The sequence below is a fragment of the Psittacula echo genome (genome assembly GCF_963264785.1).
Source record: "Psittacula echo genome assembly, chromosome: 6".
In the NCBI taxonomy this organism is placed as follows: Eukaryota; Metazoa; Chordata; class Aves; order Psittaciformes; family Psittacidae; genus Psittacula; species Psittacula echo.
The window spans coordinates 67,726,837-67,851,088 of NC_137743.1; the positions used below are offsets into that span (position 1 = coordinate 67,726,837).

General features: G+C 40.9%; 1 protein-coding gene across 1 annotated transcript; it reads right to left on the bottom strand.

Moving 5' to 3' along the window:
• Positions 1 to 2,449: 2,449 nt before the first annotated feature.
• Positions 2,450 to 108,475, bottom strand: CHN1 (chimerin 1; the record flags this gene model as incomplete). Its single annotated transcript, XM_080620443.1, has 13 exons — positions 108,361 to 108,475; positions 87,823 to 87,861; positions 83,648 to 83,703; positions 74,396 to 74,427; positions 73,405 to 73,518; positions 57,202 to 57,490; positions 36,112 to 36,189; positions 19,976 to 20,060; positions 8,623 to 8,796; positions 7,854 to 7,931; positions 6,551 to 6,688; positions 5,439 to 5,544; positions 2,450 to 2,621 (listed from the first exon to the last, which is right to left on the bottom strand). Exons 1-13 carry the CDS (start codon positions 108,464 to 108,466, stop codon positions 2,450 to 2,452), a joined length of 1,467 nt encoding a protein of 488 aa, XP_080476569.1. The 5' UTR covers positions 108,467 to 108,475.
• Between the last annotated feature and the right edge of the window lie 15,777 nt (positions 108,476 to 124,252).

The window sequence follows — 124,252 nt, forward strand, 5'->3', positions numbered from 1 at the left end:
TGCTGCAGCACCAAAGCAGAGGTGCTGGATATTTCACTCAAGAAGAAAATGTAATTATCCTAATTACCCCTATTTACTACAAGCTTCCTGTTATACACTTTAGAAGCGGGACTTCAACTGCCTAATTCAGGCTTGCTTTCACAGCAAAGGGAACAGCAGATGCCTTTTGCTCAGGCAAGCAGAGGGCTCCTCTGGCTCACTGGGGCTGTGGAAGGACACAAGGTGCCACCACCACAGCCAGAGCTGCTGAGGCAGAGCCATGCCCTTCCTTGACTGTGGTCTGTATCAGCTGCCACTGGGTGCATTGAGAAAAGGACGCTTTTGCCATAGCTGGTTGTGATGGCATTAGGCACTAAGGACAAGCACGTAACAAGTAATGCAAACACTGCAGAGCAACAAGTGGGTCAAATACGTGTGTGCAAGATCTTGCCAGCATTATTTAGAAATCTCGTGGGCACAGACCTGATGATAGGAGCACTGCCATGCCAATGAGCTGGGAGCTGACCGCAGTGACAGGACGCTGCAGAGGGCCAGCCAGAGCCCTTGTAACATGCCCTGGAGGGAAGGCAGGAGTGACAGACAGTCTTAGGATGGGGATACACAGGGCCATTAGGCAGCACAGGAGTGAGGAAAAGCATCACATGCTGTCAAGGCAGCAAGGGTAAACACAGTATGTTTAGGAGTTGGCTCAGAACAAAGCAGCAGTGAACATATGTGGCTGCTGGAGAGTGCAAAGCAGATGTGACTGGGAAGTGTATGGGACACTGCTCTTGGGCTGGGAAGCGGGGGGACAAGGCTGTGTTCAGAGACATAATTTTCCAGCTGTGTGAGTCCATTGGGATAAATAAAGAGATAATGCGCATTAATTAATAGAGGACTTACAGCAGCAAGCCACTTTTAGTGCCACAGGAGATTAAAAACCACCAAAAAGAACACCCCAAAAACTTTAGATTCTTTCAAAGCCTCACCCTGTTGTACCTCTCCAGCAGCCCCCCAGCCCAGAGCAGTGCTCCCCACATGCTTACCAGCATGCACCCCGGCTTCACCCCTTCCTTCCTGGGATCTTTCAGGCCACACTTCCCAGGAGAGCTATAGGAGAGCTGCCTTCTCCTCTCCTGGCCAGGCATGCAAGAAAGGGGGTGGGGTAGAGGGAGGCACCTTATGGCTGATAGGAAGGGAGCACAGCTGGTTGTGATTGCGGATTATTCCTCCTCCTCTGGGTGGTGTTTGCAGGGCAGGCCAAAGTGCTTGCACTGGAGTTGGATATTTCAAGCACAAAGCAAGTGTTCTGTGATGTATTTGTATTAAGAGATTCACCCACTCTGGGCAGCTACAACTGTGTAATGGTAAACAGCAATTCCAGTTCATATATGTAATTATAACAAAATGCATGTAAAATATGAAGTAGTAGATGGCTTGATGGTACTTTTTTGGTTTAAGAGTTCTGAAGTATTCTTCAGAGGCATCTTGGACAGTGAAGAAGGAAACTGTTAAACTAAAGAGGCATCTGTGGATGCTTAGCAAAGTGTCAGGCTCCAAAGTATTTAGATCAGAATGGTCTTGCCAGAACCAGTAACACTCTAACTCACTTCTTTCAAATCAGGGGTTGTTCAGGGTTAAAGTGCCAATGTAAATAATGAAACAAACTGTATTTTTGAAACATGTTCGTTAAGTAAAGATAAATAGCTTAATGTTAGAGTTCTAAAAGCAAAATTTAATAAATTAATATATGCATGCCAGATAAAAATACAAAATTACAATTGAAATAGCAATAATAATAAAGGAACACTGTTCAGCATTGCAGATTTCACTGCAACCACCATAAACATCATGGAGAATTACTTAAAGTAACATTTGAAGTACACATTTTGTTTCTGTTAAAAACAAATTACTATCTGATGAAAAAACGGAAAGAAACCCAAGAAGAAATTAGCCCCCGAAGTGGCAGAGAATGATATGAAAAGTCAATAAACTGCCAGAGGCTCCATTTCACGTAAGTCAGCCTTCTTTTTAGTATCAGAAACCAATTACATAGAACATAAAAGCAAATTCACAACAGGTTTACACGGAGAAACATGCTGAATTACAATCACAAACTATCCAGAACAAAGATGCTGCACCAGCTCAGTTGTTTTCTTCATGGAATGAGTCTCACCAGAACAGGGAGAACAGGGAGCAAATCATGCAATAGCTTTAGGCTTTTTGTTTTTTATTTTAACATGATAAACACCCAGGATTACTAGTACTGGAAAGTATGTGTTAACCCTTTTCAACATCGGCTGAATGGCACTACAGAAACGACAAAGAGTTCCTTCATTTTTATCCTGAATACATCGAAAGCTCTAGCAAATATGGAATTCAGCGACAAGAGCCATTAAATTACTTCAAAATATTCCTTCATCCATAGAACACTGTTGCTTCCTTTTTTATTACAAAACCCCCAAAATATTCAAAATAAAATGTCTTCATTTTTTATAAGCATCTCCACCACAAGTCTCTGATAACGGATGTCATTCAATGCAGCCATTGCATCCAGCTCTGGTGCTCTCATAAGAGTTGGTCCAAAAACTATGCCCAGATTCTCTGCACTCATCAGATTTTCCTTTTCATGGAGTGTCACTCTGTAAAAAAAGAACAGTATTTTTCATGTTCCTTCTGTGCCAAACTGTGCCTGCGTATGGTTGAAAACCAGGGAAACTGGACAGAAATGTTTGCCATTTCCAAAGCCTATGAGAGTGTGCTGTTTCCCCTAGGACACAAATGGAAAGGTCAGGTGAAAACACTCAGAGGTTAGCGAGTGCAAACACTATGCAGGTTTATGGTGAGCCAGATATCTCTGTCCTCTACCATACACACAGACCATGTTTACTTGCAGGAGGGACCAGTACTGCATGGCAAGGGAGGGGGCTGAGGGGTGAATTCAGACAAATCAGAACAATCTCGCTTTTGCTCTTTACAACGGCACCATTCAGAGGCTGTTCCTATGGGAAACAGACCATGTTTGTCATTACTTAGGCAGTTTTATGATCACTAGAGATGTGCTCCTGTGCCCACCCAGGTGGGATTCTGCCCAGGTTTCCCCTGTGGCACATGGCTCCACGTGGCCACACTGCTCCTCTCTCTGCATATGACGGCACGGGCATGAAGCACATCATACATGAATTCCCTGCCTTTATTCACTATAAGCTAACTGTGCTAAGCTGGATGCACGGTTCCTCTTCAAGACAAATCATGTCCTGTGGTGTGTACTAAAAAAAAAGTGAGTCATCACTTTGGGCAGCTTTGAAACCACCACGGTCCCACTGTAACCCCATTTGCTCGGCAGTCTGAGCAGGTCATTAAACCTGTGCTCTGACAGGCCCACTTCCACTCCTGCCTCTTCTGGGGTTCTCAGCAGCTGCCAAACAGCTGAGCCTCCAGTGCAGGGAAGCCTTCTGCTGCCTGGTTCCCATCTGCAGGAGAGGAGGAGGTGTGGAGGCCACATCCTGCTGCTCCACAGGAACCTGACCTGTTCAAAGCTGTGGGCTGAGGTCCTGCTGTGGGCTGAGGTCCTGCTGTGGGGCAGGTTTGCAGGGCAACTCCTGAAATGTGATTTGAGAGAAGAATTATACCTACAGGACAGGCCTCCTTTGCCTGGGCTACCACAGAAACACGTCTGCTCAGCAAATGCCAGAAGGGTCACTGCTGCACACGATGGCCTCTGGGATCATGGGATGGTATTTCCTCATGTGAGCTCAGAGGCAGCCTGTGCTCTCCTATGCTGCTCTGCCTTAGCATGGAGAAGGCAGGGTCCCACACGGGGGGGGCAAAGGAGGAGGACAGCTTGCCTGAGGTGTCCTAACACTGAGTGCCCCCATCGCTCTGCCCACCACAACGGGTGCAGGAGACACAAACATGACTCGAAGCCTAAGCCTCTGCCTTGTTTAATGCTGGTGAATTGTCTCATTCAACAATACGAATTTATATTATTCAAATGTTTTAATATGCACTACAGTTTAAAGAATCCACCAGGATTCTCAAAAACAGCTAAGAACCCAGGGACAGCAATGGGAAGTGTCTAAGTTATTCCTCTTCTCACCATTGTGGCATCTTGCATTGCATGAACAAATCCCTTGGTATACAAAAAGGATTCAAGACTTTTCTTCCTTTTTTCCCCCATTCTGCCTTAATTTTTATTTTAAAACAAGTCAGACTGATGTTTCCAACCTGCTGCGTCTTCAGTCTGTAACTATTCCAGATAAAGGAGCTGCATCTGATTACCTGCATTCAGCAGCAAGACAACAGCTTGCTGAGCACCACAGCTCTTTTCAGCAAATGTATCAAAAGAAGTTTAAAACCAAGTGCATTTTGTCACCCTTCTACCTTATCATTCACCTATACCAGAAATACAATGTGCAAAAGCAACTTGCTAACTAGAGCACTCTTTAACAGGGTACAGAAAAATTAACTTCACACTTCACAAGCAGCAAGGTGAGCTTTTTTGTTCCTGTGTCTCTCATCTCTGTGTCTGCTCTAAAGCATCCATTAGAAATGTCATTGAAATAAATGGACAAATCAGGCAGAAACCTTGTAGCTGAATTTTGCCTGGGGCACTTAGCAGAGTCAACATATTCCTCCTAGTAGAACTATAAAAGGAAAAAAAGCAGAAGAGAACTCAAAGTATTTTTCTAAGGAATGGGAATGATTCTTATATATCAACAATAAGTTCATGTTCATCAAGAAACTAAAATGGATATCCTAACATGCCGCATTGATTTTTTTTTCCCTGTTTTCCTGAAAGAAATAGAACCTGTGCTCTTGCACTGGATATTTATCCATTGGTCTGTAGCAGTTTTTTAGCCCACTGACCAACTTCAGTCATGTCTTGGGGAGCTGAAGAAATCTCACAGAATTTATGCTCCTATGGTTTTGAGAAGGTAGTAGGTGGAACAAGGGGATCCATACTGATAAGGAACGGCTGGCAGACCTCATCAGACTTGTTGCTGGGGGGCAAGTTAACACTGTGCCTAATCAGGGTCAGCTCAAGCCTAGTGTGTGCTGTCTTTTTTAGGGTGTCAGGGATGATCAGGGTAGATGAGACTTAGCAGAGAAAGACAGCAGTCTATAGCCATCAAGCTGTATTAGCTCCCTGCCCAGGGAGTGACTTATTATTCCCAGAGGTACAAATGGCTTTTTAACCATAAATATTCACTGTAACCTTGAACAGAGAGCAAATTTGGTAGGCAGATGACTTTTACTAATTTCCTTTAATGGCTTCGAAAGTACTGTCAGTGGGATAAACCCCAGTGCTTGGGTATTCACTGTGGTGCAGACTATCATTCCCCACCACAGTCCAACTTCAGGATTCAGTGGGCTTGCCCACACTTTTCTGGAGGTCCTAGAATCAACTTAGCTAAAAATGAGTTCAGCTTAGAGTTCCTTGCAGCCAGCCTGCCTACCTCTTCAGATGTGCCATGAGATACCGTAATGTTTCACAGTGTGCAGGAGGCAGCAGCTTCAGCGCCTCATGGAGAATTTCCAGCTGTTCATCCGGATCGGTGGTTTCTGAAACACAGATGTTCAACTGTCACCATGTGTACAGCCGGAATTCACACACAGAAAGACAACAAAGGTGGCCTGCAGAGAAGATAGGGTCTCACAGCTCTGCTGGGTTACTGACTTTCAGAACATAACCAAACCTCATAGTGGAGGATTTGCCTGTCCAAAAAGGTGCTCAGAGCTCCGTCAGGATGTGACTGGTTTTGGACAAAGAAAACTCCCCAAAGCAGACTGCACTCCACTGAAAGGGTCCCTGCAGCCTACTAAAAAAATCCCCCTGACAATCCTTGCTGTCTGGACTAGTTTTGCACAAATAATATACGGGTGCAACCCTGGGACAGCAGAAGGTACTGGGAAGTCTGCCATCAGCATCTTTGGCTGTGTCCATATTACTTGGAAAATGCCTTCTCCAGAGGAGCAGTGAGGCCAGCATCCGGCCCTTGTTTTCTACCCATAGCTACCTCACACCTTTACAGGTGTGGCTGGTGTGACTGCTACACTGCAGAGATGTTTCAGGCAGCCAGGATACTTGGGAGAGATGTTCCAGCTGGGCTTACTGCTGTGCTCGCAGACTCACTGAAGGTGGCCTTAAGAATGAGTGCTTATCAGCTTATGAAAACACTCAAAATGGACACCTCTACAAACACAGACTTATCTTACTTCTAAACACTTTGATAAATCACCTTCTCTCTGGCAACATAAAACCAACAGACCTTAAATGTCACTGTCAAGTACCAGGGGTTCATGAAAGACAAACAAAGCGATATAATCCAGAATGTGTGATGAAAAGGAAGGATTCCTGGTGACAAAGGCAAGGAAAAATGTAACCGTGATCATGTAGCACCACTTGGTCATGTCGTAATGTGCAGTGCATCTTCACTCCTGCAATCCTTACTAAATAGGGCATGCAGTGTAAGAGCTGATGGGACAGCTATGAAATGGATAGGCAAGTACTGCACAAAAAGGAGAAGAAAACAGAATGAAAAACAGGAGGAAAATGTGTTATACTTACTTGCAGACTCTATAAACTTTGGGTAGGCATCATACGTGATGAGTGGAATTGGCAAATCCCTGAAGTACAGTTTAAGTGCACCAGTGATAATATTGATATCTTCATACATATTCACAGAAATATCAGCTTTTTCCCCATCTGTGTGGAGAAGGCACTGACATTAAAGCCTTGGAAACGGAACCAGATGTAAAATAGCATTCAAAAGAAAAATAATAACTTGGTTAAGCAAACATTATTAAAAAGGACACAACTCCAGATTTTGGCTTTTATAAGCAAAACAGTTACTGGGCTGTGAAATTCATCTTTTCAGGATGAAAACCTCAAGGATTTTATAAAGAAACTTACCCTTTCTTCATTTCAAATGACTGCAAAAAATGCAGTTTATTTTTTAAAAGAAAACCTGCCTGCCTGATCTAGCAGTTTCTATCTTGTATTAACGTGTGGAAGTTTAGCTATTTCAGAACACATTGCGTTGCCAAACAGCACATTTTGTCAGTACTGAATGAGAAAACAGGGGAGTCTGGGAAAAAATGTAAAAGAAAGAAAACCAACTTAGCTGTTCCACAGCCTCCTCATATTATAGGAAAAACATGTGTTCACCATTTAGCTACAGCATACTACCTACTCGTGACCACAGTGGACACAGATGCAGAACTTGGCTTCTCCAGCACATCCCCACCCTGCTAACGTTGCAGAGGAGGCAGATGTTGTGTGAATAGGTTCAGTCCTCCAGAGAAACAGGACAGAAAGCTTCCAGCACGGATTTTGGCTTTGTCTTCTAACTGGGATAGGGGGACTGCAGCTGGAAAGCCTTTAGTTTTCCCACTGTCTTTTCTCGGAGGGAAGAGTTTGTTCCCACTGACCTTCTTTTAGACTGCAGCAATTCGAATTTTGTTTGCACTATTGTAGTCATCTTATTATTTTGGAGCTTTCATCCAGAAAGATGGATTTAAATTGCACAGCCCTCTTCAGGCACTTTACCACTTGCCCTCTATCCCTCCCCCACACCCTTGAGTGCAGCTTTACTTGCAAACTAGGGCAGTAGTTCAGAAAGCTTTGTCCTTTCCTATGCACATCATTATTGAAGCACAGATACTGATGGAAGGAGAAAAGTAGATTTTGGTAATAAAGGCCAAAAGCAAATATGCTTTACTGATGGGGAGACTCCCCTTCTGCTAGCACAGCCGCCAGACTCCTGCAGACGAGTGATGCAGTGGAGCATGAGACAGACAGAGGCTGTGCAGAAAAAATGGCTATATTTAATACATCAGCACAAAGTTTCTGCATGCAGGAAAGACTGTACCTCTGTCAAATGCCATTTTGACATCTTCGATAAGATCGCTAAATCCTGAGACCCTGTACAGTCCTTCGGAATTAAGACCTGCAATGAACATTTTAACAAGATTAAAATTAGACTTAATTCTCCAGTTCTCTTCCATCCAGTTCTTCCTTTGCCAGGTTCTTCATTTAAGGCAGAAGAAGCAGACATGTTTTAAAAGCCTTATCAGAACAAAATCTTGCCCTGGCCTTTTAACCCTGACCCTTGCATTAGCTACCTTGTTATATCAGCACTAAATTATGTTTACGCAAATGATTTCGGAGCTGAAGAAACAAGCTAAACCAATCACAACCCATTTAAAAATGACTGAGATTAGCATACTTGATGTTCAGTCATTATTTCTGAATGAAAACAGAAAACTCTAATCCTAGAAAAGGATACTGCATGTGGGCTAGAGGATGTGGTAAGAGGGAGCACATCAGTACTAACTGCCTTTGCTTTAGCACATTCACTTAATTTTTTAATAAAAGTGTTACTGGAAAGATAGGTGCCAATATATAACTATAAAGCAGTAACTGTCCATTAAGCAATTTCTAGCAGCATCTATAAAAATTATAAATGGGTATGAACCATGAAATAATGCAAAGTATAATATTAGCTGTGCAGGGTAATTGGCAGTCATAAAATGTCTTGTGCAAATCTGTTTTGAGCAATTCAGCAGACACCCAGATGACCCAGATCAATCTAAACGGATCATCAGTAAAGCAGCCTAAGTCCATTAACTATGCCTTACCTCTAGATTCAATTTCCCTAATGCACATATCCACTACCATTGGTCTCTTAGTGAAGTGTGCTTTTACTAGCGTTGTGAGGTCACAGCTGTACACTTTCTTGACATGCTTCAGATCTGGCTTGCAGTCATTTGGGACCATCTTGGAACACTGCTTGTGCACATTTAAACCACAATCTGAGAGAAAAATAAAAAGACAATTAGACTGGTGTTCGATGAAAATGTATCCCGAGGTCGGTACTGTGGAGTACATATGGCTCTAGCAGGTTCTGACCTGATCCCACAACTACTACTTCTGTTGAGACCCTTTAACCATCAAGAGCGTGAGGTAGGGAACAATCTCAAGACAGATTTTCTATCCAAGACATTTCCTCTGTCCCTCAAAGATCTAACACAAAGTGACAAACTCTTCAGATGGGTTTTTAAATCAGGATCTAAGGGTCAATTATGTTCCTCACCACTATTACACATGCTGCTGTCATGATGTAAACTTACTTCCCAAATTGCTGAGGATTTCCTAACACTTACTGCTTTAATGTAGTCCTGGACTGCGGCACTTAACGACACCTCCTGGAGAGATGGAGGGAGCGAATGGGTCTTGGAAGGCTACAATCCCTCTGCAGAACATGCTGAACCCCTTCAGGAACCTTTATGCTCTTGCCGGATACGGCAGCACATGCATAGCATTGCTAGTGACAAGGTTCCTTCCGCAGCTCGGAGGGGACTTGAATAACAGACACAGGGATCTCCCAGCTGGTTGGTGATTTCTCGCTAAATCACAGCAGCTGCAATTCTGATGCCATTTCACAGGGTGTGTCTGAAACAAAGTGTTGGCAGCTCCAAACCAGTTCTATTTACTTTAAAAATTACTTAGGGAAAATTTGTCGTAGTTTTTAAAAGCATAAACAAACAACTCCACAGCTTTATTGTAAACACACTAAGAATGGGATTTAGTTTAAGTGAAACTTAATTGAAATCAGGTTACTGAAAAATGTTTGTTCTGCCTAAAGAACCACTCAAGGCATAATGCTCAGGGTTTGGAATGGAAAATGTGTGTAAGGAGGCCTGTGTAAGGAGCAGCCTCCTGCACTGCCCCCAGTTTCTACTGCCATTTCTCCTGGTTTGCAATGCAAACTCACATGTGCCTGGGAAATAGCAATCAGTGAGAAAGGCAGCACTTTGCAGTCAGGGCATTTACCACACTTTGACATGCACTCAGTACACACCAAGACTCCAGTTCTGCAATCATTTCTGTTCCTTGCTGCATTGCCACTTGGAGTCCCCTGGATTTCTGCAGAATTAAGGGCTGTAGGAGATTGAAGGATCAATGCCTTGATGAAAACCTGTACTTTCCCACTGCAGTACTGAGCCTGTATAGGTTCCCTTCATATTTTGCTCTTGCTGATTCTGCCAATACTTGTATTTTCATTAATGCTACACAGATTATTTGACTTTGTCCTTTCCAAAACAGTAAACCCCAGAATTCATCACTAAATTGAATTTCCACTAAGTCAGCTGCAGTCTGCTGCTAAAAGCACTTTGTTTACTTAACAGGCCTGTAAAGCAACCAGCTTTGTCACTTAGGATCCTCTGTAAAACATCCAATCTCTGGTTGCAATTAAAGTTCAGCATGTCACCTTCAATCAGTCAAAACTCGCACATCCAGATGAAATGCCTGATTAAAACTCTCCTTAGCTATTTCTGTGCAGGAGTGACTCCCTTCATTGTGATGAGTGAGCAGCATACAAGCCAGGGAGCTGCAAATGCTCCGTTTCCAATCTGGCTGTGATTTTGCATTGTGAACCTCACCTTGGGCAAAGCAAGCAATGTAAAACACATCTCCCTGCAAACAAGCAGTACCCCTGGGGTACATGTCACAGTGGGCTGTGCTGGAGCCCCAGGCAGTGGCAGGCTCAACTGCTGTCCCTCCAAGCATGGTGAAGTTCAGTTTGGTCACTCGGGCTCCTTCAGTGTTTGCTCAGTTGCCTCATTTGTGACAGAGAGAAAATAGTGACAGCCAAAGCACTTGCTTTCACCAAATCCCACATTTAATCAAGTGCTCTCAGACCCCAAACTGCATGACCACACCAGCTCTTCATGCACAGCCTCCACCCTGCCTGTGGTTCTGGGGTGCGGAAGGAAGAAACTCTGAGCCCAGATCTGTGCCCAGCACTACATTTTGTCTGAATGTTGAAAAACCAGGTCCCTCTGTGCTTTAAATAGGGAACCCAAATTCACTGGAAATGTGACCCAAATGCTTTATTTTATTGTCTCAGTGCTTCACCTTTAACATGGGAAAGAGAAGCTGTTCCTGTTTCCTCTGGGTCTTATAGAAATAAATTAATTAAATGTTTGTTGAAATGCAGAGGAAAAATCACTCATCTTTGGTGTAAGGCTTGAATACTGTGCTGTTAGTACAACAGAAGTTCTAGCAACAAAAAGATAAAATGTTGAGTAGGTGCTATTAAGCAAGTAGCACTCATTCTGCTTTCAGAATAAAGATGAAGTTGTGAAGTAAAAATACTAAGTAGTCAAATAATTAGAGGCATGTCTTAACACACACACACACACACACAGAGAAGGGAAGCAAATTAAGACCACATAGGAAATCTTAATTCTTGATTTCCTTTATTTTGAAACCTTAACTTTGTAGTAATAGTACTTACAAATGCAAATATAATTATTATACATAGAATTCCTAAAATTGCTGTAAGAAGCACTCATTCCAACATGTGTGTGAAATGCTCTAGTATGTTTGTCAAAAATGGTGTCTATAAGACTGGAATGGCAGTGTCTCACTCATGAGGACTCACGAGTGATTTTGTGAGTGCAAATTAGTTGTTTCACAAGACAGAGTTATGTTGCTGATAATTCAAGGATAATTAAGACTAAAATATACAAAAAAGAAAAAGGAAAAACATGCTTCCAAGTGTCTTATTCTTGACTTAAAACAATTATCACATTCACTGAGATAATTCTATGTATAGACAAGAAAGTTTCATTTCATTAAAATATCTAACTCACAGAGATGTTTTCAATGTGACAATGTGAAAACCTTGCTCCTGAAAATACTTGCGTTATTGCTAATCCCATAGATTCAAATGGGCTTCGGATCTGACCTCATTAATGCCAGAATAGTAATTACAAATGCAAAAGTCAACTTTTCTCCTCTCTCGTTTGCTCTTCCTTTGCATTTGATTAGCTTTTATGTACCAGCCTACTGCTTAAGGGCTTACAAACCCTCCCAAGAAACATTTTAAACCTAGAAATATTTCAGATACTTAATGCTCAGAAAATGCATAAGCACTACATTCAGTATTACTGGGATGTGTGACATCCTTCTAATAAGAAGATTCTTCACATACCTCTTATGTGAGTGTAGAAGACCACCTTACTTTAGCAATTCCGCATCAATAAATACTCCTAGGAGATTTCAGTGGATTTCTAACAGAAAAATTGTGTTTTTTCCAACAGAGAAGCTGAAACTCAACAATGCCAAGCTTTCTACCAGGTGGGTTCCTCTCCCCAGGTAACAATACTTCATGAAAGGCAGAAGAGGCATGTCTCAGTCACTAGTCTCTGGTTCAGTTGATAACTTGGGATGAAGGATAATATCTTACTAACCTCGACAGGTAAAAAGCACAATGGCAGGAGATGAGGTCAATTCTCCTCTCCACAGAGCACCGGGAATGTGCCAGCCTTATACGGTAACTATACTCAGCTTACTTGTTGGACAGGAATTATGCTGAAAATAGCATATTATTAAATAAAAATGTCCTCTGTTCTCATTGCAGATGCTTCATGAAAGCTTCAAAATCCATGATTTTAGAATCAACTAGGAAGGAAACAAGAAAGCTGAGCCCTGAACCTCTCTGCATGCTGCTGCATGGTGAAGTCTTCAGACTGCCTGCTTTGTTTGCAGATGAGCTTCATGACTTGGCGGGGTTCGTTAAAACCAAGAGGATTCATCCAATTTCAAATTTAGGGTCTACTGACTTTTGGTTATATCAAAGTAAATCCAGAATAGCTGAGTTGGTGTTAGCAGCTTTACTCTGGATCTAAAGTAATCAGGAGCCTTAATCCATTTCTCACAGATGTTCATCAGAGCTTACCTGCTGGCTGGCTATACAAATTGGTGAGGAGCTAAAGAAGAATCCCCCTAAACGGATTTATCTGCTGATAAATCCCATAATAATACAGGTCAGGTTTAAAAAATGCAGCCATGAACCCTTGCAGGTCAATAGGAAAACTTACTTCAGTTAACCAGAATTTCACCTTATACAGAGACGATTTCCCAGGACCAGAACTGTAGCTCACGCTTACTATTCCTTTTTACAGTGCTATCAAACCGTGGCCACCTTTCAAATACACCAAATGCAACAAAACCAACTAACCAACCAAACAAAAAAAGCAGTCATAAATTCACGAGTTTATAGGAAGTTTGGATGCTTTTTTTGTGGGGAAGAGTAGTTTTAGATGACAGGTTTAAAAGTCTGTGATAAGCTGCCCTGATTTTAATAGCATATTGGTCTAGGAGTTCAGGTGGGCTGAGACATTACTTCTATGAGAGGTATTAAATTTAAAACCAGCCTGACAATAGTTTCCTGTCATACCTAGAAAAAGGTTTGGTAATGTTTTAGAAACAGCTAGTACTGATGTTAGTCCACTGGGCTGAAAGAACAAATAATGTGTTTATATTAATGTGTGAGCACAGCCAGAAGATGCATGTACATTAGTGCTACCCCATGAGCACACATTATAAATATTTGCAGAGAATAAAATATAGTTCGCTGTCACTTTTTGTTATACTGCTGATTTGACTTTAGCCAGTTTTAGATTTCCTTTGGTTTACGATCTACTGGTTAACATGGCTGCTGATCACACTCCACTGGAACGATACCGTATGCTACATGTATCATTCTAATTACATTTTTGAATTACCCTGAAGAAAATGTATGCATTTTGTCACTCTGAGGAGCAGCCTTAGGAGCTCAAAGGTAGATTTGCACTATCTGCACAAAGCTCTGAAAGACTCTTTGGAGGTTTATGGGAAGCATAGGAGGGTGGGAAGCGTGGAGCTGGGGTGCTGGCACCATGTGTTGCCTTGGGCAGGTCTACTGTGGTAGCTGCCAGATGGGTTAACACCTTCACCTTTGGTAAGCTGACATCTGAAGACAATGAGTTCTGCAAAAGCACAAAGTACTGGCATTGTTAATTTTGCAAGGGTGAAAAGGTTAGAAAGGAATTTGCTCTCATAAACAAATCATGAGCTAGTAGCTTTCCTTTAATAATTTAATGCTTTTTTTCCGTAGCAGAGGAAGCAGTGTTTTCTGTTCTCTCGGATGCAGTGTGCGTGAACAAGCATATGAACCCAGCAAACTCAGTGGGCCTGCGTGCTGCACTCTCTGTTTCCAAGCAGAAGGCAGCGGGGTGCTATGAAGGTCTGCCACCTTCCTCCTCCTCGGCAGAGCTGTTCCAGCCTGGGTGGCAACACGAGCTGCTGCACTGCCTTACATGCATGTCATTTGTTAATGTGCAATGCACATCTGGAAGCAACCTTGGTCCCACCTGAGTCTTAAACCACTTTTTTAAGCAGCACCATTGCAAAAATTGCTTCTATGCTTCCCCAAACCTGTTATCATCCATACTACTGTATCAGACACTATAGGGTACATTATTATTTAGGAAGGAATTTCAAGAGGGCAGCTAGCTACTGGGCAACAAAATCACCTCATAGTACAGAAAAATCGGGGTTATGAATTGAAAAAAAGCCCATGAAACAAGCCAATCCCCCCTTATCCCAAAAGAATACATATGTCTGTGCCTCCAAGTACTGGACACGTTTAGTGGCAATGGTTTGATTTTATAGAAGTCTTAAAAGATCAGTTTGTTCAAAAACTTCCCTGGCTTCCTGCCACGACACCTGCCTACCTCCTCAACAGCTCCCCTGATGGGCCGCTGGCTTGCTCAAGGCTTCCAGGTCTGTGTGGGCTTGGAGATAAAGCTGCTTTTAGGACTTAACAGTTTCAAGAATATATAGCTCCAGAATAGCTTCCCCATGGGAACGACTCTGAAGCAAAGCTCTCCTGCCTGATTAGCAGCATTTCAGAACCGTGGAACTCATTCCTTGCAGGAACACCACCAGATCCTGTGCTGCTGGAACAGCTTGTCAGGCAGCACACACCTCCAGCAGCATCACCACCTGCCTGAGGTCGGCAGGGACTGTTCTCCAACCATTCCTCTTCCCACAGCCATGGCCTCTGTGGCTTTGCTTTGGTCTTGGTTCCCTCTTTGGGCTGTCTGTGCCCTACACCTCAGGGAAATCAGCAGAATCAGAGTGCACAGAAGAAGCTTGGATGTGTTTTTAAAGTGCAATTGTGGGCAGAATGGGAGCTTGTCATGACTAAGACATGCAAAATACCTTGAGATGGGGCAACACGATGAGCACACCATGCTTTCTCCTTTGCTGATTACCGTGGCTAGAGCATCAGCCATTCTTCCAGCACTAAAAGCATGAGCACTGTGCCTGCACAACTACTGCCTGAGGGTGGGCAGGCTCCTTTGTGGTCTCCTGCATCCTTACATGCCAGTGGATCAACACACGGCTGTTGTAAATGCCAACAAGGGGGTTAATAGCAAGGCAAAACAGAACAGCAAAGGAAATGCGGCAGTTGTATGTTTTTCAATTACGGGAGAAGGAAACAGATGACATGGGGAAATTAAACACTTCAGCAGTAATTCACAAAACCATCCTGCTTTGAGATTGCAGTTCAACCTTTCTGAAAATGAGCTCCTGGGGCTTACTGCCACCAGGGCTTGGGCTCTGCCCACTGCTTGGGCTCAGCTGGTTGCCCCTACACTGATAGTTCAGCTGCACATTTATTTCTATCAGCTTTTCAGAGGGTGGTTAAAAGGAGCAGCCCAAAACAGTGTCAAAAGCATCCAGTGAAATGCAGTAAAAAAATGTATCTTTCCTTTAAGATAAGCTAACTAATTCTCTTAAACCAGCCTGTTTAAAAAAAATAGAAACTTCTGATTAAATCACTTATTCATTAAGAACGACAAGCAAAAGGGTACAGAACAAGGAAGAGATTATACAGTAGCTTGAACAGTTGTGATGGGCTGAGGAAGGGGACAGGACACACACAGCAGCTTAACAAGTCTACTAGTCTGCTTGTCTACCAGTCTACTTGTGCAGTATAACAACAGCATCATTAATACCATGCTTTAGTCTCTGACAACACACACAATTCACCACTAATGCTACTGGGTGTTATGTGTTTGCATCATTCATAAAATGAATTCCCTGGTGCAGAGCTGCAAATTTTATTTGGGTTTGTTATAGTTTATCTCCTGAACACATCCTGGGCAATGGGATGAGCCTGTGAGCATGGGAGGGCCTTACACAGGGGCAATGTAATTAAGAATACAGTTTTTTAAAGTTCACGCACTGGATTTTGAGGTGGGGTAAACTTTTATGTCTTCATTCACTTCTGCTGAGCTTCAGTGCTTACACAAGCTGGTGGCATTATAATTTCAAACACTTCTTTAGTCATTTCTACTTACGGTGAAAGCCTGCAGGAAAGCCTGCTGGAGATGGAGCTTGCTGTCAGAAAAGGCAGATTCCTTGCATAGATATGAGTCTTCATTTCACAAAAATTTTAAGGGCCTTTGGCTAGGATGCAAAAATTGGAAGCATGACTCTCCAAGGCAGTAGGGCAGATGCCTTTTAAAAGGATTCACTCTAAGGAAGCAAATCTGTCTTTAAATAAGTTGATGAAATAAAGATCAAATTTGAGAGAATAACATCTAAGGAAAAAGAAATTATTCCTGTTCTGTTGGATATACCTCCAGCAGAAGTCAAACTACAGATTAAGTCCATGAATTAATTTCCTATAGAATCCAAATCCTGGACATCACTCTAAGCCTTAATTTGGAAGTCAATAAAGTCTTCCTGTGTTCGGTGGCCTGCATCAACCTTGAAACCTTTGTAGTCAAGATGACAGCCAACATCTTACTTCAACCCATAACCACCTCCTCTCATCTTTATGAAACAAAAATATATACTCCTCCTTCTTTGTCTGCCACAAAACCCAAACAAGGATAAGCTAGCAAGAATCCATCTTCCAGGGGTTAATCATACTGACTGTACCTGACAAGATACAAGATACTGAATGCAGAGAGGGACACATTGAGTCATGCTGGACTCCAACAAAGCATGAGTCAAGGCAGTTCAGTTGCTAAGGCATCCTTGCCTGTTGCTATAGCATGTGTACAGTCATGAATGTTTAGCTCTGATTTACTATTTTTCAAAGGACTGGCTTAGTTTGTGTAACAAACTAATCTATTGACTTTTTCCTCCAGCTCCTCCTCTTTTCTGAAATTGGTGACATTTATCTCTGTTGTCCAGTCTTGGACTGTCCCACACTTATCTTCTTGCGTGTTTTTACGCTTCTGCAGAGAAAAGGATTTAAAATGGTTGACGAGTAGCCCATGCAGTAATCTATTTGTATTTGTTAAACTTATCACTTCTGTACAGCAAATAGAGTCCTCTTGAGATGTGCAACTGTTGGCTATAAAAAGCAAATGCTTTAAAAAGTATAAAATTACATATGATCGCTGCAGTTTGGCTCATAGTTATTTTCAACAAAATGATTATACAGACCACCAAACAGATTTTGTGGATTTCCCTGGAGTGGCATTGAACCCCATTTGAATACAAGTATGCTGCCTCCTGCTAAAAGCTGTAATTTTTCTGAAGTACAAACCCACTCTGAGAAGCAAAGGCCTCATGTGGCTCCTTGTTTACTGTGTCTCATTGTTTCCATATTAAAATTGCTCAGAAGCAAAATGATTACTTTAAAAAAAAACCCTAACACTTTAAGACCTGTGTAAACTTAGCCAGACTCACAGCACTCAAGCCTGAGCTCTTCTACACTAGGATGTTAACAGTGGTTATTCAGGTCCTCGCTATGTACCCATGCACCTTCAACTTTCCTCCGCAGTGCCCAGATCTGTACAGTTTCTGGTTCTGATGGTTTGTACAGCCTCAGCTGATGGGAACAGGTAGACACCGCTGAAGGTGAGGCACAGACAAGGCAGACTGTGGACCTGCCATCTCCTACTCCGTGGGGCTCTGCCTGGAATTCCTCTCCTCTACCCAGCTGCTGATTTCCATGAAATTTATGAGAATAAAATCACCTGCAAAGCTCCTAGTTCTCTACCAGCTATCACTGATGGCCGGTGGCTACAAGCTAGCCTTGTGGTGAGGGGAGGACAAGCAAGGTGGGTCAGCTGCAACCCCTACCCTTGGGAAAGCCCGTTCTGCTCCTCAATCCCAAGCCAGGCAAGCAGCACAAACTGCAGAACCAGACCTGTCAGGCTGAGGAAGCACTGCCCAGCAGCCTCGCTGCTGCATGGCCTCTCGCCTGCTCCCCCTCACGCCCCATCTGACAACGCTGCACATCAGCAGCTCACCTGGGTGTGCCCAATGACCTCCAGCATTGCCCGAAAAACCTCAACCTCCCCCTGCCCTGACACCCAATGCTTCAACAAGCAGTGCAGTTGTACAACACAGCATTTAAAGACACAAATAAGATCACAGAAAATACTGGAAGCTACCAACAGAGATATGAACCCTTACACAAGATAGAAAGCCCTATAGTTTCTGAACCTATGAAGTCATCTAATACACATATGTTCCTCTGCACTGCAAGGAGGAAAAAGGAGACATGCAGTACTTATTTCCGTCCTCATAAGAAGGAAAGAAAACCAGACTTTGGAAGCTTTTGGGAATTCAGAATTTAGAAAACTCTGCATAAGCAAACTAGAAAAATCAGTTCTACTTCAGTTAGCGAAAAAAAAAAGGCAGCACAAAATCATAAGCACTTTGGGTTTAATATAAAAGCAGCATTATTTTTTCATTCCACAGTGCCATGCAGCATTGCAAGCCTTCATACTCTTAATTGTTATTGATTTTCTGGATTAAAGTTACTTAACATAAATCTGAGAAATACTTGATATTTCTCCTAAATGCCAGAACTGAAGAATGTACTTCAGGCAAGGAAGGAAGATGGCACACTTACTGGCTCATGCGCCATCAAAAAATAACTACTTTAATCAGAGAGCAAATCGAGAACAAAATAAGGCTTCCTCTTTCTCTTCTAGCACTGCCCACCCTGTACAAAATCAACAGCACTAAAAAGTACTAGCAATCTTCGTTCGTAAGTGAAGGATATGGCTGCAACCCTAAATACTTAGCAGGGAGAAAATACTTGAAAATGCCATTTTAGTATAATAATTTCTTACAATGGAGCTGCACTCTCTAATACAGAATCTATTGATAACAACAGAAAATGACATTCAAATAATTACAGGAGAAGGATTTTAAAATATTTCAATCCTATTTGGCTATAAATTATTTTAAGTTTTACATTATTTTGCAGTTCTATGATAAACAGCCTTCTTGTTTGCTTGACACAAGACTTCAGAAAGCTTTAGTCAGAGCAGATTTTCTTAAATTAGCTTGAAAATTCAGTTTCCAGGGCAACACATGCAGGTCTTCATACATCAACATTTCTTTGCACCATTTGTATAGATGCAGTTGCTTGCTAGAATGTCATAAAATACTTTTTAAATACAGCAAACTATTTTGATCACTTTGATCTTTTTTTTTTTGCCTTTGAAAAAAGCTGACTGTCCTTTCTTTTCAGAAGAATCATATCAATAAAACTGACAAATTGTTTTACTTCAGAGAGGCTTTATCCCAGAAATGCCTGCAGTGACACCCATGCGTGTAATACATTTCTACCAGCACCTGAATATTTATGTAACGTTTCAGTACGCATCCCTTAGTCATCATCCCATTTCTTACTTTCTTATCAGTTTGCAAGTAGGAGACGTGACTTAGGGTCTATAGCACACTGGGGGTATGCTGGCTTATACATAAAATCGACCTGAGAGCCTGTTTCACAACAGCAACTTGAAATTTGCTGATGCCCACCTTGCACTCTGAGATCCTCAGTGAGTTTTTCAGACCTGCCAATACATACAAGTGGTATAAAAGAAATAAAGCTCACAATGCATCTGCCTATTTCTCCTCCATTCTAAATGGGGGTGAAAAACAAATCCCTTAATGATGATTATCATTTCCCCTTCATGAGCACTTGAGAGGTGCTCTGCATCACTGCAGTGATGTTACCAAAACAGGCACCTGAAACCACCAGCAACAGACTGGATAGGCTTCCTTCTTTGATTTTTGGACCCTTGACACGCAGTATTACAGTGGAACAGGCAGCATATTAAATAGTTACAACATTAGGACTGTCTTGGGAAAATAAGACTGAATGACTGTTACCTGCACATTTTACTCCCTGAGCAATAAGGCCCCACATGAAGTTGGCACAGTATTCACACCAGTGTGGGCCTCTGAACGTGTGCACCTGGAAGACAGTAACAGAAAGAAAAGTTACAGAAAATGACCAAACTATTTCACAGACATCCATATCAATGTGTTTGAACAAGGCAGAATTCCTCTTCTTTGAAGGCACCACATGCAGCCGCTGGAAGCTTCCCTTTATCACTGCAGGAAAAGAAGAAAGAAACGTAAGAAACATCTAACTGCCAAGACTTGCAGACCTATGGGAAAGGGACTTCTCCATCCCGAAGCATCCAGAGCAGCAGAACCGTGTCTACTCCCGGACCGTGTGGGGCAAAGGAGCAGTGGTAGGTCACAGCCCTTCTCCAGCCTTCTCAGCATCCTGCTGTCTGGGCACGATTTTAGCCGCAAGGTGAGGCTTTTGCAGCGACCATGCAGGAGTTCCATCTCTCGATTTGAAATGTCTTCTGCTTTGCCCTCTCCTCCCCTCCACAGGGTGCTGTGTGAAATGCATAGGGACTGCAAGATTTTACTTCGGGTGGAGGGAGTCCTGCCAGGCAGAAATACCACTGCTACACAGGAACACTGCAACCGTACTTAGGGATTTTCCAGTTTAGAATAAGTCTAAAAGGAAATGAATACTCTTCACGCTAATGTTACAGACTGAAAACCCAAATAAGAAATGGAGAGAAGAATCCACTAAACCATGAAAAAATTTAAAGCTAAAGAAGAAAAATCCCAATGTTTTTTTCAATCCCAGCTCACATGGTTGTTACAAATCCTGCAGCCACCATTAGCTGTTTCAGATTTTATTCTGATAGAGTTCCTGCAGTAGGAAACCACAGGATTCTTTACAGAGAAAATTATTCCTTCCTTAGCCAGCGTAAAAGGCTTCAAGCCTCTATTTAGAATGGACAGGCTGACACAAAAAATCAGTAACCAGAGATCATGAAGAAAGGAAATTTGCAGTGAAAGGTAGTAAAAAATGCTTCAGGCTTAAGTCACTTGGTTCTCCAGAGTTACTGCGCAGGTACCAGAGCAGGCAGTAACCTCAGGCACGTGCACTGCCCAATCAGATCAGTACAGAGCTGAAGAGAGAAGGAGCTCTGTAGAGGAGAGAAATGTGAGTGCTTGACATCCACACAGAGCTCTGCTTATAAACAGCAAAACACAAAGTGGCCTGACCAAGCTGGAGAACATCCCCTGCACCGCTGATTTAAGTAGCAGCTGGATCCTTGCTCACGCTTACCTCGAACAAGTGACAACCCAAAGCAGCACCCAGACCACATTTCAGTTTTGGCTACCGAAAGAAGGTCTGCAGCCTCCTGGGCATTTGCTGCTCATGAAGCAAGAGTAAGGTAGAGTAAGTCTGGAAAGTTACTCTTGAATTCACCAGTAATTCACATGCATGGCTGTGCCGAGCTAGGCCTATATTTGCCTCCAGCCCTGTGCTGCTGAGCATCCCTGGTGCAAAGTTCTCCCCATGCTGCACTGGCTGCCTGCCCCCAGCAGCGCAAGCTGCCATCTGCACCCATTCCTGAAGCCGCAATGTGCTCCATGAGCCCCTTCTCCCTCCAGCTGACTTCTACAGAGCAAAGGATGACAGGACCATCAGCAGCTGTAATCTCCATGTTCTCTGTTCCTCTCACCACAAAGAGATTTTTCACACCTTCTTCTCTGTTGCCCACCTGCACTACCCACATCCTCTTGGCTTTCTTCCTCAGCCTTGTGGTTTTAATCCCAGGTCTTTGGCAGTGTTCTCTTCCCAGAATAAGCACATTCTAATACCCCCAAGCAAAACAGTTTTAATGCCCGCAGGACTAACAGAACTTTTTCAGGGAATAGTCAGAGGAACATTCCCCACAAAAACCACTCATTGAAAATATTTCTCAAAATTCCTCCCAAGGCAAAATGAAACAAAAATGATAGTTCAAAAGTTTGAGCAATAAACAGTATTTTTTCAGAATATTTTCAGTTTTATAATAGGTTATTTTTTGTGGTTGTTTTTTTTTTTTTTTTTAGTATTTCTGATTGTAAAGGAGTGAGAGGTTTCCTTGAAATGCTGACATTTCAACTTGTTACCTTAGGCAGAACAAGAACAAATTCTGACACATTAACATTCTTGCCAAATAAAGACCGATACCATCCTGTGCCTCTTGCTTTGCTGATTTTAATTCATCAAATTCACTTTAACATACCACTTGCTGAAGCACTTCTCATGGTTTCCCTGGGTACTGGGGTGAGGGGAGAGGAAGGGCGGCGATGAGGGCAGATCATAAGAGAAGAGGAGTGGTGGCCATGAGGGGAGATCATGAGGGGAAAAAAGGGGCAGCCATGAGGGTAGATTGTGAGGGGAGAGGAAGGGACAGCCATGAGGGGAGATCAGGAGGGGAAAAGAGGGGCAGCTACAAGGGGAGATCATGAGGAGAGGAGGGGTGGCCATGAGGAGAGACCATGAAGGGAAAGAAGGAGCAGCCATAAGAGGAAAATGTGAGGGGAGAGGAGGGGCAGCCACGAGGGGGATCATGGTCATGGGTCAGGGTTAAAGGGAGAACAGCTATGGGGGACATTACTGTGGGGGTCCATTACAGACCACCTGATCAAGAGGACTCTGTGGATGAAGTGCTCTACAGACAGATAGGAATGGCCTCACGCTCGCAGGCCCTTGTTCTCATGGGGGACTTCAACCACCCTGACATCTGTCAGAGCAATGCTATGGCCTGGCACAAGCAATCCAGGAGGTTCCTCGATTGTGTGGAAGACAACTTCCTTCTGCAAGTAACAGAGGAGCCGACAAGGAGAGGTGCCATGCTTGACCTCGTGCTCACCAACAGGGAAGGGCTGGTTAGAAATGTGACGCTCCAGGGCAGCCTTGGTTGCAGCGACCACGAGATGGTCGAATTCGAGATCCTCGGGACAGTGAGAAGAGCGTGCAGCAAGCTCACTGCCCTGGACTTCAAGAGAGCAGACTTTGGCCTCTTCAGGAACCTGCTTAGTAAGGTTCCATGGGAACACATGGGCAGGGGGGCCCAAGACTGTTGGTTGTTATTCAAGGATCACCTGCTACAAGATCAGGAGTGTTGCATCCCAACTAGAAGGAAGTGCAGCAGGAGGGCCAGGAGACCTCCTTGGATGGATAAGGAGCTGCTGAGGAAACTTAGAGTGAAAAAATGGGCTTATAAAATGTGGAAGCAAGGACAGGCGGCCTGGGAAGAATACAGGGATGTTGTCCGGGAAGCTAGGGACCAGGTGAGGAAAGCTAAGGCCCTGTTAAAATTAAACTTGGCTAGGGATGTTAAGGATAACAGGAAGGGATTCTATGGGTACATTGCAAATAAAAGACAGACTAGGGACAACGTGGGCCCTCTCCGGAAGCTATCAGGAGAACTGGCTACCCTGGATTTGGAGAAGGCTGAGTTTCTTCATAACTTCTTTGCCTTGGTCTTCACTGGCAAAGGCTCTGACCACAGCACCCAAGTCTTGGAAGGTGGACACAGGGACTGTAAGAATGAAGACCTTGGGCCCACTGTAGGAGAGGATCTGGTTCGAGACCATCTCTAAGAACCAGAACGTACACAAGTCCATGGGACCTGATGAAATCCATCCGTGGGTCCTGAAGGAGCTGGCAAATGAAGTTGCTAAGCCACTGGCCATCATATTTGAAAAATCATGGCAGTCAGGTGAAGTTCCCTACGACTGGAAGAAGGGAAATATAACCCTCATTTCAAGAAGGGGAAAATGGATGACCTGGGCAATTACAGACCAGTCAGTCTCACCTCTGTGCCTGGCAAAATCTTGGAGCAGATTCTCCTGGAAGGCATGCTAAGGCACATGAAAAACAAGGAGGTGGTTGGTGACAGCCAGCATGGCTTCACTAAGGGGAAATCCTGCTGATCAATTTGGTGGCCTTCTATGATGGGGCTATGGAACTGATGGACAGGGGTAGAGCAGTTGACATCATCTACCTGGACTTGTGGAAAGCCTTTGACACTGTTGCACACGACATCCTTGTCTCTAAATTGGAGAGACATCAATTTGATAGGTGGACCACTCGGTGGATAAAGAACTGGCTGGATGGCCACACGCAAAGAGTTGTGGTCAATGGCTCGATGTCCGGCTGGAGACTGGTAACGAGTGGTGTCCCTCAGGGATCGGCGTTGGGACCGGTCTTGTTCAACATCCTTGTCAGTGACATGGTACATGATACACTGGAGGGAAGGGATGCCATCCAGAGGGACCTTGACACGCTTGTGAGGTGGGCAGATGCCAACCTTATGAAGTTTAACCATGCCAAGTGCAAGGTCCTACACCTGGGTCGGAGCAATACGAGGCACAGCTACAGGTTGGGCAGAGAAGAGATTCAGAGCAGCCCTGCAGAGAAGGACTTGGGGGTGTTGGTTGATGAGAAAATGAACACGAGCCGGCTTCAATGTGCACTCGCAGCCCAGAAAGCCAACCGTATCCTGGGCTGCATCAAGAGGAGCGTGACCAGCAGGTCGAAGGAGGTGATCCTGCCCCTCTGCTCTCGTGAGACCTCACTTGGAGTATTGTGTGCAGTTCTGGTGTCCTCAACATAAAAAGGACATGGAACTGTTGGAACAAGTCCAGAGGAGGGCCACGAGGATGATCAGGGGACTGGAGCACCTCTCGTATGAAGACAGGCTGAGAAAGTTGGGGTTGTTCAGCCTGGAGAAGAGAAGGCTGCGTGGAGACCTCATAGCAGCCTTCCAGTATCTGAAGGGGGCCTACAAGGATGCTGGGGATGGACTATTCATCAGGGACTGTAGTGACAGGACAAGGGGTAACGGGTTAAAACTTAAACAGGGGAAGTTTAGATTGGATATAAGGAAGAAATTCTTTACTGAGAGGGTGGTGAGGCACTGGAATGGGTTGCCCAGGGAAGTTGTGAATGCTCTATCCTTGGCGGTGTTCAAGGCCGTGTTAGACAGAGCCTTGGGTGACATGGTTCAGTGTGAGGTGTCCCTGCCCATGGCAGAGGGGTTGGAACTGGATGATCTTAAGGTCCTTTCCAACCCTAACTGTGATTCTGATTCTAAGGAGGGGCGGCCATGAGGGCAGATAAGGGGAAAAAAGGGCTGGCTATGAGGAAGGATCATGAGGGGAAAGAAGGGGCAGCCACGAGTGATCATGAGGGGAGAGGAAGAGCAACCATAAGGGGAGACCATGAGGGGAAAGAAGGATGGCCATGAGAGATCATGAGGGGAGCCATGAGGGGAGAAGAGGGGCGGCCATAAGGGCAGATTATGAGAGGTGAGGGGTCACCGTGAGGGGCAGTCATGAGGGGAGAGCAGGGGCCGCCGTGGGGTGGTGTAAAGGGTGGCCATGGGAGGTAGGGGCGGCACCTATACAGCATGAGCCATTATGGGGAGCAGATGAGAGGTGGTTGCGAGTGGAGATCAGGAGAGTCAGTCCTAAGGAGAGATTTTGAGGGAAGATCATTTTGCCATCAGAGACATGGTTTAGTGGTGGGCCTGGCAGTGCTGGGGTAACGGTTGGATTTGATCTTAAAGGTCTTTTCCAATCTAGTTCATTCTGATTCTGTGATATTCAGTGCTGATACTCACCAAACCTCAGGTGCCTACTTTTGAACTTGAACGCCCCTTCTTGGTGTCTTGCTCCACACCATGGTCAGTAGATTTCCACCTCTTCCTGACTTTCCCTAGCACGACAGTCTTCTCTGCAGGGTCAACCACAACCCAAATCAGCTACTTCAATTTTTGCCTCCCTTTATTATTCTTATTCGTATTCTTTCTTATTTTTACTGAGCTCAGTACATAATCTTTACTCACAGCTCACCCATCAGTGAAGTTTACGCGACTCATCATCAGCTTAAGAATTACATGGACAAAGCAGAATTTCCTCTTCCCTATCAACACTGGGTGTATTGGTTACCCTTCAGAAGACCAAGGTTGACTTTGCCCTTCCAGATCACTTTCTCACCATCATTAGCACTGTTCTCTCATCCCATGCATCCAAATACTGAAATGCCTTTCCATATCATCAGTTAAGAAATTAACTTATCTGTTACAAGATTTATCCAGAGCCTGCTCAGCTTTACACTGCCCCATCCAAATAATTCTTTCTTATCCATTATTGTGATTGCAAACTCAAAACAGATTAAAAGGTGAGGGTAGGTTTTAATATGTTCCACAACGTTCTGCCTTGCTTTGTCCTTTATCTGACATGCAGTGGGGACATTCTCTGGCAGTATTAATTAGAAGACCCAAAGGCCATAATGTGCTTCCATCCCTGGTGTACACAGCCCTGCAGGATCAGCTCTGAAGCCTCTTTTGGGGTTTCTAAGCGGTGCTGTCTTTTCCCAGAGCTCAGTCTCAGTGGGTCTTCCCACTACCATGGAGCAGAACTGGACATCTGACCCTGCACTGGTCTGAAACACACCATCTCTGGAAATCAAATCACACACAGTAAGTGACGCCAGAAAATAGTAAAAAATTGGTCTTCTGAGGTCAGAACAACCTCTAATACTTTTTCATCCTGCAGAGTAGGGCCTGGCAGCATGCTAAAAAGAAACACGTTTGCATCCCTTTGCTAGTTCAAGAGCCAGCACCTGAAAACAATACTGAATTTATTACATGACACTATTTAATATAGCATTCTGATTTTTATATTTAATTCCCCATTCTAAAAACCTGCCAAGCGACTTTCTTGTTTTCAAAACTAAAACATCCTTTCCAGAAAAACTTCCAAAACCACACCCAGCAGAGTCCCAGAAACCCTGACTTACATTACGAGGGGTTTCTCTCCCTTTATAAAAGGAGCATCTGCCATATGCAGATTTTACTGTCTTATAAAACGTGAGAGAGCAGGATTGCCAACTGTGGGTTTATATCTCCCTACCCTTCCATTCTCATTCCTGCTCTAAAAATCTTTTTCTCTCTCTGTCCATTAGGCTTCAACTGTGAGTGATTTTTTTAAGAATGTGGAAAATGGGTGAGCAAGATAAACTGATTTTAATCTGAATTTGTAAAGTTCCAGGGGAAATACCCAATTTGAAAGAAAAATCCAGATAATTCTAAAGGAAAACACCTGCTTCAAAACCAGATAAAATCCTATTACTAAGCTGTCCTGCAAGCCTAAGGTAAGAGGTGAGCCTCACATTGGGCTGACACCTAAGCACTTCTACTCTGAACTCTACTGCAACATCAGTAAGGTATAATAAACATTTAACTACCACGATCTTACATAGGAGGGCAGTTTTTTGCTTAGGCTTGAAAGACATTCTCTTATACACATGGAAAAATAGCTTAACTCCTGTGATTAATAACTGTAAGTGTTCTAGAATTTTAATTTATTTTTATTTTGCATTTAATGAAAATATTTCTTAAAAAAAGAAAGAAAGTTTTAGGACAACCGAATAAAAAAAAAAACCAATCCAGTGGCTCTGACAACAGATTATACCACAAGCTGTGAACTCCTCAAACAGATCTCTTAGCGTTACTTCTCAGACTCTATAAAGGTCACTGCTGAAGTTAGTTACCCGTGTATCTCATAACTCCACTTATTTTTTACGCTTTTGGGTTTTCCTAGGCAGTTGTTCAGCCAGCCTTGATTGCTATCTGAAAACCAAGAATGAGCCAGCAGATAATTAGTATTCGTAACTGGGAGACTTACATTATATCACTTGTCAAGGCAGGGAGGAAGAGAATGAGGAAATACCAGCAAAGTGCTGTGCAAATGTGATATGAGAGAACACGATGGATTGGCAGAGCATTTGCAAAGCCACTGCTGGGAGGAAAGCAGGACTGGATCTGCCAAATGATGGTTATGCAAAATCAACACAGAACATTATATAAAAAAGCCTTCCTTTGTTGAGAGGCTGCTCCCATGATCTCTCTAAATGCCTGCTCCATCAAGACCCTGCTCTGTACACAGCTCCTCTTCCATGGCCCTACACGCTGAAATTCTGGATAATAGTTTCGGAAAATCCAGACATTATCATCTATGATGGGATGAAATATACCAACTTGAAAAAGGATGGGAGGAAACACTGCTGATCTACCCTCTCTAGCTAGAAGCCCTATTGGTGCTTGGAGAGGAGACCAAGCTGACCAGGGACTGAATAAATGGCAGAGCTCCAGTATTTGTACTGCATGATGCTTCAAAGGTACAGCCCTGCTGGCAACACGGTCTTTCAAACAAATTCCCAAGGATTATGGGACACTGCTGATGAAGGCTGTCAGCTCAGTGGTCCTAGCTCATTTGCAATTGCATCAGCTGAATCCTGCCTGTTAGGACTCTAGTCTGGACATGGGAGACATCATAAGCCTCAATTAAAATGATGAACTCAGCCTGTATTATTAATGTCTGTCTCCCCTGTCACAGATGATTTTATCAGGCACCGAGTGTACCCATGCTGGCACCCAATAGGCGTGTCCTTTTCATCCATCCTTGGTCCAGGCAGACAGCGGCTGGATGTGGAAGGTACAGAAGAGATATCAGTGAGACAGTCAATCAACTCAACTATCAGTTTGGGCAATCCTTCAATTTAATCCTTGGATATAATACGATGATTACATAGTGCCTCTAAAACAGGGGTCTCAAGCACTCCCAATATTCCAGCACATGATACTCCCTCTGTGAGGCAAATATTGCTGCTGATGACTAATCTGAGAATCAAAGATACTGCCATGACAACCCACACAGCAGAGCCCTATCTGCAAGATAACTGCTTTCACGTGAAGGTGTAGCAGAAATTAAAGTAACTGAGACCATTAGAACATACCTTCTCCAAACCTAGAGCTGACTTTGCCTAGACCAGCTGGGATGTTAGTCCTGGGGAGCCAACCTGGGACCACCCCAAAGACTTATTCCAGCAGCTCCTGAGAGGAGAGATGCTGGCTGAACACTCCTTGTTCAGAGCAGAGAGTGTAAATAGCATTGTTATCACCAGTGGGTATGCTGGCATGAATGATGACCAGGCAAACCTCTCTCCAGGTCCTCACCCACTTGGAGCCCGAAGCACTGTCATGTCTTGTTTACTTTCTGGTTTGCACTGATCATGTCAGCAGAGATGGGAACAACTGGAAATTGTGGTTAGGTCATGCTCTATGAGAGCCAAAGCAAAAACCTGGAGAATAGCATGTTGTTGGGGTTTTTTTCTTGTAAATTGAATAAAATAGCCATCTTTCAGGATGGAATAGCAGATTTTCTTTAAATTAATATCTGGAACACTGTCCATTTTATACCAGGCCCAAGTTACTTGATACCTATGTCCATACAAAAAATTCTGAAACTAGAGGTGAAAATTGAACAAAACCCTTAGAATTAAAAATCTCTCTATATAGACATATATGCAACATGTAATGATGTAAATGAGATATAAACCTTTAAGAGGTTCCTAAAGAAATGCTTTTGCAGTGATGCCAAGGCTAATTTGGAGGAAGAGCTGTTGATGAGAGAGCACAACATGTGCTACATGCTTCTTCAGGCAAAGTCTCAGTCCTCCCCAGCAGAGTACTTCCTAGCTTCACCACAGAAATGAGCTGGCCTGTTCTTAGGGCTGTGCACACGGAAGACTCGCAAGGTCCACATCTAGGGACTAACAGAACTGCTGGTGTGGTGAGAAGGAATTACAGCTTAAATAAATTAAGGATTTAGAAAAAATGCCTTTATTTTTTTTGTAACAGAGACAAAGCTTGAATTCAGGGACTAGCACTAAGAAACCAGAAAGGGTTAAATAATATTGTGCTATTTGAAAGGTGCTTTGGAAAAGCCCTGGCTTTACAAAAAAGTAAAAGTAACATTCAATAAATTCCTTAGAGGACTAATATCCATCAATGCCTAAAAGCTTCTCTGGCTTGAACTGTCTTATAATATGCTATGAGTTTCAGAAGCCACAACACAAGAGCTGGTGAAGTTCTCAGAAGTTCTGCTCCACTTTTGCTCTCTAGATATTTTCCCTACCTTTGAACCCCTTTTTCCCCTCAAGTACTAGGAATCCAAAAGAAACATCAAATTTCCCAAGGGTTTCTTATCTGCAACAATGCGCGCTCTCCCCAGGGACTATGCTAGGGGCACCCAGCTCTCTTTCTGATTATTCATTTGAGTACAGTGACTCACTTCTCACGTAAAGATGTTTGAAAATATGTTCAGTGCCAGGTCCATACCTTACAAAAAAAGCCACCATCCTCTTTTCAGCAGAGCTAGACCAATCTACCCCAAATCAGCATCTGCCCCAGTTTGCAGAAGATCAGAAATAGAAATGAGTTCATGTTATAAGTCACAGAAAACCGGGTCTGCTTAATGTAGGAGCTTGCTATGGTTTCTGGACTTTTTGCAGCATTTCTTCTGCACTTTTAATGTTCCCATTTTGCAGTGTTCAGGTGCAGCTTTGCTTAGCTGCTTTTGTTAGAATAATAAGGCTTGTCATGGAAGCAATTTGCTATGATTTTTTACGCTAGCAAAGCACCTAGCACACATGCAATTACACTAGTAAAATCAGGGCCAGGTTAGTCTCTTCATTAATGTGATGCTTGAGTCGGTCTACACTGACAACACTTTTCCAGAAGAGACTGGTCCTAATGGGAGCCTTCCCTCTTTGTGCACATTTAAGGTTATATTTTACTCCCATTTGCCTCTGGAAGAGCATTTTGTCTCCGCTCTGGAGCTCCCTATTTGGCCCTCCAAATGGGTCACCCTCAAAGAGAAAGCCAGAATGTTGCTTCAGTCGAGGAGGGAGGTGAAGAATCTCAGCAAACAAAAGTCATCTGCATCTCTGCTGTCTTGGCCTAAAAAACATGGAAAAACATCCCTCCTCTCTGGATGAAGTGTTGGCTTGAAAGGGAATTATGATCTGAATGTCCACCAATTCACCAAGCAGCTTGCAACTGCTATTCATCACAGTTAACTGACTGCCGTCTCAGGCATTAGTAAGATAGTGACTAAGAAACAGCGTGACAGTACCAAATACTGCACAGGAAGATAGCAAAAAATAGCCTTCTGGAGACATATCTATTCTGTGAAGAGCAAGAGAGAAATGAGACAATATTCTAGGGGAAAATGATGCATGGAAACACAGATTTCAATCCAGCTCTGACAGGCTGGACACCTTCTTGCTTCAGTGAAGCACCACAGCACTAATCTAGTCAGAAGAGTGGTTTTACGCCTTGGACTATCAGCAGTTATGAAATACCTGCAGAGTGTTCTGCCAGCTCAAGTCATCAGGAGCCAGAGGTGTCTGAAGGAATACCAATAACCAGCCAAGGGAGCTAAAAATTCCCCAGGGCCTGTGAGTCACAAGAGCTGGAGGGGAGTGAAGACCTTTAAGGTGTTTTGTCCAGGTTTATTCTAAATTTGCCGAGTGAAGGGGAGGTTACTGCACAGACTAACAACTTTCATCACCCAGTTTCTTGCAGTTAACCTCAATATAGCGGCAGGCAAAGGGGTGAGGTCAGTGCCCAAGTCCAAAACACAGCACCAGGTGGGGAGGAGGTGCAGATGTCCTGTGTCAGTGAGGGATGGACTCAGGGCAGAAGGTACATTAGGCGGCTCGTTTCTTTTTTAAACAGCAATAAACTATGGGATGTAGCAGCAAGATGGAGAGACACAAAGTCCAGAGGACTGAGCAAGGGGAATCCTGCACGGTCAGTACCCTAATAAATACTGCCTTGCTGAACAGAGATGAGATAACCTTAAATGGAACTCTGATTCCCCTGCCTTGTAAGTCCTTTGGCATAAAGTCTACCTCACACATCCCAACCTACAGCTCCTCTCAATAACCAATACGGACTGCTTCGATCCATATGGCACCTTGCCACAGGCTCCTTCGCCCCTCAAATTTGATGTTTCTGCTGTTGTCTGAAGTTCCTCCTTCTCCTGTCTGTCCAGGAGGTACCCAGCTGCTTTCCTCTCCTTAAAATTATTGACTGGGTCAGATACCAGCTAGGTAAGAAATTCTATTTTAATTTACAAGCTATCACAGTTGCTGCATTTTGGGGACAAGATAAGCAAATATGAGATCTACAAGAGACAGAAATAAGCATTCTTATTGGTAGGGTCCAGCTGTAGAGTAAATTTATGGGAACGATTAGGTGTAAATCTACTCTGTCCGCTTCTATGAAATGTCACAGAACTTTACCCTATGATAAAGCTTCTTTTTCTAAGAAAATAACACCACTGGCTTCAGCTATGCTCCTTGCAGCACTTCATGAGCACCCCACAGATCTCTCAGAGCTTCCAAACATAAGATGCTCCTGCTTATCCACACTGGCTGGACGAACAAACTTAATATTCGTCACACACACATGCCCATAGAGATACATATATACTAGAGTGTGTGGGGAAATTTATCCCCCATAAAGGGTAAGAAAATAAAAGAGAGGAAAAACCTTTCTGAGAGAGAAAGTCGGGATGACATTTTTAGGATGAAGTGACTGTCCTTATGTGGTCTGATGATTCCTTTTACAAGATATCTCATTCAGGGTTCTGGGTTTCGGAAAAGCAGAGTATATGGAGGGCAAGCAAAAGAAATCAAATATGCAAACAGACAGACCCAATCAAGTCACACTCACAGTCCTAGCTCACCTTTCAATCCCATTATTCAATTAGAGCTAAGTAAAATGCTGTGTCAAACAATGTAGATGTCGTATAGCTGATACATTTGAATTAATAGAAAATTAATCTTTTATATTAGATTTAGAGAGGAGAATGCAGAAATACTAATTTAAAACTTTTTATAAATGAAAAAAAAGCCCAAATATGCTTTAAAAACTTTTTTAATAATTAGCTCTCCTCCTGAGGAACAGAGATTAAAAACTCAGTCAGATCTGACATTTATAAATCATCATCCCTTTCATTACTTATGGAGATTAATTTAAGAGAATTCAGCCACTCTGTATTTGCATTTGAGATGTGCTCATGAGAGTCCAGACCTCCCCAGTCAGGAGAATACCACATTGCTGGAGATCATTACTGGCCAATGCTGCCCGCAGAGCTCTCTGTCACCCTGGCAGGAGATAACTCATTCCAGCAGATTTAAATAAGATTAAAACCTTTCAAACCCCTATCCATTTCAACACTCCTAGAACCGCCTTTATATTCTTCTTTTAAACAACCCTCGAAGCAAAACACAGATTAACAGATTTATTCAGACCTCTTAACAAATTAAGAGTAAAAGCAGCTTTCATGTTCACCCCTTCCATAGGCATCTGCACTCCTTTGAGGACCTTCACTGCACTGCTTCCCTGCCACTCTGCTCCTCTACCGGATCTCTACCTTCCTCTGTTACTGGAGGCAATAGAGCCTAAGGGCTCAAACTCCATCTGTGTCGTCCTCCCCCCCACTCCACAGGGACAGGAGGTGTAGGGGGAGAACTGAGGTGTCCTAACCTGTGGCCAAGCCTATTGGGTATTTGTTACCCCCAGCCCACCTCCAGAGCAGCTGCTGCTGCTGTTGTCTTCCCTTCTCCAAGACAACAGTGCTAGTTGTTGTTAACGACTCTCCATTTCTCCTCCCACTGCTGGGAAGATACAGCATTTCCAGTGTAAAGAATTCTTCAGCTAGAGACGTGATTGATCAAAGCAGCAGCTGGGAAATGGTTAGAGTCCCTGTCTGTTGCCTTGTGCCTGTATAACGAAGAGAAGATTTAGCCGAAGAGGTACAAAGTGGCATGCACCCTCCTTTTTGCTGGTGGAGCCTCTGGGGACAGCAGTCACTGTTGGTTAGCTGAACTGTACAAATTTATTTCATTTCGGGGCTGCATTTTCTTGTTTTGTTTCAAAAGTCTAGGTTCAAGACTCTGGGCCTGACATTTCCTCCCTTCCCACATGCGTGCCACATACACTGCTTGACAGGCAACCTAGCAGACTTCTGCAGACATTTTAAGTTATGACGTCTATACTTGTAAGAAGAAAAATTTGACAGATGCAAGGAATGATAAAGGAGAGAAGCACATGAGCTAACAATGGCCATTCGTTTCAGATCCACAACAAAACAATTATGAAGGTTTTCTGGTTATTTTTTTACAAATGGGCCAGTGGCCACATTTAGAACTCATGAACACCAGCAGCATTCCTTCAGCGGGCAGGCCGGCTGCTGCATATCCTTTAAGGGGTAAGGGGTTCATTCCCTTCTACTTCTTTTTACAGTAAAAATTACCTGTGTTAGGTGACTCCATTTCACAAAGAGTTACTTCTCAAGGTATCTTTTCGTGGCAACTGCACGTATAAAGGAACTACAGTACAATTATTATAAGGAAAATAACATGTGTGGAAAGTTTGTGCTGTAGCTATGAGCTTGGATCAGACACACAGTTTGTTTTTGAAAAAAGACTGGAAAACTCACAGCTTCCAAACTTTCCAGATTCAGTTTCTGGAAGAAAAAACAAATAAACAAGCCCAAACAAATGAAAATCAGGTTATCGGATTATTTTCTAAACAGATGTGTTTCAGGCTGTTAAAGGAAAGCAACTATAGAATACAGATGTGCGCAGAATTAAATGCACATTATCCTAAACAGGCGCTATACATGGAAAATCGTTATTTGCTGGCATCTGCAAGAATTATCTTCAAACTCAAAGGAACAAACGAAATTTGCAAGACATTTCAGATCTCCAGGACACCTCAGGAGCCTGTGAAAAAATGCTCTGCATTTAACTGACAGCCAACAGGGTTATTTTATGCCAAACATTCATATTAAACACTTTTTAGTATAACATTTTGTACATGGTTTTCAAATTTGTACTTTTATGAAGAACAAGTCAACCAGAACATCCTGATCATATAAAGTCTCCAATTTTAATGATTATTTGAACTCAAAAGCAAGAAGGTGGTTTAAATAAAATCTTATGGATGATAGGTACGCATACACGTGTGCACACATTTGTACATTCACACATGATGGAAACCAAAACTGAAAATAAGAGACAATTAACAGATGCCCAGAGAGGTTGCAGATTAACAGTTAACAATTAAAAGTTGCCCAGAGGTGGTAGATGCAGCATCCCTGGAGGCATTCAAGGCCAGGCTGGATGTGGTTCTGGGCAACCTGATGTAGCTGAAGATGTCCCTGCTCATTGCAGGGGGTTGGACTAAATGACCTTTGAAGGTCCCTTCCAACCCAAACTGTTCTGTAATCCTATGATTCTATGCTTATATCATCAGATGCCTGTATTATATTAATGATTTCCCCTTCTCCTAAAATAAATAAAAGCAAAAGCTACACGGAGGAAAAAACCTCCACACATCAAAGATAGAATCTAGGCTTCAGGTTCTACATATGATGTTTGTACCATCATCTGTAGGAATTCAGGATAATACCAATTCACTTACAAATAAACGCTGCCTATTATGCAATGAATTTGACCGCTAAAAGGTTAAACTACTACATCCTTGCCGAACACTTATTACAGATAGAGACACAAAACATGCATATGTTGTGTTGACATGTGCCTCTCTTACCAAAGAGCATCATTTATTTAAAATAATTAAAACAATAATTAGAAGCTACATGGAAGACTAAGTAAATGGTATTAAAACACAAGGTAGCTGCTAATGCCAGCAGCTCCAAGAGCCCCGTGGTACAAGCCTGGCTGCCTTCAACACACTCAATTCATTAACACCAGAGAAAAGCCAGAAATTAAGGGAAATGCCGACCATCTGCTCAATCCAGATGCAAGAGAACATGCGTCTTACCTCCAAAGCTATTTATCAGCAAAAAACTGAGATGAGATGGGTTTAATCCTCTAACTGCAGATCTAACAAATTATGCAGCATCGTATCGTCATAAGTAAAACTGAACTATGTTCATTTGAATGAGAAGAAAACTTTGCCACTTTTTCTCACCTTTAACATCTCTTGACATAAAACAATTCTAAATAAAACAGATAAGCTAGATATGACACATACTATTTAAAGAAATGCATGCACACAAGCAGTCGACAACAAAATCCTCATTCTTCTGCTACGTCTGAAATACGTCTAATTGATTTAACCAGCAATGAGACTTAATTGAAGCATATAAGTTCCCAGAAAGTCATCGTCTGCATACATACTATTTCCTTTCAATACCATGCCCATTATAAAACAAAATCTACGGCCCCTGTGCTGTATAAAGAAACAAGTAGAGTAATTTCTTACCTTAAAGTTATGAATCTTCTCGTATTTTGGAATATGTTCATTTTCTTTCAGAGTTGCTCTTCTGACAAGCGACGTCAACTGTGAATAAGCAAAGAGTTTAAGAGGTTGCCAGATTGTCACGGGCGACTTCTGAGCACCCAGTTTCATCCCCAGGGCTGCGAGCAGGAAGTCTTGCTGGCGGCTCTCCTGCTTGGCTCTGTGCACCGCGGACCGGCTCGCTTTGTGCCCGGGCCAGGACTCCCTGGATGGCATGGTGGGGTGGTTGAAGGAGGCACAGCCTCCTGGACCGCTGTGTGTGTCTGTCGGTCTGGCGCTCAAACACCGGGCAACACCATGACGGGCACCCAACCTGCGGGGACGGGTGGCGCGGCCGTGCCCGGGCACTGCTTCACGGCGCGGCTAATGGGGCGACGCGAGGCGAAGCGGGATCCCCGCCGACCGGGGCGCAGGACTGCCGGGGGGGGGGCAGTGCGTGCGGCAGCGACAGACAGCGGCAGAGGGGGTGCGCAGAGCTCGGCCTCTCCCTCCATCAGGGGAGGCCTCCGTGCCCTCCTCCCGCCCCGCTGCCCGTTACCGGGAGGGTGGGAGCGCGGCTTCTCGCGGACCGACGCGGCGCGGCACCGCCCCCCCGGCGGCCGCGCAGCCAATGGAGCCCCGGAGAGGCGGGAGCGCGGCTCCGCCCTTCCCCGCTCCCCGGCCCGCCCCGGCAGCAGCGAGAGCCGAGTACCGGCGCAAATGGCATCGCTGCGCCCCTGCGGAACGCGGCGGTCAGGGCATTCCCGGATATGTGGTGACAGCAGCCGCGGGGGACGCGGCAGGAGGCTGCTGTCCCCGACCTCCGCCGGTCTGATAGAGGTTGGGCACTTGGAGGTAGGGCTGGCAGCAGTTGAGTGTGGATGTTCACCACTCATACCTTAAAATGGTATTTTTCAGTGATTTCTGTATAAAGAGAGGCTTGTCAAACTCACATCATGTAACAGGCTCTTCTAGTAAGGATGTGGACACAAGTGCCACCATGCAAAGTTCATTGCACCACCCCTTCCACCAAAATGCCTTGCCTCCCGATTGCTGTGGTGCGGCTCCGCATGAATTAACAAACATCAGCCGGAGGTGAATGACACATATTCTCACACTGGATGTAACTGACGATGAAATGTACACAGGACAACCTGGTCCTCACCAGCCCTCATGCAAACCAAAGGAAACAATGTTTCACACAGCCATTAAAGCCTTGAACTCCTCACAGAGCCGAAGTACAACAAAGGCCCAGAGGACCAGGGCAGCCCGTGCCATGCCCACCCAGAGCTGCTCAACGGTGCAGTCCAGCTCGGGGGCTCTTCACCCCCATTCTGACAGCTGTGAGGGGACACAACGATGGCCACTTGCCTCCCACCCGTTTTCTCCGAGTGCTTTCCAAGCATTTGTGAACGGTCTTTGTCAGAGAGAGCAAAAATGGACCTTTGATCTTACTGTGGCTGTAATTTACACCGTGGGGCTGTCTGCCATCTTGAGGTTTAGGGGGTGAGAAGGTCCTTCCTTGTGCACAGCCTGCCCTACCCAAGTGAAGCCTGCCTTCTGCTGCTACACACTGCAGCACCACAACCGCTCTCCCTTCTGCAGCAAAGGTATTTTTATCTCTCATGAGTCAGTAACAACCAAAGACAAGCACAGTTTGTCACAGGATTCTGGGTGGAATTGGTATGTGTTTTGCAGCTGGATCACAGCATTACTGTTTAGCTCAATCCTGCCAATGCAGCTGACAGTAATGCTCATAGTGAGCCCCTCCTCTGTTCCCTTGCATGGCCACCAGTACCTTCTCTACACGCTTTAAAAATCTGCTAGGTTTCAGCACAGGGTCAGGTTGCCGAGATTTAGGATCAACATATGTGCTTCACCACCACTAATCTGCAATGCAAGTTAATAGCTAATAATTGAAACACTGGATGTAGATTAATACAGGATGAAGCTGTTGGGCATTAGTGGCTCATACAGGGGCCTTAGGAGCACCTGGCTCAGTTCCCAGTTTCAGTACCAACAGGAGGCTGGTTGATCCATCCTATTGAGAAACACTTTTCCAGTGGCTACCTTAACCTGTCTGTCTTGCTTTTAAACACTCATTTCTATAGTAGGTGAATAAATGCTCCTCTGGCATTTTTTTTTGCATATCCTTTTAAGTGTAACACTCCATGGCAAGAGGAGATCAAAAATGAGGTGAGGAGCAAGAGATGAGAAAACCTGACCACCTTATTTATGTGAGGTGTAAGAATAGCAGGGACTCAGGGGAGGGGGAAACAGACAGGCTTTTGAGCTCATTATCTCCTTTCTAGCTAAAGCCACTTCATACTTTCACTCCCAAGAACTACATCAGGTAAAAGTCCTCATGGAACAAGGTGGACCTAAACCTATCACAGAGGAGTCATCCTCTTGAAATAGCTTTGAAGTGACAACAGGCTCAGGAAGCAAATTGTGGAGTTCTGGAAGTGTTACATGCTTCCTTGGAAACCCAAATTCCTCTTATCTTTTAAAAGGGAAAAATTAATCACCAAAACTTCATATTAGTAAATAAACTCTTTGACAATCTAATTTATTAGAAATAAGTAACCCAGAGACTTTCAAGAGTACATTTACTATCAGAATCAACCATTATTGTTTTGTGTAATTCCACTTAAGAAGCAAGATAAAGCATTCTGAATTTTCATTTCAACTGTTGGTAAAGAATGTATTTGTTTTTTGACATACTTATTCCTTAATTGTCAGCTTCCTTCTTCCTAATTCTGACAAAATGATTTATTTTCAATGGCACTTTAGAGTCATATTAGTGGAAACCGATCTCTGGATCCTGGAAAATTAAATCTTTAGAATGCCAATAAAAAGGTAAGCAAAACTACCCAACAGGGAAAGGTCCTATCTCATAGCTGTAATTTTGGAATGCTTTATAATCTGGAAAGTAGTTATAAGATTATGAATTTTAAATCTAATGTTACTTTGTGTTACAGTAATCTAACTCAGACTGCTTATTGGTTTTACATAAATCAGCTTCCTACATTCTATGCAAAATGTTTTCTGCTGTTTACAAATATAGGAATACTGGGCTCACCTACGCTTACAGCCCTTCACACGTGCTATATGCACTATAGTGGTGCACACCAGAAATCTAGACTGAAAGTTAAAGCCATCAAGCTAGCAACTGAAAAATTATGAAAAACACATTTTTATCTATTTCCTACATATATTTTCCCAACATAAAGTAGTGTTGTAATGAAAAGTCATACAACTGATGTCAGGCAGTTGACACAGTTCTATAAAGCATATCCTCATTCTTCTGCCATTGCCTAACTCTGGGAGTTTGGCACTGCAAGCTAGTGCTCTTCTTAACACAGCCCACTCACTTTTTGAAAACCAAAATGAAGAATGAAATCTATGTTGTACACATCTTCTGACCACAGTTTGGGTCATTGGGCAGGTCCACATCTTTAGTTTAACCAGTACTTGAGATAATAAGGTAAGAGAGAGAAAGCCACAGTACCTAGGTAGCCCTAGTCATTGCACAGATGAGTCACCATCCCTGAGAGCAAACAAATGAAGTCATGGTCCTGGAGGTTCACCTCAATCCTGCAGGAATCTGTTCTCTCCAGATGCGCTCTCCAGCTCCAGGTGCTCTATGCTATTATCTCTCTACTCCCAGCCTGCAAGCATGCAGGTCCTGCTCCTTTTCTTACATCTTTGCCTGGCTCTAGATTCAATGCCTGCTCTTCACTAATGGCTCCTGCACTACTACCACCTGCTAGCAAGGTCTTCTCTCCATAGCCCTTTCATTTTCCAACAGTTACCTTTGTAACTTGCTCTGTCTGAAGTCTACCTTAACAGGGACAATTATTACATACTGTCTGCTACATACTCAGTGAAAAAGAGGTAGAAATCTGGGGAGAAAAGACTCATCCCTTCTACTTTCCTAAATCTTGATATTACTTATTAACTGTTTGTGACAGACATTTGCAATCATTGCATGTGCAGGGAGCAATAAGCTGTGCAGACTCCAGGGGGAAGGAAACTGCAGGACTGTCTTTTTTAAATTTAATTTGAGATTGTGATTTCACGGGATCAAGGTGAACTGAAAATGGAATGACTGGAAGTAACAGCCGAGCAACCTCTCAGCAGATCACGCAACCAGAGCAGCCTCTCGGTCCTGTATGTTTTAGTGACTTAAGCACTAAAGAACCAAACCCAGCCACATGACAATGTTTAAACCAAGACATCTGTTTAGTGGCTCTACATTGTACATATGGACTAAAGGGGAAAAAAAATAAATAAAGAAAGAAAATTAAAAAAGACTGTAACCTGCTATTTCAAATACTCTCATTTGTTCCAAAACCTCAACCATAAGGGTGGTTCAGCCTAGGTCCTACTGCGACTCCACTTTCCTTACTTGCCTCTGGGGTCATCCTTCAGGGTGCAGAAGAAACAGCTGTTTTCTTCAGCACTATTTGCTCTCAGAGTTAGCTGCATAATGTATGCATATTCTCTGATACTAATCCCACAATCAGCAAGTCTTATGAATACTCCACAGAACTGATTTTAAAGTCATCCACAGTTTGCAGTAGATTTCAATTAGTCACCCTCTGAAAGACACATTATGTAAGTTTAATCCAGTCACACAATTCAGTCTACATCAGACAAATTATCTTTCTAAAAAGGCAAATCAACGCATTCCCATTCGTTGAGTAATAAACTAAAACCAATCCAGAAAAAAACCCACAAAAATTCAAGTTGGGTTAAGCTCACAAGTCCTAAAATGCCCAGATTAGACTTGATCAGACCTCCTGAAGCTCACATGCATTTCCAGTACAATGGAGCGTTTAGTTTCATGACTACCTGGCTTCTCTCTCAAACACAGTATCATGTTTTCTTCAGCCTCAGGAACATATACGCAGTACACAGCAGGCTTTTCATTCTTATATGGTATTTTCATGTTATTATGACTAAATATGCCTTTATTGTTTCAGACTTTATATGTAATAAGATTCCTTCCCTCTAAGGAATGTATTGTAATAATAATATTAACCAGCAGTTATATTGCATGCATTTTTTTTAGATATTAAAGACGATGCCTTACTGTACATATATCTCAAGAAACAAGGTATTTGGTTTGCTATGCAGTTAGCCACTGGATAATTTGTGGTGTTCTGTTTCACTGTATAGCTAACGTCGCCAAATGCATATGCTCAGAAAATCCTTCCTTGCCTGAACACTTTATGAGCATATTTTATGGGCTTAGTACAACATTTTCAAAAGCTAATCAGTCAGATTGTGAAACTGAGCCCAATTTCCTCAACGCTGTTCTTGGTGGAAGTTTGTTCCATGCTAAATATAATTTTCCCAGTCATATCTTTCACAGAATTGTTCCAAGGGGGGAAGAGGAACCCAAAATTTTGCTTTTTATTGAAAAGTGGTGATAAGCTGTTTTTCATTTAATTTTCTTCACTTGTAGACGTGCTAATGCTAGGCATAGCCTCTGCCCACAGACACATGGCGTGAGCAGAGGATAGGAATGCTTTTAAAAGAAAAGTTCAACCTCAATGCTGGCGTCTCAGAAGCTGGATGGGAAGGACCATCACACAGTCTTGGCCACCAGAGCAAGACAACTTATGCTGTCATCCCAGCACAGCCACATTTACCTGGCACCTGGACAGCATCAGTCTCCCACAATGCTCAAGGTATACTGGATACTCAGGCAACACACAACCCTGCTTTGAGTCCACAGCTACCCACACAGTTGGGGTTTAAGACATGGCTGAATGATGAAAAATTACTGCTGAGAACATTCTGGGTTTTGCAACAAAATTTTCCACATGGACTGACTTCTAATTAAATCTGACCTTCCTCTCTCCCCATGCCACCCCAGTGAAATACTTACTGCAACACCTAACAAAATGGCTGGTTTTTATTTCTGATAAAAGTGTGTGTGATTTCCACATCAGGTAATGAACATTTTTATATCTAGAATTGAAAAAGAAGTTCTTAAAAAATCTTTTAATTAAAACCTTAACTAAACAAATTCAGCCAAAGTGTGCGTTTGGTTTAAAATATGATTGTTAAATTAAAAACAATAAACAAACTAAACCAAAGTTTAAATTATGGAAAAAATATTGCTCAATAATGCTGTTAGAAATTACTGCATAAAAAGTAAATTCATTTGGTACTGTATTGTGCAATACAGTTAGAGTATATTAGTATTATTTGGGAAGATTTTATGGTCGCACTGATGTGCTTACCAGAAACACCCTGAAGTACCCATGTCTTTCTAACAAGGGTGCATACTGATAAAAAGGCAGAGAGCGAGATCTTGGGAGAAGCCAAGAGAAGATGTTTCTGTGTAGCTTTAGTCCTATAACCTACTGGTCACTGCAGCTGATTCAGATCTAGGTCAGCTGGCTTATTTTTTCCTAGTGGCATGCTCCCGGCAGTTACCAATATGGATCTTTGGAAATGACAATTTGAAACTGCACTGGCAAAAAGCATCCACTGTGGCTATTCCCCGCTTTCAGCAGCTAACAAGATAAAAACAATTGTTTGCTGTTCTGGATAGTGGCACAAAAGCAAGGCCCTTTTCAGTGACAAACATAACACACTTCTTCCCTTAGGGAGGGGGCTGTTCTGGTACATAACCATGGGTCTATCCGTGGCAAAAATAAAACAGAAATTCCACAGTACCTCCAGTAACTTGGTTCTGATTTTGGTCTGGTTCTGGAGGACTTTGCTAACATTGAGCAACTTAGCTTTTAGCAAGGTCAGCAACTGGCCTGCTGTGTCCACTGAAGAAGGGGGGTAATTCTAGGGATTCCCTTCACACTTCATGGGTACAAATACCACCCACATACAGGAGTCTATATGGCACATAAAAATGTGCACAGGCAGGGACATGTATATTATAATCCATAATGGTGCTAAGCTGGGTTTTATAAGCAATAGCTATGACTTCATATATGCTGTATTAATAATAATACACTTCCTCACAGGGAGACAGTGAAGTCCTGCCCCCCTCCCAGGGCTCCTGCCCTGTCCTGGTTTGGTGCTGTGCTAGCTGAAGCAACAGGGCTCTTCCCTACGGACACCAATGCAGGACGTCCCCACAGCCTTGGCTGCCCCCATTAAAATAACCAACTGCTCCAGCCCTTCCCTTAAAGACCAAGACTACCGGCCTGCTTGCAAGGGGCAAGATATGACTGCTTGACAAAAGCAGAGCTGCTACCAAGCTGTGTGACACTGAGGCAGGATATGCCAACCAAACACCATGATAAAGGATACCCAGAAAGACAAGAAACAAGCTCTTTTCACTCCTAACTCTGTGGCAAGGAAGGCAGCTCCTCATGACCATGAGGCTTATGTATCAGCCTCAGCAATTTCCTCCTTGCTTTCAGCAGTTGATTACACAACCCCGTTCTTTTCTCAGGTGAATAAGCTACCTTAAAAGGAGATCAACCCCAGCCCAACATGGTAAGTACAGAAGGGGACCAAGAGCTAGTAGGGCACAGAAGATAGCCACCTCTCCCCCACAGGAGGCTGGCAGCATCACTGTTCCTGCAAGACAGTTCATGAGCAAGGAGAGAAGCATTACAAAACACCTGAATTTGTCTCCAGTAAATCCAGACAAAGCCTGTCCTTTACTGCTTTGGTTTCAGTCCTTTCCATCGACCCCTCTGTCCTTCATAGCTTTGGTTTTGGTCCATCCTATCTTTCTCTCCTCCTGCCAGGAGCCTGGCTTATGGAGGGGATAAGCTAAACTGTGAGTTAAAGCAGCCACCTGTGCCAGGTGGGAGGACTTCTCACATTACATTTTGGCTAGAGAGGTTTGTCTTGCAGCTATGAGACCTATGGGAAGAGGAGCTGATGGTGCAAGTTGCTCTGCCTGAGGGAGCAACTATCACACTGGCCAGGAACACGCAAAGGCTGCTCCTCTGCATCTTCTCCATCTTGCTCCCATTTAGTCAGCATTTTCTATTTCAGCTAACAGCATCACATTTTCTCCCCTTCCCTTTGTCTGTGTCATGTCTCCTTGCTGGCCTGCAGGGAGCCGTGTCACTGTCACCAAGGCACAACTGATATTGATTGCAGAGAGGGGTCACTCCAGCAAAAGCCTCTTGACTAGTGACACATGAAGGCAGCCTGTATTCCACAAAGACCTTAAAAGTTATTTATAAATGCCACAAGGCAATGTGCTCTATAGGAGTGATAACAGTCAAAATGCAATGCAAATTAGCAGCTGCGTGAATTCTCTTTTGGCAAATGCTCTTTGTTAGTAATACACTACATTTAAGCATCATGAGAGAAAACAGGCTGTTAGACTAATCTGAAACCACTAGGGACATGTAATAGTTTCTTTCTTATCTGACCCACATGGTTATAAGGATTTCCTCAAATAAAAGGAAAAATAAAAATTAAAAAATGAAGAAAAAAGGAAAAGAGAGAAGGCACATCAAGAAGTACTGTACCCCGTGATGAGGAACCTTGCCTGTCTCCTAGCAAGGAAATGTTGACGGTGGCCAGACTTTATGAAATAAAGAATTTACAACACTTCCTTTATGATATCCATTTAAGAATAATATTAATAAAAGTAGTTTTTACAATAAAACTCTCTATCTTTTTGTAACTGAAAATGTTTACACTTAGGGATAATGACAATCATGTAATCCACGAGGCCTTTCTATTATTCTATTTATCATGTTTTTTCCCTACTTATTCCTCACGGAATAGAAGATTTGGCTACTGGTATAACACAGGCAAGTAGTATGGAAATTTCTTTTTATGTCTCATTAATATTTTCTTACCTGATGTATAATACTTATTTCACATTAATCTTGTCTGGCAGCCTAATATTAGCCTTTTTTGTTCTACACAGTAATTCAATTTAGAGTAATTCAATGTATGTTATAATTGAAAACTGCAGCTCATTAATTTCTAAACACTCTGTATTTCAGACTACACCTGCTCCTTTGGCACATCCTCTATTCTGAATCCATCCACTCCTTCCTGAGTAAGCTATGTTGCTATGATACATCTGCTGTCACAGTTTCTTTCTTAAACATACTTTTAGTTCATAATCATACTTACTTAGCATAAATAAGACTAAGAGTGCAAAGTCTCCTAATCCTTCCTTAATTACCATTTGATTCAACCCCATGAATCAAGGTGAAAAACATCTTTAACCTGAAGGAATACTAAAGATGAGACATGGACATGCAGCATTCTTGCAAAGTTTATAATGGTGAAACCTGCTTATAGACCACCTCACTGCAGAAAAGTTATGGAATGGGGCAACCCCCAGTGCCCACCAGCACTCCTTGCAGACCCTGGTTACTGGTTTTCTAGGTACGTGTGTGTCCATGGGCATAGCTGCATCACTGCTGTGGATCAGGGCCTACTTTCATTTTATACAATGCAATTAGGCAGACTTGGAAAATGAGGTAGGCTGATCATCCTTCAAATGAGTCTCTCATGTGGGCTCCTGCTATCAGGACTGATTTGAAACCTGCAATGAATGAGACCAGAGTGGAATTGGCAGTGGAATGATACTCTGCTCCCAAAGTCAAATTACCAGTTATTATCAAATTATCAGTTTATTGCCACCTATAAAATCCAATCCATGATCACATTCTCAGAAAAGGCTCGTTTTAAATTTTGTTGACCAGTGTTCCAATTTTCTCATTTCTCCTTTTCCACACATGGTTCATCTTTCCTATTTTTATACCCTCCACACTTCCTAATTAACATTTTAAAATGCTTGTGTCATCAAAATTTTCATATAAGAGCAGGACGCATCCCATTTCCCTGGAGGAAGCTATAATTGTTAAAGGTTCTTACTTGAGATGGCACTCAAGAAACCATCATCTCAAATGGTCAAGCCCAGCATCTTTCAAACAGATTTAAATAATGTCTTGATTTGAAAACTGAGTAATTGTGAATAATTCAAAATTGGGCTGGCAAAGCAACTCCCCATCATAAACTTGGTCTACACAGATTATTTACCTTCGGAGCAGAAGCAGGCATTGGCATGTAGAGAGGTTATACAGCTTCTGCTACACAGGAGGGACTTTGGGATTTGTTTTTCATCTTTTGCTTGGTTTGGTTTTGGCATTTGGCTGTTGCGGTTTGGGCTTTGTTATTTGCTTTTTTTTCACCAACAGTTTCTTGCAACATAATGTTTAGTTGATGTCTGTTTTCAGTTGAAATACACTAGTCCTAGGTTCCAATCAGTAACTCAAAGATCTGACATTTGGGATGTCAGAAGCGTATGATCTGTGGACAACAGCTCTTATTTTGAGTATAGGGCACATCAAAGCTGAAAGACTAAGTTTGGGGTATAGTTCTAATTCTTAAATTCATTGGCAATGAATAACATTATTGACAATGAACAAAATGTTGATCTGCACTAATGCTACAAGGCAACATTTTATTTGTACTGCCACCATCAAATAGCACTTTAAGTGACACTGCTCATAAGATTTCTAACACTGAGGTTGTTAGAATTTTCAACAATAAAAATAGCCCAAGAGAATCAACCCATAAAAAAGTTATCCAGTAAGCTCCCAGTATTATCGATTTGCTGAGCAGTGAATCTGCTTTGCAAACTTCAGTGTGACCAAGGTGATTGGCAGCTTCCAGGCACGAGGCTGCAGCGCTGTGACAAATGCTAGCAGGGATTTGGAGGCTAGAGTGAATGAGAAGCTGTCACTTAAGAGACTGAGTACTTCAAATTCTGTAAAAGATAACAACACACGATGATTTTTGCAATTTTTGTACATTTGTATTAAACACATCATTACTCTAATCATCAGCCAATTCACAGAAATGCCGGAATGCAAATGTAATTCACTATCACATTAACTTTGGCAAATGCCGCGAGACTTTTCCAGCAATGTAAAAGCATCAGAAATCTTCAGCCAATAAACTACTTGATACATGATATAAACCATAGAGCTTTTAAAATGTTTCATCATTAAATGCAAAATGGAAATTGGGAATACAGGATTTCATATTTCCACAGTATTCCTCCACTCTGCTATCAGGAAGGGGAAAAGCTGCCTGCCTCTAAGTGCTACTAATCTACTTAACAAATTGGAAATCATTAAAAAACAATTGCTAAATCACATACACATATGACTAAGGTTTAATAGAGGACTTTATACTTTCTGATACTAGCTCTAATGTTCGTTAGGCAAACTATTTCAAACTGCCTTATCTCTAACCAAATGCAATAATCCCCACTAAAAAACAATATTGCCTAAGTGCATTATAATATGAAATTCACTATTAGAAACACATCATCCTGTAGTTATCTCAGAAGTTGTATGGATGTGAGGAATATGAATACTAAGATAACAAGGATTAGAACAACCACTGTTCATCATCAGAGAATCAAGATTTTTCACCATGATGATTCTTTCCTTGCTTGAATATTAGGACTGTAGGAACAGCGAATGCCAGAAGCAACACTGTTTCTAACTGCTAATGCCATGCAGAAAAAAAAGGTTAAATATGGAAAAGTTTAATGTTCTAAAAGTTAATGATCAAAAGAAGACTTTTCAAAACTGTCAAGAGTTGCTGTCTTCGCTGATGACGAGTGTGACAGGTTTGAAGGAATAAGAGCAAGTGGTTTATTGAGCTTAGTAACAAACCTGCTCTCCTTACTTCGTTCAAATGCAGAAAAGAAAAACATTCAGCTAGGGACTAAGCATGAGAAGTTATATCTGAAAATATCTTATTTTCTTGTGAAAGATTAAAACGAAAGAAACAAGGGCTAGAACAGATCAGCTTCTGCGGCATCAACCACACGATAAACAGTTGTTCTTTTTTTTCTTTCAGTTTAATATTTAATTTAGGCATCCCTACTTCTGTTTCTGCTACCACTTCTAAAACAAGCATTTAACTTTTCATGGGTCTTAAGGGTTCAGTAACCTCTTATGAATGGGCAATTATTAGTGGAGCACATGTGCCTCCCTGTCAGGGGATTCTCTAACCGAATGGGGGGCAGCACACCAGACCGCCACAGCTTCGTGTCCTTTCCTTCTCTGTACAGAAGCCAAATGACACGTATTTGTACTTGTGAGCATGTAAACAGTGACCAATGTAAAATGTCTTTCCCCTTCTCATCTAAACAAAACCCACCATGTGGCCCCACTGCAAATGGTAAGGCGAAAAAGGAGCTTTTTTGAATAATGCTAGAGGAAGGAGGAGAAAATCCCTGGTAACCAGACTCTCAGCACAGATTTATACAGGCTACACAAAGTACAGAGGGTATAAAACACAAGATATGCTGGATACTACTTCACAGCCAAAGGTGCTACAAACCCCACTTCCTGCAGCCCTGGCTTTTCCTTGGGCCTCTCCTGTTCGACTAGTGACCAGACCTGACCCTGCCTGGTTTATGAGATTAGACACAATCGTAGCCCAAGGTGATTATCACCAGCTATACAGTGTCACGTTATAAAGTCTAAGGGAGGTAAGAAACTTGTAAATAACAAAATTATCCTTTTATAGGGCTCTTAATTCAACAGTCCAGTCTGTTTCCTGTAGAAGTGATTAGTAATAGAAAATAATTAGGAGATGCCAGATGGGAGGAGGAGTTAAAAAAAAAGGCCCAAACCTCACGCAGCTAAAGAAAGAGAACAACAAACGAGGGAGCTGCCAGTTAGCAACCCACTGCAGTCCTTCGTCGTCCAGGATGCTCGTTGCATAAGCAACAAATGACAACCACACGCCTGCTTTAGAGACTGCTCTGAAAGACCCACCTTCTCCTTTTTGTGGCCATTGCATGGGTTATTCAGTTGTGAGAAGGCATAAAAAGTCAAGGGAAACCACAGGGTTTGTTTTTTAATTTAAAGATTAGAATTTCCTTACATATGGCTATGAGGCTTCCCACCTGTACATCCAGGCACCCTTTTTGGAATACCTAAGTAAGGAAGGTAGGCCCATAGGGAAGGTAAGCAGCAGGCTCCTACAGCGTGTTAGGGCTGAAGCCATGACAGCTCCCCATTGCTCATCAGGAGTTGAACTGGACTTATGTTTTCTGAGTCCTATCTAACTAAGGTTTACTAAGATGGGAAAACTCTTTCTCCCCCCTGAAGAGTGTCCAAAGAAAGCTATCTTCTTTGGCATTTCAAGAGCTAAAGGAGATTCCTTCCTCCCTCTCTGATCCTTCTTGAGCTACTCTGTCCTAGTTAAAAAGGAAGAAAACTTCTGCCAGTACACCTAAGCGAAGTCAAGGCTATACAGTACTATTTGTAGGGCATTAAAAATGTCACCAGATCAAACCACCAAGCATTAGAAACCCCAAAAAGAGCTACTGGTCAGGGCTTCACACTGACTTACCACACAACATGGAGAAACACAGGAAAAGAATAATAGCTTGTTCATTGTTAATAGTTTCATTTTATCAGTAACAACACAACCAGTACTCTTCAGATTTAGTTGCACAGCAACTACACTGCTTTACAGCCTTTTTAGCAGTTATGTTAGTTAGACTACTCATTTTACAAAAGCTTGATCAGGCACTGAGGGCATACTCTACCCACACTTCCGCTGAGTGTGGGGAGGGTACGCTGATTTCATATGGCAGCTGCCTGTCTCAGAGTAATTAGACACTGGACTTTCTGAAGACTGTATCTTTGTGTACACATCTCACATGCCAGATCATAAGAGCCACATGTATGTGAAAAAAGCAGAAAGTAATGTGAAAAGTCATCCCAGTGAGGAAACAAACTATTTGTACCCATGCCTTTGCAGGTCAAAGGAGGTGATCCTGCCCCTCTGCTCTCGTGAGACCTTACTTGGAGTATTGTGTGCAGTTCTGGTGTCCTCAAGATAAAAAGGACATGGAAATGTTGGAACAAGTCCAGAGGAGGGCCACGAGGATGATCAGGGGACTGGAGCACCTCCCGTATGAAGACAGGCTGAGAAAGTTGGGGTTGTTCAGCCTGGAGAAGAGAAGGCTGCGTGGAGACCTCAGAGCAGCCTTCCAGTATCTGAAGGGGGCCTACAAGGATGCTGGGGAGGGACTCTTCATCAGGGACTGTAGTGATAGGACAAGGGATAACGGGTTTAAACTTAAACAGGGGAAGTTTAGATTGGATATAAGGAAGAAATTCTTTACTGTAAGGGTGGTGAGGCACTGGAATGGGTTGTCCAGGGAGGTTGTGAATGCTCCATCCCAGGCGGTGCTCAAGGCTGGGTCGGACAGAGCCTTGGGTGACATGGTTTAGTGTGAGGTGTCCCTGGCCATGGCAGAGGGGTTGGAACTAGGTGATCTTAAGGTCCTTTCCAACCCAAACCATTCTATGATTCTGCAACTAAAGGCTGAAGCAGGATGCTGATTCTTAACTGTACTTACCTGCAAAATGGAGGAAACCCCTCTGCTTTCTGCAGAGCACATGATGGGAGGCATGGTATGCATTTGAAATGCAACCTGACCTAAGATACTCCTCACTGTCAGAAGGTTGTGGAGCCTTATTTGTTTTGAATTTTATAACACTAGACCAGCAATCAGGTTACCAACATAAGCACATGACTTTCACTTCACATTAATCCCACACACCACATATTGTGTAAGCATTACATTAATGTGCTTTGAAGGCACAAGCATGCACAGAGGCAGACAGGCAAGGTCCTGTGAGGCTAACTGGAATCAGCTGGGATGCCATTTGTAACCCATGGGAACTAATAGAGCACAGCTGAGGACTGACCAGAGCTGGCAAGGAAAAAGGAAAGAATTTGCCCTGGAAAAACCAGAAGAGCTAGGGAACCATGTTTAGCACTGGAGCTGAGATACAGGTCCAGTTAGACACCCTTAAGAAACAAGTCCGGCTTTCTAATTTATCCTTTATAAGCATGAGATACTGGTAAGAGAGAAACTAGATATTCTGTGACCTGGGGATTAAATTAGCAAAGTTTATGCTTCATTTGCAAGCTCTCAAACTTAAAGCAAGATCTTTCATGTATCAATTTTACTGGCACATTGAATATAAATAAGGGTTTAGGTTACTCTTGGTGATCATGAGTTTGAAAAAGCACCCTGCAGTTGAGAAAAGAATTTTCTTTGTGCTGATGTCTGCACACTGGACAGCATGTGTAATTAGTTCTCCTTTCTTGGGTCTTAATAAATAGTTAAAAACAGCTATGCTCATAAAGAGGCATCATAACCATTTGCAGCCTTAGTTTGAACTGTATATGCCATATATAATGACATATGGCACTAGATCCATACCACCATAAATGCTAATGCACAGAAGGGGAAGATGAGGAAGACTGAGGCTGGGTCAATCACTGTGGAGTACGATGTTGCCAATGTGCTGGAGTAGCTACCTAAAAAGTAGGCTTGTCTTACATCCTGCTAAAAACTTTCTTGGTATTGACAAAATTGTCTGTGGTTTGAAGTCTCTGCTGAAAGATGGGCTAAACCCAGAAGAAATAAATAGAAGTTTTTGCCTTCCAGAGTTATGTTTTATTTATAAATTACATTAAACTTACAGAGTGATTGTCATGGACACCCGCGCAGGGACTGGAAAGGAACATTTGTGAGAAAAGGGTTGACAATCTCCTCAAGTTAACCCATGAGATTTTTCAGTGCTCCATCCTGCCTCTTTAAACTTACTTTAAGGTAAACATTTATTAGTTGTACTTTTAAGAACATTATTGCTTTGTCACTACCCTTGTAGTAGATAAGGCTTTATACATTACACACCCATCTTTTCTCATAAAATTAAGTTAATTCAAGTAAATGGAAATATTTTTTAAAAAATCCATCACCAAGATTGCTTCAAAGCACACTTTCCTCACTGATTATTAAGACTACTTTTTAGTTCCTGTCAGTTCCAGCACTGGCATTACTGGGCACCAAGCAGTGTTGTTCAAAGCTGTCTTCCTCCATCACAGATCTTGCTAAGGTGACTTATGCCCCACTGACAGCCAAATGTAACTTCCTCAGCTACATTTTCTGATGTCCTTTCACTAAAAATAAAATAAACCTTAGCAAAGGAAGGTATTAAGCAGATCTTACTAACAGATTTGACTGAGAGCAGAAGTAGAAAAGTAGTACCATCATTAATGAAAGTATCAGTGCCAGTTCAAGGTTGGAAAGTGAGACTGGTCCCTCTGCAAACACCCATAGGTATGACCCTTTATTTTGTATGTGGAGGCTGTTATGAATCCATTAGAAATGTACACAGAGATTGCAATCAACTTTTTGATCTGGATTATCTTTGGAGACAGGCTTAAAAACATGCTTCCTACTAAAATGACACAGGTTTACATTTCCAGATCTCCTTGCACAGGATTGCAGGCAGTCAGCCTCCATCACTGTGGAGGAAAAAATGGTATCGCCACTAAGGTCACTAAAAATAGAACGGAAGAGTGCTTTTATAGGGTGACTGCTGCCACAAACCTTCTCTCAATTCTTTCCATCTGTAGGAACTGAACTGATTGTCTGGAAGAAGTCTTTAACTGATTTGCAGCCCCTGAAGTTAGTTGAATTGCCAAAGTAAGCATGAATAAATGTGATTCAGTTGCTATCCTAACATTAACCTCAGCATTTCATTCTGAAACATGCGATAACACATAACTATTCATTTCATTTTCACCTAACAAATACTAAATCTCAAATAAATTGCTCATACAACTTCTTACATTAGTATCTCAAAAGCATGTCAAAACAAAAATACCATGTTTTGCAGGGCTTTCAAGGACTTTGATATCTGTATCTAGGGATTTATTAACTTCTGAGAGCTACCAGTTTTATAAGGTATTTAACTGAATCAAGTCATCTGCTCCAAGGCCATAATTACCTTTGAGAGTGGAGAATGTTCACAGATCCATCAGTATTCAAGGCATGGGAGGAATAGTAAATCTTGTGATACCGGGTATTATTTCCATTTCCACACTAGGCCATACAGAGTGAATCCACATGGGAAGCGCCTCTTTCAAATGAATCTTAGCCCTCTCTTAAAACACAGACAACAACAGCTGCACAATTGTGTTCTGAACAATCTGCAGACTGTTTGGGGAACCAGCATTACCTTTTTAAACATGGCAGCTAAAATATCTGTTCAAAGGATTCAAGCATGACAAGCACTATCCTGTTTTCAGTCTCTGCTCCTCCAGTTATCTCTATTTATCAATTCTTTCACAGGTTATGAAAATCATAAATCATTAACCAGGAATTTTAATTTTTAATATATACTTGTAAATGGTAAGCAGTTATATTCCTTCCTATAATCAGTGAAGCACATGCTGTGCAGTGGATTATATTCTCATGCTTTTGTTAATAAAAACCTCATCTTAAATCACACCACAACATGGTCTCTTTCAGGACTCAAGGGTATTGTGATTTGTGTCCTACAACCCTTATCTAATGATTGCATAATTTTTGTCTTTTCATCTTTTAGCGTCTTTAAATCCTTCTCCTTTGCTAAGGCTCATTTTGAATGTATTGCATATGACAAGTCACCCAACACATGCTGAATTCTTCTACTATAAATTAATCACTGAAAAGAGCGGGGAACAAATAAAGCATTATTAGTGCATGCTGGGAGGCCTCTAACACAAATCTGTGGCATTCCCTGCTACTGCCCCACACCAATTCAAGGCTAGGTGAAGTGCTCATTAATATTTCATCCTGAGATTTGAGGTGTGTTCTCTGGCTGCCCAATTTCCTCCACTTAATTTTACGGCAGAAAGCAAACCCACATTCCCACCGGCTCCTCCCCAGTCAGAGCCTACGTGTCTCTCCTCTCCATCTTACGAAGGGTTTATCTTTCATTCGCCACCTACACAAGACTGGGCAACAGTCACAGGCACAAAGTTTAGATTTGGATCTGAACAGCCTCAGAGTCTGCAAATCTGGGAATATATTTTGGCTCAGGATGATCAACATTCAAGACCCAGACTTCTTCCTCCCTTTACAGAGGAGGAAATATGCAGTGTAGAGAGAAGCTGTGTGGCTACAGTATAAAACTGATAAATCTGCTTTAACTGCCAAATACTGTATCCTGCAGAAATATTCACCTGCACCATGGGGCTAACGGGCTAATGTTGTAGTACACAGATTTCACTGCTTGGATCATAAGACAATCTTTTTTTCTCATTGGATTTTGGAAAATTTTCTTTGCATTCTTTCTTAGAATTGTCAATATTGATTCAGTGATATTGTCTTTATATTGGACAACAAGAATCACTCTGCCATCCCTCCCACCAAAGAGGAAGAAAAGCGACTTGACCTATTTATAAATATCCTATAAGAAGACTTCCTTATATTATGGTTAAATGATTTGTAATATGTTAAATACTACATTATTATTAAGTTATCAAGTAAATATCAATAAGAAACAAGAGCCTGTGCAAATAGGGTAAAATTACCTTCTGAGCAATTTAGTAAATGATATGTATATTTTTTTTATTTCATTATTATAATTTTTACCAAAGAAATCTTATAAACTACAAGAGATTGAGAATTACATTAAGTGGAGATGTAATGTCTCCTGTGTATCCTCATTGCTAGCAAAATTAGCCACCAGATGTGATTCAGTCCCCTGCCTGCACAGTCCTCCAGCCAGTCAGCTATGTTCACCTCACTGAACTTGAAACAGCTCTCTCAGGCTGTCAAGGTAACAGCGTTAGTGGCTGTGCAAGTAGTTCAGTCTCCCAGACAGTGATGGGAGACACTCTGGAAAGCCTTCCAAGGTCTCCTCTTCCCACCACTCACTCCTACATTGCACATAGCCACCACCTGCTCTGAGACATTTGGTGAGACCACCACCATATCTCTCCCCTTTCCCTTGTGTCCATCCTGTGACTTACAGAGGAGGGAAAGAAGATTTGGCAAGCCTTAGGTGGATACTGGGGCTTGTTCCAAATGCTGTGGTTGATACTGTGATCGGGTGTTGGTCATGGGGTTGAATGCCTTATTTTCCTTCGAGATTTGCTAGGTGAAGCAGCACTTGGGACTTTCTGTGTCATCTTCCAGCAAAGACTCTGAGAGGTGTAAAGGCAGCAAAGATGTCATGTCTGTGCCTCTTCACAGTAAAAAGGATGACACTGTGCCTCCCCCATGAAGCCATGGATAGTAATCCCAACTGGATAATGACTTGAAAATTAAACTGAAATCTTCACATTTAACTATACTGTGGTGTCTGTGTGCCTCATTGTGTTCACACCAACATAGTACCAAGAAAAGAAAAAGAAAAGGCTCAAAAGTGGGCTTCAGGCCAGTAAACACCATTGCTGTTGAACTACATTACAAATGAAGCCACTTTAGTTGCTTATAACTACCAGACAAACAGGGTAGGATGTTGTAATTACATGATTAACGTCTCTACAGCTTTTTCATCTAAAATGTAACTCTGTAAGAAATATTAATTCTTGACCTATTTAATGAAAAATGTTTCAAAATGATATGTATACCTTGCTTATGAGTCTGACATAACACCATGTTATCTATGGAAAACTAGCATTCTTCAATAATAATAATCATTGAAATCCCTTTACTATGAAAACATTTACACCAGTCTAAAAAATGCTGTGACAGAGCAGAGTTCTGTTGTCACTTGAAAGTTGCTAAATGCAGAAAGAGTTAATTTTACCAAAGAAACCCAAAGTGGTGACTTCCAGAACTCCTACAGAAGATTTTTGCCCAGGCTTCGCATTATAATGAACTCTCTATGATAACATACAAAAAAAATCCTTTTGAAATGGCATGCTGCAAGTCAGTGGCTGTCAGGAGCTGTAACTGACAACTCACCCCTCTACTACTGGTACCTAACAGGTAAGAAATCGGATATTTAACGTAGTCAGCTCGCTTCAATATCCCCACCAGTATTTCGTTTCTCAAAATGATCTGATAACAGTGAAGACCCATACTTTAAGCTCAGATGGGTGCTTCATCTCTCAGCAAATTCAGTGCAGGATGACAGACTCTGGAGAAGGATTTGAAACACCAAATCTATGAGCTTTCTCTCTCCGTGGACTCTGCATGGAGCTTAGTTTTACTGTAATAGTCATATTTGTTGGCAATTGTCAGTGAGACCTTTCCCCTCCTCAAGAAAAACTGAAATCAGATTGGAAAGACAAACAGATGATCCCAACTAAGGTTAGCATTTCTTCTAAGCAGCAGAAGTATATTAGGTACTCCTAAAGTCATTCTGAAGTTTGTGAAATAGGGGAGCGTATCAGATGATTACACATGCATTAACACCTACACATATGTAAAAATACACTTTAAAAAGACTTCAAATGTCAACTTTTCAATAAATAAAGTATTTAGTTTAACATGATGGAACTCACATTATGTTTTCTTTTTAAGTTTAGTCTCTGTCACAAAAATGAAGTTTCAAGCAGCTGCTGTCTGCCTGACACATTCCCAACCTCCTTAATATTTCTGTGTTCACCCATTCTAAGATTTCTTTGTTGTTTGTTTTTCTTTTATAACCCAGGATGCAGTTAGTTCTCAGCTGATACTGCAACTTTCTGAAGAGAGCAATCCTTCTTCATAAGTCTTACTGAGGCCAAAAATAGCTCTGTCAGCTTCTGACAGGCTGAACTTAGCCAAGTGAAATGTTTTAACATTTTATCAACTTAATGAACAGGCTTATTTATAATGTGGACAACTTTACTGTCATTGTATGCAGACTGCTGAAGAGATTATGGAATGCATTTGTCTGGGGAATGATGAATATATAAAGAAACGTAATCTTTGACCAAGGGGGCAGTTTTCTTATACACTGTAAACAATTTTAAGATGAAATATTTTTATCCCGTTTGAAATAAAGAACTGGCTTAACGGTAACATCTATAACTGAAAATACCTGAAGAAAGGAACTTCACAATAATAACTAACTAACCTCCAAAACACTTAAATTTGCAAGATGCAAAAATTACCATAAAAAAACCTCTATAACCAGTTTAAATATTACTATTAATGCAATACTGGAAATAAATATGTAGACTAAATATCTACAGATACCTTTAGCATTTTATAGTAGATGGGGAAGGGTTAAAAGTACAAAATAAAGTCTAACAGAAAAAAAGTGTGGGTTAACAATTGCTTACCCTCTTTTCTGCTACCTCATCGTCTCCTGTAGACTCTTTGCCATCATGTTCATCTCTCAGGCTTGGCATATGTTTTTTGTGTGCTGGCTCTCTGTTTAAAGTTGTATATCCTACGTGTTCATAAATAGGATTTATTGTCATCTTGGCAATGTATTCAGCTGCTTTCGTTTCAATATAAAGAGTAATCAATCCATCTGTCACCAGGTCATGGATGGACTCAAAACGTTTCTCCCCAACAAAGTGCTTTCCATCGTAGTAGAGTCTGAAGTTTCTGGTTTGACTTCCAAATCTGCCTCAATGAAATGGGAAAGTTGTTTTTTTAAAGAACAGTAAGCAGAATAAAGAAGAGCAAGCAAGCCTTTGCAAACAATAAAAAACACTTTATCACTTCAAGCTGTGACTATGCTCTGTGTCTGCTTCAGACGAGAGTGAAAAACTCAACTACTACTTAGCACAGATAGGAAGGAGAGATCAACAACTGCAGATAGATAGCCAAAACAGCGACTGTCCCAGAAGGAGCTGTTTGTTCTCTTATTCTTTTAGCCCCTCCATTATCCCATGGAAAAAACTGAAAATTACTTCACACTCTTTATGGCTTTTTTTAGCACTTTACTACTGCATCACCGTAGTCAATTTGCTTGGCTTTGATATGAAGAGTTCTCATAATAGAGTCCTCTATTACAGTTGATCAATATGGAGTTTTGATGCCGTCTCGGACCTCTGCACCCCTGCTTACTTGCAGGAAGAGGCCATTCAGGGGTCAGCTGAGCTGCAGTGCCAACAATTACACTGAAGCAGAACCGCTGCCAGAACTGGAGCAGCACAGGACAAAATGGCACAAGGGCAAGCATTCTTTATTCCTGGCCAAAGGCCAAGGACTAACTCTTCAAGCTTTGTACAAAAGTCCTTCTGTGTTATGCTTGTTAAGTCCTGAGCCTCAAGTAAATCTTTGTAACATACAGGATATATAACGTGAAAGCTATCTGACACTAACCACTCTGTAGTCAGGGTGGAATAGGATTTCAATATGGGCTCTTAGCAACCAAAAGAACACCAATTTTACCTGAATATTAGCATATTTTCAAAAAACTGTACTTAGAATGTGCAACAATTTTCTGCCTAAAAGCAATCTAAATGTGTGAAAGTACACCAGTGTTTGCACTTGGCAACAGCCAACGCGTTTCCTGCGGGAAGATGGAGGCAAGAAGCTGTTTTCACAGCTCATTCCAGTGTTATTCCTCAGTCAGACAGCAGCAAGGGTGGCTGCTTACAGTATTGTCCCCCTTGGGAGGTCAGATCTCCCAAATAAATATTAAAAACTAAATTTGAAACCATGGATTGCTTTAATTTTACAATCAAATGCTTCATAGGAGATGTTAAGGAGCAAAGTAAATACCGGTGCTTTTGCTGAAGTGGCTCCTTTCCAGTGAGGCCTTGCCAAACAAGGGGAATCATTATTTTAGACCTTGCCTCAGGTGAAATATTGCACTCTTCTTGTAAATATCGGCAAACCCACTTTTTCTGCAATGTGTGTTTTTTTTCTTGTGCTCTGAATCAAAATGCCAGACCTTCCCATCCCCCTATCAATAATCTGACAGTGACTGTAACTTCAGAAGCTGCTATTTTTACATAACGCTGAATGTCAGGGGGCTCTCAGGAATCTGCGTCTTGTTCAGTAATAAAAGAGGACATGATGGGTAGGAACTACCTAGGCATTTTACTAGAAATGAAATGGTACTTCTGTCCATATTTTTATGCCATGTAAACTATAAGTTCACTGAATCAAACTGAAAAGCAAGAAATTACAATACAACATAAAGAAATACATTTTTACCGAATACTTATTTCATCCCAAGATGCAGTTCTCAGTGAACACAAGTCATTCAGAAAGTAAAAAGATAATGCCCTAAGTTACAGCAGATGGGGCAGGAACATATTTTGGCTTATTCTTGACAGCATTGTTCTATTCAGCGTAGTACGTGGCAAACAAGCTTTGACCATGAGATGTGCTCCTTGCATATCCTCCGCTGTCACAGAAGTCAACGTGAGCAAAGAGTGCTCAGCACTTTGCAGTGCCAAAGTGATCAACCTTCACTGTCTTCTGCTCAAGTCAGTGGGAACGAAGCACATGGAGCACACACAAGCCCTGTGACGTTAAAATTTGCAGGAGAACCAAATAAGTTTGGAGGTGAAGAACAATGGGCCTTAAATGACAATACGCAACAGAATAATTTTTATTAAGAGACGTAGCAGGGGAACTGCTGCTTTAATCAGTAACAGATGCTCTGACAGTACTTATAGCAGAGTTTTAAACAAGCTGAAGGTGACGTATTGCTCTTAGCTTTCTAGAAGAGAAAGTATTACACTAATCTTATCAAGGGAAGATAAGGCACAGAAAAGCTTCTCAGGGCCAGTACACATGGTGTCTTGATTTTAGTAACATCCTTCAGAGTCTAAAACAAAGTTCTGAAAAACAAGATGGCCAAATGTAAAGAACAAGTTTTTAAAGTACTAAACGCCTTCCCATCAGGGTCAGTAGGTGCACGGTTCTACCCAGCTATGCTTTCCTGAGCAGCCCCTACGCTGCACGTTTGTTCAGACTGCTGTAGATAAAGCAAGTATTTGAGAGATACTACAGGGAACAGGATTTCCAGAAGTACATAATCTTTATCCGATTGCTCCTGACCCACATTTCATCATGAGTATCTCATAGACAACGTTCCACAGGTTTAATTCTTCAACAGCATCCCACCATCTCTCTCATAAACCTCAGACAGATTGAAACATTCTCCTGTACGTATCTGGGGAACTGCACATCGATTTCTTTTGGCATTCAAAGGGTCATTCAACTTTCTTAGTTTAAACAACATATGGGAAATCTACCTATTACCAATTAAAGAAAGGTATTTAAACAAAGAAGTTACTCTGCACACCAGTGTGATAACCACTTCGAAAAAGTGCTTGTGTATCAGCTGCAAAAGGTTAACATTGAATGGGTTTACCTTCATCTGATTTCCCATTTGCTCCAAATCAAACCTTTTTCCCTCTATTCTTTTCTTATTGGATACGTTGTGGGGAATTGTATTGTTTTCCAAACAGAATCCTATTAGCAACAAGGAGGAAAAAAACCCCACAAATCTCCAACAAATCAATGAAACATCAATCTCTTACAAAGTCTGTAGCATCTATGATGTCTCAGAATCCTGTCTTACCTCTTTCAAACTTGTTTACATTAATTTTCTGACTACACCGTGATACTATTTTGATCAAATTATAATACAAATGCAAACATAAACGTCCAATTGCAAATGATCAATTAAATTTTAACCTTCAGTCCCTTCAGTCTTACTTAAAACTATAGTTCAAATTTTTCCATAAGCAAGAATATTTCCTTATGCTTACTTTCAATAACATTGCTGCAGCCCGGTTAATTATACATCACCGTGGCAACTAAGTAGAACCAAGATTCTGTATTTCAGCTTCCTGATGGTATCTTCCTAAGGCAAGTGCTAATCCCAGCTGGTTTTTGTTTGAGAAATAGAAAGCAGGATACAGATAATGTATGTTCTCTTTTGGTTTAAACAGGGGAACATTAGATGTTTTTCCAAGCAAAAGAAATGGACCCCTGACATGTCAAACAGTCTTATTGTGTCCACTGTGCATTTGTTTGCAAGCAGCAGGACTACAGATAAAAGACTTCTTTTATTCAAACTTGTCTGAAAAGCAATCACTCTGTCTAGTCCCTTTGGTTGCCAGTAGGGCAGAGCAGATAACAACGTGGGAAAGCGTATTAAGTGGTAGAGCAAATGTGGCTAGTAATAAAGGACTGAGGAGTTGAATTAGGTATCATAGCATGAGAGAGACAGGCTTCAGACTCAGTCACTTACTCTGTATGCGGCATTCACTGATGAAACAAAAGAAGAAGTGAAGGACCAAGAGCCCATCCTCACTTTCTTACCATCTAAGATGGATTTTAAAGTCCACATACAGAATTGTACAGTAGCTATTCACCTCTTTCACAGCATACTTTATGATGAGAAGAGTATCCAGACAAAAACATTACTCAAAATGTGCAGCTGAAACCAGAATACAAAGTTAGCACCCTTTGGGGCTACTCGTGTCCTTGTTAGTTTCAAGCAACTTCATACACTGACCTGGGAAATCTTAAGTTCTTTACATGTGCCTCAAAGTCACTTGGACTTACTCTTGCCTCAGAGACAAAGCATCTTAACATACTTTGTGGCCAGAAGGTAGAAATTCAACTAAAAATTAGGTGCCAGAATTTCAGCTCTAGCTTCTGAAAACTCTCAACCAATCCTGAAGACCAGAGTCTTGACACTCTATAAGAAGTGACAGAAATATAAGCAATCTTGCAATTGGGAATGTCTCCTAATCATGCTGTGCTCATATGAGAGAAAACAAATTATTCCACAGATACTCTTTTGGCGCATTTCCTTGTCAAAGAAGCACAAGTGTTACATGCAGCCAAAACCTCTTCCACACAGTTATTATCCCTGAAGGTCTCCAGCTCTTGAGAGCAGCTCATTTTGGTGTTTGTTTCTTCTTATTATTATTTAATGGCAACATTTCTTAGAATGGCCAAGGAATTATGGAACTTGCCATCTTCCTAGAGTACCTGGTTGACAACTATCATCATCTCCAAAACCTTAGCAGTAGTTTACAAGAACACAACATGCATACATGAAATCAAATGCTTTAGGGATTGAAAGTAAAGGTGCATTTTATCCAAGTGGAAACAAAAAATCCTCATTTTCTGATATGCCTGGGAAAGGTGGCAGAGTACAGTCACTAGATAGTGTTCCTGTGCCATTTGGATGGGCAGGATGGCTGGCTGGCTAACTGTTGCTTGATGAGCATTGATTAGGTATAAAGTTACCCTAAAACCTGATCAGACCCATGCTCTGGCTGAATATGTGATAGTTTAATTTAGCACGGAAAAAGCGTGGCATCCTTCAGAACAGAAAACAAATCCCAGAGCTGGAACTGCTGGTTGTGTGTACCCCATGCCAATGCAGACACAGCCTTCAATTCACTCTAATCAGGTTCAAGCAAAAAAACCCTCGGGGCTGGTGCTGTACCAGTAACAACAGTTTCCCAGCAGTCTCTCAATTGAGACTGAAGACTGTTTACCTGCATCACTGTTCACACTTTGTTGTCCAAGAAGGAAACAATGCTCTTCAAATAGCATGCTGCAAGCAGCAGGCAGCTGCTTACAAGGATGCTTGCAAGGATGAGAGCAATGGCACCTTCCTGTGGATTATGAGCTCTGTCAGGGACAACGTAAGTGAGAGACAACTGCTCTAAGGTATCAGCAGTAGGTAACAGCTGCTGAAAACAAAGACTGAAAGTGTTATCAGACTTTGGTACCTGTGATGATGTGTTTCACAAATAAATCTAACAAAGGAATAAATCTAACACAATAAGACATTGTCTCAATGTCTTATTTTACTTTGAAACAGCTTTAAAAGATCACTTTTAATGTTCTTGATCAGTGACAGATCATTTGAAAAGAATGTGTTTGGTTCTGAAAAAAAAAGCTCTTGTACAAATGTATTACCTCTCCTTACATGCACATAACATGCAGGTAATGTGCTTGCATGCCCTATTCCATTTAAACTTTATATGATTCCCTGGAATTGATTTGGTGATTGAATCAGAAACAATACCAATGGTTTGGATACTGTTTTACTGCTTGATGAAACCTCCATGCTTCCTGGGAAAAGACTCACTGTTGTTAGTGATTAAGACACATTTGAACTCTATATATACATGGGGAAAAAAGCCTGATCTTCCCTTTAAATGAAAGCAGTGTTTGGAAAGCAATGACAACATGCCTGGAACAAACACCTTCTGGAAATGTGACTAACAAGAATGTTTCACAGTCTGATACTAAGCAAATAGTTACATTTCTTTACCAAAAATTTTGAAGAAATGCTCTCCAAGAGTAAATTTTGCGATGTGACTTCATGCTACTGACAGCTTTCGTATTACTTTAAATCAGAACTGTATTTTAATTCTTCTAAACTATCAACCCTCATCAGTGTCTGCTCAACAAACTTCAAAATGTGCGTGCAAGTTTTACTCTGCCTATGTATAACATTTTCATTCTATGTCATGTATGACATTGTTTTTCTGGCAAATTTATAAGTAGAACAACATCAGATTTGTAACAGAAATTCCACTGCAATCATGCACACTATGGAGAGAACTGACATAGCATAATGCTCAAACATGCACGTTTTTTGTCTCATAGCAGCTTTTCCTACAAGGGTTTAAGTTCACAGAGACGTAGAAACATAGAACAGTTTGGGCTGGAAGAGACATTTAAAGGCCATCGAGTCCAACACGCCTGCAATGAGTAGGGACATCTTCAACTAGATCAGATTGCACAGAGCCCCATCCAATTTGACCTTGAATGTTTCCAAGGACAGAGCATCTTAGCCTCTCTGGTCAACCTGCTGCAGTGTGTTACCACCCTCATTCTAAAAAATGTATTTCTTATACCAAGTCTAAGTCTACCCTCTTTTAGTTTAAAAGTTACTCGTGACTGTCACATTTATTTTCTACTTCCAAAGGTTTTCTCACACTAAAAGCAACTTTCTCTTAATTTAACTTACTAAGACAATATGCATATTTTAATACAGTATGTCAAGGAAATCTGAGTGGAAGACATCAAGCGAAAACTCTAAGAAATTTTCCCCTATAAAATAGCTTTGCAAGTGCAAAAAGGGTTTTTGGAGAGCAGAGTGGACAAACATTGTTTTTGTTGTTGCTCCTGTTTTGGTTTTGATTATATATGTACACTCTATATGTTATTCAAGGTCCCAAAGCTTATATATGTATAAAAAAATGCCTTAGATTAAAAATAACTACAGTAAGATTTCTGTTCCAGAGAGACTTTGTCAAACCTTATTTGCCTTAAGCCACTGTTAATCGCAAATTTACAATAAAGGTTTACTTAACTTACTTACAGCTATTACACAATTTGCTACTTAATTTGTTTTACCAATGTATTCTACCTCTGATCTTCTAGTAATTACTCACCACTTTTTCCTAAACAGTGAGATTCACCAATATACCCATCCTGTTCTCTAAAAGCTGCATTCCTTAACAATAAACAAGCATAATGATGCAAAATGAAATGGTTCCTGCATATACAATATGCACTGTTAGGATTCTGGGGCCTACTAACAGCTCATCAATAAGGGTTGATAGCTTTCCCATTATTATATTCTGTTTTTCCAGAATGCAATTTGTTCCTTCGTGCAAGTGCAGCAGTAGGTGGGGCAGATGTCAATTTATTACAGAAACTGTTAAAATTCATTTACTCATCTGTAGCTATAAAAGAAACCTAGTACCTATCAAATCAGAGGAACAATGCCTAAGTCAGCTGAGGTACATCAAGTATAAAAGAGGGAGAAGGAACAGGAAAACCAGGCCAGATAACATTTACTGCTGTCAGTGGTTTTAGAGTTTGAATAATTCATAAATGTTTTGATAAAAACAATTATGAGATTAAACAACAATGAGGCTATTTGTTATTTTGAAAGCATATTTATAAAGCTGAAGGACTTTTTTTAGCTTATTGATGAAGATCAGGAAAAGTAAATTGTTTCTCCAAGCACAAAGATTTATAGATGCGTATTTCAAAAGCATATGAAAGAAGAGGCCAACCAAAAGGACTAACTTGAAGATATATTTCTATCTTGCATTTTCTAAAGGCAATAGAGTAAAAAGGCATTCCAATAAAACCTGCAGAAGACAGAAGAGGTATGTATCCTTTTGACAGGGGAGGGAACAGGGGAGGACAGTGCAATGTTTGCTATGTACAAGTATACACAATTATAAACTGCTTACGTTGCAATTTGAGTTTTTACTAATTCAACAGTGCCCAAAAGCTTCAAAGCATACAGACATTATACACCATAAAAATAGTACAGTACAACACAGACTCCTGCTTAGGAGTTGTGACTGAGGGTAGTCTAAGAATTGGAGTACAACTTTCAGTTTGTGTGGGCCGTTTTTAAGAGATCCTAGACTTTCATACTGAACAGGTACATGAGACAATACGAGAAAGAACATACCCTCTCTAATGGAGAAATAAGGCACGGAAAACTTAAAAGCCTCAGTCAAGTCATATGTGAAGGCAAGAAGTGAGCCCAATTTTTGGGTTCCAGAGTGCCTCAACCACAAGCCCAAAGGCTCTACAGTGCGTCAGATTACAGTAGATCTTTGTGGTGCAGCAGAAGCTATAGTCAGAGGTATAGGACATGGCATAAAATGAACATGAGTTATATACACTGAGCACAGACAGCTCTTGGACAAGTTACCTAAAAGTTCACCACACCAGCCAAGCAGAAAATATTCCTCTGAGAAGCGCTGAACTTACATGAGCAGGAGAAAGACTGCAGCAAACCGAATTGCCAAAGATAAATTAGGTACTCCAGCCAAAAGAAAACAGAGCTGACAACAACAACAGATGGGAAGAGGAGGGAAGGAGAACAGGAACACAGCAAGAAGACGTGAACCATAAGGAAAAAAGCATTCTAGTCTGTGGGAGGGCCTAGGTAGCCAGCTAATTACTCATTAATGTTAGCAGCTATTTATTATTCTTCTAAATACTTCAGCAAAGCCACCTCAGTAATGTCCAGGTGCACTTACAGAAGGCAGATGACATGCAGGATGCCTATGCTGTTTACTGGTGGTTGAGCCTTCCATGTTACTGACAAAGTAACAAAGTATGTTATTTAGTAAGAAATTCTATATAGGAAAGGAAATTTCTTTTACATGGAAGATCATTTAAATAGAGGCCAAATCGTTTTATTTTAGAGCAGAAAAGCAAGTTCCAAAATTTATCAGCACACTTTGCCTGGATTTTTCAGCTAGCAACCAAGAAATATTGTGTGAATATTTTAGAAAGGTTTCTAGAAACTGAATTCAGCCCTTGTTACTGCCAATCACAGCATTTGCAAATTGGGTAAAAAAACCACACAGTAGAAAGATGTGCAAAGTTTAGTCTTTAAAATGGTCTTTATAATTTTTTCCTACCCTCCTGCCAACTAGCATGATGTCTGTTATCATGGCAAGGTGAAGGGATGCAGTCAGTTATTGTTTGCTGGGTTCCTTCTCTTGATTCAAGATGAACTATGGCCAAATTTTGATATATTCATAATTAAAAAAACCATAATTCAGCTATTATCACACAGAAAGTTTGTTTCAAACAATCCTTCTTCCCCCAGTTCCTCTCCAGTGTCCCAGCCTATACAACGAGGCTTTCCAGCAGAATGCAGATGCACAGTTTTAACCTCTGAATTCAAAAAGCCTTTTGCAGATGTTGAATTTTACATGCGTAAGTAATCCCATGGCAATCAATGTACGTTCTGGAAGAGCACTACATGTGTGTCCCAAAAGAGCCCACTGAAAATGAACATTCAGCTACCAAAGCAACAGTCCTCTGAAATTAATTTGCAGTTCGTTTGCAGCAGTTCATTTGCAGCATTATGGTCTAACAGCCTACCAATTATGTCTCCTTTTAAAATATCAGTGGCTAGTTTCTCAGAGCAATTTCATAACGTAGGGAGAGAGATTTATTGTGCAAGAAATGGACACACATGTAGCTGGTTGTCTAAACTAAGGATTAGTAATTTTTGACATTTATTTTGCCCCCAAAACTCTCTCCTGATGCCACGTAATCTTGAATGTGCCCTAGCCCCCAAACATAAAGAAAACACAACTCATTATCATGGCTAACATTATCACCTTTTTTTATTTTTTAAAAAAATTCATGCTGCAGAACCTTATTTCAATTCATCCTCAGTATCACAACAATAGAATTTGCAGGAAGAGAAACCATGGTAACCAACTAAACGCGCTACCACAGATATCTGCTCAAAAGAACATGCAGTACCATCACACTTCAACGCCTACCACTAATACAATCTCTATCCATTTCCTCTTTATCCTCATCCTAATTATTAAACAAGCTCTCAACCACAAAAGGCTACATTGCAAACCATGTCTTATTGTTAGTGTCATTTGTTATAGGTCCTAGCATTAAGCACTGTACTACTCTTTTGCCATATTTAAAAGCAGATCTAATACTTCCTGGAATTAATTAGAGATTTTCAGTTCTTTCCATCCATTTGGAATATCTAATCAACATTACAATGTATGCTATGTATTTTTATTGTCAAAGATACTTACTGATAAGTATGGACATACATACATACCTATAACAATTTTCTCTTGTTAGTAATTTATTTTAAGCCTAAGGGTTGCAAAAACTTTTCAGTGGCATTCTCTTAATCCGTAAACATTGGTGAATTCTGCTGTGCCTTCTTTTGTTTTTAATAAGCTATGAGAAGCAACATCCATGATTAAGTACAGGCATTAAATATAGCACGGTGCTGGTTTGCTGCTCTCATTTGTGTTTATGCTTCATTCTCTTTTATTCGGTGTCCGAACTGATACAATTTCACAGGCCTTTTCAGGCTCTGAACATCAATATTATTTGAAGGACAGCACTGAATATTTAGCTAAACTCACACACTTACAACAACATTTAAGTTATCATTTTGGTTTTGCTTAAGTACATACCTCTCCCTGTTACAAATTGAGAAATTTGTCTTCTGAAAACAAAGAACTTTTAAAATTTAGATTTAAAAAGTAGTCTGTCCAAAAAAAAAAAGTTAGGATGCAAATTAATTGCACAATAATGGACAAAAGTAGAAAAAATAGCTCACCAGAAGATGGTAAAATGCAGCTTCTTAAGTAAGTAGCTCATTTTACAGTATCTTAATGGCAACCTTAATAACTGGAAAGTTTCTTCGGGTAAGAATCACTTTTTCTACCTCATTAAAGAAGAAGAAATATTCAATATCTTCACTTTGAACTCAGTTAACTATTCCACAGCACTGCATTAAGGGTATCTGACTGCCTCGATTAAGCCTGCAAAAGCTATTATTTATCCTATCCTATATTTGGCCATTTTATCATTACTTGGCTGTGTCTGTAGCTATTGCAGCTCAGGAACAAGATCTTTAGACCTACTAAAGTTAGTTCTATAAAAGCATCAAAGCCTAAAGCCCCACAGTGGTCAAAAATTCATTTAGAAGGGTTTAGAGAACAAAGAAAAAAAAACTTCATGTCCCACTTTATTTTGAACAGGATGTGCAGTCCTGGTCCTGTCATATCCAAAAGATAATCACAGAGTAAGAAAAAGGTGCACTGAAAGATGACAGAGGATGAGGGTTATGGAATAGCTTCACTACAAAACCTGAATGTATAGCCTAGGACTCTCCAACCTGTAAAGAGAACAATAAAGGGGACATGAGTGGCATGGAAAGGTAAATGGAGATCAATTTTTCACTGTTTCTCATAATACAAAACCTAGGGAGCATCCAATAAAATTGTGAGATGGAATCTTCAATATAAGGTCCAAAAATGTGCTCAGAAACCAGTACACAAAAAATCTCTCCATCCAAAGCCTGAAAGAATAGCAAAGATAATTCTCCTCGCAAGTCCATGAACAGCAAATATCCAGGGGCTGGAAGAGCACACCAGAGAACTACTATCACATGCTCACCTTGTTATTACACTTTTCTTCCAATGCCTGCTATTAATAGCTACTGAAGAGTACCAGGATACAAACTGGTCCTTTGATCTAACACAGTGTGTTCATAGAGAACTTGCTAATAAAGTTAACAGAAATATAACTGAGGAGAAATTCTTGCAGACTATTACCGATACCTATCCCCAGATCTGCCCATTTTATGACTTAAGGCATCCCTTAGAATAACTTAAAGAGCAGTGAGATGCCGAAGAGCTGCATTAGGAGTAGAACAGTCCATAAAAGAACCTTCATGCTCCAACTGCATTTGCATTCTGTGCATTTTGGCTGTAGCTGAAGGCTGTAGCTTAGTGAGATTGTCCAATCTGTTCCAGATTTTATAAAAACATGTTTTTATAACTGTGAATTATGTCTGCCTACAAAGGAGTTATGATTTGTGATCTTAACAGTGTATTCTTTATCTTATAGAAAGATGTTGATAAAGGTGTTGTTTTCCTCCTGCTTTAATATTTAAGAGGTTAAATAAGGTAATGGCAATTAAAATGTAATACAACTTAATGTACTTACAAAAAAAAAAACAACTTTTTTTTTACTGTTTTAGATTAATTTGATACTGGTATAAATTACTGATGCTGGGCAGTAATGAACAAAGATCAAACTTTCTTCTCTGGATGTTGTAACACAAATTAAAGATATACAGCAAGAAAGAAGTTCTTACTGTAAGGGTGGTGAGGCACTGGAATGGGTTGCCCAAGGAAGTTGTGAATGCTCCATCTCTGGCAGTGTTCAAGGCCAGGTTGGACAGAGCCTTGGGTGACATGGTTTAGTGTGAGGTGTCCCTGCCCATGGCAGGGGGGTTGGAACTAGATGATCTTAAGGTTCTTTCCAACCCTAACTATTCTATGAGTCTATGATTAAGTTTAACAAGTGTAAATCTTTAGTGCAGAGTGAGGACAATTTGAGCATCTCTGGAGAATGCCCACTATAAGAACATTCTAGAAAGGAATGAGCAATGAGGATAGAGGCAGAACAAGAGAGAATATTGTGTATTTTCCCCTATAATATAGCCCTCTGTGAGGTGATCTTCTTTAATAGTTCAGAAGATAAATGCTCACTTTACAAAGCTGAGCTAGGGTTCATCAATCTCTATGAGATTTGTGGCATACAGGACGATGTATTCATAAATACAATGTTTAGGCAGTCATAATAAGGATTCTGAGTTGTACCTTTATGTCTCACCTAGCTTGCTTCGTAGCCAAAGGGTTTTCTTAGCATTTTTTCTAATTTCTAATTTAACTGTTAGAAACTTTACCAACATAGCGAACACCTGATGTTGAAGTTGATTAAGCAAACCGTAATATAAGATATATAAACCAAATGACAAACATCAAGATACCTTCCTTTTTGAATTCTGAGAACACAGAGGATGCAGTGCCTTCACTTAATTTACCATCCAACCAAAACATTAGACAAAACAGAGCTACAGTTGGAACTAAATCAAAACAACTTCAATGGCTGAAACGAAACATACCATTGAGATTTTAGACATAAGTTACAATAGCTATCAATAGGTATCAAACGTAGCGTTCAAATTGTTCCATGATGATTTGAGGAGTTGGCTGGTTTGGGTCCTCAAGACAGAGCACAAAAAGTTTGGGTTTTAACACTGCAGAAATGAAGACTGGAAATACTTCATTACAGAGACATCATACCTTGACAAAGAAAGTGTTTATGATCCTGTTTGACTAAACTGCTCTACACAACTGGATGCCCTGGGTTTTTCAGGATTCCCAGGCACACTGACACAAATGCAGAAGGTATCTGCCAGAGCTGGCCATGCTGAGCTGTCTGTACTAATGAATTGCCTGCCCCCCAGCAGAAGAATCGGTAACTACAGGGCAGGAAACAACCCTGTTTCCATAGCAGCTGATCCTACCCCATGCTTCCACAAGACTTTCATGTCTTGATGAACTGGGATTTTATGATGCAATCACACATCATAAGTAGTTTCCAATTTGTCCTAATCCCAACTGACAGACTGTCAAAGACAGACAAATCAGACAACAAACATGCACAACGAGAGATAGATTGAGTAGATATTGACTGAAATATAGGAATCAAGATGGAACCAAGTATTTATGCTGAAAAACAATGGGTAGCCTCAAACATCTAAATTTTACTCAACGTTTTGCATTTGCTTTCCAAAGCATACCTGGAAAACAACCACAAAACATGGATATTACATTTTATGTTTTGTTACTATGTTATTTATTGCACTATTATTAGATCACCTCTTTGGCATTGCTAGTTAACTTTGTGAAATGCTGTGAAACCTATTCTGTGTCTGTTTCTTTATATAAAACAAACAGCTGACCAAGTTTTCTTTCCTCCTACACCTTCTAAAGGGTAAAACAAAGGTAAAAAGGGAAAAGCAAAAATCATATAGAAGTGATCTTAAAATTAACATGACTGCTTGAATAACAGATAGGCACTTACATCTACTATGGAAAGATCAAATTGATTCACACAGCTAGAAAAAAAAGGGTGAAATCAGAGATCCCGAAGTCAGTCTTCCATTGAACTTGGAAAGGTTTTGCCCACACATACCACCCTACTCACAAGCTCTGTTTCCGGCCATGGACATGACGTTCTGAAATTCCTACTAGGATTATCTAAGCTGCAGAGTTACCTTTGCCATCTGACAGTGTAGTCACACAAGCACAAATGATGGTCTCAAAAGAATGCTATAAATTACAGGTAAAATTACATAAAATTATTATGGCAATAAGAGCAGACTTCTCACAGTCAGCCTGAACAGACAGACCACAGAAATTGCCTAGTCTTTATGAGATGCTACAGTGTCAGCAACAGAGTCAGTGGGAATACTGACTAATGGGTATGTTCTGTGTATGTAATTCCAGGGAAAGGAAAAAGACAAACTGAGCAAAACTCTGCCTCCAGTCAATAGAAATGAAGACTCCTGCTACACTTCCTAGGAGAGAGAAAAAGAAATCCTACTGGAGACAAAAAAGAAATCCTAGCGGTAAAATTTCCATGTGTGGAAGACACAGCACTGCAGTTCAAAGAGAACATTCACCTAATGTATGAGAGCAAAGACCCTCATTCGTATAAAAGGCCAACAGCAAGACAACAGAGCATTACTTGTTGTGGGATGGAAAGCAGACACCTAGACCACCACCCTTAGTATACAAGTTGTTTAGCTAATGCTTAATCATAATGAATGGCTGCAACATGCTGCAATTACAGATTCTGAGTTGTTTGGCCAAATGCTGAATTTCCTCAAAATAAATCAATGATAACAGCTTTGCTTTTATTTGAAACTGTTTCCCAAACTGATCACCAACAGCCATCCATTCTCTTTTCTATTGGGTATGAAAATAGATTTTCTTGCTTTCAAAGAGGTTTTCCAGTTTGAAAGACATACCATCAGACCTAAAAGAGACCCATCTTTTGACCTGCTGGACTGGATGAGCGTTTGTAAAACAAGCTATATTAATACACTATTGCCAGATGCTCAGCAGCTTCATCTTCCGCAGTCTATAGACCTTATGATTTCTGCACCACCAGGAGCAAGGTGCAGGAGCTTTATCTTCAAGCCAGGTGTTATAATAACTGTTTTCTTTTTAGCTTTAAATGAATATTGCAAGAGCAGAAGTAGATGAAATGAAGTATTAGATTGTAATAAACAATAAATTTATTTACGCTGCTAAGGCAAACCAGTGTAAATGACAATGTTTCTATTTGAAATCTTATTACTACAGAAACAAACATCTCAGTAAAATACACCTTTTCTGAAAAAGTAATCACAACCTATTATTTCAAGATATTCTTATTTTAATTGCAATCTTACTCTAATCATATAAAACTTTCAGTAACTGTATCTTCTCCTTCAATATTTTACCATCTCACTTAGATTTAAAACACAGCTAATAATCACCATCTCCCATCTGAATACTTAAGTGTATAGCCCAGGCCAAAATAACCTCCATTACCCTAAGGGTAATTAAACTATTTTAAAAATACAACTAATTAAGTTATTTTTTATTTCTGTTATTTCAGTTTTTTATTTATATCTGATCCACTTGCCAGAATTTTGCAAAGAAACAGATCTACAAACATTGTTACTTCACAGGTGTTCAGACAAAAACTTCGTGATTTATTGGCCATTCCACAGAGGGACTAGAGAGAACTAATTGCTCTTCAGCAATAGCTAGCTTAGCTAGTAAGTAATCCAAACAGCAGACTAGTCAGGTGAATGCTTAAGATGGTTTTTATTTCTTGACTGCCTGCTCTCCCAACACCTGTATGGTATCACATTTGTAATGTAGTGGGAGAACGGCAAAATGAAGCAACACCAGCAAGAACACAATTGCTATTATCCTGATGGGGCAAACATAAGGAATGTTAGCACTTATGGAAGGGTTGCGGAAGGTTAAAGATAACAAATCTGTAACTAGGATAAAAAAGTACCATGCTTTAACAGAAAAAGATAAATTAAAACAATCACAAGGAAGTTTAAGCACTAAGGCCAACAACTCAATACATTCTGTTGAATATTTTATAAACTTAAGGATTAAATATTAATTACCAACCTTAATGCCAAAGTGTAGGTTCCAGGTTGCCGCTGGCTTTCACGAATGAGATAGCTTCCCTCTGCAACACTTAATAATTGGTCAGCTTCCTCCCTTGAGATCATCCCATGGAATCTAAGGAACAAAGACCTTTCAAAACACTGCCTTTTCATTTTTGAATCATTTTTTCCTCTTCTTCTAAAAACCACCAACCATGGTAATTAAGAAGCAAACATAAGAATGACTGATTTGCAGGAATCTACAGTTTAAATTAATCTCCCTTTCTGCCTGCACTTGCAGTCACTTTAAATAGTTCAAAAGGCTTCTATGAAACAATATCTGTGAAACAAGAATATTGCCTTTTAAACCTGCATTTATCAATTTAATAGGTAGAAATAAGACCATTTTCTTCTGCTGGCTTCACATGTTTTGCACCAGTGCCATGCATTCCCACATTTTCCTGCATTCAGGGATATTATGTCAACTTGCTAGAAGCTGGGGATTACATATAATCTCAGTAATTACTGACGTAATAACCTAGCAACACTACACACCTTTTACCAAAATAAATACAAATGAAATCTGCTTTGTTTCCCCATGCTATATCTAACGATCTTTGCCTCAGCAATCTGAAATAGAAGATGCATATAATGTATGCTTATATTGTGTTTGTGATCCAAATCTTTTTTTTTTTCCAGCAAACAAACACCTTTTGCAAAAGCCAACTGAAGGGGGAGGTAGACAAAGAAAACCCTTTGAAAGAACAGAAACATATGTTTTTCTTACTTAAGGTAGTACCCAATGATACACATATCCATCAGAAACTGCAGGTGTAATTTTAGGCAGACAGAAGTGATGATACTGCAATAATAGTCTGATGGTGAGCAAGATACACTGCTGTAAAACACAGAGGAGAAAAAAAGGGCCCAGAGCAAACACTTGCAACCTGTTCTGTACCTATTATCAACCAATCCGTCTGGATAAACCACTGTCGGACGTGTATGTTACTTACTCTCTTCCATAATATTTGGGTCTGTTCTCTACCTAGAAGAAACAACAGAAATTGTAATGTTTCATAACAACTGAATCCATACACAAAGTATACTGTCCATAACATAGTATTAAAAATGGAAAAGGATATAATGTGAAAGTACAGATGGAACATCTACTATCTCAGGATTCTCCCTGTGTGTGGAATATAGGGAAACCAAAGGCAGACCTCTGGGAAACATTGCACTTCTGAATGGCTTAAAACTGAGTGAGAAAGAATGAGCTGCTTGCACCACGTCATCCTTGGGGCTCTGCTAATGCAACCTGATGGCATTAAGTATTGCCTGTACAAACCGCCAAAAAGGGGAAATGAAAAATTCATTTCATGAGTGTGAGAGTACTATATTTTAAGGGCACTGTCAAAGTGAAACATCTATAAGGCTCTTAAATTTACAAATTTTTCTCCATCATAGAGCTGTTGGTGTCACTGCTGCCACAAATCAAGCCACTACCAGATGATCTTAGAGTGAGGCCTCAGTCTTGCACTTCTTGATTTCACTAAACTGTGTCATCTGTAATATCACCTCAAAGACCCCAACAACAGGTATGCATGTGTTACACTGTGTAACACCAGCCCAGCCATGCTCTAGAGACCCTACAGTATAAACAAACACAACATGCAAAGGTGTCAGAACACAATTCGTCTGCTAGGTATTTCAGATGAAGTAACTCATCTCTAACGGGCCAGGAAATGTACAGACAAGTGAGGAACTACAGATCTCCCAGAATTATGCTTTGTTGCTAAATTTAAAGGAGGAAACTCCTTGGGGAGTAAAATTCAACGATTACACAACCTGAACTGCAAGAATACAAAACAATCCAGCTATAATAAAACATGAAATACAGAGAACTACCACCCTAGTTTCTCTTTTCCATCTTTTCAGAAAAAAGTCTATTAAAATCAGTGCTTCTCTCTAGTTATCTCAGCGGAGTATAAAGATTTCACATGTTGAAAACAACAAAAAATACATCCTGGTGTACAGTCTAACAAACATTCTTCCCCATCCCCAGCAGATAAAAAGCTACTGTGATAGTTCATTGCTTTCGAAAAATCATTCCATCACTGGAAAGACTTATAATGTGCTAAAAGATTTCTTTTCCCTACATAACAGCAAACAAGATTTGACCAGTATGATAACTGTCTTCAAAGGATCTGAAGAGACTGGATCATTCCAAAAGATAAAGAAAGTCTGACATATTCTTTGTTAAATGTAGGCTATTTCAATAGGAAGATAGCAGCATGAATGGAGAAAAAGTGAAAACATTTTATTGTTATAGAAAACTTGCAACAATTCCTAACTAAAACCCTCAAGACAAGACACTATTCTGAGGCAGTTATTGAAAAAAAAGAATCCTGTTGTGAATAAGATTTTGCTGTCTGTCTACAGAGGTTTTGTATTTATCTCAGTGAATACAGTGAATTTATACGACAGAACTGGAAAATCTATATAAGGCCAAAGCATTCCATTTTGGAAATGGATTAGTTATGTGACAGGGCACCTTCAGAGTACTTGCAAATCCTGAGACAAATTATAATATTATACTCTGTGTGCAAACATTTGGAAATGTGACCTGCCAGATGACTGGAGCAAAGCACCAGAGAAAAGCTCCACTGGACTGCCAAGGCAATTGTAGCTCGCAGTTCATTTTGGTGGATGATGAGTTAAAGAGGAAAATAACCACTTCTGTTAACACTGAGTCTTCAGTTTTACCAACTCGCAAAAACTTCAGTACACATGTTGATGTTTAACACTATTTACTTGTATAAGATTCAGAGCAACTCGAGCCTCGGTTTGGGGAGTGAATGGAGTTTTACCCATTTTGGTGTTTGGGGCTTTTTTTTTTTTTTTCAATGACTTTTTAGATTTATTATATTAGGGTTTTTTGACATCTAGATTGAATAAATACATTTAGACTGTAAGGCATCTCCAGAACTCAACAGGAGCCTTCTACTTCACTCAGAATTAGCTGGGCTACAAACACACTTAGTGCAGTCCATGTGGACTTAGAAAAACACACAGATACACTGCATAAACCAGATTTACCATGCAAGACAGTAAACACTGTTCTCCAGCTTTCTATAATGCTTTCCATAATGCTTTCCACAAGTATCATCACACCTTTACTCATAGCAACTTCAGCATGAAAAGCAGCACAGCATTAGGTATCCATAGCAGCACCAGAACCAGAAGTGAGATGCAGCTTTCTTGGTCTTTCGCGTCTGCCTGGACTTCACAAAGTTCTTGCCTGACTGTATTTCTACAAACTACAATTGCCAGGCACCCACATATCCTCTGTGGGTGAGCACTGAAAGCCAAAAGAGCTCGGCTCAGAGGCTTCATTAGCCTTTCACACACAGCCAGCCTTAAGTTAAGGAGACAAAACCAAAACATTCATTTGGACTGGAACTAAAACTTACCTAAGAAAGGAAATACATTTGTAAATAAAATCAAAAGCATTAGCAAGAAAATCTCATTTTAACTAAAGCTGTTAGCTGAAAATACAGTGTAACTATCCACTGCAGAGTTTTATTCTGATTTGGTGGTAAATTTGGACTAAAGTACTGTTGAGTAAAGGCAACCTTATGAGCAGGTAGTAATGAGTAAAGGCAGCCTTAGCTACTTAATTTTCTCCATACGCAGCAAAGATCAGTTAAACGCTAAATCTTTTGACTTCACAGGACTTTTTACTTAAGGGAAAAAATTTCCAATTGCTGCTTGTTTAACCTGTGTTTGGCAGAGTTTTAAAAATGGCTTCTAGCTTAGGAAAAAAAAAAAAAGCCAAGAAAAAATCCTGAGATACTTGTTTCCAATGTGCTTATTTGTACAGCACTAATGCAGAAGCCACAAGAAAGATTCAGATCTCACTATGATTCCTGCAACAAACACAAAGATCAATGAGATATCCACCACTGTCTCATTTCTTATTGAGGTGTGAAGCCAACAAAACCAGGTTTAAGAACAGATAAATGGGGCAGGCTTGGCTGGTGCCTTAGATTAGCCATTGGTTTGGAAAAGAGTTTAGTTACCATGAAATTTGGAAAGTCATTTTGGTTGACAAAGTCATCTTTGAGAACAGCTCTAACAAGCATGTGCATTATACCACAGACTGGTTTGGGATGGAAGGGACCTTAAATATATATGCTCATCTATGCTGTTTCTTGACTACTCAACAGAGGCCATTTTCACATGACTACACAGAGACGTTGTTCAACAGGCTTGTTAACTACTACCACTGAATTAAGATGAAGGACCTATAAGAATAGGACAGAAAAAGCCAGTGATTCGCATTATCTCCATAAGTTGTCTGTTTGATATTTTTTCCTACATAGTTAAATTTTTTCAGAGAGTGCCTTCATATAGCAGTAAAGGATGCCCTAAATAAGTCTTACATATGCACACATGTGTACATAAAAGATTATAGACACAACAAATACAAATTCCATGGAAGTAATACAATACTAATTGTACAAACATCACAATTTGAATGTAAGCCTCATGAAGAAGTCAAACATCCTTACAATGTTATAGAATCATCAACTTTACAAATTAACCTCACAGTGCTAAAAGCCTTGGCTCTGCTGCACCTTCACAATACAAAAATCTCAAATGAATGCAATGCTCTCTTTACATCAGTGTACTCCACTGATCTGCGTGTTGCTCTGATATGAAGCTGGTGTAACAGAGCAGAAATTTGAATTCTCTGTATTTGAGAAGCATTTCATGCTAAGTAGGTCATTCTGTTAATACACCTCTCACTATCAGGACCTGCAGAATAAGTGCCTTTGCACCTTAAATAAAAGCTTGGGGTTTTTTTAAGGTGTGATTTCCAATTAGTCTTTACCAAGTGCTTTTTCCTCTAATCATCACTCTTGCTTATGTCAACAACTGGCATACAATAAGGTAACAGGAGCAATTTACGTGCTAATACCTTATCAAACTTCTCGTTGTTCCCTCCCACTGACCTCTTTGATGCTCTCTGGACCAAAATTATCTTAATAATATTTATGAATTTGTTTATACAGTTGAATAATTCAACCACTTAGGAAAAGATTCTACTTCCCACTGACTCACACATGGCTGCTAATAGAAACCCAGCTGAGACAGAGCAGATCACAAAGCATAGCACTAGGAGGAAAGGCTGAGACCAGGGAGAAAGGTTAAACATGTTACTGCTCACTGAATATATTTTCACATCAAATGTGGCTCAGCTGCATACATTGTTCAATACTTATAATGAAGAACAGTTTTCTGCATTGTAATGTATCAATGTAGAAGTAGGAAAATGCACACATTTAACATTATTTCAATTTTACTTTCATTAGGTAAAAATAAGCTTCAAAGACCTTTTTTAATATATAAAGATTCTTTAATGAGAGAACGTGCATTTAATATCGCAGTATCACAGTATGTTAGAGATTGGAAGGGACCTCAAAAGATCATCTAGTCCAATCCCCCTGCCAGAGCAGGAACACCTAGATGAGGTTACACAGGAATGTGTCCAGGCGGGTTTTGAATGTCTCCAGAGAAGGAGACTCCACAACCCCCCTGGGCAGCCTGTTTCAGTGTTCCGTCACCCTCACTGAGAAGAAGTTTCTTCTCAAGTTTAAGTGGAACCTCTTGTGTTCCAGTTTGTACCCATTACCCCTTGTCCTAGCATTGTTTGCCACTGAGAAGAGCCTGGCTCCATCCTCGTGACACTCCCCCTTTATATATTTATATACACTAATAAGGTCACCCCTCAGTCTCCTCTTCTCCAAACTATAGAGACCCAGCTCCCTCAGCCTTTCCTCATAAGGGAGATGCTCCACTCCCTTAATCATCTTAGTTGCCCTGCGCTGGACTCTCTCCAGCAGGTCCCTGTCCTTCTTGAACTGAGGGGCCCAGAACTGGACACAATATTCCAGATGCGGTCTCACCAGGGCAGAGCAGAGGGGAAGGAGGACCTCTCTCGACCTACTGACCACCCCCCTTCTAATACACCCCAGGATGCCATTGGCCTTCTTGGCCACAAGGGCACAGTGTTGGCTCATGGTCATCCTGCCGTCCACTAGGACCCCCAGGTCCCTCTCCCCTTCACTGCTCTCTAACAGGTTGTTCTCCAACCTACACTGGAACCTGGGGTTGTTCCTGCCCAGATGCAGGACTCTACACTTTCCCTTGTTATATTTCATCAAGTTTCTCCCTGCCCAACTCTCCAGCCTGTCCAGGTCCCGCTGGATGGCAGCACAGCCTTGTGGCGTGTCAGCCACTCCTCCCAGCTTAGTGTCATCAGCAAACTTGCTGATAGTACACTCAATTCCCTCATCTAAATCATTGATGAATATATTAAATAATACTGGTCCCAATACTGACCCTTGAGGCATTCCACTAGATACAGGCCTCCAACTAGACTCCGCCTCATAGACTACAACTCTCTGGCTTCTGTCCTTCAGCCAGTTTGCAGTCCACCTCACCACCTGATCATTCAGACCACACTTCCTCAGTTTAGCTGTGAGGATGCTGTGGGAGACTGTGTCAAATGCTTTGCTGAAGTCAAGGTAGACCACATCCACCGCTCTGCCATCATCCATCCACCGTGTTATTTCCTCATAAAAGGCTATGAGGTTGGTCAAGCATGACTTCCCCTTGGTAAAGCCATGTTGACTGCCCCTCATAACCCTCTTATCCTTGACATGCCTTAAGATGGCATCAAGGATAAGGTGTTCCATCACTTTCCCAGGGATGGAGGTGAGGCTGACCGGTCTATAGTTACCCGTGTCCTCCTTCTCGCTCTTTTTGAAGACTGGAGTGACATTTGCTTTCCTCCAGTCCTCAGGCACCTCTCCCGTTTCCCAAGACTTGGTAAAGATGATGGAGAGTGGTCTAGCAATGACTTCCGCCAGTTCCCTCAGCACCCGCGGGTGCATCCCATCTGGACACATGGATTTATGGATGTCCAGATTGCTCAGCTGGTCTCTAACCCATTCCTCATTGACTAAGGCAAACTGCTCCGTTGATTTGACTTCATCTGAGGTCACAGGGGTACAGGGCTCTTCAGGACTGTCTGTTGTTCTGTTCTGCAACTGACTGATTCATTCATAGCTCTATTTTATTTAGTTCAATGCTCACAGGTTTCTAAAACCTGCAGTTTTTATTTCTCAGTTTCTACAACAAGGTTCATGATGCAGACACAGGTTTACTCTGCACAATGGAAGAAGCTATTTTAAAACATGGAATGTCTCTTGTTTTTGTTCATGCTGGCACAGCAAAGTTTTACACTTAGTTAAAGTTTGTCATATGTTATAGTCTTGTTTTGGAATAAATTCATAGAAATATGACTTTATAGACACTAATGTGTTGCATTTCTTTCTTCAGTGATGACAGGACTTAGTAGAGTTTTTAGATTGCTTGTGGTACTTTTGCCAATCTCCCATTGACTCCAGCACACCATCTGTATACAGAACTAGACCAGGAAGAGCAATCTGTGTAGGGATGCAATAAGCTCAGATACCCTCCAAAGAGCTTGGATGATTAATTCATGCAGGACACCACACTCTCACAGCAAATTCACCTCCCTAAAACAGACCAACTTCTCAATTTGCCACCTGCATAATAGCTAATCAAATTTTATAATTCACAGTATTAAAATTCAGTGATAATGAGGATGAGAAAATTATAGTGGTCAGTGTGGTTCATCCTGAAGAAGCTTTACATAGATGTTTTTATATTTGACTGGTAAGAGTAGGTCTCTTGTTTGATTCTAAAAAGAGGGCAGTCTGGATCTGATCAATAGCTGAAGGATTCCAGCAATCCAGGAGCAGGAGATATTTTTAATTTTCAGATACTGAATACATGTTTCTATATCTGCTGATTTGCCTGGATAAGTTAATTGTATTCTAAGAAATACTACGAAGGAGAACTCAGTATAAAATTTGCTTGTCATTTCTTATCACCTAGGGCAAAAAGACCCAAAGCACTTCTCTGCAGTCAAACTAGCATGGGATATAATGCAAACAGATCTTATTGAATATTTTGGACCCCTTTTTCAGTTTTCGGTTTCTCCCTGACTACAGGGTACATATGTATCATGCAGCTTGATGTGCAAAGCAGTTACAAACATTATCTGCTATGAGATTTTCTTAACTGTGCTTGTAATTTCCCCCCCACTCCTTATATTTCTATTATGCTTTTTTATGTTCGTTTTTGTTTTGGGTTTTTTTTTTGTTTTTTTTAGTAGCCAAAAGTTATGCAGAAAAATTAAGGTTCTAATTCTGTAAGAATTAAAACATTCACAGCTGACCCTCTCAAAGATTCTAACTGAAGAAATTGAAGAATTGCAACTCATCACCACAACAGCCAGACAAATTCATAAGCATATAATGTAATATATGAATATAGCAGGGCTCTGAAAGAAGACTCAGTAAATAAAAGAGTACAGTGATTGCACAGGATAATGCCAGCACCTCAATGATCCCTGTCAAAAGGCTACCAAAAATCCCTCATACATTTTACCGTATGCATATATACACATACCTACACACATACTAGCACTTCTTCCACCAGTGAAATACTTCTGAGGAGAGGAAGGATAAAACAGCTATTCAATAGCACTTTACAACAATAAGCACAATCCTTTAGAGGCAGGGAATAAAATATTTCATCCTATCCAGGTAAGCACTCTGTACAATCTCTATACAATCAAAATCCTGTATTCAAAGACTAAGCTCCCACGAGACTTAAGATACTTTGTATATTAATGTAATGAAAAACCTTATCATAGGGAACACACAAAATAGAAGAGAACCTTCCTAATAATGTTGCAATCGTAAAAAAATTGAAGACCTTCCATTTTTCAGAGCTGAGCTTGTATCTTCTATAGATGTCTCCTTCCTATCTCCATCCCACCTTACCTGATGCATGTAAGATGTCTACACATCAACAGCCCTGCTTGGACTCTCATTAACATTAGAAACATTGGTTAAATCAATTTTTTTTTCTGCAATGCTTCTTGTAAAATTCACGTATTGTTCTTTATTCCAGCTATGTCTTGCTTAAGTGCAATCAGCTATAGCTATGCCTTTTATAAAAATACAAATCTATCAAATTAACAATGGAAAACAGGAGTGCTTCCACCAAAATCAGTATTTCATTTCTGCTAAATCTCTACTTTTTATCTTAAAAATTGACAGACTACTTCACAGAATCTCATTTGGGCATTTGAAAAGATGACAAAGAAATGCCTGTTCAATTCTGTAAAGTAATCCTCCTTGTGATCTAGACTGTAAGCTATTAATGTTCCTGACAGTGATATGTCCCCCTGTATTTAATACTACGTCAAAGTGACTAACATATTTCAAAGATTGATTTCCTTTCTCCAGCACGATAAAAATGTTTAAGTTTTATTGCTGCAATGTAATAACTTTCAGTGGTTATTCAGTAAAAGCTGTGTTCTGTAATACTGCTTAAGAAGTCAAGCCTAACATTTCAGCATTTCTGAAATTGAAATTAATGTTTCCCAGGTTCCTAACTGAAGCTGCAAGAGAGATGCAGTTATGAGTAAAATCCTGCTGGCACTGATGTTTGGCATGAGTTAAATCCTCCAGCACCACAGCTCTGGAGAGGTGCTGCTCTGCTGGATGGTAGCTCAGAGCATACTAGCAATCTGGGGTCTGCCTCAACAACTGAACCCATGAGCAGATTCTTTTCTATCACTGTATACCAATGGGATCCCATTGTTCCTGTTTGAATCTTTAAAATCTGTGGCTCTGCCTAGCTTAGCTACTAGTATTAATGAGTTGTATATACTACTGTTGTATATACTGTTACTCAAGTAACAGCAGCAGGGGAGATTTCATTCTTCCCTTTGTTGCTTTATTGCAGGAATCTAGCAACAAGGTATGTATGAATAGGTGCATAGTTCCCCTGTACAGGTCTGCTCTTGATTCTTTGAATTCCTGACCCAAAAGGAAGGAAAAAGGGCATGTTTCCACATATCTAGGAATCAAAATCCAGTAAATTATTCTAAAATCCAGTAAATTATTCTCAGGTGTACACATTATATGCAAAATGCTTTGTAATTTGATTTTTAAGTCGAATGGCACGAGTACCCCCAAGTCTACTTCATCTAATCACAGCAGCCAAGTATTCCAAGGACCCACTGTTAGGGTTGGTCACCATTAAGTATAAGATTGGAATTACTAGACTCTGTAAAACCGAACATTTATAATACCCACCTCACGAGTGCAGGTTATTCTTCTAGGATGGGGAGCTTCCTGTTGCAATTGATACACTGGGAGAAGGCAGAAGTTAAATTCTAGTTAATACAGAATCATTGTATAACTTAGGCATTTTAACGTTAAATATCGATGTTTAAATAAAGAAGACTTTCTGGAAGATTTAATGCAAGAATACATTATCAAAAATTACTTACAAGATGTCAGAAAAGGGAATGTTGCCAGCCAAAACAGAATTACTGATTATCTTAACAATTAATTGATCCAGTACTATGGAGTAACTAGGTCAAATTTCCAGCAAGCAGATAAGAAACGGAATCATGATAACTGCAAATTAAATTTCATTAGACGTCATATCAGGCTGCTGTCAGACTCTCTTCAGTAAGCAGATGGAGTCCCATCCTACTATGCTGGGCACATGCTCAGTCACCTGCAATATGTAAGGATTTCACAAGAATCACTGAGAACTTTGCAGAATCAAATCCTGTCCTTTCGCCACTGCTCAGTGATGACCTTTCTGAACAAAGAGAAAAATGGCATTTTCATTTGCAGATCTAAACACATCAGCAGCTGAGCAGACAAAACAGTTAAGGCTTAAATTATAACATATATTTACTAGTATCTTCTCCCCCCTTTTTTGTTTTTTTTTTTTAAATAAGTGTCATCAAGCCAGAATAAATCTTAGGAGCCAGTTGTAAATTTAATGGCACTAATGTGTGGATTTTCTAACACAATACCAAAGGCATTCTATCCCAAAAAGAGTTTCGTTTGGCAAATCACCTTCAAAATGAATCTGTCAACACTAAGACAGTATTTGAATAGTACTCTAGAACTGATGAAATGGACATTAGGAATTGTAATCTTTTAAAATTAAATTATGTTTTAATCATTAGTGCTAACACCAAGGTCTAATAACATGTGCTGTCAATGTGCTGTCAACCTTCTTCAAGTAATAAGACCAGGTGTTTATTTCACCAATAAGATTTGACTCCATTATACCTTTCATATGATCACAAGTCTTTTCCAGCAACAAATGCTGTATTCATGTGCTAAGTTACATGAGAATGGAGAAAATGGCATGATCCCCAACAATATGGCAGTCATAAGATAAACTGGAAAAATTCTCTCCCTTTGTTACAAACAAAACCCCTAATTTTCTTTTCCTGATGTTGCTAAAATCAATCCTTGCCATTCTGTATTGATATTACAAAACTGATTTTTGCAAGTGATGAAGAAGGGCACACTAGTATATAAAGCAGTAATTTTCATTTTAAGCATAGCATGACCATTTATTTTGCCAGTAGACAGATTCCACAGCTTCTCTTGTAAAAGTCATATTCGATGACACCGGGCCTTGTCTGTATTTAATTCTGAGAACTGTAGAGTCAAGTTCAAAGGAAAAAAATTAAAATCACAGAGCAAATAGAACTTTCTCTGAATCTCACAGAAGAGTAGTGGAGACTCACCAGCAGCATGCTGCCCAGAAACTGGCTAAAACCTGAGAACTGTTTCCCACCTTACTTCAAGCCAAAGATTTTCTGGAAGGAAACTCTCCTCCAGAGGCAATACTCTTCTCTTCTTTCAGTCAGAAGCACAGCAGGTAGACTAGTTAAGTTACAAAACAGGATACCTATTCCTCTTCCTGTAATTGATGTACGCAACTAAAATTGTTCAACATCAGTTTCCTTGCTATAATTATTGCCAGGGAAGTCAAACAAGACATCCCTCTTCATCCATCATGAGACAGAAATATAATCAAACCCCATGACTCTGTGCTTAGTTCCAAACCATAGGAAGTGTTCACCATGGCAAACTATGATGGTGTAGGAGAGTGGGTGCACACACATTTGCATGTGCCCAAGCCTTCAGCTCCTGGTAAGCTGCCACTGAAGATTTGGTATTAGAAAGGTTGGACCCTCCTGTTATAGATTATAGCATGGAATAAACCAAACAAAAAGGCAGTTGTTTCCCAAGTTCACAGAAGGTACAGAGGTGTGATTCACTGTTAATGCTTACAGCTGGGAGCAAAATACACAGATCTCAGTAACAAGTACAAAAATGTATTGCAATCATGACTAACGATGTTTAACACCAAGGAGCAAAGTGTCTCAGCTTTATCTTAGACCTCCACCACAGGAAAAAAACTTGTTCAAATCATTCTGTGTGCAAATTCTTTAATATTGCGTGGCTGAGTTGTCACATGACAAGCTACTGGTATAATGAATGATGATTTGAAAGGCACAGGCTTTGCCACCAGATTCACAAACAGACCAGGGTCCCAGCCATCTCAATTACATGACAACAACTGCATATGTTGGTAATTACTAAAAACCATTCAAAGTCATCCAACTAAAGAAAACACTCAAGATGGACAAATTTAGTCTTCAGCCTTTTTTTAGACATTGCCTGTTTCCTTCAATTAACACAGATGCATTTTAAGAGACCTTGATGTTCCTAGACTGTTTTGGCATATGCAGTTTTGCCAACTCCTGTATTTTTTACTACAAATTTCACAATATCTGACTATTTACTTACAGCTTAAGCTCTCTGAAGTTTCTTATGACACATGTTCACATTTACAGAAGTCATCTAATGCTCATATTGCATAGAAGATGTTGACCATGTAACTCATTATCACTTTAAGAACACAAAAATTAGAAACCAAGCCCAAACGAGAAGGCTGTTACGAATTTTAAGGCCTAACTGATTTTTGAATGCGTCAGGTTGGCAATGGCAGGTACAGAACAGAAACAACTGACCTCTGTGAGCCATTAACAGAAGACTGGTCTAGGTGATAGAAAAGCCAGTTTTCTAGTGCTCATTTAATTCTACTACATATACATTAGCTCACAAAAATACTTTAATCTGCTCTCTTACACTTTCCTTCTAACCATGGTTTTCACCAAGCCTTTAGGATCAATCCAAAATCTCTGATTGAAAGGAAACTCTCACTGCAGGATGGAAATCTGTTTGAACTAACTACATTTTCTCAGGTGCATAATCTCCCCAACCTTCAGATAGCCACATTTTCACCATGTGAAATATTGCTTGAGCAAATCCCTTTAGCCAGCCTCAAGACACCAAACTTGGGAATATATACAAAAGAAAATGCAAATGCAAGTCTGACGTCTCTAAACTGCTAAGTATGTTAAACACACAAACATTCTGCTTTCAAAATCTGCTTTTAACAGAAGACTCTTTTTTCTTGTTGTGTCTCAAAATGTCTCACACATTAGCTTTTCTGTCTAAAAAGAACTAGAATTTAGAGGTGAGATACTGTAGGAATTATGATGCTTTGCTAGGGTGCCATTTGTCTTGTGCTCTCTGCATCTCCTTGAATCTCCATCAGTGCTGCCAAACAACAGGCCATTCCTTTTGCACCGTATTTTTTTTAATTTAAAAACCCCAAGGTGTTTTGTTTACTGGACAGGTTTTGTGGGTTTGAATTTCTGGCATTTTTTTGTATGGTTTGTTGGGTTTTTTTAAATCAGGAATGAAACCCAGCAAGTTCTGAAGTTCCCAAGGGAGTGGCATTCTTATCCCAGGGCAACGCACCCATATTAGTGCCCTGCATACCTTACCATGGCAGCCTGTGAGGCCAGCTTCCTCTGAGCTACAGCATGCACATCTAAGAGCAGCAGAGCCCATGCTGGCAGCCTGGCAGGAATCCAGACCCTTCTAGTCAGGGCTTCAAAAAACCTGCTTCTGATTTGTCATGCCAGGCCAAACAAATGCTCTCGGTTTACCACCTCAGCAAATTCTGGGGTAAAAATACTTATTTTGGGTTTTTCTAACCAGTTCAATATCAGCTCCAGTGATGCAAGGTACTAGAGCACAGGAGCCCTAAAAGTTTGCAAGGATACCAACTTTAAGGCATGAGCAGAGTTTATGTAAGCCTTGGTCTAGGCAGCCAAACCGATATAAGCCAGACCTACAGAGGAGCAGGACCACTTACGTTGGTCAGGTACAGAGAACCTACCCCTTTGAATAACCTGCATTCACCTGCCCTTGAGGATAAACAACTGCACCTATAAATAAACAGTAATGAACCCCTTGATGCTTCTTAAATTCACATTCTGATGAGAAGAAAAATAAAGTCTTTTAAAGCACCCAAATGAAACTTTTTCATCTCTAACTTGGAAAAAAAAATAAAAGAAGTCTTTTGAGACACTTACAGTAAGATTTCCAAACAGGTGGCCTGTATTCATCAGTATCTGAAAGAAAAACAGCAGATCTTAATGTTGTGTTAGAAACATCTTAACACAGAAATAATCCTGCAGAAGCACTTAACAATTTATTAAGATAAATATTGCACTTAGGTCCTAAAATTATGTTTTACTTTCAGAGTACAGAACAACCTGTTAAAAGCTCCCCCTCCTTACTTAAACCAAAGAGATAAAAAGGTATTTTCCTTAGTCAGCTAAAATAAAGACTATATAAATGTATCTTCAAAATGGCAAATGTGTAGATCAGAAACCAAAATACTGGGGAGGAATGCATATTAAAAAAAGGAGAGGGTTTTTTCATACTGAGAACAAGCTCTACCTGGAAGCAGTCAGTATGTATTAATATTACCAACATATTTCTAATAAAAAAAAATTAATTCTCAAATAAATAATAATAATAAAAAATCCTGGTGTTTTCTAAGTTCTGTCACCCCTAGGACTTACTGACAACTGATGTGACATTTTAAGCTCAGGGCTTTGTTGCAAACTTTGTCTCTGATCCACTGTTTTACCACACTGACTGGCTTCAGTTCTGATGATACAAGTTCCTGAGGCTTTGTGCAAGATGCTGTGCTTATCTGCCTTCAAGCTGGTTGGAGTTACTCAGTACTCATTACACCACGGGTCACAAGCTGAGACAACCATGCAGCCAGCCTTGCTGTTTGAAGCCTCTTCTCACTGCAGCATTAATTTCTGAGCTCTGTTTGCAATTGTCTGCTCACTGGAACTACCTGCTGCATCCAACAAAACCCTAATTTCTAGTTTTTATTATGAGATCACATAAAGGTGAAGTTATCTGAGAAGTTGTTGCTTGAATTTCGGCCTGTGGCATCTTCACTTGACAGTCCTTTAAGCCCCCAAAACTGAGCCTGGAGCTGGGAAAGGATTTTGCATTGTCTCCCATCAGGATAAGCAATCTGCCTTCTTCGGATACTTGCTATACTCCATCTCTCCCACCATCAAGTCAAAATACCTCTAAATTAGAGCTTAGAGGATTGAGGTATTTCCCAGTTAAAAGTGGCATAGACTTGCCCAGACCCACCCAGGACACTCTCTGCCCTCCCTGAGCTATCATTTTGCTCAATGTTTTACCCTGTGTTTCAGCGCTATGCATGAAGAGGGTGCAGTCCTTATGGACTACCTTGGCAGCACTGGATTTCATAATTATAAATCTTGATGACTTTATTATTAAAACAGCACCTGGTCAAACTGCCATCCCCCAGAATATGATGGGTTTTAGTATCTGGAAGGTCCCGCAGATATCCTCCACATCCGGAGGATTGGCCAGAGCACCTCAAATCTGCAGAAACCTTCAGTGGCTCACACTACACTACAGCAGTAAAAGAAAATCAGCAGCAACAGATGCAGCCATGGTTATTCATTCCTACTTTGATACCTTTAATTAAGGCAGTGCAAGTCGATTCATTCCAGAGGCATTGTAACGTGATCCCTTAGCACTGCCATGTCACATGGAAAAAGAGCAAAACTTGTAAGTAAAAATAATGGGTTTAGTCCCAGAAGACAACTCTTGCCCCACTAGTTGAATTTTCTTGTGCTGTAGCCTGTTTTTTGGCAACATATGCACCAGTTGAACTTACAAATAAATAATCTAAGTAAAGGACAACACACACTGTATTTGTAAAATATGAGCTGACTGTTATGAAAATACAAATACCTTGGCAGCCTAACCTATACTTGCTTGCACTCAAGCTGTATAATTGTTACAACTAAGGGCAGCATGATTATAAAACTGAAAAGCAACAATATTTGTGCCAAACAAAAAACCCCCAAACCTTGTTAAAGTCAGGCAAGAACAGCAGTAACTTTCCTACAACAAACACTTAACATTCAGAAATTGGAAGGAATGATTTATGTTATGCAGCTGTGCACAAGGATTTTGTTAGAAAAATCTATCGGTGCGCTTTATTGCCTTTACAGTGTGAGAACACCCCCCGGCCATCCCACATGAGGTAATGAAAAAACAAAGGTCATTTCTATTGTGATGTAAAAAAAAAAAAAAAAAAAAAAGAAGTTATCTGATATAAAATACTGTAGCAGCAAGTACAGCGCAGTAACAACAGTGAAGCAGACGGCGTGTGGCGTTTGTTCTGTGCAAGAACGTTTCTAATACTAAAATCACCCCACTACACAAAGATAAAACAGAATGAGCATAAACATCAGACCTGTCCGTTAGTTACTCATTTTTAAACATTTATCTATGTGGTCCCATGTAACACATCATCAATAGTTTGAAATCCATTCTTTGGAAAAAGGCTTGATTTTCAGAGAGTGCAAGCTTCCACATACAGCATCTCCAATTAGGCATCCAAAGTACCCAAAAAGCACTTCAAGGCATGATAAAAAAAACACACAGAAAAAGCTGAATCCAAAATACATTTTCTCACAAACGCTGCACCACTTTCTAATTAACGCAATAAACTCTATGCTGTCAGTTCTCAGGTTTTTCTACAGCTCCCATCAGCACAGTATCTCAGCTCTGCTAAATGCTTCCACGATAAAATAAAACCATTTTCTACAAGCTGTGCATCACGTTTTATCTTAACTGTATTTTCTGCATTAAGTGAGATGCAATTCAGCTTAAAGTTGTTCTTCTCCAAAGGTCTAGAGCACTACAGAGAAGATAAATATATAAACTGATGCTACCAGCTCTGGCCAGATGTGATCCTACCAGCATTGATGAGACTTTTGCCAGCATGAGGGCACTCTTATCAGCAAGGACATTTTAGATCAGGCACACTGTCCATGTAGATAAATTGCAGTTTCAAACTGAGACCAGTTTCAAGCTGACAGATATTGGTGCTGAATAGTCTCCCTAATCTTTAAAAGTGAGAATGTTTGATCATTTCCCATTGTCCCTAACAATGACAGGTTTTTTAATTCTTCAGAATTTTGCTCTGACTAGAATGACATAACATTTTATTTTTACATAATATGAGAGTTCTTCAAATTCTCTAGCCTGAATCCATACTGATACCTAATAATTTTCCAGCCTGGAATAGAGCAGAAAAAACCCACCTGTCTGCCCAAAATCTGTACTTTCAAGCTCCCAAATAAACGTGTTATAATATAAACATGTATGTATGGGTAAAGAAAACAGTAAGAATATCCCGAACTGATGTATCCCTTGAAAAACCCCACTGAGGCTCAAATCTACATACAAGGTTAAGGGTGGGGGAAAAAATGCTGCAGGACACATGAAACTCCTTTATCCTGTAGAATCACCTTTTTGCTCTTGAACCCTTAGTAAAATCAAACTTGTCTTTGAAGCAACATCTTATCACAGAATCATAACAGCTGGTGCCTGTAGTTTGGGCATGGACCTAAATTTCTTAGATACACAACATGATAGGCTATGTGTCTCTCTGCTTCTCTGAGGACAAGGGCTTGCCAGCCCAGCCTTCTCCCTCCAATGGACAAGGACAGGAGTGCTCCCTATTTCTTAAACAAGTCTCAGCACTTTGTTGCCATCATCTTCTTTCATCCCAAACATACTCTCCTCGTCTCTTTCTCAGGACTTTGCCTTCCCCCAGCCTTGGCAATCTTCATCTGCACACAAGACCTCTCCCCTCACCCTTGAGCAATGCTTTGGTTTGTTCCCACTGCTGTTTTGCTAGGACTGACCTGCCTTAGCCAACTCTAGCTGCTCAGCATCTCATTGTCAAGCCATCTCATACCTACTCAAGGAAATTTGCCTAAACACAGAGAAAAGAGAAGCAGAAAAGCCCAGCACAATGGGCAGCTTCTGGCAACAGCCTCGTTACAGGCAGAAATGTCACAGTGAAGCAAAAGTGCTGCTTTCTGAGCCCAGCGTGCTCTCCTTTAATTAATTAATTTAATTACACCACTTAATGAAAGAAAAAGGAAACTGCATCTTGGTTCATGACCAAGCAATGGTCATGAACCATCTGCAATTAATAAGTGAAAAGCACAGAGTCAGAAATTCACACTCGTGCAGAAAAGGGTTTCTGCCAGTACACAATCACACAGCCATTTCGGAAAAGTTCATACACAGACACAAACCCTAGGAGATCATCTGAGATCTTTCCATAAACACAAATGTGATTAATCGTGACATTACAATGTAGCATTTCCCTTCATTATTTTCCTTCTTTCCTACTCATTTCCATTTTATCTCTTATATAAATCTGGACAACCGCAGTGCTTTCAGAGTGTACATTTTAACTGCAGATATGAAAACTGTTACTATTGCCTCAAACTGTTTAGAGTGCTTGTCTCTGTGTATTCCTTTTATAGAAAGGATAAAAATGTTTACCTCTGCTTGAAATGGTTCTTTCTCCCTCCCCACTGAAGATCAACCAGCTCTAGGGTACAGCAGCAGCAGCTTAATTATGCATTGTAACCCCATAAAGCAATTTAGGACTTACTGGGAGGTTTCCTGTAGAAAATTCAGTTTTATTTTTCTTCTACTGCAGCATGGTCATCTGTAACATCATGCTGAAGATTAGTTTATACCTGTCTGGGAAGAAGTAATCAGCTATCTGCCGACACAGAAGCTTTTGCCCCAAACTGATTTTATTTGTCAATATCCCTACTGAACACAGGTGAGGCTTCAGATGGGACACCTTCTGGAAGAGGCCAATTCTTAGCCATGCAAACCAAACATCAATGTGATTGGGAGAGGAAAATATAATTTCTTGTTTTCTGAACTGATTTAGGGCCAAAGAATGGTGCAAGTCATAAATATGAGGAGATGCAAGAAAGGATCAAACATTCTTCTGTAAGCTTCAGCCTAGGCACTAACCAGTAAGTATTTGCATGTGTTTTAAGATGGTAATCTTGCTTTGTTTGGCAGCAGCATGTGTCAAAATTTAACTCCTGGGGAGATGCACAGCAAGTGGATGTGGCCATTTGCTGACCCATACAACAGACCCTCTTTCGTGTCCAAAAATCAACTTCTAGAAAATTCCTCCTCAGCCTCAAAATCTTCCTTATTAGCACCTTCTCCATGCCCAAAGGATAAAAATCACCCAACTTACAAAGACATAATTTATTTGCTGGTGAGACTCTCAAGCTACAAAAAACAGTGCAACTGAACAGAAAATGACAATTCATCTCTGTTTTTCAGAGTAAAAGTGCCAACAGCAATTCAGAAACTAAGCTCAAACCATCACAAAATGTTTTACACAGGAGCCAAGCAGGCCCTAGCAGTTAAGGCTTTTATGCATTCCAACCAAAATAAAACTCAAACAGCATTGAGGTAATTAAAGGATGAATACAGCCACCGCCCTCGGCAGCAGTTATGAAACAGATGGGCTACAACACCGTGCTTTCAGGCTAAATATGAGATGCTGATCACTGGCTGTGGCAGCACCCAGCAGTGCCGGAAGCGTTTTGCAGAAGCCCCTGTGCAGCTGGCAGCAGGAGGAGGGGAAGGTGGTGGCAGGCAGCTTCTGGAGAGCAGGCAGCAGGGCAGAGGGTGCAGAGAACTGCCAAAATATCCCTCTCTATTGCATGAAGGCAGGGCACACAAGGTCCTTTGTCACTCCTAGATGAGACCTAGGGATTTACATTTTTTTTCCTCAAAGCCTCTTTCCACCCCTCTTCTATGCTTTTGCGACCAGCAGACAGTAAGTTAGGTCTGTATTGTAAAGATGACAGTCTAATGGGGCAGCAGGCAGAGGCAGAGTCTTGGATGCAAAGAGTAAGCGCAGTGCGTGGCTGCCTGCTTGTCACACAAGGTCCTTTGAAAACCAACCCAACCCTGCCCTGGCAAGCAGGGTACCACACACAGTGCCAGCAAAGGCTTCAGAGAAGTTCATTTCAGCCGATCCTTGATAAACAAAAGAGAAAGCTGTGGTGTTACCTTTCTTGCCTTGCATGAAATGTTTTCTTGGAAATGAACACTTCTTCAGCATTTGGGTCCTCCACATGAATATAAAAACGGAAATGATCCTCTGGTTCAATTTTGTCCTCTCTTTGCCTTCCTATAGCACAGGGTAACAAATTATTTCTGACCAAAATACCTCACTGAGTTACAGCACACCTTAAAGAGATGTCAGACAACTTCTTGGTATAATCCCTTTCTCTTCAATAAAAGCTATTAAATTGTTACTTCACAAAAAATGTTGGGGTTTAAAAGTGACTAAATAAATAACATTAATCAAAAAGTAATGTTGCTCTCTAAAAACAAGGACATTAATGACAAGAACCTGATGGCACACGTGGCCTGGGCCCACATGCAAAAGACGTAGCATTTCACAACTAGGGCGCCACAGAATTTCCTTTGTTTATGGGAAGATCCCTTCAGGGCTGAGAACACCCCAGGCAGTGAACACCACGTTTTCTCCCAGTTCCCAAACATATAACATACGGTATGACACTCAGCAACGATGACTGTTGAGTCTTCAATGCTACTTTAATGTTATCCTTGGCACATATTTCCTTTGAATTAAGAAAAAAAGCTTTGAAAACTTTCAGATATGTCAAGGCTCTTCCTCAGGCAGGCAGGCACCATTACTGTAAGGAGCTTTAGCGCAAAAGCTTCCAAATAAACCACCATCTATTCTCTGCACCTTCTCCAGGTGGAGAAAAGATGCCAGACAGGTGTTCACTTGAACATGGAGGTAGATGTATGAGTTTATCATGCATCCTGGCTGTGTGTAGACCCCTAGCTCTCCCAGTGGAGGATCCCCTGCTCTGAGCCTGCTGTGCTGCTGACACAACCACCCTGCTGCAGAACTGGACTGGGGTAGTTGTTAAGTGTTAAACTTAAGGCCAGTCTGATCACAAAGACAAATGACCTCTAGGTCCAAAAAGGAGCTACCACCAGCTTACATCGTTCGTCTCCTGCCAGCGGATGGCAGCTCACAGGTAGGTTACAAGTAGCCTGCTCAACTGCTCAATCCAATTGTTCCCCAGCCAGCCCCAGAGATGCTTGCACAGAAGGAAGTTGCTCTGTCACTACAGCCATCCATTCACAGGGCAGAAGGATCAGTCACCAGAGACAACTCTTCATACACAAAGTTTTACTCCTTTGCCTTGACCTTTGGCACAGGTAGCTTACACTCCTTAATGCCATAAAATCACATGCACATGGTCAGCCTTGGACTTTCAAAATTAAACTGTTTGAATTATTTAAGCAAGGAAACAGCTGAATGTATTTTTGCCATTTTCCAAAGGCATTCCCAAGTAGGAAGATAACAAGCAATACAATCTAAGGGGAAAATACAAACCAGTAAAAACAGGCACTGACAACGAAAGCATCCTTGTGGCTGCAGGACAGCACTACATCACACACACCATGCCCCAGGAATTTTTTAATGGTATAAAACTTACTTTCTCTGCTCTTTCATCCTCACATGTTTTTGCTTTTTACCACTCCAAACAAGTACAATTAGGTTTCTAATTATTACTGGAATAAAAATGATTAATAGAAAGCTAGTGTGAACAATGCCCCTGAAAGCTACAAGGGCTACTGCCATTTCTCTGATGTGACCAAGTGGGAGACAAGAAAGCACTCTCAGCAAAACCGGCTTAAATAAGGGCGTGATCTGAATAACTGCATCAGTGTTAAGAGGGAGAGAGGAAAAAGATCACACTACCATCCCTTGTAGAGACATTTGATCTGGCAGCAATAAATTCTGTGGTAAAGCTTCTAATGGGGTTGAATGAGAGCCCCATTGGAAACAGCTAGAGTTCAGTGCCTTTTATTAGCAGGTCTACTACTACTGCCTCTTTATGAATGATGGGAAAATTTTAATGAGTAATATTTTGCTTATCACAAGCACTGCTGCTGTTAAATGAACTCTTCTTTTAAGTGATTAGACCAGGTTGCAAATGATCTGTTTCTACATTTTCAAAGCATGTGTTCATTTTCCCTTCTTTTTGCCAGATAAATAGTTGCATATGACTACATGAGTGACGACAAATAAAAAAATTAAAATCCTTTATAACAAAAAATAGTAATTTAAGCTAGAATTTTCACATATGAAATGATAAAACAAGCAAAACACAGCTGTTGTCCTCTTTGTCTTGACTTTAGTTTAATGGAAGGGTGGGCAATGCCCCTCCCACAAAAGTACTGTTAGCTTACTGTTTAAGAAAAGTTTCAAAGCCTCTAAAATCATTTCTTAGTGTTGCTGCAGTGGAAAAATTTATACTTCAGAGGTAAAAAGATGACAAGTGCCACCTTGTGGGCATTTAACAAAGACAGAACTGAATGTTGCTCTCATTGTCCAGTGGGGTATCAGACAATTTACAGCACTTCTGATGTGCTGATGGTGCTCATCCTTGTCTCCCAAGAAAGAACAAACACGATAGAAACTGTTACCTGACATGGCTCTGCAGGTTAGCTCTAAGTGCAACAGAGTCAAGCCAACAGCTGTCTGTAACCCTATGATTTACATAGCTACAGGTGTTATGATAGCTCTACCGACTCATAGGTATCCTGAAATGTCTGATTTACACAGTAAACTTCTAACTGAAAATGTTGTCAAAATCAAATATGCCTCTTTAATTTATCTATTCCAAAGAAAAACAGCCTATAAACTATTTTTTTTTTAACTCTGTGACAAAACTGACTGTGGCTGGCTGCAGTCCCAAAGTGCTGGGATCAATGAGTTTCTCATCCTAATGGTTATTGGAAAGATCTTTTGCAAACTAATTTTGCAAGTCCAAAACTGACAGAAACATGCCCTTATTGGATGAAGAGCATCTTTTACATTTGACAGATAATTTGTCCAGGTACCTTCCATATCAGTAAAGTCCTGGAGCACTTCAGAGTAGCATCAGGTAACACAAGGTTGAACACTATAATCAAGCTTCCTTGGTTTGAATGCAGACTGCTTTTCACTAGAGACACTGTTTTGATCATGGTCAGTGAAATTGTCTTGGAAGTCTGGAGGAATACCTGTCAAGGTTATTGCTATAACACTGCTCACATTCCAACCATGGCAAGGGGTAATACAAGAGAAAATATTCACCTTTTGACATTTCCTTTCCTATTTTTTGTTTCCACAAATCCTTCTTTGTCTCCTATTTTAAAAGTCTGCCTGCACAGAGACTGAGCTCATTTCCCATCACTTGTTTCCCTGCTTCCAAACATTAATAATACCAACAAGGGCGCATTGGTTTTACTGTAACTTCAAGCTACTGACAACCGTAATAGCCACAGCCTCAAGGCATTCACAAAAATACATTTTTGTCCTGACTTCTCTAACATATCCAGCAGGGAAGAATATTGATTGGAGCTTGATGACACAAATATTCTGAGCAGTCACCACAATAATGAAAAAGAACAATATGATATGGAATAAAAGTGTCCTCTAGCTGTAAATTAAGCACCTCCCCTGAATAAGAAGTCCACCCAGTCAAGGCTGACCCTGAATAAAGGACGAGCTTTCAGGCACTTTTGAAACACAACCATTGCATAATGCCTCAATTTGCTGAATGGGAGACATATCACCAGTCACTTGGTTGCTTTGAATTTATTTTTTTTCCACACACAGCCCTGAGATAACGAACAAACATTCACTTTCCTGCTCTAAAATCCACTTTTAAATAGAGCCTTGTGGTTTTAACAAAAGCTGAACCACAACAAAAGAGCACAACACTGACCCTGCCTCCCTATCCATTAGTAAAATTCTGCTGAGAACTTGTCCTCCCTTGCATTTTAGACCAAGATAGCTGCTGTGCATCTATTAGCCTCCTGGGGGAAAACAAAACAAAACAAAACCACCTATTAGCAGCCCAGGCTAAAAATCAGAGTCACACAGAGAAAATTAAGAACAGATCTGATTTCTGACTGCTGTTATAGCTGGCCTCAAGATGGACTCACATGTTCCAAAACAAGTCTCTCTCTCTGTCAGATGGTGTAATGGATGCTGTTGCCTCTCTTTCCCCAAACTTCACCCACTTAAATTCTTAGACCATCAGAGCTATAACAAACCTATTACGATTCTTATTACAAACAGATTTTTCATTTTCTAAAATGGTCACCAATAACACACACCACTGCTCATGCAAAAATATGGCCTGTATTTACATCCTTATTTCCAGACCAGATGCAATACATCAACACTCATGGCTGGAAGGACACTTTACCAAGTAAAGTACTCTTGCCTGGAACCATGATCATTTTTTCTGGTGTCATGAAGGAAACTTCTAAAACACATTATTGGCAGGGTCACAGAAAGGGAAATAGACGCAATGTTGTGGGATGCCTTTCCTTGAACTATAACTTTTTCTCCAAAAATCATTCTCCAGTTGCCACTCTTTAAGGTGGTTTAGCAGCTCTGCAAGCACTGAGAGGTTTTCTGCGTGGACCCCTGTTTGTCCTCAGCTCCCTCTGCATTTGGGAGGATGAAAGTGGAGCAGGGAGTTGGGAACAGGCCGCTGGAAGGAGAACTGAACATAAAGGTTTGTCAATACCCAGTGGGAATGGGAAAGCTGGCTGGAAAGCTCAGTATGATCGATGCTCAGAGATAACCTCCAAGTCCTTTTCTGGATAACTCCACGTGTTTCTTTCCTCCTCCAGGAAATTTAATCAGATGTTTTTCTTGTCTCTGTTTTGAAGTTCTTCCTTCTTTTTTCCACTAATTAGAAGAAAGACAAATTGGTCCACAAATAATTGAAACTTGCGGATATTACCTGTCACTTTATCATGGCACTGTGTTAAACAGGAGCTTTTCAACAATTACTAGCTGTATCTCTGGGATATTGATACATCCTTTCTGGAACTGACATCCCATAGGAAATGTCCACAAGTGAAAAGCAGATTTTGCCCTACAGAATGAGATCTCTAAACAGAAAATAGGAATTGTTGCGGGCAAGAGAAAGAGAGGTCCACATAAATGAGATCATCCTGCAGATTGAAGATCAGTATCTATTCGCAAGTCTTGCCAACCCATTAACTCCTCCAGCCAGCACTGCCTCTCTAGGTAACAGCTCTTTTGGTGCCTACAGCTCTCCTCTGACTTTATAAAAAGAACCCTATCATGGCAACTGACAGCACAGAAAAACACACACAGACACAGAGAGAGGTCTAGGATGTGATAGATCAAAAATCCAGTTTACAGCACAGCTATACACACATGAGCTCACCTCTGGAAATGCTGTGATAAGTTTCCTCTCCTTCTCTTGTTTTGGGGATGGCAATTTTCTTTTACATACTTGCAAATATTTACCTCATTATACTATAAAAGTTATTTCTCAGTAAAAAAGTACCTGACATAATTCCTTTACCATGTAAATTTTGGTATTAAAATAATACTGAACACAAAATTTCTGAATGTCTTCTTCCCACGAAGAAGAACCATTATTTTATTTTGAAATACTTCCCTGCTTCTATTAAACCAGTGAAGATTCTTTCAGTGCTTTCAAGTCCCATTTATAAATATACTCCTTCAAAAAAATGAAAAGGAAATCAGTAAAATTAATTGCTCTGTCGAAGTTGTGCTTCCTTTATTGGAAGGATGTATCTGTGCTTGCATATTCAGCCAGTAAGGCAGAGGCAAGGAAGAAGTATATCCTGTTTGGGGTTTTTTTTTGTGGGCTAGCTTGTTTTGTTTTTAATGAAAAAAGATCCAAGATTGCACTGAAGCACTGTGTCTAAATTCATATGGAAACCATAAATGGCAAAGGAAAATATATGGAAGACTGGCCCTAGCAAATAATTATCAGCAACTTTTATAGTCTGCTCTGGCTTGTATACATACCAGATACTAATTCAGCATTGAGGAGCTGTCATGTACCCTGCCAATGCAAGAGCAAGGAATAGTTAGGTACTGCACTAAAGCACTGACTTTCTTTTTAAAAACTGCACTATTATTCCATTTTCCACCCATTTACTCTGCACAAGGAATAATTCCATACTTCCTCCTCCATTGCTGCAGCAGTACTCAAAGACTTCGGTACACGATGCTCTATTGTACTTGCCGTACAATTTAAATGGTCGCAGTCGTGGTTGTGCTAGCCATGGTAGCACAGCACCATACAGCAGGCAACAAAACAATTCCAGTATTTAGGAATCAGTGTTTTACTTCCACTTTTGGAGTAGAAATTTCCCACAAGCAAGCTGCCCAACACATGCAGTTTCTGATCAAGGTCAGAAACTGTGTTTTTATTTCAGTTTCTTAAATGACAAGGCTATCTATAAGCAGGTGCATTTGCATCAAGAGAGGCAGAAAGGAGACAGAGCTAGGGAAGAGGATTGCAGCAGAACGACAATCACCACCTCACATCAGCACCAGGAGCATCCAGCCCCACCCATGTAATGTATTCAGCAGAGCCAGATCCTGACATCTGCAACAAAGATGCATGTGACAGTGGGCCTCATCACAGAGATGACGGAGACCAAAAGCATAGTTACCTGCTCACTGCAAGCAGCAAGATCTAGCCTGCAACTTCAACAGTGGTCCACTACCAGAGGACTAAGATTTGGTCATGTGAAAAAACAGACCACATTACCACATTCTATCAGCATTGAACAAGATTTTAACCAAAAGCTAACCAGCCCTGACAGTCTCTCCATAATGCTTATAACAGAACTGCTGACAAAGTCACAAAATCATTTCAGAAATGTTATGGTTTTCATTCAGACAGAGGATGAACAAGTATTTTGGGTGCTGGAAATGTCAGGCTTCAAACAGCTCTTCCACATTCACAGGGGTATTACACACACAGCAAATACTACTGGCTTCCCAATGGGATGTGGATCAACCCTCTTCCCCCTGACTAGAACTGGGACATTGACCCCTACTCCACTATACACTGAAACCCTCAGGAACAGCCTGGAGAACTTCAGGAACTCTTCCCAGCACCTTCTTGGGTCTGGCCAGTGAGGATGCTTGAGGCCTAGATGCCATGCAGTTACAAAGTCCCAGCTGTATGGCTAAATGCTTTAGAAGACCAAATATTTCAAATATAATACTTTGTTTCAAGACAGGCACAAAAAAGCAAATTCTTGAGGGTTCTTAATTTATGAAGATGTACAAAGCAGACACAATCCACCCCACTGAAAGGATAACCAAGCCAGTGCATGATTTTATGAGGAAGCAATAAGCATCTCATATTCTGTTAATAAGTACAAAAGGGCCCCCGGCTCAGGTCTTAGGTCTATTTTGTCTCATTTTGCCTGAAGACCCGTTTCTGCAGAACTGTAGGATCTCTGCCCACAAGGTGGAGCAGCTAAATAGCCTGAGATGCAGATTCTAAGCCCCAAGTTTGGAAAAAGGAAAAAGAATCATTTAACAATGCACAGTTAACTGTTGGACTGCACAGAGCAGTTACGTATGCCTACACCCTTGGAGGATCCTGCTTAATGTGCTTTTATCTGGAAAAAAAATAACACAGTCTTCCAAAAGGCTTGTATTAGGTTTATGCTTTTACTGGCTAAAGCAGTATTTAAGTCATAACTATGATACTGCCACTGTACATAAACACATTCTTTTCTTAACACTGAGACATGCTTTCTACCACATGGAAATCTTTTAGTACATCTAAAATCAGTTAAGAACTCTTGGAGAGAGATAGTAAGAGAATAAAGCCCCCAAACCCAACAAGGCAGAAAGGATCAGCCAAGTCCAAAACAAATAGAAGAAAACCCGCCAGATTTACACCTGAAACATCAGTCCTTGGCCGATATGAAACGTGCATCAACAAAGCTTGGGAACTCTCCCTGGATCCTCTAATCTAGAGTGTATTTCACGTCAACACTGTAGGATAAGAACGTGCGCTATGCAGACTGTCTCCACTTCCCAGTGGGCCACTTGATGTCAAGGAGGAAAGGGAGGCATTTGTTGAACAGTGTGCATGAGCTGCTGATATCACAATAGAATTTCTTTGGAGAAAAATCCCAAACCACATCTTAGTTCATTACTTGTGCACACAATTGGACCTGCCCTTCCCAGCTTCAGCAGCAATCCTCAAACCTCTGATTTATTAAGGTTCTTATATAATATTCACAATTAATAAAACCACACAATTTTATGTCAGTCACTGCATGAAGCATACCTGTAAGTGCTGAGCTCTGAAGACACCACTGAAATTTTTTTCATCCTTGCTTTTAAGTGTTAGTGTCACTTCTCTGATATTTTGATCAATTGATACCAATTTACTAGTTAATAGATCCATCTTCTTTTCCCAGGTCCTGTGCCCGTTTTCCTTTCGATTTTTTCCTGAGATTGCACTGCCAGCAAAACCTTTTCAAGGTTGCTCTCCTTATTTGCTTCATTAGGTTCTATAAATTACATAAGGTTAACATGGTACCTAGGAGAAAATAATCTTAGGATTCTCAGCACTTGGCCACTTTCCCTCCTAGATACACAAGTCAGAAGATCTAGTTTCTCTGACATTGTTTCCATTTTTGAAAAAATCACCTTCATTTTTAACTCATGTTTAAAAAGCCCCAAACATTGCACTAATGTCCCTAAATTGTTTTATCTAATTAGACTACTTTAAGTTCTGATGGTGACTATATGCTGAATTGCTTAAATCTCTTTTAAAATTAGCCTGTCAGTCAGTACTGCATGAAGCCCAAGTATTTTAAGCAAGGGCTAAACACTTCAAGAGCATCTACTGTCAGCAAGTTAAAAAGATCACTCTGAATTCACTGCTTTACTGGTGAAAAAGATCTAGCATAGGCAGTGCAACATGGGGTACATATTAACTTTGAAAACCGCTTTAAGGGCGTAAGATGCATCAGTGATGGGTACCATTTCTATAGCACTCCATATTTATGCTCCCTAGAGTGACAAAAGCCCTACTAAAGATGCCCTAAGTCCATAAATAAACTGCCATTACCTACTTCAGTTAAGGAACAGGTTCAAAGAATGTTTCTCTGGCACAAACTGACTCCTTAGTTAAGGGGCTCTGCCAGCAAACTTTCACCATCAGAGCTAGCCACAAGTTTTAAGTGTAGTTCAGGGCAACGTATAAGAACACTGAGGAGAACAACTTGAATTGCAGGTGATCTGTGTAGCTCCTGTTCGTTAGAAGGCTCTGCACATAAGAAAAGAGATAAGCAGATGAATTTTTGACTATTTCCTATCCTGCAGAGAATCCGCAGGTACTACCTGTTGTGAGCCATTCTTTTAGAGGAATGCTTACTTTCTATGCACCTTGGACTAAGCTACCCAAGCACTCTAAAAGCCTCCCCTTAACAAGCAAAACATTTATTTAGAGAACAATGAATTGATTTCTCTCTTTAAGATTGTCACATTAGAAAATATGTGCTTGCATGAACATAAGCATATCCTACCTTCTGAAACAGCTGCAAGAGAGTACAGTTTGCATGGAGAACAGTAATCACAGATGCATAGAACTTAAAATACTAATTTGTTAATTAGCATTTCAAGTATGGAAGAACTTACTCCAAAAGGTTTGCTTCATACCCGTGGTAGTAAACAGATTCATAGAAAATTAGTTCTGTGCAGTATGACACCAGAGCTGACAGCTGTGGAAAGGAATTCTGTTGGGAAGGCAAATTAATATTTTTGTGTTCTTTCAAGGAATGTATGGACACCTGAAATGGAAATAGAATTGGTTTCATTGTCCGTACCCTCCCTGCCTATAGCAATGCATTCCTTGTTTCTTTTCTTTTGATATTTTCCCTATACATTTCTCCAAAACCTGCCCTTGTTCATCATCTCCTTAAATAATCGTATCTATCATGCTGATTACAGGTCTGTCCCTAATCCCATTCATCTGTAGCCACTCACCAGAGTGCAAGCACTTCAAAAATTGAAAGAGAATTGCTTCACTTCTCATTTCTTAATCACCAATATTCAGGAGGGTGAGTTTTCATCCAGAGGCAGGTGCTGAGCAAGAAGGCAAGAGCATGAATAACTAATGCCTATGAAGATCTCTCTGGGCCATTTTGAAATGTCTTCCTTTGTTCACACAAGAGAGCTGATGAGCAAACAACTGAACAGAAAGGGAATTCATGAAACATAAGGACAACTCATTAGCACTGAAACATAACATGAATCTTTTTCTTTCAAAGTACAATGCTGACTTTCTTTAAACACTTCTCAGAACATTCAAAGATACAAGCAAACAGTGGTAGCAATGGGATAACTTAACACTTCCCCTCCTTTTTCCTCTACATTCTTTGTTATCTTTTCCATACTTGAGTCATCCAAGTGGAATGACAGCACACACCTCAGCCATGTCACTGCAAGATAGCACTACTCAGGGTTACCAACAGATGGGCTTTAGGAAGTCTAACCATAGAAACATAACTAATTGCTCTTCCTGTCTCTGCAAAGCTGCTATCCCTCGCAGGAATTCAGCAGATCAGAACTAGTGGGTATCATAAAGCTGCTTCCTGCATAAACCAGGCAAGTGGCTTCATCCAAGCTCCATGAAGGCTGGGCATGAAGCCACTGGGCTTTGTGCTGTAATGGTAGAGAAGCACACCAGCTTATAGGCAATTCCAGCTGCTGTAGCAGGCAGGAAGAATTGGAGAGAGAAAGAAGGCTACACCTTGTAATCACAACCTTTTTTAAGGGAACTTGACTCTGCTCTATGCTGAAAACCAGCACTAGTATTGGACATCTACTCAAGTTCCAGACATTCATACACATCAGGTGTGAAAGTCTTTTGTTTTTGTGGACAAACAGTCCACTGCTTTGTGGACAAAGACGTTTTTAAAATCCCCGCCAACTCTTGGTAGGCAATTCATGAATATGCATATCAAATGCATTGCATCTATTGTTTGCAACAAACAGGATCAGGCAGCATTACTTTTCCCCCCACTTCTCAGATATCTTGACTGTCTTCCAGTCTTCTGCCAATGTGGTCCTAGTACAGGATCCGCTTTCCTCTGTTAGATCAAACCTGCACTCTAGGTGCCTGGCCACTGGGACACAACTTCAATGTACTGGTGAAACCTTACTTGCACTGGTCTAACAAAAAGCCATCGCACATGTGGGTGACTATCTGTGGTCCCAACAGGCCATTTCTGCCACCGTAGCTTTGTGTAACTATGAACCCTACTGAGATGACGCTTTTGTCTGAAGTAGCCAATGCAATCGGTAGGTAACAGAGGTACATTTTCAGCCAACAACTTCCACGCCTTCCCATCTCTGATTGCTTCCAACAGGGGCTGCTCTACCTTTCCATCTCTGTGGTGCAGCTGACCTCCTCTCCCTCACAACCAGCACCACACCTGGACTCATCAGCTGTACCACTGCTCTGTGGGCACATGGGCAGCCCCCTACCACCTTCCATAGAGCCAACAATCAGCACAGGATAACTTAAAAGGTCATGACTGGGAGTATATTTTAAAATAGCTAAGACTGAGAAAGTGAAGAGTCTTCATATTTTCCTCCTTTTGCTTTAATGTTGCATCACAACCTGGACAATACACTGTAAGTGAAAAGGAATAAGAAGTCAGAAGACACATATAGTCTAAGAGTAACAGCCTTTTTCTGTGGCAGAAAAGCATTGTTGATACACCAGAAGCTCTTTTCTCCAGCCAACTTTCCAAAGAGTCTCAAGGTGCCACCTCAAAGGTGCAAACTGCAGCTAGTGCTCCAGTGGCTATATGGTGCTGCTCCGAGGACAGCAGTGAAGAGCAACCTCCAACAGGAATGGGAACAATTCACAACCACTCTGGCAAGTAGAAGAAATAAGGCATACCTCACCTTTCAACTGCTTGATAACCACTTGTTTACTTTAATACAGAATCCAAACAATATTACCTAGATATCTAGTCCTGTCCCATCTTAGTAGTCTTTGGACTATGCACCAAAATAGCCATAAAACAGTACCAAGAGCACGGAGAAAGCATGTTACGATATTTCCCATTCCCCTCGTCTCTCCTGCTGTGCTCACACATATACACATATTAACTAAAAGGGACCCAGCAAACTTGGTGGATTTTCCCCTGAAGCTGACATGTCAATTTATCTCAAGTTTTACACACTTTGTAGCACATCCTATTAGAAGCAGCCCCAGAACACGTGAAATCTGAATTTGGTTCAGTGTGATATACTATTATGGGTTATTAAAAACAAAAAAAAAGCAGCAATACTGAGCCTAGAATTTATGTGAATGAGCAGAAACAAAGCAAACGCTTCCCCTCAGGACCTGTTTGCTCAAGACAGTTTTACTGGTCTAAGATTGGTGTGAATTTAAAATAGTACAATTATAGCTGCTTAATCCCTCAAAACAGATAACACTAATTCAGGCACATTTATTCTGCCTTTCCCCAGATTTGCTGATATCGCTTCAGTAGGGGTTTACATTGAAACAAATTAAAAAGCATTCTTTTGTGAGTTACATTTTTACTGAGTTACTATGGGTCAACTGCAGTGCAGTAACTAAAAATTCAACTATCTTATTCAGGCAGGCAGAACACAAGATAAAGGCTGAAGGCTGTTCCTGAAGTTCAGAGGAAGCATATTGTGTTCCTTCTTTGTTATATGCTGAGAGACAAAGTGTGGCAAGCCACCTCAGCTCAGAGGGGACACAGCAGCACAGTAAGCTGGGCTAACTCACCATAAGTTAATCACAGCCTCATCTGCAAACATACTGCATGTTTTCTGCATTCACACAAGTCCCACTCGCACTCTTGGATTTATAGTTCAAGATGTACTCTACAGCTTTCACAGTTATGAAAGGCACCACATTCATTTGTCCATACACATTAGCCTTATTTGTTGCACTGTTTTATTGTCACTTTGTGTTTTCTTAAAAGTGTGAAATCTAGAGGTTTTACCCTTGCACGATACTGTTTAAAACCTACAAACAGCAGGGTACGCCACTCTATCTTCTCTTTGCTCATTATCTTTTACATGTATCAATGTCATTTACTGTAAGAGACATGATAGCACACAAAACCATCTAATTCAATTTACTGTGTAATGCAAATTTATATTAATAGGAAATGTCAGTAACTAGATAAAATACATGTGAATTAAAAAAGAGTCATGTAAGCTTAAAAAAAAAAAAAAACCCCAAAGCCAAAACCCAAAAATCTAACAAACAAAACAGAAAACCAACAACAACAAAAAAAAACCCCGTAACACACCACAAAAGGAATCACACAACAACAACAAAACCCACAACAACAGGTACAACAACAGGTACCTGACTAACAAATGCCACTTTATTTGAAAGCTGAATTTTTTGTAGCCAAATATTGTAACAATACTTCAAGTACTCACCATGAGAAATGTGTATTTTTCAGTACCCCAAAAATTTGATTTGTGGTAAGGGATAACTACAATATTTACCTGTGTAACAACCTACACCTTTTGTTAACAAGAAGTTACAATGACACAATGTAGAATGCACAGCAGGGTATTTTACAACAATCAATTGCACTCTCTTTACTTTCACTTGTGCTTGTAAGTTAGAGAGCTTGGTGCCCACCTGAAACTGACAAGGTGAAGGGCCCTTGTACTTGCACCAATTCCTCCAGAAGTGCAGGAGTTCACATGAACTCAGTAATAAACTCAGGCCTACAATGACAGGCAGTTTACTGCACTGTGAACTATGATTTACCACCTTTTGCATCCTGAAAAACTCAGGCAGGAAATATAAACAGCAGCATTGTAGCTGAATCAACCACCACACAGACTTTATCTAAGCAGAACTACCTCACAGCACGTGCTTAAGTTTGTTTTGAGATAGGGCTTAATATTCCACAATAATATAACAGGTGTCAAGTTTTAAGAAAACCCCATGAAACCATTTTTATTCTTTTAAGAAATATACAAGCCTAAGAATGACAAGATGAATGAAAGCAAATCATTTGTTTACACAGGAAGTAAAATACACAGTCTAAACACAACAGACTTCATATCATCACTTAAACCTATCCACTAGAAATCACTTCTGCTGCGCAAGCTTCTTATGAGGAGGAGTATCCCTTATTATCCTGTTAATTCTGTACTGATGTTAGTCATGTCAACTTCTGTTTTCCTTTGCATTGTTCCATTTACCTAATGTTGCCAGATGCAGTTTGCAGCTTTTTCCCTACTGTAAAATTCAGCATATTAAGCATAAGCAAGCTAAATAGCCTTACTTAAGAAAGCCCACATGCTCAACAGTTACAACTACAGTTTTCACACGCTGGTTCCCACTGCACTATCTCGGGCTGCGGAGCAACCACAGCAACACTCCATCCTCCCGAAACCGTCCTTTCATGGATCTGTGCTATCAAACACGATTACACGAACGCATCTAACCCTCACCGGCGATTAATCCCGATAGCACGGCGCTCTCTCCCAGGAGAGCGGGAGTCTCAAGGCTTCCCCGCGCACCTCATCGAGCGAGCGGGGCTTGCGGAGCCACCGTAACTTTTATTTGTCCATCATTCCGGCTCACAGCCCGACCCGGCACCGCGGGTAGCTCGGGGCGCGTTATCCCCCAGGGCCGCTGCCGGGCCCCGGCCTGCGGCAGCCCTTCGGGCCGGCGCCCACGCCCAGGCACTGTCGTGCGGCAGACAATGGGGGCCGGCAGCCCCGCGCCCTCCGGGCTGAGGCGGCGGTTACTCACCGAACAAGGTCAGAGCCATCGCGGCGGCGGCAGCGGGGCGGGCCCGGGGGGCGGTGGAGGCAGTCCGGGCGGCGCGGGGCTGGCATTGGCACGGCAGCTCTCGCATCAGTGGCGGGGCGCGCCTGCAACACAAGTTGGGCGCGGGGCTGTCAGCGCGCCCCGCGGCACCGGCGGCCGCTGCCACTTGCTGCCGCGGGGCGGAGCGGGGCAGCCGCAGCCCACGGCCCAGGGGAGGGGAGGGTAAGGTAGGGGAGGGCAGGGCCGGTGGGTGGGGAGAGTGGGGAGGGCAGCCGGGGACGCGCGGCAGCGGCGGGAAGCTCCCCGCTCGCGCCCCTCCCGGCCCCGCTCACGCTGCGGCCCGCCGCCTCGGGGAGCCATCTTGCGCCGCCACACGACCCGCCTTCATCCCGCCGCAGCCGGCGGGACGGTTCCCATGGCAACGCGGCCGGCCCGCCGCCCGCCGGGGCACAAAGGGAAGCGCCATCCCCCCGCCCGGGGCGGCACGGGCCGCCGTCCCCTTGCTCGTACGCGGCACCGGCAGAGCTCGGCTCGTCCCGTCCCTCGGGCAGCGGTCCCGGAGCGCTTCCCTCTCTGAGGGAATTCTCGGTGGGAAACAGCCCCCGAGGTGCTCCTCCATCAGGGTCGGCCTGTGCCTCTTCGGCCTCGACTGCGCCTGCTTGGTACAGGGAAGGACCAACGGTCCTGAGAGAAATATGAGTTTGTTTTGAAGTGAGGTGAAAATTACCACTTGAAATGCCAGCGAGCACGAAGAAAGCAAAACTCGGGAATTACCCTCAAAATGCTTTGATGTGAGAAATGCCAGCTATCCCAGCTGATGTCATTTTTGCTGTCCAGTACTGTAAATTTCAGAGCTAAAAGCATTTAATTGAAAAGACAACATCGTGGCCAGTGTAACTCATTCATACAGCTTGCATTTTTAACCCGAAAACAGATATTCAAAACAGAGGTTAGTTAGTACTCGGCAAACCCAGCCCAGCATACACAGGATAATCAGATTGCCTCATCTAGGGATACAGAAGTTTCTCACTTGCAAGTACTACTTTGCCTCTTGAATGCAAGCTGTGTGTGCTGAGAATTCAAATCCAGCCTGAGAAGGATCGATGGGAGCTGTTCACTCAAATTTAATCAATTTCAGCTGTGCAAACCCACAACCTTCAGGGGAGGCTTTGGAGAACCAGCCAGGACAAGCAGATTGCGCAGGTGGCTTTATGAACATCAGTCCTACCTTCACTTGGGTCCTGGTGGTGGCTGTCATAGCGATGCGTATGTCTTCAAGACAAGGGGTTTGCCATAGGATGTTCTGAAGGAAGAAGAGCATGCATGTAGGCTGCATCTACAGCCACTGCAATTAATGGCTCTGGTTGTGTGAGCACAGCTCAAGGTCAGCAAGTACATAAAATACATTTTCTTTGAACAAAGCAGCTAAAACATAAAGGTTTGTTTGAAAAACAGATGGTTTATGTAGTTATCTGCACACAGGTTTTCATACTCTGAATTCTGCCAACCTTGTAAAGATCAAGAGGGAAAGATTGTGTGGGAAGGTTTTCAGTATCTTCAAATCTTGTATAATACAACAAGGAAAACATGGGGGTTTGTTATGTCTGTCGAATATTTTAAAACATAGGGGTTTATGTTGATACATTTTGCTTAGTGTGCCAAATTAGAAAAAATAAACACATTATCCTAGAGTGATTGCTTCCTTCATTTTATTCCTTCCCAAATGAACTCTAGCATGACGGACCTGATTTCACAAAACATCTTCATTTTGCATGTATAGAGTGCAAGAGTTTATGGAGCTGCTGGACTACTGAGAAATAATGTTTTAATTGCAGGGCTAAAAGGAGGATAAAAATAGATGAAAATGGTTTAAGCAAAAAGCAACACAAAGAACTCTGCCGTTCTGCCTACATGACTTGATCTTTGTGTGCACAGAGTGTTTCGCTTTGCTTTTTGGATCTTCATACAGATTTTTTTTCTCTTACATTTCCTGGAATTAAATCTCAAGCTTTGACCCCAACTTCCTTCAATTAAATAGCCAGCTTTTACTCTTCCACTACACCAAAATCGTGATTGCTATCTACTGAACTGCACGTTTACATTAGAAACATTTTCCTGTCTAGAGAGGGTAACACTGTTTTTCATAACAGGCATTATCAATACTAGAGCTGTTAAGATCAGTCTGGGTAATTTGATTAGTCATTTCAATTGCTTAATAATGCCCTTGCAATTGTTGCAGTTAGGCTAAAACGTGTTGGCCATTTCACAGCTGGTTACTAGAGCCGTGCTTTACTCTGCCAGTTTTGCAGCTGATCCAAGTTTTCAGACCAAACTGAGCTCAATCCTTATTTCTGATTAGATTACCTGCTTGGTTTGGGAGGATGTTTTGGCCTGGGCTCCAGCAGTCTGCAAAGAACAGCAGCAGCTTTTGGAAGGACTTCACCAGCAGGCTCATACCCAGAGCTCTCAGCCAGCCCTCGCAGGTGTCGGCAGAAGGGGGAGCAAGGATGGTGGATGTGCATGGTATGTATCATCTTACCCGATGGCAGCTCGGGGTTTTACAGAGGCCAATAGCCTTAACACAGCAGGAAGAAATCAAAGGTTTCACATCAGAAGAATAATTAACCTGAAGTTCATAAGGTGAAGGTCCCTTCCCCCCCACCCTGCTTTTTGAATGGACCTGAAGCCCTCACAGGTCCTCACAGGAGATTTCTGTTTAGCAACAACATTATCTTAGAATTACATAATGCCTTATCAAGCAGCACATCTCAGTGCACCAGCAATAACAATGATTTAACTACAACTCTGGGAATTTAGTTAGAAGAGAGCTGGAGCTTATCAAGCACTAACCCTCCGCTGCCTTGCATAGGGGCAAGGGGAGGAAACGTGGATGCTCTGGAGCAGCTAGCACAAAGCCCCAACCTGGCCCTGTTCAGAGAGAGGGGTTGCTCTTCTGGAGAGACCCCTCTGCTCTTTTGCAGGGGAGAGCACAAAGGAGGACCCCTTTTTGCATGACCTTGATCAAAATGGCAACAAGGATGAGTTTGGTGGCTTGTTACCCTGCATCTTTAGCCCTTGAAAAGCCCTCCTTTTCAAAATCGGTTTGTTAGCGTCACATACTATAGAAAAAGCACTATTGTGCCTGCCACCTGGTAGGAATATTTGGGGGTGTATTTACAAAGCATACCTCAATAATAAAGTCTCCAGAAGACAGATGTATACCTAACACGCTATTTTCTGGCCTGCTTGTTGTCCTTCAACAGGTTTCTTGCCTCATCTCCCAAGCCTCAAGGCTCTTTAAATACTGCAGTCAGTTACTAGTGCTTCATTCTTCACATAGTTTCATTAGTGGGATTTGGGGTTGGTTTCCAGTGTTTGGGGTTTTTTTCATTTTGGCCCCTCTCCTTTTGCTCCCCTGCTCTGGGTGCTGAGCACCACAAGAGCAGTGGCCCATTTTCCACAGCGGCTTTTCTTTGTCTGAGGGCCTGGTACAAAATTGCTTCTAATCACCTAACATTTATTCTTCTATTCTTCAAACTTTAACTAATTTATTAATCATATAGTGATGAATGAGATTTTATGATCATCTTTATGACATCTTTAAGGATTTATACAGAACTGTAAAGGAAGGTTCCCAGACAGTAAATACAATGTTGTGTGAAGACAGAAAAAAACCAACATAAATTAAAGCTGTTCTGTATTAATGGGAAGCAGTAAAAATGAAGGCACAATGAGATGTTACGTCATGAATAGGGGTAACACCTTACCACAGTCTTCTTGCAACAGACCCCCTTGACAGCAGGAAAACAGCACTGTCATGTGCAGAAATTTAATTTAGCTTCTGATGTGTAATTGCTGGGAGTCTGTGCGGCAGGCAGGGAGGTGGCCAAGCACTGCCGTACTGAGCAGATTCGGAGTTCACAGTATTTGCAATGGAATATTTACTCCTTGGGAAATGGCAGGGCAGATTTCTACCACTTGTTGAGTGAGATAAATTCAATTATTCTAGCTAAAAAGTTTGATGACCGACTACCAAACTTGCTAGTTAATATTTGTATAGATGACAGCTATTTGAACATAACATCAAGCCTATCACCAAACCCACAGTTGTCATTGCACTTTACCAGCATTTTGGGTAAACTTGCTCCCTTTAATGAGATAACTGGCATTTGCACTTACCTTTTAGATGCCGTTGCTGTTCTTTAGTAATGGCAATGTAATTTAAACACAGTATCACCCAATACTGTGCAAGCATAGAGGGAGACAGAATCCCTGCATCATGTACAGCAGTTATGAGCAACCTTTCCAAACAGTGTTTTACTGGCACCTATGCTCGGCTGTAAGCAGTGGTGATTTTTTTCTTTCATGTATAGGTACAGACTTGCAAAGTAACAGTTACAGGAAGAATTCACACATTGAACTTTATGATCAGTGCCAAAGAAAGTCAGGTATGTGTAACATATGCACCATACCTTCTGTTTTAAATCACAACTACCACATTAGAAACTCACATTTGGCATCCTCTCCTGATCAATAGGAATTGCACTATATCCCATAACAGCTTAGAGCAGTTTAGTACACAGTAGGTGATGTATATCAATGAAATGAAAAATGAGCTTAACATGCCTGGTTTTGGTTCTCTGGGTCATGAAAAGATGTTTAACAGACATAGGTGACAACAACAACCTTTAGAGCCTGATTGTTTTCTGATTACACTAAAAGTGAATGCCACAGGAGCCAAGGGGAAGCAGCACAGGAGCACAATTCAATTTTAAAGCTAAACTAAAGCTGGTTGCTTAACATCTAAACAGTTTGCTGTGTTTAGACTGCTGTTATGAGACATTATGCCATTTTTGAAAGGAACTGCATCAAAGGAAAAAAGCTCCTTCTTGCCTATGTTTCCTGAGCGAAGTCCTTTCTAAAATAAATCTTAAGGACTTTGACATTATGGCTCACACTTAATTGGATTTGCAAGACACTCATAAATGTGATGAGATCATGAACAGGCACCAAGGATGGGGTATAGTAGATGCTATCTACGTATCTTGGCAAAATTGCAAAATCCTAATCTTTGATGTAATTTCCATTAACAAGAAAACCTGCACCTGAATTATTTTTCATAGCCAGCTCTTCCCATGCAACAATAAGGCCAGCAGCACTTTCAAAGAATATCCACCTCTGCCTCCTGCAGTAGCATCTCTGCTTTAACACTGCTGATGCAAGTAGGCTGAAGAACGGAAGATGGCTGTGCTAGGTACATCTGAAGGACACCTTCTTTTTCCCTGAATTAGGTGGTTGCTTTTAGGTTCTGGCAGCTATTCTTGTTTTCATGTCAAGAACTATCTCGTTCCTATTTTCTTCCGAGCTTTCGCCTTTACCTTATTATTAATTTAATAAACATTGCTGAACTCCTCTAATACTTTCAAACACAAATTTTCAGGCATTTCCGGCACTACAGTTGTGCCATGGAAGGACTGATCTCATCTCCTGCATGCCTGAAGATGGAGGCTGAAAAGGTTTAGAAAACAAAGTGTGCTATATAGAAAGGGAAAATCCAGAGCTACCTGAATTTCTTGTCTGATCACTATCACATAGATTGCTAGATTTGACCAAAACTGAGACTTACCTTCTGTGAGCTTCCTGAGGTGCAAGAACACAGACAAGGTTCTGGTCACCCTCACACTTGTCTGGGGATTGTGGTTGCTCAGGGTGTTGGGGTTTGTGCTGACACTCAGAGCGAGCAATTTCAAAATAGGCAAGTGAATAAAGTAGTTACAGCTGCAGAAGGGCATTTGCAGCTGGTCTGAATATATTTCAACACCAGATTTTTTATGAGGTTTCTTATTACTCATGTGCACACTTAACAGCACATCCCATCAGCAGAGGCTTCTAATGCAAGATCAGGTATTAATAAAATTATTAAAATACTAGGAAATTTCAAAGTTGCTTGCACTTTAGCTCAGATGTAAGACCTACATACCCTAAGTTACATTTTTAAGAGTCCTGCATATGAAACACAATATGGTTTTGATTGCTTGTTTTATTAAGTGAAATGAACAGGCTAATTAAAGAAATTCCAGGAAGTTTCTGCTTTCTCTCTCCTAGGGACAAGCCTCAAGTATCAAAGGAGATAATACTGATGCCTATAAAACACCCAAATATGTTTATACTGGCTGTAAAATTCAGCTTATAGCTTCTATTTAACTTTCATAGTATTTCCTTTTTATACCATGCTTAGAAATACATATTAAGGAATTATTTGAAGTAGTCCTTGTATATATTTGAAAAACAATGGTAATTGGAAGTTAAAAACAGAAGGCAAGCCATGGGCAAAACAGTCCTAGGAATAAACTGTTATGATTTCATCTATGAACACTCAAAGAAAGAGCAGGCTAGCTATCAAAAAAAAAAAATATCTGCAAGATATGTCTACTTCTGACTTCCAAAATGTCTTTAACCTTGAGTGGATGGTCTCCTACTTGGAGCCATAAGCTGTGCCACAGCATTGGTGGTGGTGGTTTTTTGTGCGAACAGTTGATGTTTCTAAACCCCTGCATGGCTTCGAAGAATTGCTGAAGAAATTAAATAAGCTTTCTCATAAGCAACCCAAACCTGCAATTGTGAAGTGCTATGTAGAACCCACCTGCTCTTAATGCAATTATTTGATTTTCTAATACCAGAGCCCTCACACTGATTTCTATGTTCTTAGAGAAGTCAATGTACATGTTACTGAAGCCAGTCAAACATAATGATTTTAATGAGGGCATTAGATATCCCATGCAACTTGCTTCTCAGAGTCACATCTTCAAGGACACTTAGGGTTCTTTGAAAGACCATCCAAGTTTTAGAAACATTTAAGGGTATTGTAAAGCTCAATAATGTGCGTTATATGAATAAGAGTGTATGGACCCTGGTAATGCAAACTGTATCAGATTTGAAGCCGAATTTTATGATAGTTTAGAAAATGGACTATATGAGTAAGAAGTGAACTTTGGTAATGTTCTGAGAATTTCCTGCTGTATGGACATACACAATCTAGTTATCAAGTGCCTTTTTAGAAAGAGCTTTAATGACCTGAAGATACCCCTAAGTCCAAATCCCGAAGTGTTGAGATAGCAGCAGCACTGGATAACTAATTTGCAGTTCAACCAATCTCTAAGAGATGTGTGTTTTCTTTCACCAGGAAGCTTTTTGAAGGAGTACATAAAACCTTCCAAACCAAACCAGAAAGCACATGCACTAGTGGTACCTTTCTGCTTTACTGCACTTACCACAGCTAACTCTGCAGCAGGCAGGTAATGGCATCAGGGTGCAAAAAGCAGCATAGAAAAACCTTGGAAATATCTTTCAAGACCAGCATTATCATTTCAGGATCGTAGAGAGATGACATGAACCAAAGCAACTTCAAAGAGCTCAAGGAGATTAAAGATTTTCCTCTTAATGATTCTAAAGTGTTATTGAAGGGATCAATAGCTTTTCCTGTTAAACAAGCTGTTCAAATCAAGTATTCCTGGAGAGGAGATAAACAAATCCTGGAAGAAATAGTGAGATTTAATTAAGATTTGAGATTTTCTCTATTCATTAATTGACCTGCCAGTCTTACAATAGTTTTAGTGAGCGTTAAGTTTACAACAATAAGATTCCTTATGAAAGGACAAAATCACATGATTCGTTCTGAGCCAAACCCCATAACTTACTATATGGCTCACAAAAAAGAAACCTCTCTTTTCTGTACCTGATGTCACTGTTTTCTTCTGGGGAAGGATGGGAAAGGAAAGGGGAAAACAAAATTATTTCCCCTTTCTTTAATAATAAAATTATTACATCCCATGGTTGTACACATTTGCTTATTGTTAACCAAGACACGTGGAAAGCCCCTCAACACAGCAAAACTGAATGAGTAGATATCCAGGTCCTAAATTGGCAATGCCGGAGACAATTACAAAGACTTGGCGACTTCTCAGCTGTACATGCAGCAGGTTTAAATGAAATCAGAGATCACTCAACTGATCTTGCAATCTGGCTTGCACATAACCGCATTGGATCTGGAATTCAACCTCATGTATTCAATTGTAAAGTCATGCAAATTCCCATTCAAACACATATATAGGAAACTAATTCCTGGTTTAGTCCTTCCACAATTCAGTTCTCAGTGGCAGAAATGTGACACTAATGCTTTCAGCCTGTGCAAATGTAGTGACTTCAGAATTCAGAGTTTATCTGCAGCAGCAAGTCACTGATAAGATGAGCAGTTTCCAAATACTTTGTTGTTGTTGTCGTTTTATCTTAAACCCCAGTACGTCAAGGAAATAGGTGTTGAAAAGATGCAACCAAGCAAAGCTCTTGGGCAAACACTGTACAGTACTGCATGAGCAGGGGAACACAGGCTCTCACCATTTCTGTGTGGGCTGCAGCAATGTTTCCACTGCCAATTTGCTGCTTGTTCGTAGGCAGCTTCTTTGGTTCACCAAGGGAAAACTGCTCCTTTCTGCTCCCAGATGGACATATTTTTAAGAAAAAATGTGTCTTAAACTGTTTTAAGTGAACATGGAAATAAGAAATCCAATTCCTTGTTCTCTGAGAGTGTGAAAATCAAAAGCCATTAGTCCAGATTATCATGTTGTACAGCATTAAAATGAATTTCCTCTTTATAGCATATAATCATTACTCATATAAAGACAAAAATCCCCATTAAAAGTAGCATTGCCTGTACCCTGTCCAGCTCTTCAAAGGAATGAAAAATGTGTCAGCGCTATATACTGATTCACATTTGTATTTAGTTTGATAGCTTCAGAAAACATAGATGCAAAGTTCAGATGGCTCATTACTAATCAGTCTGTTTTCACTATTCTTTCCCCTTTCTTTCAAGATTTGAACACATGGCCGCTTGCTCTTCAGATTTCTTTTCTTTCCTGTGCACACAACATAACACCATTCTTCTGCCTGTGAAGTATCACCCTCTTCAAAAGCATCCTGCTGCTCTGAAAACCTAAGAGTGAAGGGCAGGTGCAGCCACAACACCTGCAAGACTGCAGTTGGTACTTGGAGAAAGCCACTATTGTAGCTTTAAGAAATTGTCCCACATCTAGGGATTTCCTCATGTATTTTTAGCTAGGACAAACAAGGCAGATCTCTTGATGGTTTCCAGACTGTATTTGCCAACACTCCCCAAACCGTTCTTGTTCCGCCTACCTAAACATGCTTCCATGACAAGTTACTGTGTTGCTCTAGTCCTGTTTCTGCTCCCTCCTCTTTCTTTGCAGCTGCACTGGCTGATGCCCAAGCAATGGCTGGGTAGATAACCAGCATTCTGGAGGGCCAAATGAGTGCAGGAGTGCCAGCGGATCACAGCAAGGGAAGCAAGCCCACAGCAGAGTGAATTCTCAAATGACCCTTTTGATGAACTGTGCTGCAAGTGCCCTTGTTAGTCATGCTCTTTGCTGCAGTTTACTTTAAATATCATACAAAACAAGAATCAAAATGAAGGATTTCTTTATCCATCCACAAACTTCTTCACAGCCCATCAAACTGATGTCATGCCATCTTCATTGACTTCTACAGTAACATCAACAGGACAGATAAGATTTCTGCATCTCAGAGACCCTCAGTCTGATTACAGCCCTGGCAACCAGTGCAGTAAGCATCTTTCAATGGAACAGGGTAACATGGACCAGTGGATGGAGAAATTCAAATAGTGCATGGAAAAAGCAGGCCCATAAACAACAAAACCCATATCACAATCTCAAAACAACAGAAAGATGACACACTGCAGAGCTCGCTTCAGTCAGCTCTGTATCTGAAGCCAGAGTATCTCTATCAGTGGTTGCTGTCTCCTATTCCCAGTTTACATTGATGAGTAAATTTAAATGTAGTTGTGGGTATTTATTATTTGTTCTCTCTGTACAACCAAAGTCTGTTAGTCAGCTCTAGAAGCCAGTTTATATGGCAGTTGCTTTTTGGGGCATCTAATTCTAGAGACCAAATTTTAGTTTTGATATGTTTTTATTTAGAGTTTATATTCTTCTGTAAGGAGTTGAGTAGGCAAATAGTGCTATGAAGAGGCTTATACCATTCCCTGTGAGTTAATTAGAAGAGCAGAGGAAATAGCTTCCCTTTAGCTCCTTGGAGAATGATGAACCAGAGGGAAAAGCTTCCTACCAGCAGAGTCAGTGAAGCAGAGGTGGCTTACAGCAATTTTCAGCTATTTCAGCACCAGCCAAATTAACATTTGTGGATTTTATTATGAAGTAACAGTACGGTGCAGCCTGCTAGTGATGCATGAAAGTTTGTTCAATGGGGAAAACACTACCTGTGCAAGGCCCACAGCAGAGGATGGGCTGGTGTGCTCAAGCAGTGGGGCAGCAGTCAGTATGGCATCCCAGCTGATACAGACACAGACCTGGGGGAGCTGTCCCTTTCCACAACCTCTCTATCTTCCTCTCAAGAGCTTAATGTACTGTAAAATGTAGAATAACAGGAAAACAAATATATGAAAACTTCATGTCAATATAAAAAAAAGTATTTGCCCAAAGTATCCAGCATTTATTTACCACTAGATGGCATTTTGTTCCTGAGAAATTAGAAACTCCCAGGTTTCAAATTACTTGCTACAGACAGCAGGAAACAGTAGGAAATGGAATTACTTACCTCATTCGGTTAATAATTTATTATCCATTGTCTTGTATAAAGCAAGATATCACTAACACAAGACACTTTGCAAATGTAGAAGTTCCGTTCATTTAACTATAGCTTGTGACTCTCGAACCCTCTGCTCAGTAGGTCAATGGGCAGGGGTTTGAGCTGCAGTCAGCACTTACCAAAAATCTTTTCCACACTTGAAAATGAAAGACAAATGTAGGCCATTTGAGCATTTGTAGACTTGGAGCATGCCATGGAAATCTGCCAGAAATGCCTTGCTCCAGTAACTGTACACAGTATTTCCTGTGTTATTTTTGGATTAACTCTTAATACAGATTGCAGTACAAAAATAATTCCTGTTCAGGAGTAGAGCTGTTACAATTTGATTATTATTATTAAATAATAATTCCATAACATTCACTTCTGAATGTTACACTTTGGACAGGTTCATTTTCATTTTATCTTGTACAAGCTGTGTCAAATGCCTTAAATAAATATACTTAATTTAATTTTGCATGTATGGAAATATACAGAATATTATGAGAATATTTTTTCATTAGATCATCATAAGTACTACTCCTCTGAGCACATAGCTGCTTTTTTAACAGTTCATTGCAGCAAAATTCAGCAATGAGAATTATTGACATCACCTCATTTCCCACTGACCTTCTGAAAGAAAAAAACCCGAACCCCAAAAAAACCAGAACAGAGCCCAAAAGTTGCAAGTATGCTCTTTGAAAAGCAATTAAGTTTTGTGTGTAAAACCAGAATATACCGCAATGTATACGTAATATACCAACATGCTTCCGAAATACATCACTTTCAAGTGTTTTTTAATGTAGGTTTATTAATGCACCTAAATTCTAGGTCTCACATGAAGGTCTCTTGCTCTTAACAGGTCTTCACCTCCACTGATAACAGCAGTGGCAGCTGCCGCTAGGTGCAGACAAGTGCAGAATGGCTGTTGGTAGATCATACGAACTGTCAGTATCTTTCAGGGTGGAGGATTATGACAGCACTCGAATAACCTATAAACAAGATATAATAGATTTTGAGCACTTGAACTGTAAAATTGAGCAAATATTCAAGAAGAAAGCTTCCCTGTTTAGCCTAAACTACAGTAAGGCTCTAGGTATGACAGTGGCTTCCGAGAAGTAACTTCGGGCCTTAGAAAGAAATACCATGTTGAATTGGAAGGAAGAAAAGAGAGCTCATCACTGGATAATGATGCACAGAAAGTCCGTGCACCACTCAAGTTTTCTTCGACTAAATTATCTCTACCGACAGAAGCATTGAGTGGTGATTAGCAGCTGGCTAAATCAGATCCTGCTCTCATACTTGCTTGGGTAAGCCTCATTATAGAAGGAATCAGACTTCACTAGGGCAAAATTAATCTGCACCTCTTCATAAAACAGGCTCAAGTCTCTTTGATGTTGTTACTGTAGGGAAGCTGCTTTGCTTTAAGTCAACTATTTTAAGAAATGGTGTGCTGCAAAATTTGAAGTGGCTTTGGTTTAGTAAGTATATACATGCACTTTAAAAATTTAATTTAGCCTAATACCATTCTCCAGCAACCTGAGCTGGACTGAAATAAATCCATAGACATGGCAAAACAGAACTTTACAATATCTTAAAATTTGTATTTATAACAACCTAACTCTGCCAAAGTGGTGACATTTTCTTGGGTAGACAAGACCCACAGGGTTTCATGCACCCTCAGAAACATGCCTGGATGCCTGGCATATTATAAAGGCAGTTACATTAAGCAGGGGGGTGTGCCCTTATCCCATAGCTAAAACCAACAAAATCTAAACTAGATATAAAGTTACAAGAGCAGGTAAAGATCATGCATTTCTTTCCCAAAACAAAAGGACTTTGCCAGACATTTGAAACAAGGAAAAGGCCAGAGTCTGTGTAACAAACTGGCACTTATGCTTTAAAAAGGCTGTAGAAAGGAAGCATCCAAGACCGTATAACGTGTTTCCATCCCAAGGAAGCCAGTGCTGTGCCATATGATTGGCAGAAGTGACAAATACAACTGTGCTGACAACTAAGAAACAGCAAACCACACAGCTGTGTGGTGACTGGAAAAAAGCTCAAAGACCTATGGCCAGCAACCTTCTTACACAGCATTCAAGAGAGCGCTGCATAATTTATAGAAGAGAGTTAAGGCCTATTAGAATCAGAGCTCTGAAAACTTTGGGTAAACAGAGATGGCACAAAGAAATTTTTATATATTCACACATATGTGAAAGCCATAAATTGTAAACTTAATAGCTTCAGATTCATTAAATATTCAGCAAAATGATCAAGTGCTCAAAATGTTCCTATCATCCAGTGAAATATACAGCATCTGTTCAGCATTTACAAGGATTATCTATTTTTTTTCAGCAAAAATCATTAGCCCTTTAAAGCAATTCTGCTGAAAGGGAGGACAGAAAGCTGAAATATTAGCCTTTTGCTTGTTTTGAAATCATAACCGTGCTGACTATAAAGCTTGTTGGCATTTTATAGGCAGCTGGAATGACTGCACTATACATTATATCGCCTTTAAGAGTATCTTTCTCAACACAGAGTTATGAATAACAGGATGTTTATACTACTTACCTCAAGTGAGATCAAAACATTCCTACCATCACTGTAAACATTTTGAAGAAATAGATCATCACAGAATGCATCTTTGTGTCACAGAGAGTGTCAGAGAAGAGAGCTCGTATAATTGAGCAGTGAAGCACAGCACCTTCCAGTCCAAGGGAATAGTGGGCAAATGATGCAGAGTTTTTTCTCTCAGTTTCATTTTCTCAGTGTATTCATTCAGAGGCAATTTCTTTTGTTTGCTGCTAAAGCAGAGGGCTCGCGCTCTCTTTGCTTGTCTCCCTTTCCTCCTAATTAGAATCCTAGATGTAGGACATGGATGTAATTTTCCATCTTATTTTTAAACATGAACAAATTAGTAGGCTTTTTGAAATCCTTGTTTCTAGAATGCATCAATTCACTGGTTTATCAAAGACAGTATTTTTGCCTTCTGTAATGGCTTAGGACAAGTGATTCAGCTAAAGGCAATACTATTTATGTACCATGAAAATACTGAGTTGCAGTGAAAAAAGAGTGGCTACCTCTTAAGACAGTGGGGAAAAAAAATAGACATTAACTTTAACCTAACAGGTACCTAAACACCCCCATCAGACTTGCATTCATTGCATGCAATCAACCTGGGGGCAGATGGTGTTAAATGGAGTTGTAACAGATCATGTTTGTGCTTTGAAGTATTAAGCTAGCCATACATGAGTTAGGCAAGAACCTGGTTACCAGCGATTCTGTTCTTCTTAAGGCATCTGTATGATAGTGCACTCACACTCACCTCAGCACCGACAGCTATCCCTAACCTAGAGAGCAGTGTCCTTTAAGCTCATTAAGTGTAAGCTGGAGTATCATCAGGCCCTGCTGCCCGAAGTGGTTACAAATGCTGCCTGCGCTCTATTCTACTTTGTTTCTGCTATTGGTATTAAAACCAAACAAGGACAAGTCCCTAGAAGCATGACGCCTCTTCTTAGCTTCAGGCTGCTTTCTTTTATGCTTGTTACAATTTCAAATCGGTCTATGCAATTGATTTAAGTCAGTTTAAAGTCTCTTCACCTATGGATTAAACATAACAAGCATACTTGAATAATGATTTCACAACACTTTTCTGGTTAACCATTAATTCCCAGCTTAAATTCTGGGAAATGAAATTATAAGTAGTTTATTAAAAAATTTAAGAACCTTCTCTCCCCTCTCTCCTCTTTCCCAAAAATGAATAGAAAAATGCTTGGAACAACATACACCCTTATTATAAAAATGTTAATAGAAGAGGGATGGAGACATTGACCAAGGCATAAAACAATTACACAAGTCAAATCAAGTTTGTGTGCTTTGTTATTCTATTGACAGCCCTGTCATTAGATGATAACTAACCTCACACCTAGGAAGTTAGAAACTGTTTTTGAAGATATGTTACCCTTTGCAGAATTCCAAAGCCACCAGGATACAACCTGCCCTTATTAGTTGTGCAGAGCATCTGTAAGGAAATCTTTTGCAATACTAAAAAACCCATACTGGAGATTCGGGTTATCCTTCCAGACCTAAATATGTATTTTGTAATATATCCTGTTCTAGGAAGATGTAAACGTCAGGATTTCACAAGCTTCTTGTATCTATTTTAGCTGGAGATGACAAGGTACACAGTGGGCAGAAATGCCTCTCCTAACTACGAAGTTCTTAAAATGAATGTTTGCTATAGAGTTAACTCAACCAAGGGGGAGGCAATATGCAAAAAGAAGAAATTCCACACTAAATAGATCAGCACTTGCAGGGGCTCATCACACAAAGAAAAATATTTTGAAATGGAAGAAAGCAAAGAACAAAGGAGGTCAAGATCTCAAATTCCATGGGGGAAAAAAACAACAAGTAACATTAAAATCTAAGATTAAAAGGATGGGACACTTCATATTGAAGAATATAAAACTTGAAAATCCAAGTTATTTCATGATAGTGTCATCTGGACCTACCCTACACAGTGTTATACAAGATGGGGTTAAACAAATCATATCTGTATTATTGTTGATACAATGGTTAAAAAAAAACATGAGAGAAAAGACTGCTGTAAGCCAATCTTACGCTCTCTGTTCTGCAATGTAAATGAATGCAGCTCAAATTATTTCTCTGCTGAGGGAAGCAACAGGCAGCATATAAATGCAAACAACCTTCATTAGGCACATTGTCATGAGTATATTAATCATGTCAAGAAGCATTGCTGAGGTTTTCTTCTGTGCAATTTAACATACCTTACTTTATTAGGATGCACTTAATTTCACTGTTTTCTCCTCATTATCATTTATGATGACCAATTAAAATGTTTGTGTCTGTCTCTAAGCAAATTACTTCTGTAATTCAGGTAGCTGAAATAACTGCTCATCCAACACTTGTGTCACCTTGTTCCATCAGCATAATATCTTTCTTTGCCCAGCCTCTATTAGCATTTTAAAGACAAAAAGCTTACTTGAGTTGGATATAGGTAGAAAACCAGGTCCTTTTACAGTGCAGACATTAAAAAGGGGGTTTCCCTACCCTCTCCCCCCAGGTTGCACTGTTACACAGCCTCCATGGTCTCTTCCTTGGGACAATAAGCATTAACTCATGTAGGCAGAAAAAGAACACAGTGAAGCAACGGATGCCTCAGGCATTATTCTCATTCTGG